Below are 144179 nucleotides of genomic sequence, written 5' to 3' on the forward strand. Positions count from 1 at the left end.
AGAGATGTGGTGAAGTGTGAGGTGTTTCACAGAATGGTGAGTGAGCCAGTTTGGCTTGTTTTAAGACAAGAATTAAGTAGTCGTGGGCATAAGACTTAGTGGAAGATAGGGCTACAATAATGGATGGGGACATATTGTAGTTTAATTATAACAGCTAATATTTCTCACACACTCCTGTGCAAAGTGCCAGCCCTGTATTATCATACTGTGTTATTACATGTATTAATATTAGTCCTATAACTTCTACAAATCCCATGAGGTAGATACTATTATTCCCCTTTTACAAATAGGGATAACATAAGAATGCCAGATTGAGGGAGTATGATTTAGGGTGAGGTTATATTATGATGTTTAAAAGTGTGGATTCTGGAGCTGTAGGTTCAAATCCTATCTACCTCTTCTGCTAAAGACTTTAGCGAATCTCCTACCATCTTCACGGCTTACTTTCATCATCTTCAAAACTGGGTTGAAAGAGTAATTTCCTTACGGTACTATAATGAACATTAAATGAGTTGCTATATGTAAAGCGCTTAAAATAGTGGTTGGCAAATGGTAAGTGCTATTAGTTTGAACAATATGAAATTGCTGCTTTTTAGATCAAATATCGACAATTTCAAATGGCTCAATCTATTAGGTTTTAGCTATTATTATTAACTTAGAAGACAAATTGATGCCACTGAAGAGTTTTGTCCTGTCTAATTGCATCATATTCCTTTGTTTCGTTCATATGTAGACATGCCAACCCAGTAGTTACATCTGCCATCTTTTCCACCTCATCAGCTGCCTTGCAATTAGACTTCTTTCCCCTTCAGTCCCTGAAACCAATCTGAAGCCCTAAATAAAATTCCATAGTAACACTGTCTAAGTGAATATTTCATACAGCCAAGGGATAATAAAATATACCATCATATTAGGGAAAACCATATTGAACAGATTCTGTGCATATTTATTCAGCTGCTAGATCAGATTTGTGAAAAAGGAGGCATATATCCGGGGAATTTTACAAAAGTGTTTGAGATGCTTCATTCGCTCTGTTTTTTATTCCCTCATTCACTAATTCATTCAGTTTTTTATTCGACTGATATTTATGGAGCACATCCTGTACACAAGACACAACAATTAGGTACAGCAAAGTATACAAAGATAGATGTGACAGGTCCTCTACCGTTAATAGATATAACATTATCTGGAATTGAATTTGAACTACTGTCTAACTGTTGGTGAAATATTTGGACCATCTAAAACAAGGATAAATTGTTTTGTGGCAGAAGTTTATAGTCTTCTATTATGCAAAGATGACTCTGAAGTGAACAGATTTTTGTCTCAGAAATTGGATTAGTTACCTATTGTGGAAGAAATAATCCTAAACTTTAGCAGGGTACTACAACACACATTTCTTATCTTACATAATTTTTGAGGATCAGGAATCTGGAGTGGTTTAGCTGGGTTTTCTGGCTTAGGGTCTCTCATGAAGTTGTAGTTATTAGATAGGGCTGTAATCATCCGAAGGCTTAACTAGAGCTAGCACATGGCCCACTCAAATAGCTGTGGAAAGGAGGCTTCAATTCCTTGCTGACTTTTGGCAAAAGGTCTCTTCCATTCTCATCATGTAGACCTTTCCCCAGGGCTGCTCTAACCATGACAGTTGGCTTCCCTCAGGGTCAGTGATCCTTGAGAGTGAGCAAGGAGGACGTCACAGTGACTTTTATGACCTAGTCTCCAAAGTTGCACACTGCCCTGTTCTGCTTTCCTCTATTCATTAGAATTTAGTCACTGAGTCCAATCCACTTGCAAGATAAGGAAAATTAGGCTATACCTCTTGAAAGAAGGAGTATGAAAGACTTTATAGATAATTTTAAAACTACCACAGAAGTGATGCTAATGTCTCACTTAAATAATTTAATTGAACTTTTTTGCATCTACTAAAACTCTGTATTTGCATGACTTGCTACTTTTTGTTGGTAACTTTTTAATGATAACTTTTCTATTTCCTGATTTAAAAAAGTAACACATGTTCATTAGAGAATATTTAATAAACATAGCAAAAAGGTGAATTACCTATAATTCTACAATCCAGACTCAACCACATTTAACATGTTGTTTTTAGTTTATGAGTTGTATTTACAAATATCAGTGTTTACACACATATAAACATATTTTTAGGGATAGTAAATATTTGGGAATATTTGTGTGTATATTCTTATTTAGATACACAAGGAGAATTTACTCTCATGATTAAAATTTATTTGGAAACAATTCTAATAGCTGCATAACACTCTATGGATAAATGCTTCTTTCCTTTAATCTTTCTATTTTTAAAAGTGTAGGCAATTTACTTCCTTTTATCACAGTAAGGAGGAATATAATAAGTATCTTTGCATAATATCTTTGTATGTCTGATTATTTCAATATAAGATTCTAAAAGTAGAATTATAGGATGAACTTATTGTTCAGTTGTTTTCAAGAAAAATTGTATACATTTGCATTTCTACTAGTAGTTTGAAAGCCCATCTCACTGTAGTTTGTTGAGTAATATTATCATTTCTTAATCTTTATAAGTTAATAGACCAAAAGTATATTTCACTTTACTTTGTGTTTTGTTGACATGCCAGTTATTTTACTGCCTCTACACTCCAAATTCATTCTTCGCTGTCAGCTCTGTGAAATGGATATGGACCCTTTCAGTGTTTTCTTTGCAGCTTGTATGTTATGCTTTCTCAGTAAAGGGAACTAGAGAAACATTGTAGGAGGAAGTTGGTCTTTCCTGATTCCTAAGGGCTGGTTGGTCTGTCTCCTGGGAAGCTGACTTTTTTTTTTCCTCCACTGTTCTGCCCAGTGTGGCTTCTGCAGTTGCTTGTAGAGTGCAGCTTTCTTTAGCCTTTATTTCCCCACTTTTCCAGTTTTTGATTTGGTTTGTGGTGGCCCTGCCTGGAAACCTAGTGCAGGCCTGTACCCTAGCTTAAATCATTGCTCTCTGTATCTTCTCCTCAACTAGGTGCATGTTCCCAGAAAGGGCCCTGTGGGGCTGGCCATCTAGTGAACCACATGGCCGACCTTTGTCTCATGAAACCTTGAAAATGCCACAGCCCAAGTCATACACAAAGTTGTACTAGGTTTTTTCAAAGGAGGCCCCTGCAACTCCCAGTTCTAGAAGCACTTGCAGCAGTACCCCTGACTCCATCTTTGTGCCCATCCTTCAGCCTTGGCTTGACTGCTCCCCCAAACTGTTTCCTGGGGACCTCCAGACATAGACTCTATATAATCTGAGCCTTGCACCTGCAGTGAAGCCTCTCTGCACGAGTCTCTCTGCACACCTGTCCATCTGCCCAGGTAGGTCTGCACGCTGGAGGGTTGTTTCTGCTTGCCCTATGACTGTGGCTCTGCTCTGGCCTGGGCAACCCGTGAACTTCTCTATCCAGTGGCCCGCAACCACACCTCTAGTGAATTCTGAACCCCTCATTCTAAGCTTTTCCTTTTTTGGAGCACTGTCCCTCAGCCTTAGGCTACCATTTAGAGTCGTCTTTCGACCTTTTATGTGTAGCTACTCTCCTATCACAGCTTAATAATTCTTTATACTAAACACCCCCTGTTAAAATCACTGTATAGTTTTTGTCTCTTGATTGGACACAGACTAATACAGTTGATCACTGTAAAGATATAACTTTTGTCACATCCTTAGTAGCCATTGGCATTTCTTCTTCTTTGACTTTATTTTGCATGCCATTTGCCTCCCCCCACCCCCCATTCAACACTTGGTATTTTTCTGATGTATTTCTGATGTATTTTGTAGACTGTCAACATGAATCTTTTGTCATGTTTATAGAAGGTACTTGCTGCTAAGTTAAATTTTTTACAAATTCAGTGAATTTTAACTATTGTATATGCCTTATTTTAGTGAGATGAAAGTCTTTTCTTATTAATACATAAATGAAAGGATAATGATCAAACCTCTGTTTTACTCACTAAAAGAGATTTCTTAGGACTGAAAAGATCACAGCACACTTTTCCTTTCATCCAGTTTAGGTTTTGGTGACACTAAGAAGTAATACCTTTTTAAAAAAAAGTTTCATATTTTGATAATTAATCTTCCAACTGGGCTTTGTACATACAACATTATCCCATATAGTACATGTAATGTAATCCAACAATTTAATACAATACTTATGAGAAATGTAAATGGAAGAGGTTTAGAGAATGGAAGAAAGCTGCATACAACGCCATTTTGATAAAGAGTTCATAAATAAAATCATAGATGGTACTTGTGGCACTTTGAGTGCTTTTTTTTTTCTTTCAGATTTAGCAGACTTGTAAGTATCTTGAGCATTACCTTATGGAATGAGATGCTTGGAGAAAAAAGTCAACACTCTGGATTCCCTATCTAGCTTCAGCTACTAAAGCTTTGTTTTATCCTTTGTATTCATTCAGTAACAATAGTTATTAAGGGCTAAGTCTTGTTCTAGCAGATTAAATATACTAAGTCTCTGTGGTATATTTGTTTGGAAAAATAAACTAGTTCAACTGACCTAAAAGAAAAAAGCTTAAGCATAGTTTTGGAAGTTATCATAGAATAGAGCAAAATGAAAGGCTCAGGTTGAGAAAATTATATTTTGGATTTCTTAACAGTATCCATAATCTTTTCCTTCCCAAAGGACAGATAGCTCCTATGTTACAGATAGCCAAAAGTCGCCTACCCACAGAAAGACAGCCCTAGATTTTATGAAAATGTTAGTGTTTTCAAGGAGCTGTAAAACACTGTCACCATTAGATTCCTTGGAGGCGGTAAGAATACGCTTCTGTTTTATTTCAAGAGTTGGCAGCTTTTAGTTCTGAATTATTTTTGAGAGTTGTTTGATGATATTCCAGTTCTCTTGACAGTTCAAGCTAAAAGAAGTTTAAACTGCATAATATCTGAAGATGCTATTTAAATTCAAGTTCATTGAGTGTTCCACTATAACAACTATTTGGAATACACAGTATCCAAGTTTATTTCAGTTACTGAAACTAAATTCAAGCTCATTTCAGTCCAATTGTGAACCCTAGTTTACCTCATCATCTCAGAGACAAGCTTTTTCGACATTCAATTTTCTACAGATCAAAGTTCATATGTAGTTGTACGAATGCAATATAGAATGTGTGCATTCATCAAGTAGTAACACCTCTAATTTTGTTGAAGTGTTTTAGCAATAGTGGCCTAGACTACTAAACTGTCGTCTCTGTTTTTACTACCTGTTTACTTTGGAGACATTGCAGTATAATAGCCTTTTCTGTACTGAATCTGAAAATGAAAAGGAGAAAAAGAGTATTAAAAATTGGACACATTTTGTGCATTACACTTATTAAAGGACTGAGCAACCAGTTTGCTTGCTCTTGACTTACTTTGTTATTATTCTTTGAATCTCTCTTTTCTCTTCTTCGTTTAATTTTTCAAGGATGGATTCCAGGAAAGAAAAATGAAAGTTAATGTACTGAGCCACCTGAAAAACACACACACACACACACACACACAGAAACACAAAAGAAAGCAGAAAATTTATGTAAGAGGGTCTGAGTCAGGGGTAAGCAAAGAGAGATTCAGGATGATGGTATCCATACATCACTGCTAATTTCTTCTGTATCTTTATCCATGAGGAAAATGCGAGCATTCTTTTTGGATGGTCCCTGTAGGAGCCTGTGCAGTAGTGGAATGTCTGTCTTCTTTAGCCGTCTCTGCTCTGCAAATGAAACCAAGAACCAACTACATCAGGAGTCCATATTAAAGAAAAAGAAGAAAGAATTTATCCATTCATTTTCTTTCTTTAGCTTGCTTTGAAAGAAGAACATGCAATAGGAGGCACTCACTCAAAAGAGTTAAGTTAAAATTAAAATGTTTAAATGAGCTAAAAGTAGATTTCTTTCAATTTTAAAAAGATTTTTATTAAAATATAGCTAACATACAACATTATATTAGCTTCAGATGTATACCATAGTTACTCAAAATTTATATACCTAAAGAAGTGATCTCCATAAGTCCAGCAACCATCTGACACCTTACCACACGACCAAATTATTATTGACTATATTCCCCTATGCTGTACATTACATCCCTGTGATTTATCTGTTTTATACCTGGAAATTTGGACCTCTTATTCACCTTCACCTTCCTCCTGCCCTTATTAAATTTTTCAATTACAGTTGACATTCAGAATTATTATATCTTAATTTCAGGTGTACAGCATAATGGTTAGACATTTATATAATTTAAAAAGTTATCACCCTGCCTATTCTAGTACCCACCAGGCATTATACATAGTTATTACCATGTTATTTACTATATTCCATATTCTGTACTTTACATTCCCATGACTATTTTGTAACTATCAGTTTGTACTTCTTATTCCCTTCACTTTTTTCAGCCTGATAAATCTAGTACCCACCTGACACCATACATAGTTATTACAATATTATCGACTATATTCCTTAGGCTACACCCTACATCCCTGTGACTACTTTGTAACAACCAACTTGTACTTGTTAATCCCTTCCCCTTTTTCACTCACTTCCCCAATCCCCTTCCCATCTGGCAACCATCAAAATATTCTCTGTATCTATGAGTTTGTTTCTGTTTTGTTTGTTTATTTTGTTCTTTAGATTCCACATACAGCAAAATAAAATTGCATCTGTCTTTCTCTGTCTGACATACTCTCAGCACAGTTTCCTCCAGGTTCATTCATGCCACCGCACTTGGCAAGAATCCATTTCCTTCCATGGTCGAGCAATATTCCATTTTACATAGGTACCACCTCCTCTTTTATCCATTCTTCCATCGACAGAAACCCAGGCTGCTTCCACAACTTGGCCATTGTAAATAGTGCTGCAGTGAACATATGGATGTACACGTCCCCGTGAAGTAGTGCTTTGGGTTTCTTCTGATAAATACTGGTACCCAGAAGTGGGATTACTGGGTCCTTTGGCTCGTTACAGTCTTTGTTTTAAAGTCTGTTTTGGGGGGTATAAGTATTGCTTCCCCAACGTTTTTGTTTGTTTGTTTGTTTCCATTTTCATGAAATATCTTTCTCTATCCCTTAAATTTCAGTCTGTGTGTGTCTTTCAATTTGAAGTGAGTCTTTTGTAGGCAGCAGATGGAACGGTTTTGGTTTCTTATCCATTCAGCCAACCTATGACTTTTGATTGGACATTTAATCCATTTACATTGAAAGTGATTGTTGATAGACATGTAGTTATTGCCCCTTTTATTATTCATATTTTTGATATTTATTTTTTTTTAATTTTAAAAAAGTCCCTCTACCATTCCTCGGAATACTGGTTTGGTGGGGATGAACTACTTTAGCTTTTTTTTTTTTTTTTTGTCTGGGAATCTCTGTCAATTTTCAATAATAGCCTTGCTGGGTAGAGTACTCTCGGTTGTAGGTCCTAGTTTTTCATCACTTTGAATGTTTTTATGGCAATCCCTTTTGGCCTGCAAAGCTTCTGTTGAGAAATCAGCTGACAATCTTATGGAAAGTTACTAGTTGCCTTTCTCTGGTTGCTTTTAGATTCTCTCTTTGTCTTTAACTTTTGCCATTTTAATTATCATGTGTCTCGGGGTGGGCCTGTTTGGGTTCATCTTGTTTGGGACTCTCTGCACTTCCTGGGCTTGTATGTCTATTTCCTTTTCCAGGTTAGGAAAGTTTTCAGTCATTACTTCTTCAAATAGGTTCTCAATCCCTTGCTTTCTCTGTTCTCCTTCTGGTACCTCTATCATGCAAATGTTGTTACACTTGATATTGTCCCAGAGGGCTCTTAAACTATTCTCATTTTTTTAAAATTCTTTTTTCTTTGTGCTATTCTGATTGGGTGTTTTCTGCTACCTTGTCTTCTAAATTGCTGATTCTATCCTTTGCTTCATCTAGTCTGCTGTTGATTCCTTTCAGTGCATTCTTCATTCAGTTATTGTATTCTTCACTCTGTTTGGTTCTTTTCTATGGTTTCTATTTCGTTTTTTATGCTTGCTATCTCTTTGTTGATGTTCTCATTAAGTTCCTTGAACATCCTTATAACAATTGTTTTGAACTCTGTATCTGGTAGTTTGCTTGCCTCCATTTCATTCAGTTCTTTTTCTGGAGTTTTCCAGTGAGACTATAGTGCCACCAGCGAGAATATAGTAGTATGACTCCTCTATCTATGGCTCTGTTGGTATTCCTTTTTGGCCTCACCGTGTCCTGCGTTCTTATGTGGGGACAGAGACCCCAGAAGAGACCCCGCCTGCCACCCCACATGACAGCCAGTATGTCCGAGGTCTGCTGCCACCTACTGGCTCTCTTAAGGTTCAGCCACTGATAAAGTCTTGTGCAGTATACAAGTTGGGTGAGGCAGGATCTCGGGGAGTCAGTAGAGTGGGAAGAGTGTGGTCACCAGGTTAATGTAGAGTCTGGTTTGGTATCAATGCTGAGCCTGGAGCTTCTCAGCAAAAGTCTCAGAGCACACTGAGGCCAGTCACTGGCTGCCTGGGGCCCGTGGACTCTGATAGTTTTCCAAGAAAGAGTGCAATGTCGGTGGGGCTGGCTGCTCTTGGAGAACGTGCCTCTGGTGTTGAGTGAGTTGGGTGCGGCAGGGTCCCAGTGAGTCAGCAAATGGAGTGAGTGAAGCTCACCAGGCCAATCAAATTCAGATTTGGCCTGTGGGGGCGGGATCAACACAGGAAAGATGGCGTCTGCCTGCCAGCTGCCCAGGAGAAGGAACCGACACAGGGAAAATGCTGATTTTCCTCTAGACCTTGCTACAAAACCACATACCTCAGTCAGCCCACCGTATGTCTCCAACACCCCCAGGTTTCTGTCCCTCCACTGGAACCCAAGGTGAGTGCCTGCGAGCGAGAGCATCTGTGCACAGGCACCCAGAGGGTCAGAATCCTCAGTTTTTCATAGCTAGATGTTGTGGGGGCCCCTCTTTCCGGCAGCAGTATGCCAGGCTGGGGAGACTGGTGTGCAGCTGGGATCTCTAGCTCCTTTGGAGGGAACCTCCATGGCCGAGATATCCCTCCTGGTTCTCAAATGCCACACGGAGGTTTGGGACTAGCTGTTTCATGTCTCTGCGTGGCTTCTTTTTACATCGTTATTTATAAAACTTCTGTTCAGCTGGGCTTCAGATGATTCTCCAGATTCATTGTTCTATAATTTAGTTGTTTTATAATTTTAATGTGTTCATGGAAGGAAGCAGGCACAGTGTTTATCTAGTCCGCCATCTTGGATCTCCTCTCCTATTCCTCTACCATTTCTGAAGCAATAGGGAATCCCGATAATTTATCTCCTCTCATTACCCCACAAGAATCCTCTTTTGACCTCTAAATCTATGTTAACTTATTTGTGCATCTTCAGTTTGTTCCATTCTTGATATTATAGAGCAAGGTTTTTTGCTTCACTATTTTGTTTCATAATCACAGATAATTATTAGAAATACATAGTCCTAGACTGTCCCCAGATCTGGAAGGGCTTGGGAATTTGTATTTTAAATGAACTCTCTAGGTGGTTCTGAAATACACTACAACTTGAGAAACATGATTATAGATCTTGGGCTTAGTAGATATAAGTTGTTAAAATGCACCTATCTTCATTTTCCACGTTACTACTTTGGCAGGTACCATATGTTGCATTCTTTTCTGTTTATGGTCCCTAAAATGGCCTAATTATGATTATTATTATCTTCAGTTTTTGCTTTTATGTCTGAATTTTGATACCAAATATAAAAGAAAACATAATTTTCACAGGTAAAATTTTAAAGAATTGCATTTTTAGAGTGAAGACAGACTTTTTGTGATTATAAAAAATAACACATGCTATTGAGGAGGGGAAATGGTATGATATCTGTCAAAGGGTTTCAATTTTCAGTTATTAGAAAAGTAAGTTCTGAGGATTTAATGTATCACATGGTGACTATAGTTAATAATATGGTATTGTACACTTGAAAGTTACTGAGAGTAAATCTTAAGCATTCTTACCACAAGAAAAAAAGAGGTTACCTATGTGAAGTGATGGATGTGTTTCTTATCTTTATCTTGGTAATCATTCCACAATGTATATATGTATTAAGTCATCATGTTGTACACTTTAATTATATACAATTATATTTGCATATATATAATACAATAATTATATATATATGTATATACACAATATATAAAATTATTCCCAATTATTCCTCAATAAGGTTAACACACACACACACACACACACACACACATAATTGAAATTATGGACAAAAGTGTAAGGAAGAAAGTAAAAATCACCTAGAATCCTCGAACTCTGAGACAATTAGCCTTACCCACTGAGTGGCCATCACTTCCTATATTTCTTTGTGCACACAAACACACAATACATAAAGATGGTAATATCATACTCTGTTTTTATTGTAGACATATTTTTAAAAACACATGACTTAGTGTGTTGTTTTGCTTTTGTGTTCTTCTGCCTTCCCACTCTCTTTTCTGCATCTATCTCCCTAACACCCTAACTAGGTTACTGTTGTTAATAGCTTGGTATTTACATACCTTTCTTCCTGATCATATGATCATACATACCACATAGTTAAATAAGGACGTGCCATTCTTTTACAAAAATGGGTTATAGATATACATTTTGGGGAATCTTGCATTTTTCACTTAATATATATTATAGAACTTCCTCCATTCAGCTGGTATAAATTTAACTCATTCTGTTTAATGTCTGAATAATAATCACTTATTCAATCATTCCTCTATAGCTGGTAAATTTGTCTTTACTTTTTGTCATTGTAAACAGCCTTGCACATAAATCTGTAGGTACTAGGACTTCTATTTTTATGAAATAAATTCCCACTAGTGGGATTCTAGGATAAAAGATATGTATACTGTAAATTTTAATAAAGACTGTTAGAATGAGTTCTGAAAAAGCCAAGACAGTCATATTTTCATCAAAATTGAATGAAAGTACCCTTTACCTTTATCTACATCAGTGATGTGTAGAATCACTGAAACACATTTTGCCAATATAAGTGCAAGATAATATTACATTTTGGGTTGAACTTGTATTTCTTTGACTACTGCATTTTAAAAATCCTTTTATTTCCTTGAGTTTAAGACTTTTCCTAAAAATATTTATTAGTTATTTTAATTTTTTATTCTTTGAATTCCTTTATCATACTTATTTCTATTTTTATTGAGTTGGTTGTCATTTTGTTATCATTTTGCAAGAACTTTTCCATATTGCAGGTATTAATCTTTTTTCTGATGTTCTTCATAATATGCTGTTTATATCTTTTACATTTTTATTTTTTTTTATTTTTTATTTATTTATTTATTTATTTTAGGAGAGCAAGAAAACATTTTATTCAAGTTAGAAAGCCCAGTGGCAGTGTCTAGATAAGACAGCTGCCCCAGGTAGTAAGGAGAGAGACACTGGGAGGGCGGGGGTGGGCGGGGGAGGCAGGAGTTGCTAGGGGCAGAGTCTCAGAGTAGACAACTGCCACAACAATTTATGTAGAGAATTTCCAAGAATACAGTGGCAAAAAGAATAAAATTACAAAGAAATGATTTATCAAAATGAAGTAAAACTATAAATATTTCAAAGAAAAGTGTTTAGAAAAGAACAGATTTCAAATGCTACTACCAATTGTAGTGCATCTTTTCAAGTTTAAGGTCTTTTAAAGAATGCTGAAAACACTACATTGTCTATAAAAATAATCAGGGGCTCCAAATTAATAAAGAGCTCAAATTAGTTTTCAAAAGATAAGATGGGATGTATAAAAAATGGCAAGTTCTATTTTTTAATTAGAAGAGCAACATTTACTCAAAAGTAATGCTTGATAAATATAGAAATACAAAAGAAAAAAAATCACAACTCCTCTACAATAACTGTTAACACTTTGTTTTTTTTTTCTTTTTAAGGTTGACGTGCTTTACTTGGGTCTCTGTTTAAAGATGTGGATTGGGGGTGGGGGTATAGAGATGTTGGTCAAAGGGTACAAACTTAGAAGATGAGTAAGTTTTGGAGATCTAATGCACAGTATTGTGATTATAGTCAATACCAATACTCTATACTTCAAAGTTGCTAATAGACTAGATGTTAAATGTTCTCACCACAAAAAAGAAATAATTATGTGACATGTTGGAGATGTTAGCTAAAATGCCACAGTAGTCAAATCAACATGCTGTATACCTTAAACTTACACAAGGTTGTATGTCAATTAGATCTCAATACAAAAAAAAAAAAATCTGTAGTGAGCTAAATCAAATATAAAATTTAAATAAAATACAACTGACAGTTAAAAAAAATAAAGATGTGGATATGCTGTTCTATAATTTTTCTAATATTTTTGTTGACAGAGAAATCCACAGAAGTATCCAAACGAGAGCTGGGACTTCCATGAATGAAAAAAAAAAATGTCCCCATTGAGTGGAAATCTGGATGAGATGATGTCTTTCTGGGCCCTTGCAAGGCTAAGATTTTCAGATTCTTTTAGAGTATGCCAGTCATTTTAATTATCACATTTAAAACAATAGATTCCATGCTGCAGTGTTCAGCTAAAAAAACAAACGCAGTATTACAATTGTTCCAAAAACATGGAAAAAATATTTCACTTGAAATTTGCTCTTTAAATGGCACACCAGTCAGAAACAAATAATGCTAAAATAGAATTCTTATTAGATCATAGTAAGATTCTTCTCAAGCTGCAGAACAGTTTCCTTAAAGGCAGAATCCTCTGCCCAATTGACTTTACTCCCCAAAATGAGATTGTGGAACACATGTTGAATAACTAGTAATTTGTATCTCCATCTGTAGGTTTTACATTTTTATATAGCTCACTGTTTCTATCTTTATTTTATACCTTTCAATTTTTTCCCTAAATGAGAGTATGAATATATATAAATCATTAGAATTTTCAAAAATTTACATACATTTCTTATATTTAAACATTTAAATTATAAGGGCTTAATTTTGTATATGTTTGTAGATTATGCTTTCATGTTCTTATAGTTAGTCTGACATTCAAATGTATTATTAATATTTTTTTCTATTCATTTCTGGCTTAAACATTCTGACACTTAAATTATAACCTGGGATACTTCTACAATTTAACATTTAAATTTTTTTCAATTTTGAAGTTTTAAAAAATGTTAGTATCACCTTATTGTGTCTTTAATCTCTTTCACTCCCTGCTCTTAGCACCCCACATATAGTGCCTTCTCAATGCCCTCCTTCTAACCTTTTACTCCCTACCAATAACTTCTGAATATTTCTCTACTGAGGAAGAGAAACACTCCTGACACATTTGTCAGACACACTACTAAGAAAAAGATAATGATAACAAGATCAAAGAAAAATGGTATGCAAGGATGACTCTAGTAAGATTTAGAGTGAGAAGGGAAAGCAAAAAGGAAGAGAGTACACAGGTCAATGCTTAACAATTCCTGGGAACTTCCATGAATTCTCGAGGGCTTTGATCACCATTCAGATAATTGAATGTTTGGCCAAAATGCAATCTCTTTCATATTATAAACTCTTCTAAGAGCAATTATTCTTTGGTCCTTCTAAAATACCCTCCCCTCACTTACTTCTTCCTTCTCTCCTTTTCTTCCACAGAATGAGGGAAACTGCTCTTCTGCTTTCCCAGTGGGCAGAAATCTATAACCCACTAGAGTCATGTAAAAAGAGTAATCAAGCTTGCTTACCTCCTGTTGCAAAAACAATGTAAAGTGCAAAATCCTGGGCACTGTTTTCAATCTGTCAATGGAAAAAAATGAACAGACATGAATTCTTTGTTCTCATATGATGTTTTTTAAGCCAACCATGACCAAACTATGTATCCATTTCCTCACTTTCAGGCATAAAACGTCTACTCCCTGAGAATAATGTAATTTCTGAGGGCACAATTAATAAAAGGTGTCATACATAGAAAATAATTCCTTAGAACTTAATATTTAATTCAGATTTACATGTTCATAGGTCTTTTTTGGAAGAGAGCATTTATGGGTTGACAGTTAAATTATATACAAGATATTTACAGCTCAGTTCAGTGATAAAGATTACCTTAAATTTTTGGAGAAGTTGCTTTATTACTTCTTCAGTTTTCATGTTACTGTTTATTCTGACCTTAGTTTCTGATCCAAAGGCTGGAGTGAAAATTGATGTCTAAAAACAAATTAAAAAAAAAAAAAGATTGTCTTATAAGTCCTTAAAATTACATAAAACTAACAATAGCCAATATCTTGAAACTGGCCTTCTTTGGGCAAAAATAAATAGATAAATAAATAAATAAATAAATCCAGAGTCACCAGTTTAAAAAAACGTGTTTTATTGTATATGTTTTCTTTGCTATTGTTGAAATATTATGTCTGCTTTTTAAGCAGCCTTGTATTGTTTCTAGAGTAAGTTAGGAAAAATATTGAGGATGTTCAAAACATTTTCACTAGATAATCACACCATTCTTCAGTATAGTTTAAGATTTCAAAATAAGTTAACTACTGTAACTAAACACAAATAAAACATAATGAGAATAGGCTTTTTCAAACTCACATGCCATGTGTTCCTTCTGATTGGAAATAATTATTCTAAATTGTTTTTAGTTTGAACCATATGAAATCACTCTTATTTTGGTTGGTCAGAAACGGTCCAGTGTTACCAATTTCACATGGTTCAGCCTGACAGTTAGGATAAAAGTGCTACTGATTGAAACTCTAGAACAATATTTCCCACAAGTTGTTGTAATCAAGAGTCTGCCTTCCAGATGATATTTGGTTAAAGGTTTCCATGTCAGATAAATCTGAGACAGCCCTCTTGGGGGTTAGTAATGTACAACAAAAAACATCACAACAGACATATAACCATGGATTATTCACTCTTAATTTGATCATTATTCCTATTATAAAATAAACAATATCCTTTTAAAATATACTTATCAATAGCCAATGGAACTTGGCTATACTTTGTAAAATGCTGGCCAATAATATTTGTTCAGCTAGGATTTCCCAAACTTGTACATGTTTCCCAGTTACATATCTACCCAGGGATTAAGATGTGTGTATGCTTAGGCAAGGGATTATCTATTTAGGTAAATCAACAGGTAAGTAAATTAATGGTTGTTAGGCAGAATGTGTAATTCCTGAAGGTAATGATATTTTTCCAAAACAGACATAGAATTCTGAAAAATTATTAATTTAATATAGTCCTACTTATATGCCAGTATCTATTCTAAACCCTTTATAAATACTAATTTAATCCTATAACAACTGTAAGTAGACAAAATTGATTTTTTTCCTATGATACAAATGATATATGTTCAAAGTTTAAAAAATAGTGGAGACTCACAAGGTTTTGATGGTATATATATAATTTATGACAGTCAAAGGAACTATGACTCCATGTGATCATGGAAAAGGAAAAACATTCTCAATCATTAGGTAGCGGAATGTAAGAAGAATGTAATGAAATGTATATTTTAAAATATAGAAGGACATTAAGTATAGGTTTAGTTCCATATATCTAATTTATGTCTGTGATCTCCAAGTGCTCCAAGACTGAAGAAATGGGGTGGGTTCAGAAATCATGGAGATGAGTGGGTTTTGGGGTGGCTTAATGGAATGTTAGATAGATAAGCTCTATATTGGGAGATCAGTAAATAAACATTAAAGTATATATATCCATGGCATTTGCGTAAGTAAAACTCTGGGAATGAAAATAAGTTTTCAGAACACATAGGAAGAATGTTTGGAATAAACTTTTGTTAAGTATCAGAAAATTCCGTGTTTGTGGCCATTGTAAGGCATGGATGGATGAGTCACTGGGACACTTAGGAGCAGTGTTTATTAATTCTGTGGCACCCTCGAGAAACGTATGTGCCTGCAGTACTAAGGCGAGGGTATGTTAAGGCGGTTTGATATTTTTGTGGAGTTTGGCAATAGCACTAGATTAGGATTCAGGAGACCTAGACGCTAGTGTCCACTAAATCCAACTTTGTCAACTGATTTGACATTGAGACCTAAAGTGGCCTCAGTGATTTCAGTTATAACAGAGTAGGACTAGATGATCTCCAAGAGAACTTCTAACGTGCCAACATACAATGAATTTGGAATCATGTTTTTCAGAATTTTATTTTCAAACGAAATTCTTAATATCTGTTTGGTTGACCAAAACACATAATATAACCCTGTTATAAGATTATTTCTTACTGCATGGATAGAAATATGCCACAGGTCATATCCACAATTTTTCTACAAATGTCACAACCTAAGCCTCTAATATAGGTGTTATCCACAGCCTAACAATATTGGAATTATCAATAAATTTCACAATAGAAAAACACATTTAAAAACTATACTAGTTTAAGTTTCTATATGCTCATAATTGCATACCTATTGATAGAGTCCTTTGGGTTTGGGGCTTTCTTTGTTTTTCTTTTTTGCTAGTTATTAAATTGCAGTGAATAATGATATTTGTATGAAATATCTGTAATATAAGCTTGATCTCTTTCAAGCAACAAAAATAAGGCTAATGTAAATTGAGTTTTTCTGTTGTGCCATTCACTGTGCTTATCTCACTTTATTTCATTTAATCCCATCAATAATTTTGTAAAGTAGGAAGGATGAAAGAACTAGGGCTAAGAAATTGAGTAAATTTTTAATTTTGCTCAGCAAGAATTTGAAATCAGTTCATCAAGCTGTATCCCTGAAGCACTGAACCATTTAACCAGTATGCTCTGCTGCCGACTTAGTTCCAACTTTATTCTTAGCCCAGGAGATCCCATGTGGAAGCCACCCATTTGGACAATGTGGCTTTCACAGGCTTCCTTAGCACAAATAACCCCTCAAGATGACCTCCCACTGCATAATGCTGAGAAGAAACCAGGACAATTGTAGTTGCACATCTGTGTGGGGCGGGGTGGAGGGGGGTAGGGGGGAGACTGCCAATGTTACTTTATGGCCAGGAGGGTAATTTTTGACCCAGAAAAATGTCTAATTTGAACAAAGAATTTAGAAGGGAGGTTTGTCCCTACCAGTCACCAAAGACACAATATTGATACCCTTACAAGGGTTGAAAAAGAAGGAATAAGATAAAAAAAAGCTCTACAGGAAAAACCCTAAGATAAATGAGTTAATATTTTGTATTAAAGGGCTTAGAGTGGTGCCTGGCATAGAGTAAGAGCTTTTAAAATAGGTATTCAATGAATGGATGAATGATTGCTAAAGTACATGACATGAAAAATATTTGTTTTAGAAAAATAATGTATTTTCTACCTTCAGCAAAGTAGTGTCTTAAAAACACTATAGAAAAGCACATGTAAATTTAACACATATTAAGTGAAGAATCAGAATGCAAATTATATCTAAACTACAACTGTACTTATATAAAAACTGTACTAACATGTATATATACCGCGGGTGCCAAAAAAATGTATACAAGTGGACACTTTGGTCAACGTTGCTCAAACAGTAGTTCACCATAATCAGAAGTGTCTGGACACTGATGGTAACCACTTTGAGCACCTCTTGTAATTGCAGAAGTCAAACGTGACTTGTATTCATCTTTTGTTATCGGTATATATTAAGTATTACAATTTTAATACAGTTTTCCTTTCTTAAAATGTGTACACTTTTTTTGGCACCCTCTGTATATTTAAGAACTGGAAGGGAACATGGCAAAATGAGAAATTTGATTTATTGGAATAAATAGAACTGTGCCTGACTTTTTCCTTTTATTTAAATGTTAACGTTCAAATGCAGAACCAATCTCTACTGTAGCACTTACATTATTCTAATGACATCTGTCAATATGCAGGTTTCTTTGCTCGTGTCCTGAGCTCACTGCTGGCAGAGGCATCAACTGACTCATTTTTATATTTCTACTACTTGGCACAGGACCACTTAGGTGGGGTTCAACCATCAGTGTGGCTAAGAATTTGGGTTCTGGAGTCAGACAAAGCTGGGCTCGAGGGCAAAGTTGATACTTAAAAGCAGTGTGACCTAAGACAAATTGCTTAACCTCTGTGAACCTCAGTTTACTCATATGTAAAGTAGGGGAAATAATGGTACCTACTTCATAGCATTGTTTTAGTGATTAATGAGGAAATTCACCAAGAATTGATTTAAAACAGGTAGTTTAATACTTAACACATCGAGAGTACCCAATAAATATTAAATATACTACTACTATTGTAATTATTACTATTTTAATTGTAGGTTGAATTGAATGGTATTATTAGCATAATAGACAACACTATTTTAAACGATAGCAGTGGAATCGTAACTCACTTCATGGTTATAAAAGTGTCCATTAATAGAGGCCCTATGGTTCTGTCTGATTTTTCTGTCCATCATTACATGCTTCGTCCTTTTTCTCACCAGGGTTGCTTCACTCATGGTTCTATAGAGCAAGGGGGATTCTGGCTCTTCATCTGTATGAGGCTTCAGAGTGCTGTTGTGATAAGATAAATAATCTGGGAAGAATAAATGTGATAAATCCATATCATTTAGCTGCCCAGCTGTTCGCATCCTGAGAGGATTTGTATGTGTATTAAATAAGTAAATATATAGCTAAAGCAATGGACTCGAATGCTTTTAAACAGCGACTACATAGCAGTTCTTATGTAAGAACAGGGCCCTCTGGTGGCATTTGTGTTCCATTTTACCTGGGGATTCTAAATAATTTTCTACTGTATTTAGAGTATCATTAAATAGGCAGGAGCTATTTCATCTTTCTCTAGCACTAGTGCTTAAATGCAAGTAGATTTTTATGGTATCTTTGGTGTCAAAAAGTTGGGATGCCCCTGGGTGTAGAGGAGTATTTTCAAGGGGCTAAGGAAGCATCCTTATCTACAAGATGTTAAGAGAACATACGATAAAGAAAAGGGAATCCTGAAAGGAACATCATGTTTGTTACAGAATCTAGGTTGTTATACTGACAGCAGAGGAAGCTGAACTGAAAATGGTTTGAAAAATGAATAGCTAAATATTGGAAGTTGTTGGTAGATTCATGATGGTAATGCCAATAGGAACACTTGTCCGAGGCCAGCTTGGTAATATCACCCCCCTGCTCCCCAGGGGCATGAACCTGCCCCCGGCCTCAGTCATCAGCTCCTCCTTGGAAATCTATATATTATATGAAAAACAAAATCCATGGAAAATAGATATCAAACCTGACAGTAGAGTCTCAGTAAACGACAGCTACTATAATAATATCATTACGATTACATCATCATTATTATTATGACTACTGAGGTCACATGTCATAAGAGCTGGCATTTTCCTGCCATTGGTTTGCCAAGTTTGATATGAACTCATTTGATGTTCAAGTAGATTTCTCTCTTTTTAAAATAAATGCTTGAAACAACTCCATCAAATATAAATAGTGACACAAATATATCTGCCTCTTCCTGAGAAGCAGTATTATGTAAGTATGAACTAACTAAAATATTCAACTTCTAAAAACATGTGGAGTTTAGTTTGAGATGCATGGCCTAACATAAAAAGCTACTGAGTATAATAAATGATACTAATCCTTGGGGAAAGTAGTTTTTAATGGACACAATTTTATTCAAATGGACACAAACTTTATTCAAACCATTAGCTCTCCCTAATCTAATAAATCTAAGTGACTTGATGTAATTTTTAGAAATCATCATATTTTTATATAGTAAAATAAGGTCTTAAACATCATGCCAGAACTATACCAACTTAATGTGCTCCTAAGAGGCTTTTTAAAACTATATGAAATAAGAGTTTATTATGTAGCAGTGTGTAAAATGTAAAATTTCCATGAAACATTTATGATTCATGCTTTAAATCTCATCATTAATAACAGTTTGACACTGACCTTCCTGAGAATTCATTGCTTGAGACACTGGAATCTGGGTCCTTTCCAGTTCAGTAATATGATAAAGATCATCAAATTCCCCCCAGCGTGTCATTCCCCTGAAAAATAATATATCTTGTAGGTGACATTAATTCCATTTATAATGTGGTCTATGATAATTTTCAGATTTACAGCATGTATATTAATACTGTGGGCCTGTATAGGTAGACATATCACTCTAATTCATAACAATTTTATTAAAATAATATTTATACTAGAGTGGTCAGCATGTGTTTTAAATACATCCTTATTTTGAGCATATCTTGACACAATAATTCAGTTACACACTGAAATTCAAGGTTATATAGACCTTGTAAAATACATGTGTAAATGGAATTAGTAGAAGCCAACATAATCCATTGTTATACAGATATCTTAAAATGTTCCTAAGAGAATTCAGATACAAGTCTTCGTTCTGCCAACATGCATTGAATTCCTGTTGTATTCAAAGCATCGTTAGGTAGTGTGGCTCCAAATTAAGATAGAGTGCCTATCTTTAGGGCTCTTAACTATTATGAAGAATGCAATTTACAAAGTAAGAAAGTGTATGGAAACGTCTTCTCTAGAAAATTACAATTTGTATAGATTACTAACAATTTTCAATGCATTCTAATGCCCAGAATAAATAAAACTGTGCAACTGCTTATTTTTATCACTTGGGCCAATACTCACCTTTACTATGTTTATCTGGCCTTAGATAAGTTACTTATCTTCTCTGTGCCTTAGCATCTTTATCTTACAATGGAGATGATAACAGTGTGAGTTAGGATGAGTTTGTTGAGAAGACTGAGTTAATTTGTGTAAAATTCTTAAAACAGTGCCCAACGCATAGTAAGCACTCAATATGTGTTAAAAATTATCACGATCATCCTCATCTTCACTGTCATCCTCGTAATAATCACCATCATCTGTGTCCACTTCATGATGGGCCAAGAACCACTAGGGATCTAGGACATTCCTGGATATCTCTAGGTTAATGGATGCTATTACCGATAGGACCAGTCTTAGTTGTATTAAGAGTCTCTTCCATAACGTCTGTTTCCTTATGACCAAAAAAATATTCGCCCGTAGGGAATTTGTGGCATGAATTCTGGTGGCAACAAAAAAATGTTTATTAATACTAGTGGTGGTACATGTGAATAACCGTGATCCTTTTCTCCCTTCATCTTTGAATTATTTTTAATTCGTTTTAAAACGTTTACATTACTTGAGCCTCACAATAGCCTTATGAAAGAGATAAGGCAATCCTAATATGTTTGCTAATTAATTTCCCAGTAAACTCTACTATCTGGAATATAGCCAGTCAAAACAAATGTCATAATGTCCAAGAACCATAAGTAATAAGTTTAACTAAAAGGAGAAGTTTTTAGGCCCTGACTCAGGATCTAGTTTTTCTTAGGGTAGATGAAATTATCAATTTTCCACAACATATAGAAGATTAATAAACAAAAGGAGGTGGATGTAGAAAGAGGGTTAACGATGGGAAAGACAGAATACCAAAGAAAAGCAGAAACTAAAAAGGCAAAGGAACCTGATGCTATTTTGTATGGGAGAGATGAGAATGCCTAAGCGGCCAGAGCAGTGATGTACTATAAATTCTTAGAAACCCTGGAAGACTTGGCACTGTCCTCACTTTCTTACAGCTTAGGGGTGTCACACAAATACAGGGAGATTAATGTGGTTCAATATATGAAGTGTTTAGCCCTTTTTCCTCCCTCCTATCTTAGGAGACTACACCAATTTTGTTGTGTCATTTGAAGTATCACTGCATACAACTGTGCACATGACTAAACTTGAGGGCAGTTACCCAGAGTGTTCCAAAGAAAATTGGTTAGAATTTTATATAATATCAAATAGTTTAACTTGCCCAAGTGCAAGACTATTTGCATTATTCTGACCAAGCTTCAGGATGTATATCATTAGCAAATTTAAACTGTGGGGAGGTTTTCCAATGTGTTGCAGAAGAAAAAGGAGATAGAAATTTGACAGACAGATAGAATGAGGACATTTCTTCACCCATATTGTAAGAAAGAAGAAACACTATTGATATTATTCAAATGTACACCTGTCCAGTTTCTGCTCTTTATTTCATTCTGCCATGACTTGTCCGAAACATGCCAAAGCTGATTTTGGAAAGATATTAAAAACAGAAATGAAAACTGGCACAAAAAAAAGTAACCTCAATAAAGCTGTGGTGTTTTTATAAATGAAAGATTTTCAAAAGAAAATAGTTAGACCAGATACGAGAGATCAATGTACTGCACATAGAATTGAATCCATAAAGGATAACAAATGATCACAGATCAAACTGATTTATTTTTGAGCTTCTACCATTCCTATTAAGCTGACTTAGTGTAACTCACTTCAAAGATAATTAAGACCAACTAGCACGACACACTGATGATTCTCTCAAAGGGTGAAGTGAAAGATACAAGATGGCAGCCCTTCTTGCAGCTGAGTAAAAATTTCCACTTCCTTTACTCCACATCCACCCTCGGAGATATCAAATCCATGATCCTGTGAGAACAGATATGTAAGTTGTGCCCATAGAAACCCAGTATGGGAAAGGGAATATGAGAGACATTTTACAGCGTGAGGGAATAGTCCATTTCTTTACACTATTTCATTTAAGGCAGAATTTAAATCGGTGCTACCTTAGGGGTGGTGACCAGAGTGAGGGTGTCTAGGATTGGATTGAAACAAAGACCAGTACCTTAGGTGGCTATGCACCCCACTAGGAAATCAAAGGCCCTGGGACAGCCATTCCAAATCATGCTGTACCTTCCTGCTGAATGTCTAGCTGGTTCCCACAAAGGATTCTTGAGTAATTAATCACGAATGAATCTAATATTGCGTGTGTGTGTGTGTGTGTGTGTGTGTGTGTGTGTAAGAGAGAGGAATGGGATCTTTTTTTCCTGACAATTCTTACCCACCAGAAAGATCTGATACACTGCAAGAATGCCCTCAGACATTCTCCCCTAAGTCTTGTTACTATGGTAAAGGACAAAGACCATTTTCTAGGGAATTCTTTCTCAACTTGAAACTAATTCCTATTTGACTCACAGCAATATTCCAATAAACAGTTAAAAATGCAAATGGAGTCCTTAGTAGGTACTTTGTGAGGATATTAATCTGCCACATTATGCGAAGAGGCATCATTATTGCCTTGTTTGGGATTTCTAGGAACAACTTTCTTAAATTTTAATTTGAGAAATAAAAAAAAAAAAATCTTGGGATAGCCATTCAAAATAACAATGGCTTAATGTGAGAATACAAACATCTTACTACATCTCTTTGACATCTTCCCATTATGTTCCACACTTATCAAGTTTTCATGAATCAAATAATTAAAATGCATCAAAAGGAGCTGGTGGCTCAGAGAACTTTGAAATTAATCCTTAGGTAACAGAAAGAATGATAGATAATTTTTTCAAATCATATCTTATACAGTTTTCCAAAAGCAGGGCCCATGAGTAATTTCTCCTTTTAAATGATGCTCCTTCTCATTTAAAATATCTAGTACCTGAAGGTGCGGGATGCAGGGCATCAGCAAGCTGCCTAAGCCTGTGGTCTCACTTCCATTCTTCCATAAGTCCTGGACCCTTTGCCAATTGGCAATCCTTAGTTTGGATGGGAGATTAGTCAGAAGTGGTAGATGGAGAGACAGTTCTTACAACAGAGCAGAGGTAATTTAACTACCAGGCTTCTGGGGACTTCATTAGATACTATATTGTGTGTCTCTTCTTGTGCCACGTACACTGCTGAGCACTGGGATAGCAAAGATGAAGAAGGCATTTTCCTTACCCTTGAGGAGCTTGCAGGCTAGAAGAGGACATAGGTGCATAAACATGCAATTAACGGCATGCTCTGAAAGTGATATACAAAAGTTGTCAGTGCACCTAGTACAGAACTGAGGGGTCAGAAAAGGCTTTCTGGAGAATGTGTTACCTGATTTGAATCTTAAAGGACTGGTAGAAGAGAGTCAGGTAAATGGGTGTTGAGAAGCAGGTAGACTTCCAAGCAGAGTGTCAGGAAAGTAATAAGCTGCACGGGATGCGTAAAGAATTACAAAACGTTCAAAATTGCTGGAGCATCATGTCTGAGAAAGATTGGCAAGGTGAAAATCATAGCAGGGCTTCCGAGTTTTCTCCAAAGGAAAAGCAGAGCTTCCCTCAAAATGATTTCTGGTTTTCCTTGCTTATGGCCAAAGATCAGATTACGGAAATGGTCCTGGCAGTTCTCTCTCCATCCTCTCCTCTGCTAGAACTCCAGCCCATCTTGTTATGGATGGGGGGCGGGGGCGTGGATGAAATGAAGGCTTGGTATCCTTTATGTATACATAAAAGAGAGATGAGTTGGAAATACAAGGATTAAAAAAGGAAGAGAAGAAGGGAGAGAGGGAGGATGAAAACAGAAAAAAATTAATGCATATGATTGCTTCTGGGAATATTTATTAGTTTTTCTAAAAATTGTAAAGGGTAATGAAAAATCAGCCAACTTATATATTCAAGGTACAGTTGCAAACACCCACGCAGAGAACTGTTTTGTACATTTATTGAGGTTCAAATACACTTTGCTGTACCCTGCTGAACAGGCTTAGGACAATCAGGTGGAACATAATTAAGTTTCCAGCAAGGAGGAAGAGCCCTTTGTTCCTAGAAGAGAAATTCAAATTTTATCTCCTTATTTTTGATGACCAGGCCAGGGCTACTGAAATCTTGCCTTCACATTTTGTCTTTTCCAAAGAAGAAATGCAGTCTTCCAAGAGAGAAGCAGTACAGCAGAAAGGTCAAGAGCACAGGCTCTGGACCTTGTAGATCTGAGATTTGGTTCAGTTCTGCACACGGTAGTTGGGGTTTCTGCATGAATTACCTAAACTTTCATAGCTCTGGTTTCTGCATACCTACTTCATATTGTTGCTGGGCGATTAAATGAGATTATATATAAGCATTTAATAGAGCTCCTATCCTTAAGCATGCATACAAATAAAATAAATATGAAGACCATCTTCTAAAGAATTAAAAACACAAAATAGCTTAATTACCTTTTGGAAAAGACATCTGGTGACTTCAACACAGTACAAGAAGGGATTTGTTTCTCATCTTGTATTTTCAGCTGTATAGGCCGTTTTACTCCCCAGAAAATGTCCAACATTCCTTCAACAATTGGTTTCCCATCTTCAGTCTAGAGAAGAAACCAATCATCTCAAACATTGTTTCTGTATTATTTATAGAAAGTAAATATTTTAACTGAAGGTATAGAAATTATATCTGTAAGACACCTTAATAGATAAAAAAGTAAATTCCTAGGTAGGATTATTTGGCTTTTCAGTTTACCTATAAATTCATTCTATTTCTGAAATATTCTTTTAGTTTTGACAACAGCTGTAATGAGTGAAGTAAGTCATATTGATAATGACAAGCTCATCAGAAGGCACAGTATGCTAAAAATGCTTTCTGAACTCTATGATTCTTCAGTTGTGGAAATTTAATTCTCTAATTCTCTTTAACTTAAAATTAAAGTAGAATTAAAGACGGTACTAAATTACAAATCAGAAGAACAGCTGTTGAGAGATTTAGTGGCTCTTTCCACATTTTTGCATAGCAAACATTTAACTCACAAATTTATTATGCAGAACGAGTAAAATAATGTATGTAAAAACAGTGTAAAATGTAAAACAGAAATTATAGTCTTGAAAAAAATCAGTAACATTTGAATACTTTCTTTTAAGTTGGAAATATTATAACAAAAGAAGGCAAACAAAGAAAAATTAGCAAACATATTGAAGACTTATTCAGTGGATGTAAATATTAATACCAAAGCACATTCCCATAGAACTTATTTTGTAATGTATTTTTCTCTCTCATATGTAAAGCTCTTTCTGTTATTAAAGCAATGTGTTATCATTATAGGCAATTTGGAAAATATAGAAACTAAGAAGAGTCCTATTCCAACCATCCAATAACTATTGTTATTATGAAAAATAAATTATTAAAAAACATAAATGACTCAATTCTTATTTGAGAGTATAATAAATACTCCAGACTCTGGTATCAGACAGACCTGTCTTTGAACCCTGGCTCTGCTACTTCCTAGCTGTGTGACCTGGGACAAGTGACTGAACACATTTAAATCTGGGCCGCTTCTTCTAAAGAATGAGTAGTAGTAGGCACATCATAGTAGTGCCTAATTCCTAGGCCCTGGTATTTGATACATGCTCAATGAGTGTTATTGCCTATTATTTCTTTGGCAGATAAACCTGCTTTGGAGCCACCTGAAACAAAGGTTTGCTTTTTCTACCACCTTTGAGATCACATTTCAGATTACTGAGAAGTCAGGTTATCAATCAGTTGTTTTTAACAACCAAACGTAATTTGCTCTTTGAAATGTCAGTACATGATGCAGATACTACGTTTCAATTATTGATGTATAGCATCCTTCATGTCTAATGATACTTTAATTAATCTCTTATATCAAAAATTCAAAGAATAACTGCTCTTCTGAGGATATCTAATTCTTGCTTTCAAGAAGAAATAGTTCAACTATTATTATTAGACAATACTATGTTTTGTCATGTCAGGAATATCAGAATACTTTCTAATTTCAGAAAACATTTCTTTAGAGATTAACTAAATAATTATCCCTGGAGGCTTATTTACACTTATTTAATTTCATTGTCCCAATTCTTAGACCTCTTCTCTTCTGGATCTACACCAATATCCTTGGTGATCTTACGGAGCCTTAGGTGCAATGCCTAAACAAAAAGCTCCCAATTTTATATCTCCAGCCCAAACCTCCTCGCTGAACTGCAGTTGTCAAACCATTTGCTTGACATCAAACTTAATTTGTTTCTAACTCTTGATAATACTTCCATAAATATTTTCCTTTCCCAGTCTTCTCCATCTTGGTAAATAGCACCACCCTCCTTCCAGTTGCTCAGGCCAAGAATTTTACAGTCGCCGTTAGTCTTTCTTTCATACTCAACATCCAATGCATTAGCAAATCCTATTAGCTCCACCTTAAAAACAATCCCTAACATGGCCACATTTGCCACATCCATTACCTTGGTTCTGGTCCATGCCATTGTTAGCCTGAGTTATCGTAATAGTGTTTTTCTGATCTACCTCATTCTTCTCTTGTCCCTTCACATATTCTCAGTAGTTAGAGAGATCCTTTTTAAAATCAATCCTTTTAGATAAGGATTCATTTGTGACTTTCCAGTCAAAATTCCACAGTGGCTTCCCATCTCATTCCAAGTACAAGCTGAAGTCCTTACAATGGTTTGCAAGACCCTACACACTCTGGTGCCTTCCCCTTCTCAGTTATCTCTCTTGCTTTACTGTCTACTAACTCCCATTCTCATAAGGTTCCTGCTACACTGGCTTCGCACTCTACTTCGTTACACTAGCCAGACTCAGAACCTTCATTCAGGTTACTGTCTCTGCCAGTATGTGTGTCCCACAGACTTCTGCAAAGTTTGCTCCCTTACATCTTTCAGAGTCTTTGGTTGAATGTTCCTCTTCCTCCACCCCACTTAGGTTCCTGAGCCTGCTTCCTCGCTTTGCTGATTACCATCTGACATGCTATACATTTTACTTCCGTTTCTTGTCAATCTACTAGAATGTAAGCAACACAAAGGTAGCACATTCTGTCTCGTTCTTTCATTCCTGTATCTCCATTTTTTAGAATAGGGAGTGGCACCTAGTAGACAATAAATATTTGTTTATTTAATTAATCAGAGTTTAAGAAAGCAACATGTTATCCTCCATGGGCTTCCCCTTTTACAGTGTCCGTCATTGCCACTAAATCAGAAGATTTAGATAGTACCAGATTCTACTTTATTGACCAGTGAGTAAAGAGACAAAGACTAAACAATCTGATATTCTCACTGTATACTTTACTTCAGGTAATTTTTAAAAATTATAAAAGACAAGACTTCATTTAAAAAATTGAATGACTTTTATGTTGTAAATTGAGGACTGATTCACAGATTTGGAAAGGACATGCCTCAACTTATATGTTCATAACATCAAAATTCAAACACTTTCCTTAATAAAATAAATTTTTCAACATTGTGGATTTTGTGGAAACTAATGAATTAAAATATAAATCATCATTTCCTTAAAGTGTTGATCTTTTCCTAAATTTTATACTTTTACAATTACACATAGTAGAGATCTAAGGTATAAGACAATATTAAAATAATTTAAAATGTGGTCCATTTTTAATAAAGGGATCAGTTATTCTTCTGTAGATTATTACATTTGGGAAGATAATTGAAATAGTCATTTGAACTAAATCATTTAAGTTCACTAGTAAAGGCCAAAACAGTTTGTAAATTTCCTTTTGTCCCAATCACAGATTTAAGCCAAATCGGGGTGGTCTAAAGTCAAGGCTGTACCATCAAATTTGAAGATTTAAAACAGAAGGTTACAGAATTCTGATGTTCCCTGGGACCAGGAAGATATTGTAAAGATGGGAAGTGAGCTCTATTAGAATACAAGACTGAGTGGACAGACCTATGGAGAATGAGGCATTCAAATGAAAGAAAGAAGAGAAAGAAAAAGATAGGAAGGAAGGAAAGAAAAAAGGAAGGAAGGGAGAATGGAAGGAAGGCAGAAGGAATGATCTGAGACCAGTGTGTACAGTAACCTGTCAGTTGCATTTAACAGTTTTAAAATGTTTTCTTACTATGACATAGCACATGTTCATTTTAACATCCATTCATTTTAGTAAGCAAATCGAACTTAAATGTTACAGATATGTCATGATTTATTCAAATAATCTCCATTTGATAGAGACTCAAGATATCTTCAAATGTTTTCCATTACAAATGGTATTGACATGAATATTCTTCTAAATACAACCTGGTGCATTTGTAACAAAATATCAGGATAAATTTCTAGTGGAATTGTTCAAACGATATTAACTCACTGTCTTTAAAGTAGAAAGCAAGTATATCACTGAAGTTATTTTTAAATGCTTTCTTATCCTCCCCTGCCCCAAAATGCTTAGAAAGTCACAGATATTCCAGGACTGGGATTTTGTGATACACTTTTTAAAAAAGTCATGATCAAATTAAAGGTTCATCTGTTTCTCTGAGACCATTTATGCTGCTGGCTTATGGACTCCCACTCATTCTGACTCCTGTGTACTTCATGGAATTATTTTTCTGTGAATTAACTATGTTGCATTTCTCTGATGGACTTACCTGTCCATATACAATATGCAGATTTGTCTGGTTCCCATAAAAAATGTTATAGGTCTTCAATAAAGAATTAAGTTGTTCCCTAAAAAAAAAAAAATACAGTTACAATCAGTGTTAGGCTCTTTAATGGTAAAGGCAATCATAGTGCTTTCAGTCCATAAAGATATGAGATAGAAAAAATGATTCAACGGAATCTTTATTGTTCTGTCATTTTAACTTAATATAGGTCGTTGAAAACTGAAGCTTTCTTCAGACATCAGTAAATGTTAAAGGTGCTAATTCATAAGTAAATAACCAAAGAAGGGAAAATGACTGAGGACAAAAGTGGTGAAGAGAGTATTCTGTAACAAGAGGCAGCCAGGAAATAGAAATTTGGTTACGTATTCCTGTTTTGTTTTGCAATATTTAACCAACCTAAGTTAAGCAACTAGAACGTGTCCTATGTTGTGCTCGCCACTGGAAATCGATCAAGGTTTCAGGGGGGTTTCTGCGCCTGAATCTCTCTCCGCTTTGTGGTAGGTGGGCTCTGGCAGGGGGAACAAAGTCTCCTGACATAACTTCATCCTTTCCTCTGTGCCACCACAGTTGGAAATGCTTATCCTACTTACTCTGTTGGTCTAAGCTATTGTCTCTCACCTGGATTATTACAACATTCTCCTAACAGCCTCCCTGTACCTATTGTTTATTCTCAGTTATTTTGATGCACACCTGATCACAGTTCTCTTTTGTTCAAAACTCTCCAATATCTTTATATTATTAGAATGAATGTTAATATCCTTTCAAAGATTTCAAAGGCCAGATGGGATGTGGTCTGGTACATGTTTAATCTCGTTTCCTACATCTCTCTCTTTCACTCACTGTACTCCAACCACTGGCCACCTTGGTGTACCTGGAACACTCCAGGCACACGCTCACCTCAGGGTCTTTACACTTGCTGATCCTTCTGCCCAGAATGCTCTTCCCCCCATATTATCACACATTCATTTTTTTAAAATATTTACTCAAAAGTCGTTCTCAAGGAGTCTTTCTTGACCTCCCAATCTGGAAGTTGGCCGTCTCTCAGCATTCATATCTCACGTTCCTTATTACATTTACCTCTTAGTCACCATCTAACATTGTACATATTTTACTAATATTCCTATAACATTTATCATATGTTCTTATGTATTATATATTCTTACTTTAAGATTACGTAGTTTTATATTCTCTTATAATCTGTCTCTCCCACTAGATGGTAGTGCCATGAGAATAGGTGTGTTTCTGTGTTTTGTTCACACTGTATTCCATGTGCCTAGAAGAGGACCTGGCACATAGGAAGAACTCAACAAATAGTGGTTGAATGAAGTGATCAGAAGAATTTTTATTCCTAGCAAAACAAAACATATCAAACGAAGGAAAAACCTTTACATATAAATAAATAAATAAATATATATATATATATATGTGTGTGTGTGTGTATGTATACATATATATAATTTACCTCAGGATCATATGTAATTATATATATATATATAAAATATATAATATGTTATATATATATATATTTTACATATGGTATACACACACACACCCAGAGGGTGCCCAAAAATGTATACATATTTTAAGAAAGAAAAAAACTATATTAAAATTATGCTGATGGTAACTATTTCATAATTGCGGAAGTCAAATGTGACTTGTATTCTTTTGTTATCGGTATATATTGAGTACTACAATTTTAATGCAGTTTTTTCCTTTCTTAAAATGTGTATACCTTTTTTGGCACCCTTTGTATATGTGTGTGTGTGTGTGTATATATATATATTTTTTTATGGGGAGAAATCTTATTATATTAAATTACCAAATATATCAATCACTAAAATCTCTTTAGTCCTCAGTATATGGCTTCCTCCCATAAGGCTACTGGCTCCAAGAGGGCAGGAATTTTGATTTATTGTATTAGTTGCTATCTTCTTCCCAGTGTTTAGAGCAGTGACCTGCTCATAGTAGGCTCTTATTCAATAAGTACTTATTGAATACTGAATGGTAGAATTAATGCATATTAATATTTACATGTTTGAGATCCTGTAAATATGGTTTTTCCATTTGACTTTTCTCACTTGTAATTTTTCATGTGTATATTTTCAAGGATCAATACACTCCACATAATCACCACATACAAAAATTATACAGAATTCCTGCATGCTTTTGTTCCATTCTGCAACTGGGTTACTTTAGAATTTTAGTGTTAATGAATATTTCTGTTCTAAGTATGGTTGGGCACACTGATCTTGTTCCCTCGGAGTCATAGCTGTGGGATATTTCTTTAAAATTATAGTACCTGTAAAGAGCATAAACACTTTTATTGCTCTCATTTATTGAATGCCAGGACAGCGTACTGAAATTTCCAGTTCATCTGGGATACAGCTCCTGATATGCTGATCTGTGAGAGTTGTTATTAAAGCAAATGAAGTTTTACATAATCTTATTCCCTCAGGTTCTGTTTCTGATAAAACTGCACTATAAGGTATGGTACAAGTATCCTTCAAAGTATTTACCTCAGGATCATATATAATTAGAAAGTTTATTCCCTGGGAACTAGCTACTTGAAAAATATTTCTGTAGCTGAACAAAACTTGGCTAAATTTTCCTTCACAGAAATAAGCCTCCAAATGACCAACGGAGTTGCCAAACTGATCCTGGGCCATCTGTTTTTTGTAAATAAAGTTTTATTGGAATATAGCCACACTAATTTGTTTGCTTATTGTCTACGGCTGCTTTCCAGCTATAACTACAGAATTGAGTAGCTGTGACATAAGCCATATGGCCCACAAAGCCTAAAATATGTATTATCTGGTCCTTTATAGAGAAAGTCAGCCAACCTACCAACCATGTGTAACACATCGTAACTGAATACCACAGAAGTCTTCCATATTGTTTTCACCACAGGCAGGATCTTTCTGACTATTAATGGCACTTTGAAGATACTGTAGTGTGAAGAACAGTAGACCTCATTAAAATAGTGTTGAGATAAAATTAGGAAGTTAATGGTGCAATAAAGTGAGGAATAAATAAAGAATTCAGAAGCTAGGTGGACAACAAATTGGCATGGGGATGTACAGTACAGCATAGGGAATATTTTTTCATTAATTTTTAAAAATTTTTTACTTATAGTCAATAATATGGTAATAACTATGTACATGTCAGGTGGGTACTAGACTAGTCGGGGTGATCACTTTGTAAGTTATATGAATGTCTTAGCACTATGTTGTATGCTGGCAACTAATATAATATTGTATGTCAACTATTAGTAAAAAATAAAAAAAATAATGAAAAAATTCAAAAACAACAACAATAAAAGAAGTTTGGTAAACAACTGTAGCAATGGTGAATGTATTCCAAATATTAAAACATCATCACATTTTAATTGCATGTACCTTACCAGAGGAACTTTTGAAGATGATTCGTTTATGCACCTGATGAAAGAACATTGGGAAGAAAATGTAGCCTGTAACGTTCTAACTTGACTTGCTGGTATCAGCGGCACAGGGAGCTGAAGCATTACTGTCAAATTGATCATCTGCTGACTGATTCAAATCATGTCCTCTAACAGAAGACCTGTACTAACGGTCATTCATTCATACATCTGCTGTGTGAGCATAATCAAGAGGCCTCAGTCATAGTATGAGGGTGTGTGGGAGCTTTGAGGAATAGATGTTTCCTATAGCAAACTTTGGAGGGTAAGAATTAAGCAAGAAGGGTATGAGGTGCTTACCAGGCAAAGAAAACATTGACAGGACATGTAGCTCTTTCTACAGTTTTTGTGGAGAAAGGTCAAAGAGTTGGGATTCTAAGAATACAACATATAAAATGGAGAGGGGTGAGCAATGAGCTGAAAAAGTAGACAGGAAAGTCATGAACCATTTTGAGAAGTTTAGAATTCACCCTGCAAGCAATGGGCAGTTACTGAAGATTCTAGGCAAGAGAAAGACATGATGGCTGGTAGAAGAGGGTAAAGAAGGGTGTCAAATATGTGGTGATAGAAGGAGAACTGACTCTGGGTAGTGAGCACACAATGTGATATATTAGAAGGAGAACTGACTCTGGGTGGTGAACACACGATGTGATATATAGATGATGTATTACAGAATTGGACACTTGAAACCTATGTAACTTTACTAACCATTGTCACCCCAATAAATTCAATTAATTAAAAAAAAAAGAGAGGGAGAAAGACATGATGATGGTAAGGGCCACTAGGGAGTTTATGGAAGCAGATTGCAGGACAGGACAAGATGCAGCAAGATAAGTGGGACCATTGCAACAGTATTGGAATAGAGTTGCATGAGTAAGACTATATTCCATGGAAGAATGATCAAATGTCTCACATATATTGAAGGATCTAACATCTAGAAGTGACTGAAAATAAGCATAGGGATTATATGGTTTAGGAGATCCAAATGTAATCACTCAAGTGTTATTTAGGCAGTCCCTAGTCAGGAAAAAGGACACTGATTTAATATACATCAACTTGTCAATGGCAATTGTAACAGATTTTTAGGGTCCATTTAAATGTTACACATGGACCTGTCCGCCACCCCACCATCCCCCTACCCCCCAAAAAGGGGAAAAGATCATCTGCGCACTCTTCCCTCTCAGCCAAAGAGTTTCCCACTCAGCCAACACCAGACTGCTTACCAACTGTTCAATTGCCCTAACAAAGCTATAAACTGGGGGATAAGAAATGGATTCCATGCCTAATCTTCTCAGTTTACAAATCTATGATGTCTAGAAGCCACAGGGGTGCGTGCCCATGAAGTAGAAAAAAGGCTGAAACAGCCTGTACATTTTATGTGTAATACATAAGAAATTGATTCTCTAAGAGCTGGATTTTTTAGAAAACATCATCACACAATATATAATCGGGATAGTTTACAAAACTAAGGAATGGCAAAGTTCTATATAAACTAGACTTCTAACTACATGAACACAGAATCATAACTTTCCCCAGGACAGAAGCTGGCACTGTGCTCTGGCAGTGCAGAAAGAGGATCCTGATAGACACCCAGAATTATTCATCACAGCTCCTGGAAGAATGGTTTCCAGCAAGAGACTTAACACGGGGGTGACAGATATAGGGGAAGGGTGCAGAGGAGAGCCCAGAGCTCCTGTTCCTTTAAGGCTCCCAGCTCGGTTTCAATGAGTAATAGTAGATCCAGTGTTAACTGTAAAATGCTTAGGTGTACTTTGCACTTTATGCTCTGAATTGCAGCTGCTCAGCAGATGGGAATTACCCACATTCTGATGTTTGCCATAAATAACAGACTTAGCAAGAAATGAGTTCCTCAATCTTATCATGCTATGCATTTGGCTGGCTGGAAGAAACAGTCTTTATTTGATTTTATAAAACTGTAATATGTGTGCACATTGGACAGTATGATAGGTGGAGGTGAGTTATGCCCTGCATCCAAAGATTGAATGGATGTCAAATATGAGTTGTAATAAGAATTCTCTTTCTTGTTTTAGTAATGATTTATGGCATTATTAAGTGGATATCCGATCCCTTTCCTGGAAACCAAAAAACGCTGTCCCACTCTTTACTAAGTGATTCTTACAATTTGGATTCACTAAAGGCAAACCAGAAATATGGTTGTACGCTGTAACCCAACACAAACTTCAAAGACTGCCACATAACACAAAATAAATGTCAGAGGAAAATACCACAAGACGTAGCCACGAAAGGCTATGGCTCTGCTTCCTGACTGTGTGTTACTTCTGTCTCTTGGAGACTTGCTGAAAAATGTTCAGGCTCCAAATCAAGCAGCCACCGAACTGCATTGTGACTGCAGCGTTACAAACAACATTCCACTCTGTGCGTTGCCCTGTTTAAGAGCAGGGACCTAAAACATGTGAAAGAGTCTCTTCAAAGAGATGAAAAATTGAGGCCGAATAAAAATGCTAACTTGCTCTTATACATTTAGTCCCACCCCCACCCCCGCCACCCCCACACTGATTTTGTTCATAATGTTAAATTTTAGCAAAAGATTAATAATTTTATATTAGGTTTGAAAAACAATTTAAAACTTAATGTGATGTTTTAATAAAGTAACTATGAATTAAACATGTAAAGGAAACAAATGGATCATTGCTGGGAATTAAGGTTGTGATTTTTCATTTTGTGTTGCAGTTCTGTATACTCCCCAATTCTATATAATAAGTGCATAATACATTTATAATATTTTCATAATTGTGCTTTCATGAAAACATAATATAAACCCCTGAATGTTCTGGCAGAGGTGGAACCAGGAAATAAGAGGACAGAGAATAAGTAGAGCCTTATCATTTGCCAAGACAAAACATCATTCCATATTCCTGAGGTCTGCAATCAGTAACAGAATTCTCTTACTCCACTTTATCCTTCATTGCTGTCAACTTGAATCCTGGAATGATAATCGCAAATTTCTGCAGTCCCTCTTCCAGAAGTGGCCACAGCCTTAGGTCGTTTTTGCCTGTGGCCTCATTTCCTGGCTCAAATGGTGAGGAAAGAGTGACTTTCAACCTTTGCATGGAGCCCTGCCCCAGCTAGCAAAGTAGGTTCATCACATTTCCATTGCAAAATGATGGGATTGAGTTCCACAGTTTGAAAACTGACAAATTGGGAAGAGGAAGACTATCTTGATTGAAGTAAAAATGCAAACCCTAAATGACCAGGGAGCTCCAGATTTGTCTAACTCTTCCTGACTTCCTTTGAAGAGGCTACCCTTTTTGAAAAGGGTTTCTAACATTTCTAGCAACTCTGCCAAAGTATCATTAATAGTGCTGTTGATGGGGATGACAGTGCCTGAGATTTGTTTGTTTGTGTTTCCAAATCCGTCTCAGCACTAGAGTCCCTCTTTAGTGCTGCCTACCAATAATAAAAAGGATCTGGGAGTTTCATGAACTCCATTGGAAATCTAATCGATAATATAACCAGATCTGTCTCACCTCCACTGCATAACTACGCTCTGGCTGCTTTTGGCCATTGTAACATTCATATTTTCTGGGCCATTCATCTTGTCAAGATTACCCCTGTAAAATATGGCCCTGGAGACATTAGTGGGTAGAACTTTCAGCTTTTCTCCTGTTTTCAACTCCTAGAACTCAGATAAGAGCAAAAGGATTAAAGACTGAAGAATAATTTCACAATATTAAGAAGAAACTTGAAGTGATGGATAGTCAGTAGATACAAAACAAACACCCAAAATGTTTTCTTGATTATGAAAACTCCACTGTTTAAGGGAAAGACTTTAGCTACTCAGAACACTGTCACTAGATGTTGATAAGACATGGAAGAGGGGATAAAAAGGGAGAGGCAAAAGAAGATTGCATCATTTATTAAAGCACTAGTGTTTCTGAAGAAAATAGGAATGTGTTCTCGATTTGATACCCCGGGATTAAGAGAATCCCTTTATAAGGGTATATATATATCAGTATCTGACATTTAATACACTAGCATGTTTTCCAACAACCTCAGAAGAGGGAAGACACTTATCTATTCCCCTTCCCTCTATGGTCTGGCTTCTAAATACTTTCATGAAAAAGGTTTTTTAAAAATTCACAACCTATTAATATTATTCCAGTTGGCGGCTGCAGTGAGCTGCTTCCATATCAGACCTTGGTTTCCGTTATCACATGCAGTTGACTTCCTAGGAGCAGACCAAGCAGTTTGTAAATAGGGAAGAAAGAATGAGGGGAGTGCATGCTTCATAATCTCCTTCTCAGGCCAGAAACCCAGAGAAGTATGGTCTCTGGTTCACAGCCCTAACACTACTTTCATCTCAGTACCGATTTTTATATTTCTATTCAGTCCGAAGTAGGGACTTGAAACTGCCTCCACTTTGATGAAATAATCTGCGTCTTGCTGTAGCCGATTGTTCTGGAGAGAACAGATAAATATTTAGTGCCCAAGAAAATAGTGTTTGAAAGCTACAGAAAAAGTCATGTGCCCCTGTATGTGTGGACAACATGAAATGCAGTGGTACATATGCTTATGTTAGAACAGTGGTTCTGAAACTGGAGTGAGCATCAGAATTACCTGAAGGGCTTGTTGAAATAGAGAGTATGAGTGCCACCCCTATAGTTTCTGATCGACTAAGGCTGGGTAGGTCCTGAGAATTTGCTATTCTAACATGTTTCCGGGTAATTCTGATGCTGCTAGTCCAGGGACCACACTTTAAGATCCATTCTTTTAGATGTCAGGGTGCTGAGAATCAATGTGATATTCTCTTAGGGGAAGGGGACACTTTCTACTGCCAGATTGCAGGTTGAAATAGGTGGTCATTCCGATGAAAACTGTGATAGTTACATATAACTGGCCTACTAAAACTTCTCCTCCTCCCCCTCTATTACTGAACTCAGGGGCCGAAGAACACTGTTCCTTCAGACATTCCTGGGGAGGAGATTTGTTCTAGCTCCCTATTGCTGCTGTAAAAAATCACTACACACTTAGTGGCTTTAAAAAACACAAATATATTAGTTTACAGTTCTTTAGGTGAGAAGGCAGACTGGCTATAATCAAGGTCAGCAGGGCTGTATTTCTTCTGAAGGTTCTAGGGGAGAATGCATTTTCTGGCCTTCTCCAGTTTACAGAGCCTACCCACATTCCCTGGCTTCTGGCTTCCTTTTCCATCTGCAAAGCCCGCCATGGCCATTGAGTCATTCTTACCAGTAAAACTCTCACACTAACTCTTTTCAAGTAGCTCCCTTTCCACACTTGAGACCCTTAAGGAACAGAGTGGGCCCATCTGGATAATCTCCCTATTTTAATCTCAGCTAATTAGCGATTTTAATTCCATTTGTAACTTTAATTTCCTTTTGCCATGTAATGTAAAATATTCACAGGTTCAGGGAATTAGGAAGTAGACATCTTTGGGAGGTGATTACTCTGCTTATCATAGAATTTAAGAATTTTCTTCTATTCAAATATTGTCTGAACATCTGGGTGACATCTTGTTAGAAATCAGAATCTGTATTTTAACCAAGATTCCCCAGGTCCCAAATTAGTTCTTTGAGGTTGGCTACTCCCACACTTATTTATAACCAAAATTTATTGAGGAATTACTATGTAACAGACAGTATAAGAGATTCTGGGGTACTGCAATGTATTCAAGTAATGAGGTCCTGCTGTGATAGGACTTACTTTCTGGAGTAGGAAGATAGAAGAACACAAAAGAGCCAATAAAGAAATATACTCACTTTTACATAGGTATTATTTGACATGAGGACAATAAAATAGGATCATGTGATGCAGTGCATTGAACAGGACGTTTTAGAAAGGGTGATCAGGAGGCCTAAAATATTAAACTGATACCTCAATAAATAGGAAGGAGCAGCAGCCATGTAAAAATTCAAGGAGAGCCTTCCAGGCAGAGATGTAAGTGCCACATCCTGTATGCAAGACTAAGCCTGCCGTGTTGGAAGGAGAGAAAAAAGGAAAAGTGGCTCAAGATGAGGTTGTAAAGTCCCTTTAGGCCAGCTCACGATGGGCCTTAGAGACTCCTTATGGTAGGGATTCTGCAATAGGAACTTTTGAAGGGCTCAAGCAAGATGCGGGGACTTACATTGTGAAGAGACCTTTTGGCTGCCGTGGGAGAATGGACTGTGGGAACACAGAATGGAAGCAGGTAGCCCAAGTATGAGCTACTGCAGTTGTCCAGGCAAGAGATAATGATGGCTTGAACTAGATGGTGAGAAGTGGCTGAGTTTCGGAGGTGGAGCTGATTGGATTTGCTGTGGGACTGCATATAGGAATGAGGGAATGGAGGCATGAGGCAGGTGCCTCATTTAGACTGGGGTCTTGCTTCTCATTCTTCATGAGTTAAACTTTCATTTCAGGTTTTTCAAATACATGCCTTATAGATTTTTTTTTTTAAAGCCAATTGAAAAGTAAACACAGTTGTGACATGCAACACCAGTCATTATTGGAGCAGATGCAGGCTGGTTGTAAACTAACACCCTTTGTGTCTGAACAGCTGGGAGCTTTTGTGCTTATGCAGGACGACTGCTTTGACTTCACAGTCTGATGCCCCTTGTTCCTTTGGGATGGGGAAATGATCTATCTATTCTGTTAATGAGGTCTTTCAGTTATTTTACTGCTACGCCTTTCAGCCTCTTGGACCACGGGGATTGTTATGGGAGTATCTGAAACACAACAGATGGTCTGTGATCTTCAGGGCCATCCACAGGAGTATGAGCTAGACAGAAGCTTTCTCCACACATAAGCTCTTCCCCTGCTCTTCTGTCACGTTGCCATGACTTACCACGGCTTCTTCTTACATTTGAAACACACATATTAAGCAACCCCTCGGTTTCTCTTAGGGACATCCTCCACCTAATTCTCTACACTCTGTAGAGTACATAGAACATATCATCTGCTTTGCTTAATGTCCTTAAACTCTTTCCTGTTGCTCTTGGGATAAAACTCCTAATCCTTGTCACAGGAGGTAAAGCCCTGCTGGGTCTTTCTCCCTCTTTCGCCTCCTTTCAGGAGATGCTCTTCCCTGTATCCTGCGCCTCTGCCACACTGGGGACCTGTCACTTGCTGGCGCTCTGTGCTCCCTCTGGCCATAAGGACTGTGGGCTGGCTCACTGTGTCAGGAATGCTCTCCTGCTCACCCCCTTAAACTTGTTAGCTCCCTCTTTGTTCAGGTCTTTGGAACCCCCTGCTTAGGCTAGATCCTTATTCTCTCCTAAAACTGGGTCCCTTTCCTTCTGAACACTTACTTCAGTTTGTTATCAGGCCTTTAGAGCTGTAGTTCTCAAAGTGTGATTCCTAGGCCAGTAGCATCTATTAGACATGCAAACGCTTACTCTTACCTAGACCTTCTGATCAGAAACTCTGTGAATGGAATCCAGCAATCTTTAGTTTAACAAGCTCTGCGGGTGATTTATCTGAAGGTTCAAGTTGGAGATCGGCAGCTTGAAGCTGCTCTTGTATATTTTGATTCAAAAATTACACACCACAGCTTCTAGTACAGCCCCTGGCACATAGTATGCTCTCCCTAATGATTTGTTTAGGGAATAAAATATAGAAAATTAAATCCTGACCTATTTTCAGTTAACATATCCAGACATTCAAGTAAACTCCATAAGTGAATATATTTCTAGAGTATTTGAATTTTGACTTAATCAGACTTTCTATCGAAATATGTTTGGTGGATCTTGGGCAGATAATATTGTTTTTTAACATACTGAAATGATAAAATAGGTAAATGTGAAGTAAATACATAGAGAATAACAGTCATTGATATGCTTAATGACCGTTGACAATATGTGCTCATTGAAAACTATCTGATATAAAGAAAGATTAATAAATGACCTTTTTTCACATATCTGGGGGGGTAAATTATTGACCTTTTGGTGACCTAGAAATAGATGTGATATCCAATTTCTCATAATGAAAATTTCTTTTATTTTCACTGTTATCAAACATGAATAATGGGAATTTTAAAATAAACTTAAAAACAATCCCCACATAGACAAAGTTTCTCATTCTTAGGAAAGATGGTCCTAACCATGCCTCGAACATTTTACCACTGGCTGATTTTAGGATCTTGACTCATAAAAATATGTCAGAGAGGGTTCCTTTATCCTTTACTAAAGGCAAGCTTCCAGCAGCTTCCAGGAGAGCAGTGCCCTCTATAAACCTACCTGCAGGGCATGCTGGGGCACGCAGTGTTCGCTCCAGTTCCTTTGCTCAAGAGAAGACCCTGGCCATGAACCTGGGCAAACATTGCCCTCTGGCTCTACCGGCCAGGTAGGAGCAGGCTCTGAACACTGGCTCTTTGTGCTGGATTTGTGCTCAGGGATGCAGGTGCTGGTTCCTTTGTTTCAGCAAAAGGTGCTGGCCAACACCCTTGGAGAAGAAACTGTTTGGAATAATGCACTCTCTGCTAAAAACCATTACATCATGCTAATTAAACTTATTTACTAAGGACAGGAATGCACACACGCCTTGTGGGCTGCTGTTAAAAAAGTGGCAGCCTGCAATGGTTTGCATCAGGTCCCTAAGTAGGAGAAAAAGTCTAATAGTTTCTGAGAGTGAAATCTCATCTGCATTTCTAAAGCTGGATTTGAATTGTTTTCAAGCACAAAGTTGGCATTTACTCACCTCTAAAGTACCCTGGTTTTAGGACCTGAAATGAAAGCAACTATATGGAACCATTTAAAAAAAAAAAAAAAAAAAAGCTCAGCTCCCGTAGAATATTTACTGTGTGAAACAACAGAGTAGTGATGACCCCAGGCAATGAAACAGCAAGTGGAACCTTAGTCATTTGAGCATGAAGCTAATTTATACCAACACCCTTCACCCAAGGACATTTCTAAACTCAGAGAATTCTCATCCAGTAGTAAGACATACATGTTATATTGATTAGTGTGCTTAATATTAAGATCTTTTATTTTATTATTCATATATAGTTCTCATGATACTTGCTGAAACCAAAATTCCCATTAAGCAGATTCTATTTTCCTATTTTATTATTTTCATGTATTTCTTTGCAGAAAAATACAAATCCCTTAATAAGTTGGTAACTCTGTCTTGTTCACTAGAGGAATGCCTAGTGCAGAAAAACTACTTGTTAAGTGAAGAAATGAATGGAAGTGTTTGCCAGATTTGTGACATGTTGGATATCATAGGTGGTCAGTGGTATCATTATAATTTCTGTCCACTATTTTGTAAATATTGCCCTGGGCTCCAGGAATTTTGTTTATTTCAGGTGGCCAGAAGACTTAAAACTTTAACCTATTCCCCCTCTGAGCAGTGGTGCTTAGAGTTCAGTACGCATCAGAATCACCTAATTAGTTCTGGGGTGAAGCCCAGAATATGCATTTTTAACAAGCATCTGACTGGGACAGGTGCCCATGGACCATGTTTTCAGAAATGCTATTATCAAGTCAGGTGTTTGTATAAATGCTATAATATTTTACTTTACCATTTGGAGTTCCAATTAATTAGGGCTTGAAAGAGGCTCTGGGTTATAGAACATAAACTATAAGTCCTCAATTCAGTCAATTAAAAATATGACACAAAATAAGGGTCACTAGAATCACAGATCCTTCTTTGGAAATATCTTCCCCCAAATATGTGGCTTCATTGTAACATATTTTACTTCAGGCCAATTATAAAATGGGAAGGCATATAGGTTATCAAATTTGGGTAGTTTTCTTTCTCCTTTTATATTACTGATTATTAGAAAGTATTCATGAAAACTACTTTCAGAGGTAAGAAAAACATTATAAAGTGCTGACTTTAAGGCTATTTTGTAGGAAAGTGATTAATACATTCTGGCTGAGAACTATGGCCATGCTATTCAAACTAATTATTCATGTATTATTTTCATGGTTTTGGCGAACTCCAAATATCATCTGTTGTCAATATTTTTCTAATTGATTCCTCTTTTAAGTAAGTTTTTTATTTGTCATGAGTGCAATAATGTTTGTAAAATCAAAGATTTCATGTGCTAGTTATATTTTTCTAATACTTTCCATCAGTGTCCAAATAAAAAAACAATCGTCTATGTTTCATCTAAAATCATCTCATGTACCAAAGTCATCCAGGTATCCCACTTTGGGAAATAGGATGCAAAAGATGCTTAGGTCTTACCCTCAAAGGATTTGCATTCTACCTCAGGAAATCAAGCATCTGTTATGAGATGATAAAAATAAGCCAGGAGACTTCAGCTGTTGGTGAGAGGGAAACTCATCAAACATCTTTAGGAAGCTAATTTGTAGCAATGCCATTAGATTTATTTGTGCTCTTTGATCCAGTAATTCCACTTTTATGAACTAGCGTTTGTGTATTCAAAAAATTGGAGCCATCTTGAAGGTCAAAATTAAAGGAATGATTATATTTTGGCATTTCTATATCATTGAATGCTACAATGTCATTAAAATCATCTTTAGAAAGATTTTTTAATGGTAAGTGAAAATATTTGTAATATAAGGCCAAGTGTATAAATCAAGATACAGTATAATCTGAAATATGGAAAATAGAATCCTTAGAAAATGAAGAATAGGACAAAATTGGGGTATATATTTTTTCTCAATCGTGAGGTTATGGATAATCTTTATTTTTTGAACATGTTTCAATATTTTAACAGTTTTTACAATTATATAAAATATAAATACATAAAATGTAATTTGCTTCATTTCCCTAGGACATTTGTCTTGAGGTTTGGTCAGGGAAGAGAGGTCCTACTTCATGTTGGTGTCAGGGTTTGCATACAGGGGACTGTGGATTGAGGTTACCTCATGCCTGTTAGGAGTATATTTTAATCTGATCATGAGGGTGAGTCTAAAGGTTTAAGTGAGAAATGTCCTTGCTTCCTCAGGGATCCAGTAGGTAGAGCTGCTGTGTCATAGCTGAAGTAGACTAAGGGACAACTGTTGTAACCTCCGAGGTTATAACCTGAGAGGTGGGCCCAGGAGTAGTTTATCAATGTACTTGCAGGGGCAGATGGGAATCATGATTTCATGTGCTGAACTGAGACTTGCAGAGTTGAATACTAGGAAATTATGTACAGGAGTTTTTACATTCTTCTCTAATACTCTACTTTTTATTCTCTGAAATTCCCTCCTAGTGTAGTAAATTGGTTTTCCTGGCTGGGCAAACTTACTGCACAGAAGACACATAGGCAAAAAGGAACACCGGTATAGACCCAGGACTATTGTCTCTGGAGACTCCTCTCTTCCTTCTGTAATTTTCTCTGGGAGGAGGCGAATATGGTAGGGGGACCTTTTGGGGGCTGTCCTGGGTTCTTACCCTGTTCTTCACCTTTTGTCACTCTCTTGGCAATCTCTTACCCTTTATTCACAACCTCCCCCATCTTCTCCATCATCTATCTACCTTGAACCTCCTTTGCCTCCTGCTACTCTTGCGGATTACTCACATCCTTATCTGTTCCTTCATCTTTGTCTCTTCTCAAACTGTCATCTTGCAGGTACTCTCAACAATGCCCATCCTGTTACCATGTCCATCTCTTACCCATCTCTAAGACCTTTCTGTCCCTCTTACCTTCTGTTTTATGTGTATGCTACCTTTTCTGACCTTCCTTGTCAGTCATCTGTACTTACTACATATTTTTAATTTTTATTAAATTTAGTGAGATGGCATTGGTTAGTAAAATTATATAGGTCTCAAGTGTACAATTCTATAATATATCATCTATATATTGCATTGTGTGTTCACCACCCAGAGTCAGTTCTCCTTCCATCACCGTATATTTGATGTACTTAATATTTAAAAAATAAATTTCTCAGTCTTTCATTTCAATGTCCCATCTCCTTAACTTTTGTCTTCTCCTTGTGTCTCCATCAATGCTTCGGTTACCTTGACATCCTAAACTGGTGTCACTTATTTATATGGAAAATATTACCTGCTACGTAACTGCTTCCTTTCTGTTCAGTCTCCACAGTCATTCTGCCCATTTTTTTTACCCAATATACTTCTGTCTTGCCTTCTTTTTTCTGATTTTTCCTACTTCATTTCACTCTTTTATAACCTTGGATCTTGAGTCTTCTCTATTTACACTTATTTCCTGGGTGATCTTATTCAATCTCAAATGTAACATATTCAGAACCGAACTCCTGATCTTTCACCCCAAACCTATTCCTCCTGTAGGCTTTATAACCTCAGAAAATTTCAACTCCATTCTAGATCACAATCCTTGGAATCATCCTTGATTATTCTCTCTCTCTCACACCCCACATCTCAGCCTTTAGGAAATCCTATTTTCTCTTCCTTCAAAATATATCCAGAATCTGACCTTTTTGTTTCTACCTCCACTGCTGCCACCTTGGTCCAAGGCACTATAGTCTCTACCGTGGGCCATCAGCTCCTCAACAGTTTCTCTGATTCCACTCTTGCCTCCTCTTCAGTCTGCTCTTAACAGCCAGCCTGATCCAATTACTCATGTACGCAATATCCTTCAATGGCTTCTCACCACCTAAGTGGGAAAGACGAAGTCTCTCAATGGCCTGTGAGTCTCTCCATGTTCTGCCCCCAATGTCTCTGACCTCAACTTCTACTACTGTAGTTCCTAGTTCACGTCCCCACACTGGCTTCCTCCCTCCTTTTAGGCTTACACTTGCCTCAGGGCTATAAACCTGCTGTCCCCTTTGCCTGGATGTTCCCTGACCCGATACCTGCACAGCTTGCTCCTTCGCTTCCTTTAGGTGCTTCCTGTCATGCTCACTGAGGACTTCCCTGGCTATCTTAATATGAAATCATAACTGGCCTGCTCTCCACCCCCAGTACTCATTACTTTCTTTTCTGCTTCATTTTTATTCTTCATACCTTTCAGCATCTGACAGTGTATATTGTAACTCATTTATCTTACATATTTACTATACAGTAGTGCCCTCTTACCCACAGAAGTTATGTTCCAACACCCCAGTGGATGCTTGAAACTGTGGATAGTACTGAACCCTATATATGCTATGTTTTTTTCCTATACATACATACCTATGATAAAGTTTAATTTATAAATTAGGCAATTTCATGGATAGAAGATTTGTTCTTACCATAGATCTTAACAACCTCAACATAAAAAAATATTTTCTTATTAAGTCAAGAACTTTCACCTTTACACTTAAAGGAAGCACTTATGGCTTCTCTTTGGTGTATCTGAATTGCTAGCATTACCACTCTAGCTCTTTAAGTAAAAGAAGAGTTACTTAAACCAGGCACTGCGATACCATGACAGTCTATCTGATAACCAGACAACTACTAAGTGACTACTGGGCGGGGAGCCTATACAGCGTAGATATGCTGACAAGGGATGATTTATGTCTCAGGTGGGATGGAGTGGGATGGTGAGATTTCATCACACTACTTAGAACGACATGCCATTTAAAACTTATGCATTGTTTATTCCTGGAAGTTTCCATTTAATATTTTCAGACTGCAGTTGACTGCGGGGAACTGAAATTGGAAAGTGAAACTTGGGATAAGGGAGGACTACTGAGTTCCCTTTTTAGGAGGCAACCCCATGAGGGTAGAGGTCTTGTCTGGTTCATTGCTGAATGCTCAGGATCCAGAAGAGTACCTGTCCACAGGGAGCAGTTAATAAGTATGCGAGGAATGAATACATGAATCCACTATCGTTTACTTTATGTCTTCTTCCCACCTCTTACACTTCACGCTATCCTCCAGCTGTGGCTTTAATTCCATTTTTGACCATATTTGTTCCTTCTGCTTTCCTATTTCCCAATCCTGAATCATTTACATCTACTTCCCTCTCTTACTTATTTGGCTTTGTTTCTCTTATTTATAAGAAGTGGGTCATGTTCCAGTGCCACTGTTTTTCCCCTTACCATTTTGTTTTTCCCCTCCTTAGCTTCTGCTCTAGCTCAGTGAGGTTCACTTCTCATCTTTACTCTTATAATTTTCAAATCCTTACTGTATTATTTCCAAAGCAACATAAGATACTATGTGCTGTGTATAAGAAAACAGCTGTGGATGTGGCCATAAATTGTATAACCCAACGTTAAGAGGGAAACAGTAAAAATGAAGTATGTCATGAAATGTGAGTGATTGTTACATAAAAAGCTATGGTTCAGCAGTATTTAGGGACGTATTTATTCAACTTCTTATTTAATGTCTCAACTGGTGATTCCTATTATTGATCTTGTGGATCATATATCATGCTTAGAATAACATAGTTCTGGGGTATAACCCACAAATGACTGGCAAGTAGAATAACATATAATACAGGTATATAGTTACCCGGTAATAAATGTCCTCTCATTTATGAAGATCCAAGAAGAACTCTGGTGAGCCGTCATAGTTATCTTTACTCTCTTTTTGAGGTCATCTGAAGATACCCTAAAACATAGAATAATATTAATGGCATATTCCTGTGATGCATTCATAAATTAGTTTCTGACTTAAATTGAATTTTTTTTTGTTGTGTCCCTATTTTGGGGGAGTTTTTAAATAGTGTTTCATGTATGGGCATGAGGGTTGGGTTGGGGAGGAAAGAAAAGAGAAGCTTTTTTGTTTTTTTACCATGTGCCTGCCATGGATCTTATACTCTGCATGTGAGCCACTTTATAGGCCTTATCTCATTTAATTCTCAAACTATCCCAGTAAGGTATGGGTGTTATTACCTCCATTTCAAATACTTAGTAAGTAGTGGAACAGAAAATTTGAAGCAAGGCCTGAATGTTTTCAAGGCCTCTACATTTTTCTTTTCACCAACATTGTTTTTCCAGTTTGGAAAAGATTATACAGATTATTTTTTTTTTAAATTTTCTATAAATTGGTCCTTTCTAAGATTCTATTCAGGGATTTTTTTAAAAAAATTTTTTATACATATAACTAATAGAACTAATATTGAGCATACATGAGATGTTCTCCAAAATCTTCAATTGTAAGAAAATAAGCTTAGGGTCCAGAGTTTTAACTATAACTCCCTTTGAGTGAGTTTCTTAATGGCATCCTCTAAACTTCTTTTTCATGATTGTTCATAAGATAGCTTGTTTTGGGAACAAGTGATAATGTGTTGTTTTTCTCTCTCCTCCTACCCCGTCCCTACCCATATAATTTTAAGATGTTTAGGTGTTCCCCTTTGTTCTTATTACTCAATATGTGCTTTTGAGAAAAATCCATTTCATCTCTTTTGATATCATCTTCCACCTTAAATTGAAAATTATATTCTTCATATAAATTGGGGAAAATAGTAGTAAAGGAAGGGGAAACTTACAGTTCAGTTTTGACAAATTCTTAAAAAAGATGATAAAGAGGATGTATGAAGAAATATTAGATAAGCCACAAATGTATACCTTGACATATTGTCTTCCCCTTGGTAACCAATTTGAGAGACTGACAACTGTGGGATGAAGAGACAGAGAGAGGGAAAGGCAGACAGGGGCAAAGCATTATTTTTTTGAAAGTACAATAGAAACCACAGTGTTGGCCTATGATAAATGCTAATGATTTGAAAATTTAAAAGTGAAATCCTGGATCAAAGTTATGCTGATAATCACTTTACAGTTGGTGGTTGTATGAGCTACGCTCCTAGTAATGAATGTACCCAGTGTGTCCAAATTTGGCATACCTCCTATTATAAATAGTCCTATTTCTGAATTTTTAGTATGTGATTTGGAATACATGCTAAGACTTTTTTTTTCATCTTATTCACATTTCTGATACTACCAGGTTTTTGTTACTTAAAAATTATCCTCCTCTTCCATCTCTCTATAAATGCACAGATGTGCTTGGGGTGTTTGAAGCTGTCCTTTCCTGCTACAGAGCTTACTTTTTATTGAGAAGTATAAAAAGAACAGAAGAGAAGCCACATGAGGAATTCTGTCTGGCTGGAATAATGTTTCTGAAGCCTTGCTGTTTTTATATTTCATAGTGAAATTTCCAGAAATATATGAAAAAAAAATAGATGTCTTGCTGTTATTGTATTTTAAAGTAAAATTTCCAGAGACTAGTGGGAAAAAAAAATCCAGTCAGTTTTAAACTTCTGCTTACTTAGCAGCTCAGTGTTATTTTCTTTAAGAAGATATTAACTTCTCAAAGGCTTCTGTGACCCAAAAAAGAGGCATTTTGCAATCACTGAAATTTTTATGGCAACATGGGAATACAAGATAGCTAGAGTAGAGAAGAGATCGTAGGGCAATATTTGGAGGTGTGAAGAAAAGAGGAGCCTGTACTATGTAAGCTGAAAAACTACAGAATCAGTGGCCCAAGGCAAGGAAAGATGGGCCAATGTGGGTAGTCTATTTTGGGGTAATTCTAGAAAGAATTTTTTTTTGTATGATTCTGTGCAAGGAAACATATTCCTTGTATTACGGAAACTCAATCCAAACTGGCTGAACCCTGCCCAGTCCTGCAAACATAATTTTAAGTTTCCAGGCAGCTGAAATCAAGCTTGGACACGCAGGATTGATTAAGTGTGACATAACAGCTTTTAAGTCTCCTTCAGGCCCTGGAAACTGTGGTCAGACATGAATAATATCCTCCTTTACGTCTTCATATAAATGGCATTAAGGTATAACCAGAGATTTAAAATATAATAATTTCTAGTCATTCCATTTTGCAGAAATTGAATATTTAATTACCATTACTTTAAGCCTATGCAGTCATAAGGAATATAGCCAAAATAAAAAGGTGGCTGGAGAGACAAGATCAATTATTTTATTTAAAAAAAGAACAAGAGGGATTGCCTCCTTTCCCTTCTGAATCAGATTATTTTGATTGAGGTAAGATGTGTGGAAGGCATTTCATGTCATTTTTCTCCAGGAGAATACCAGTCTAAAAACATCAAAAAAATGAACGAAAGAAAAGAAGGAAGGAAGGAAGGAAGGAAGGAAGGAAGGAAGGAAGGAAGGAAGGAAGGAAGGAAGGAAGGAAGGAAAGAAGGAAGGAAGAGAAAAGCTATTCTCACAAAATTCCTGATGCATATTTTTCCTCAGCCCATTGTTAGTTTGAAATTATATAACCTATTTGAAGGCTATGAGCATATCTCATCAGGCATATGTAATAGTCTCTAAGCTGAATGCTTGACTAGTTTCCTTTTATGCTTTTACCATTATGATTTCACATCATCTTCTTGTTCACAAACGTTCCTGGGATCTCATTCTTAGCCAATACAGCCCAGGTCCCTTAACCTGACATTCAGGCTTTCTGTAATCTACCCAAACCTACCTTTTCAAACTCAAAATTAAAGTTTTCTTTAACACCAGACCTTCTAGTCTAATGGAATTTCATACCACCGAGCCTCTTCTCACCACTTTTTTCACATAAGAGGCCTTTTGTCACTGCAGGTCCAGGTTTCTGCTTCCTTCCTCTCTCTGCTCAAATGGGACATTATCAAATCTCCCACAGCCTATTATCTACACTGCTGTGATGTCATTTTCCACATTTCATCTTGAATTGATATGATCAATTTATGTCTTCTCCTTTCCTACTCATATCCTCTTGCTCAAAAAATGTTGCCCCTCTAGTTGGGAATGTCATCCTCTTTGATGTCATATCATTTAGAGGAGGAGATTTCATGGAGAGGACTTACGTTCAGCAAAACGGGTAAATTAACTCTGTAGATCAGAAGCTACGTGAGCATTTCAGGCTGCCTTGGGACAGAGACACAGCATGCTCTATGAACCCAACACATCCCAGTTACTCATTCACAGGATTTAGTCTGGCTTTGCTTATATAACCCTTGCTCTTTATTCTAAAACCTGAGTATTTCCCCTAGATTTTGTCATTCTAATCACCCACAGAAAGAGTTACTGATGTGCACTAGAAAGTTCCCCAGTGGTCACCTTGCTGCTCAAACATGACTTTCTCCTTCCTGGATCCAGATTGTTTATCATTTGTTCCTTTAATTCAACCTCCGATGTACTTCTTCTCCCACATGCCAATAGTTCATTTTCTTTCTTTGTTTTCTCTGCCTCTGAACAGCATTTGACAAGGTTGATTGTTCCCTCATTTTGAAACACATTCTTTCTTACAGCTTTTGAGACAAAGCAGCAACCACAACAATCTTGCCTTGTTTTCTTGCTGTCTCATGGGCCTCAACATTTTAGCCTCCTCTGCCAACTCTTCTAGATGATCACAAAATGCTTGCTTGTCCTACCAGTCTGTCTGTGGCCATCCTTTCTTCACTACCTATACTTTCTTCCAGGTAATCTAATCCATCTCCAGCCCAGCCTTTCTGCTGAGCTCCAGACTCATGTCATTACCTAATTAATCTCTACTTGGATGTCTAACAGACTTCTCAATATCAACATGGCCAAAACAGAAACACTGACTTTGCCCAATGCTCCAGAATTCTTTCCTCCACAGTTGTTTCCTTTTAGCACCAAAAACTAAGACTCAGTCTTATTTTTAACTCTTTCCTCATAACCAGATTCCAATCCAAACATAAGTCCTATTGATTGTGCTTTAATATATAACCTGAACTCAAAAGCTTTTATTTCCAACGCTATTACTTTGAGCCAAGCCACCACCATCTTTCTTCTGTATTACAGCGTCGGTCTCCTGACTGGTTTCCCTGCATCCCATTGTGACCAGTATTCCATTTTCCTCACAGCATCCAGAATGGTAACTTTAAAGATAGAATCAGATCTTGTCATCTCTTGATTAAACCTTGCAAAGACTTCCAACAATGAACTAGTATAAAATATAACCTCCTTATGATGACTCGCAAGGTCCTGTCACTGTCTTAGTATTCACTCCCTTCCTTATTTCCCTCATTGGTTATATATCATTTACACTGGCCTTCTTTCTGGTTTTCAGTCACTCCCTAAGCTTATTCCTGTCTCAGGGATTTATACTTGCTCCTCCTCCTACTTGGAGCGTCTGTCCCTTAGATTGTGACATGGCTGCCTGTTTCCCATCATGAAGATCTCAATCTAAGTGTCTCTTCTCTCAGAGGCCTTCCCTAAGCAAGTCTCAATCAGTCACTATCACATTAGTTCCATCTAATTATGTATTAATATCTGAAAAAGGATCTGATTTATTTACATTATCTGTCTTCCCCCACTACAACATGAATTTCTTACAATAAGGGCTTTTTCAATTTACCTGTATACAACCAGGTAAAATTGTACCTGGAATATGGAAGGGATTCAATTCATACTTGTTGAGTGACTGACTAAATGTAAAGTTGAAGATGTGGCCCAGAGGATTAAGTACTATTTATAAAACTTTTCTTGACCTCATAATTAACACTATATTTTAGCTGAGATGAGTAGTTGGAGATATCTTGTACCGAAGAATCACCAATGGAAGCTTCTTACAATAAAAAAGTACAAATTGACAGTGATGGGCTGAAGAATCATTGCAGTGGCTTCCTGTCTGGCTCCTTATTTGTATTCATTAAAAAAATAGCTAAGGTATCATTAAAGATGGCAAACAATAGCTATGTAAACTTGTGACCTATACTGAAGTAAATCAGACGACTTCAGATGGGATGAAAGAATTTCAAAAGCCTTTACATTATTCTCTGAACGTAGGAGGACAGTAGAATTGAATTTATAGAAGAAAATAAAAATGGGATAAAATTTTTGTGACTAAGCAGTATAGGCTAATTGAATAAGAAATTATACTGACCATGTCTGAATCTAAAATATGGCTAAAGAAAGTATTCAGTCTCAATACCTGAAAGGTAACAATGTGATTTTGATAAGCCATTTTATTATTAATTGCTGAAATGAGACATATCTCTATGAATTCAAATAGTTTCCCCTCTCCATTCCCATTACCCATGATTCATAACAAATTAAAACCTGGAAGGGCCCTTGTGACTATCTTTTAAATTATAAAGACTTGGTGGATTTAAGGGTCTGAGCTAGTTTCCTCAAAAGGCTTAAGAGGAGGATAACAGAGTTTATGACTAGCAGAAATAGAGAGGAAATATGAAAACAGGAAAAAACACAGGTCTAGAAATCTGGAGGTCTTAATTTGGAAGTTCACAATTATTTTGGTAGAACATAATACACGATGACTTGAGGAGGAAGATAGTTGTTACAAATCTATGTACTTTCCTGGGAGGGTGAATCGTACAGGGCTCTCCAGTCCTGGGGCCAGAGCTTATTGACTTAGATTGTGTATGAAATACGATTTCTTATTTAATAAGTGTGGTTATTTACTTTTTCATTTTGTCCAGACAGAATGGAGCTCAAGAGATAAGAATTATATAGTCAGCAATTAAGTCCTGGAGAAATACACAGTCCTGGAAGTGCTAGGTTGGTCTAGGATCATATAGACCTATGTGACTCAGCAGGGACGGGAGGAGACTAAGTAGGTAGAATTGGTCTGAGCAGGAAGACAGGACCAAGAGCTTGAGGAGGCAGAATGGGAGCGCTGAGTGTGCAGGCAGCAGTGAGACCTGAGAGCATCAGAGAGCGTCAGTGGTTCACCTCCCTCCACTCTGTATCCTGCCTAGATGTGGGCTTGCCCTCACTGGCCACTTACCACAAGGAAGCCAGAGGACGGAAGGGGAATCCAAGCCCCAATTAACTCAAATGGGCCAGGCATTTAAAGTATCTTCTTGTGCCCAAGCATGGATTAATTAAATGGTTACTTGTTTAAAAGTGGAAAATTTGGTTCACTCATTTGTATAGTCAACAAATATTTCATGAGTTCCTTCTCTGGACCCAGTCCTGTGCTAACCACAGGAAGTATAGCCTGTATCTGTATCTACAACCCTTTATTTCTGAGGCCAGTAAGTGCATGCAGTGTCAAGACAGTCATAATTACACAATAAACTAAAACAAACAAACAAACAAATAAAAACACACAGGTGTCAACTTCTCTATATTCCCCAGCGATTTTGGCTGCTGCTAAACTTTCACAGGAAAATGTCTGCAGCTTTCTAATTACTTACTACTTTCTCTCTCTAACTATATTTTATTTTACTCAATTTGACTATTAGTTCCTTTAGAATAAGATTACTGCTTATTTCAGTTTTGTATTACCTGCAGTGTATATGTATAATACACACACACACACACACACACACACACACACACACGGGCTGCAAAAGAATTGGGATTCTCTTCTCCATTTACTAGGCACTGGCATGATAATAGAGAAGTTGTCCTTCAAAGATTTCAGCTACTAAGATAACACTCTTATTAGTTAAAAAAGAAAGAAAATATATATATATATATGTATATATGTATACATATAAATATATGAACAAGTATATAGATAAAACATATATAAAATAATGAATATATTCAATATATGCGGAGATATATTAAAATAGTATAATTGAGAGCTATGAAAATGAGTGATAATTATTTTCTTTTTTATTCTATCTGTATTTTTTAAATTATGTACAAGGAACATATCTTACATAACATATGCCATTAAAAAAACAGAAAGTAACACATTAGAACAGCAAGAGTATATTTCAATTATTAAGTAAGATTATATTAAGGGCTGTACACATGGAGTTTCTTTTTCTTATTATTGTTTTGGCCCTAATAAACAATGACAAGTTACAAATATGTATTCAGTCCCAACATAAAGCTCTAAAGAAAACGAAGTTTTCTCCAAGCTCTGACCTGCAAACTTGAAGTAGAGAAGAGAAGATCTATATACAATTATATCATTTTAAGGATGTGAGAAGAAAAAATCTATAATTCTATCCATCATCCAATTCTTATAAAACAGGAAAAGAGTCAAGAAAAGTTTGGTTTCTGGGAAACATCTCACTCCATATTTTTTCTAAGAAATGTGTCTCATTTGCATAGATGGGAATAAAAGTTGAGAGTCGAAGTATCAAAACTATCATATTATGAAATGATAGAGATAGCAGTTAGGAATTGTTTGTTTTGAAATAAATAAAAACGTATTACAGTGCTTGAATTAAAGACAGGACTAAACAGGATGTAGTTCAAACAACCAGACCTCTATGTCAGCATGCCACTTCAGTCAGTTCTAGTGGAATCTAATTTGAAATACCAAGCCATTAACATTCTATTGCATATTTACACCATTCTAATAATGCCATGTGCATTATTCTCCCCAGAATGCCCTCAGGGGAGTGAGAAAAGCAGGAGTAGTAGGAGAAGCAAGCTAGTTTTAAGCCATGTAAGGATTTAACGCATCTTGCCAGAACTTAGTCTGGGAGGGAAATGCTCAGTCTGCTAACAGCATCTTCTGGAATTCTGCTGTGGTACAACTCATGGATTTTCTACTTCATCTAAGTTTCCAAGAAGAGATTCTAAGGTTGACTTCATTGGAATCTTGACTCATTCTTCCTGTTCCTATATGGGCTGCTAAAGAATTGGGACTCTATTCTCCACTTACTAGGCTCTGGGATGATGATAGAGAAGTTGTCCTTCAACCATTTAAGCTACTAAGATAACACTCTCATCACTTAGAAAGGAGACATTTTCATATTCAACTACTGAAAGCAGTAGCATTAGTTTGGCACTTGAGATGATATTATGAAGTGATGAAATCACTATATTTAATAGCTTTGAAAAACATAACATTAATTTTTGCAACAAAGTCTAATTCTCTCTAACTCTAGACTTCAGTGCAAAGAGAGAATATTCAGAAGACGTTCTTTCTCAGAGGTTGTATTTTCAGTTGACCCATACTTGAATATTTTTTAAAATATAAACTTTTATATGAAATCCATGTATCTCTAACAATCCTAAATTCCCAATGAATCTGTACAAGTAAATTGACTGTTAGCATTAGATTTCTATTTCAATTAAATGTATAGGATAGTTCTTATTTTAGGAAGTTAAAACAAATATCAGACATAAATCTTTGAATTACATGTTAAAAGACATGTGATATACATGTTATACTATTTTGAATATAATTGGAAAAGTTAATTTTTTTAATTACCGTTATTTCTCTCTCTCCCTCTCTCTACCAAAACATTTAATAGTTTATTATAAAATGTTATATGCATTAGAAATAGTAGAAAAATATATCTATACTAAAATAGATTTTAGCCAAGAAGATTTACCCCCAGTTATGTGATTAAATAAATTAATCTCAAATTAATCACAGATACGGTTAAGTAGATTTATCTCAAGTGAGGCTACTATGCATTGTTTAGACATATGTCTATTAAGAATTATCAAAATCAAATAACTTGGTTTAGGAAGTTCTAACAATACCTATTTGGCATAAAGATATATTTCCTCTTTTAAAAACTGTTTAGTGAAGACTAGTACTATAATTTATTCTAAATGGATATGATTCTTTTATAAGTTTCCAGCTAAACCACACTAAATGAAATCAGACCCTAGAGGACAACAATAAACTTCATTTTGGTTGGCTTTAGAATTCCATTCACAATTCTCCAGTCAATATCCAACTGGAGAATTTAAGTACATTGGAGAATTTACTCTGCAATTTGAAAAAAAGAATCCATTAAAACAATGATGATTAAGCTAAGATCAACTGCAAATCATTTAAATGTTTTATATTAATAAAAATATAAAATGTCATCAATGGAAATACTTTGTTAGTCACAGCTACCAAGTTTGTCCCTGCCTCAAAATTATCATCATTAATAAAACTAACAGCAATATTAACAAGTGCCCTTTAAATAAAATTTTATAAAATAAGGTCATTTCCCTGTAATTTAAGTTTAAGAGGTGAACACCAATAAAACACAGGTATCATTGTTTTATATTTCTGGACCATCAACACAGACGTAAGTCTACATCACTTCAATACAAACAGTACAAAATGTGCTGCAATATAACAACACGGACTCTACGGTCTAATTTTCTCAAAATTATTCAAAGGCAAGCTGTCTTATAAAACTCAAATGTCATGGGTTCCACAATACGGGATTGTGTGTAACTCTCCTACTATAAAGTTGTGTCCCCTTTTTAGAAATAACAGATTAGTATAAATGGGATTTTTCCAAAGTAAAAGTGATTGAGTAGCAAGTAAGCTTGAATTTGCCGCCATGTACTCAATTTGAAAAGTGGCAAGAAGCCAGAAAAACTTCACTGCCACACAAAGAGGTCATGCTTTGCTCACTTGCCATCTGTTCATGTGTCCTGGACCCACTCTGGAAACAGCTCAACTCTAGTAACTCCAGCTCAGCTCACACTCCCTGATCTGGCCCCTCTGAAGAGCGGCTTATTTCTTAATGCTAATAGGACGAACTGTTTATAGAATACTTGCTAAGTGTTTAATTCCCTTGAAAGTCCTATTGGCAGATCCTGTTAGGATGCTTGTTTTACAGATGACAAACCGAGGCTTGGATCGGTTAAGTAACTTGCTAAGGAACAAAATACTAAGTGGCAAAAGCCAGGATTTGCACCTATGGCTCTCTTGCTTCAGAATTTGTATCCTTACCTCAGGGGATCCCACTTAATTAGTTATGTTTATTCTCTCATTGTGGTGAGGTCTTAAATTATATCAGAAATCCTTTTCAATTTTTTCTGGGGGATGAGAATGTGGAGAATGTCTCTGTCACTTTGTGGAGACAAATGTTTAGCTGAATCCCTTCATGTTTGCTCATTCAATACAATATTGTAACCATAAGAATACTCAGAGAAAGGTGTCAGCAGAACTCTAATATCTAGTAACGTGCAATTCCAGGTAAAGTGCTCATTAAGCTATTTCCCTTGAGGAAAAGGGAGAAGGACCTCAGTGTCCACACTGACCTCCACACCGCCCTTCCCGCCCTCCCTCATTCCCTCCTTTCCCCCTCCCCACATGCGTACCTCAGTCAGGAATAGGTATCCTGAAAAAATCAAGAGGGAAAGTAATGTCTGGGTTTCAGGCTGCTCTGATACATGCACACATTTAACTTGGCTGCCTGTATGGATTCTGCTTTCTAATAACTTGCCCTCAACTTGACCTCAGGGAGTGGGGTAGAGGGGTTCTTTCCCTACCCCCATTTTCCACCTGTTATTCACATTGTGAGCCGGAGGAGCCTTTTCACCTTAGTTGTTGGGCTGAACTTGCTTCACAGTTTGCTGCCCTGTTTGGTCACAGACTGTCGGAAAGTCAGTGCTCACTCACCTGTCACAGCGCAGGTCGGTGCCCAGCGCTGGAGGAGGGGCGCCCCCGGCTTACCTGAGCACCGCTGGGGCTCTGCTGGCACTGCCCCTCCACACTCACGGTCATCAAGCCCAGGAAGCAGTTAACTATTACTCCTTTTCGCCACCGCAGGGAAGTGTCAGAAACCTGAGCCACTCCCTGTGCCTCAGTGCATGTTGGGAGTGTTTACTTTCTTTCCTCGGAGCAGCTGATAGGAACACTCCTTTGCTCCTTGTCACACTTCTTGAGAAGTGAATTGACATTCTGGTTAACGCTTTAACCACTGAACTGGACTAATTCTAATCTCTACTTTCTAGTCTATCCAGACTGTAGAGAAATAGTCTATGAAAGAAATGACACCAATCAGGACTGACTGTCATCATTCACTTGTCTTTCAAATCTTTTCTCTTTGAATTAGAAATTTCATAATTTTCCTTTTTTTTTTTTTTTTTTTTTTTTTTTTTTTTTTTTTTGGCCACCTCCTTTGTCCCCCAGTACCTTTTCACCCAGAGCAGTGCTTGTCACACCTCAGGGCCTCAGGGTGCACCAGAACCCTAATGTAACTTGCTAAACCTGAACACCCTCAGGCCTTTGCACCTATGAGACTCTGATCCAGGAGGTCTGGGGTAGGCTGCTTGCACCTGTGTTTCTTTTCAATAAGCTCCTCAGAAGAATCTGGTAGACATCAGCGTTTAAAAACTATTGTAATAAAGTATAACAGGAAATGAACAACAATTGAGTTGTTATCTACTGGATTGAATTTGGTGATTTTGCTTTTCCTCAGTACCTCCAATTTCAAAAAGAGCCCCCATGTCTAGTTAATTAGACCTATTGTTGTGATCATTTTGCAATATATACGAATATCAAATCATTATGTTGTACACTTGAAGCTAATATGTTATGTCAATTATACCTCAAGTTTTAAAAAAGGGATAAAAACTTTGACACAGCAAAAAAAAAGAAAAAAAAATAGGAGCTCCCTCTTTGAAAACTACTGAAATACCAGAACTTTTTATTTTTATTTAAAATTAAATAAGATCAGTCCAAATAAAAGAGGTAGGCACGAAAGACTTAGAAAGCCTCAGGTGATAGATGCTGTGGAAACACAAAGTGCCATTCTTTACACACAAACACACACACACATACACTTTTTGGTATGATTGGTATTTTACCTGTTTCCTGTGTAAAGCAACTGATAATTTTTTAAAAAGTTAGTTTTCAACTATAAACCTTAGAATCCTCAGAAAAAATTAAATATAATTCCTTCAATGAGTTCAGTTGGCAGAGTTCATTTCTGGTGTCCTGCGTGTTCAAGTGTCAAATTCACAGACTGACCACTACTCAAGATTTGCAGGTTATGTTTGACAGATACAGCAGTTTAAGGGTTCTATATGTTCAAAAAGTCCCCCAATTTATCTAGTTAACTTGTGGTATGTACAGACCAGCAACAATCAGATTTATCATTCTGTGGGCTATTTTAATAAACTGAACAGAATCAAGCAAACAGGTTTATTGGGTCACAATTAAAACTTCTAAAACCTCATATATGAGGACACTGTGACTTGGTATTATTACTTGTCAGTATTAGTTTGATTGTCTTGTTGGCACCACAACCCCCTGCTGGTATGGACTGACCTTTGGATGATGACTAACAAGACCTGCAGTCTCTACAGCTCCTAGGCTCCAGGAGTCTTTGTTCAAATCCATGCTCCACCCCCATTGTCTGCACTCTGTGGGGATCATTTGTTTATTATCCGTATCAGGGCAACCTTGTTTTGCATTTTTTATCTGCAAGCATCCTGGAAACCTTTATTCTGGTTACTGATTTGCAACTACTTTCTTTAGTTAGAGGCTCAGTGACTCCTTTTGTTTTTAAGTACTTACTCTTTTATAAATACGTAATTTTTATTTTGTAATATCAAAAGTACATAATTACACATGTGCAATGTGGAAAATTTGAAAAACACAGACGTGCACAGGAAAAAGATCACCTGCAATTCTATCTCCCAAATTTAGTTACTATAAACAATTTGTCTTTATTGTCATAGTTTCTCTATGGGTATTTCCCAAAATGCTACTACATTTGGCTTATTGTTTTATAACCTGCTTTTTTCACATAAAACATATTATGAACAATTTACCATATGTCAATCATTTTTCTGCAATGTGATTTTAACTAGCTGCACTATATTACACCATATGAATATATCATTATTTGTTTAATCAGTTCACTAGACAATTTATATAACTATAAACAACACTGCAGTAAATGTTTACATACAACTGCACACAATGATAATTATGCCTTTTAGCTATACTTCAAAAAATAAAGTTGCCAGGTTAAAGGGAATGATATTTTTAAAGAATTTCTCTCAAAAAAAAGTGTGAGTTTTATACTGCTAGGTTAACTCTTGGATTTTTATTCTTCTTTTAAACATTTATCAATTTGAAAGGTAGAAAAACACATCCTGTTTTAAATATGTATATTATTGATTACCTGTAAGATTGAAGTCTTTCTTTAGACTTACTCTGTATTTTTGCTTTTTTGTTTATTGTACTCTGTGCTCATCTTTTCTGTATTGATTTATAAGATTTTTTTATATATTAAGGACATCAGCTCTTTGTCATATATGCTCTGACTATATTTCCCAGTATTGTTTGCTTTTTAGTTTTGTTTATGGTACACTTTAGACATAAAACATTTTTTAACTTTAAGTAGTAAATCCATTAATATTTTTCTTTATTGTTTACATCTCAGTGTTAAAATGCTTTTCCACCCTTAAAATATACATACAAGTATTTTTTCCTTCTAACTTATTTAGTTATTTATTTATTAAATTTAGCATTTCAACCCATCTGGGCTTTATGGTGTCAAAAACTGGGATATTTAAATATAACTTAATTTTTAAATTATTACTCTATTAACCAAGTAGCATTTATTAAATAATTATAGATTATAAACTCCATAAGGCAAGTACTATATCTTATTCTCTATTTTATCCCCAAAGCTTAGTACAGTGACTGGCAAGCTCATGGTTGCTCAGGCCAAAAGCTGAATAGTCATTCTTGATTCCTTTCATTTTCTCCTTCCACTCCTGACAAATCCTGATGTATCTTTGTCTATGCGTCTCCATTGCCCCCTGGATTAGGCCAGCATCCCTTCTTGCTCAAATACTGCAGATGACCTCCTAATCGGTCTCTACTTCCACTCTTTTCCCACTACAGTCCATTCCTTACCTGTAGTCAGTGTAGTCTTCTACAAACAAAAATCAGGTCCCAATACCACCTCGAATTTCTTTGGCTGAAAACATTTCTGCTGGTTGCCGCCCCCCAGCCCTCTACCTCTGTGATAAATTCTTAATCTGAACTTCTTCCCATGGCCTCCGAGGCCCACGTGACCTGGCCCTTCCCTAACATCTTCGACCTTACTGCTTCTCTACTCCTGAGTACTGACTCTGTACTTGCTGCCCTGGTTTGAATTTTCTTCCTGGAACAGACCAGACTGGTTCCTGCCTCACTGCCTTTGTACTTGATATTGCCTCTGCTAAGCAAGCTCTGTTCTTGTCACAGTTTTAATTTTTCTGTTTCCCCCCCCCCACCTCAAATGTTACCTCCTTAGAGAGTGCTTCCATGATTGTTCAATCCAAATAAGGCCTCCATTTTTTTCTATCACATTCCCCTATTTTGTTGTACTAATGGCAATCATCACTATCTGAATGTATTTTACTGTTTTGTTTATTATTGAATGCTCTACCATTTTGAGTGAACTGTTTATTTTATGCCTCCTCTCCTTAAAAACATAAGCTCTAATAGAAGAGGAACCTTGACTTCGAGGTTCCCCCACTCTGTCCTCAGTGCCTAGAATAATGCCAGGCCCAGGTGAGAGGCTTAAGAAACATTGGTTCAGAACAAATAATGGTGGCTTAATAAATATGTGTTGAGTAAATAAATATAGATCATACTTTTTTCCTGATTAGAGAAACCACTATTATAAGTACTAAGTACAAATTGTTCACAATTATTCTAACCTTGTAATGCCATAGATAACTGTTCACTGTATTAATAACTATTTAGTTTATATTTAGTATTTGCACCATTCACCATTATCATTGGCAATTTATCCTAGGCCAGCAGGCTAATTCATATCAGTAAATGATAATTTCAGGACCAGGGGAGAAAGACTCCTAAAAACAGATATTTTTCTTGTTTAATGACTTCTTTCAGGGCACTGAAATAAGTGTTGGGTTGACTACAGCCCTGATTTTTTCCTGCCTTTCTATATCTTTTGGAAGGATTTTCCTAAATGATTCTGAGCTTGGCCATGTGATTTGCTTTGTTCAATGGGTCAATACCAAGTGATATAAGCAGAGGCTTGAAAATCAATTGTTCAGTGGGGCTTACACTCTTGTTGCCCTTAAAGCCCTGAACTACTTATGAACAAGCCTGGGCTAGCCTGCGGGATTATGAGACCCTTGGCCCAGTTGTCCCATTACCCCAGGTGACAGCCTAAAAGCAGGGCCACTAAGCTACCCTTCAGTTGACTGAAGACCCATAAATGAGTCTAGTTGAGAACAGGAGAACTGCCCAGCTGAGCCCAGCTCAAAGGGCCAACACAGAAAACTCTGAGTTGCTTCAATGGTTGTTGTGTTAAGCCACTAAATGCTAACGTGGTATGTTTTAGAGTACAGGCTAACTGACACATCTGGTGTGTTTTTCACACACGTGCGAGCATGCACACACATGAATGTGCATACCTACCAATGTATTGTTAATTGGAAATCAAGAGATACACTTGTGTCACAATATGCTCCTACCACAATTCTGTTGCAGGGATGCAATGACCCATAGAAATGGAACAGAAAAGCAGGAGAAAAAAGAAAAAAGGAAAGATGATGTGAGTTATCTTGATATTAGGTCATTTCCATAGACCATTAAATCACTGCTGAAAAATGTATAGAGATGATTATAACTTGAAGAAAATACAAGGAGAACAAGAAATCATCTAATCCTAACCCTAGGTGACCCAGTTGCCATGGGCCACTTATATCAATTTGTTTCATGGCCTAATACCCCATTTTATATCTGAGGCTGTAGTGGAGACTAGGCTATGCATTAAGTGAAGTGGAAAGGAAGCGGCATAGATCCCAGCATTGAGGAGACTCTCAATAAAAATCTAACTAGAAATTACCTTAATAAGAAAGCATTCATAATGAGGCAACATGGTAAATTACTTTTTCAATATGCAAAGTATAGAATAAATATAATTTACAATTGGGAATTTTGTCATAGAGATCTTAATAAATTACAGTAATTATAGCATTGATTCTCTGGGGAAAATTCCAGCATTTGTCTTGAGCTTGTAGAATAAACTGTCATTTCCTGTTTAAAATTAAGGAACATGCAATTACTTTCCTGTAAAAACAAAACTTTAGAATTTTATTTAAAAAAAACCCACAAATTATTTGTTGAGAAAAATGATAAGGGAAGAGAAATTCCCCTTTAAAATTCCCCCAAAACTTTAATTAAAGCCATGCTGTTACTGATGGACATACAGGTTATTTAAAAACTTTTAGGTAGTTCACACATTTTTAAAAAGCCTCACCCTTCTGTAGTGATTGTATGTTCTTGTAGTTATATTGATTTTTAAATCAGGCTATGATTTGTCCTAATGGTGAGGATAATTGCCACACAACTACTTTTACACTTGAATAATGAAAAATAGTTATATTAATTGAGAAGCAATCAAAATAATTTCCATTTCTACTGCATTTTTTCACCCCCAGAGGCAGCTTCTTATCTTCAATATACATTGTTTTTTGTTAGTGTAATGGCCAGTGGGAAGAATTCAGCTTAGTCACTGTAAAATTACTGGAATGTGTCAGCAATCTGGCTGGGACATCTGTCATTCCATTGATCGCCAGGGTTGATTCGGCTGATCTGGTTGGCTGGGCTGTGTCCCTTCCTCCCTCACCGACTCCGTGTCCATCCCTCCCAAAGCTGCATGATCCTCTAGGTCCAAGAGGATGACCTTGTGTGATACAGGAGGACCATTCTTCGGTCAAGGGTGTAGGAGTAGCTGCGCTCCTCTGCTTAAACCCCCAAACAAGTTCTCAAGGTCCATCTGTAGGAGAACGTAAGGTAGTCATGCTTCCAAGACTTCAGACACATTGAAATAAGGTGCTGAAGGGGAAGTCTGCCTTCTTTTAGGAAAAAAAGGGGAAAAAAAGAAAAATTTCTATGTGCCAGGCAGGTGCAGAGATGATCACAGAAAGACAAATAAGACAATCTGTGCCCTCCAGGAGCCAACAATCTGGAACATCAAAATGTATTCCATTCGTCTTTTCTGTCACAGGAGAGAAGAGATTTATTTATTTATTTATTTATTTATTTATTTATTTATTTATTTATTAAATTTTATTGGGGTGACAATTGTTAGTAAAGTTATATAAATTTGAGGTATACAATTCTGTATTACATCATCTATAAATCACATTGTGTGTTCACCACCCAGAGTCAGTTCTCTTTCCATCACCACATATTTGATCTCCTTTACCCTCGTCTACCACCCCCCTACCCTCTGGAAACCACTATTGCCTGTGTCTATGAGCTTTTGTTTCTCATTTGTTTGTCTTGTTCTTTTGTTGTTTTTGGTCGATATACCACATATCAGTGAAAACACATGGTTCTCTACTTTTTCTGTCTGACTTATTTCGCTTAGCATTATACTCTCAAGATCCATCCATATTGTCACAAATGCTCCTATTTCATCTTTTCTTACCGCCAAATAGTTTTCCATTGTCTATATATACCACAACTTCTTTATCCATTCATCTATCGAAGGACATTTTGGTTGTTTCCATGTCTTGGCCACCATAAATAAAGCTGCAATGAACATTGGAGCACACTTGTCTTTATGGATGTTTTCAGAACTTTTGGGTAGATACCCAGGAGAGGGATTGCTGGGTCATATGGTAATTCTATTCTTTGAGGAAACTCCACACTGCCTTCCATAACGGCTGCACCAGTCTGCATTCCCACCAACAGTGTATGAGGGTTCCTTTTTCTCCACAGCCTCTCCAACACGTGTTACTATTTGTCTTGTTGATGATAGCCATTCTAACTGGGGTGAGGTGATATCTCATTGTTGTTTTTATTTGCATTTCTCTGATGATTAGTGATGCTGAGCATTTCTTTATATGTCTATTTGCCATTTGTATGTCCTTTTGGAGAATGTCTCTTCAGGTCCTCTGCCCATTTTTCAATTGGGTTGTTTGTTTCTTTTGTTGTTGAGTTGTATATTTGGGATATTAGTCCCTTATCTGAGGCGCTGTTTGCAAAAATCTTCTCCCATTCAGTTGGTTGCCTCTTTATTTTGTTGATGGTTTCTTTTGCTGTGCAGAAGCTTTTAAGTTTGGTAGAGTCCCGTTCATTTATTTCAGCTTTTGCTTCCCTTGCCTTTGGAGTCAAATTCATAAAATGCTTTTTGAACCCAACGTCCATAAGTTTAGTATCTATGTTTTCTTCTATGCAGTTTTTTGTTTCAGGCCTTGCGCTTAAGTCTTTGATTCATTTTGAATTAATTTTGGTACATGGTGACAGATAGCAGTCCAGCTTCATTCTTTTGCATGTGGCTTTCCAATTCAACCAGCACCATTTATTGAAGAAGCTGTCTTTTCTCCATTGTATGTTTTTTGCTTCTTTGTCAAAAATTATCTGTCCATATTTATGTGGTTTTATTTCTGGGTTCTCAATTCTATTCCACTGTTTTTCTGCCAATACCATGCTGTTTTGATTATTGTAGCCCTGTAGTACAAGCTAAAATCAGGGAGTGTGATACCTCCAGCATTTTTCTTTTTTCTTAGGATTGCTTTTGCTATTTGGGTCTTTTGTGGTTCCAACAAATCTGATGATTTTTTTGTTCTATTTCTTTAAAAAATGCCATTGGGATTTTGATGGGGATTGCATTAACGCTGCATATTACTTTGGGTAATACGGTCATTTTAACTATGTTGATTCTTCCAACCCATGAGCACGGAATGTTTTTCCATTTCTTTGTGTCTTCTTCAATTTCTTTTAAAAATGTCTGATAGTTTTCAGCATGTAGGTCTTTCACATCCTTGGTTAAGTTTATTACTAGGTATTTTATTTTTTTTTGTTGCAATTGCAAAAGCAATTGTTTTTTTTATTTCTTTTCTGAGATTTCACTGTTAGTATATAGGAATGCAATGGACTTTTGTACATTGATTTTCTAGCTGGCAACTTTACTATACTCGTTGATTGTTTTTAATGGCTTTTTGGTGGTCTTTAGGGTTTTCTATATACGTGTCATCTGCAAAGAGTGACAATTTAACTTTTTCATTCCCAATTTGGATGCCTTTTATTTCTTCCTCTTGCCTGATTGCTCTGGCTAGGACTTCCAACACTGTGTTGAAAAGCAGAGGTAATAGGGGACAGCTCTGTCGTGTTCCTGAACGTAGAAAAAGGGCTTCAGTTTTTCACCATTAGTTATGATATTAGCTAAGGGTTTGTCATATATGGCCTTTATTATGTTAAGGTATTTTCCTTCTATACCTATTTTATTGAGGGTTTTAATCATAAATGGATGTTTTATCTTGCCAAATGCTTTTTCTGCATCATTTGATATAATCATATGATTTTTGTCCTTTATTTTGTTTATGTGACATATCACAGTGATGGATTTGCATGTGTTGAACCATCCTTGTGCCCCTGGGATAAAGTCCACTTGGTCGTGATGAATAATCTTTTGAATGCATTGTTGCATTCGATTTGCTAGAATTTTGTTTAGGATTTTTGCATCTGTATTCATCAGAGATATTGGTCTGTAGTTTTCTTTTTTTGTGTTACCCTTACCAGGTCTTGGTATTAGGGTAATTTTGGCCTCATATAATGAGTTAGGGAGTATGTCTCTTCTTCAATTTTTTGTAAGAGTTTGAGTAGGGCAGGTATTAGATCCTCTTTGAAAGTTTGGTAGAATTCACTAGTAAAACCATCTGGTCCCGGACTTTTGCTTTTGGGAAGGTTTTGGATGACTGATTCAATTTCCTTACTGGTGATTGGTCTATTTAGATTTTCCAATTCTTCATGATTCAGCCTAGGAAGGCTGACTATATGTTTCTAAGAACTTGTCCATTTCTTCTAGGTTTGAATTTGGTGGCATATAGTCCTTCATACTATTCTTGGAGGATCCTTTGTATTTCTGTGGCATCTGTGATAACTTCCCTTTTTTCATTTCTGATTTTGTTTATAAGTGTCTTTTCTCATTTTATCTTAGTGTGTCTAGCCAAGGGTTTGTCGATTTTGTTAATCTTTTCAAAGAACCAGCTGTTTTTCACATTAATTTTTTCTGTTGTCTTTTTGTTCTCTATTTCATTTAGTCCTGCTCTGATTTTTATTATTTCTTTTCCTCTGCAGACCTTGGGTTTCATTTGTTCTTCTTTTTCTAGTTCTTTAAGGTGTAACATGAGGTTATTTATTTGGGATTTTGTTTGTTCCTTAAGATAGGCCTGTAATGATATAAATTTCCCTCTTAAAACTGCTTTCGCTGCATCCCCAAAATTTTGGTAGGATGTATTTTCATTCTCATTTGTTTCTATTGCCTTTTGAGCTCTCCTCCTATTTCTTCTTTGACTCAGTAATTCTTTAAAAGTATGTTGTTTAATCTCTATGTATTTGTGGTTTTTCCTGCTTTCCTTTTGCAGTTGATACCCAATTTCAAAGCCTTGTGATCAGAGAATATGCTTGATATGATTTCAATCTTCTTAAATTTGCTGAGGCTAGTTTTATGTCCCAATATATGGTCTATCCTTGAGAAGTTCCATGTACACTAGAAAAAAATATATAGTCTGATGTTTTAGGATGAAGTGTTCCATAAATGTCAATTATGTCCATTTCATCTAATGTGTCATTTAGGGCTGCTATTTCGTTATTTATTTTCTGTTTGGATGATCTATCCATAGCTGTCAATGATGTATGTAGGTCCCCTAGTATAATTGTGTTTTGGTTAATTTCCCCCTTTAGTTCTGTTAGTAGTTGCTTGGTATATTTAGGTGCTTCCTGATTGGGGGCATAAATATTGATGACTATTATGTCTTCTTGTTGTATAGTCCCCTTTACCATTATGAAATGTCCATCTTTGTCTCTTGTTACCTTTTTCACCCTGAAGTCTGTTTCATCTGATATCAGTATGACTATACCTGATTTTCTCTGGATTCCATTTGCTTGGCGTGCCAATTTCCACCCTTTCACTTTGAGTCTATGCTTGTCCTTGTAGCTGCGATGTGTCTCTTGGAGACAGCATATGGTTGGGTTTAGTTTTTTGATCCAATCTGCTACTTTGTGCCTTTTTATTGGTGAGTTCAGTCCATTTACATTTAGGGTGATTATTGATATGTGAACATTTCCTATCATTCTATCTTTAGTTTTCTGGTAAGACTGTGTCTCCATTGTTTCTTTGCCTTTTGTTGTCTATTATTTCTGTGTGGTGGTATTCTATGATGTTTCTTCTTTTGTTACAGTACATATTTCAATTCTGGATTTTTTTTTTGAGTGGTTACCATTACGTTTACGTAAAAGAAAGTTTGATATTTAGAGTATTCCATTTTCTTCAACATGCTTACTTTCTCCATTCCCATATTCCGGTTCAGGCCTTTACTCTTCCCCCTTTTATATTTTGGTTGTCACAGATTATCTCTATTTATACTGGTCTAATAGCTTCCTTCAGTATTTCTATAGTGCAGGTCTTGTGTTAGAAAATTCCCTCAGCTTCTGTATGTCTGGAAAGGTCTTTATTCCTCCTTCATATCTAAAGGATATCTTTGCTGGATATATTATTCATGACTCTTAATTTCTCTCTTTAAATAGTTTGAATATTTGGTTCCACTCCCTCCTGTCTTGTAAAATTTCTGCTGAAAAATCTGACAGTATTCTAATGGGCTTTACTTTGTAGGTTACCATCTTCTTTTCCATGGCTGCCTTGAGGATTCTTTCTTTGTCTTTGATTTTTGATAGCTTCAATACAATGGGGTTGAGGTAATTAGATGTTCTATTTGCTTCTTAGATTCAAGGATCCAGTTCTTTCCATAAGTTTGGGAAGTTCTCATCGACTATTTGTTTGAACATATTCTCTGTGCCCTGACAGAAGAGACTTAAAAGCACACATACATTCAAAATTCAATGACAGAAAGAAACACAGGGCCTAATGATGTTTTGATAAATTTTAAGATGTAGGAAGGGATATTTTGTTGTTGTTAACAAATGTATCCTTTAGATGAGTGGCGAATAATTTAAATAAATGAAATGAACACTAATCATTCTCCCATCTTAATTATTGCTACTTTTTAAAACTGGTAATTGTTTACAAAACATAAAGAAATTCAATGGAATATGACAGTGATTGCTGTTTTTCTAAATATGATATTTCGCCAATTTGATTTGTATTCCATTCTGTTTCTTCATTCCTTCTCCCTCAAGGCACACACTTCTTAATATCATATGAGACATCTCTTCAAGTTTTGGGAAAGAATGAATAAGATAGTAGTAGTAGTAGTAGTAGTAGTAATATATTGTATGAAAATTTTAATTTCAAGTGATCACAGCTTGTAGCAATTAAGGCCAAGTGTACTTAAACCTCAAGTTCAACATTTGAATGGTATGGAAAGTGAAGTTGTCACCTGGACATTCTTTAGGGACGTATTGTAATAGTGGCCATATTTCTAAACAAAAACAACTGGAATAGTTTGTCTGGTTCCTAGACAGAATACACGAAATTAGGAATTAGCTAGGAAATCACAGACATATGAATGTTAAACAATTCTCATTAATGCAGACTATAACGGTGGGTGGGTTCTGTATTTGTCCCTTCATGTTTGCCCTATTGCTAAAGGACCACATTATTGACAGCTCCCCTCATCTCACATTTATTCAAACCACCCTGCTTCTTATAGCACACACTGGGCACTTGGATCAGTCGTTGTGCTTGAGGGTAACAAAGTGTTGACTTTATTTATTTTTCATTTAAAAGGTCTAATACGTACTGGCAGGCTTAAAAAAACGTTATGAACTATTGACTATTATTTTTCTTAGTTGGATCCACAATTGCTTTTTGTCCTACCTTTAATAACAAATTTAAAAATAACAAAATGAGAATAATATTCTATGCATAGTTGTAAATGGGTTAGTGTTTGTAAAGTACTTGACATAAAGGAGGCCCTTTTTATTTTTTTTTCTCAGAGGTAATATAGATTAGTTTCTCAGGAATTTTCCAGGTGACTATTTAGTTAGGTGCTCTTAGTTTTCTTTATGGAGAAGCAAACAGAGAGAGAAATAAGAGGGGAAGAGAAAGTTTGATTGAGACAATGACAGGTGAGTGTAGCTTGATCTACCCTTACTGTATTCATAAGTTTCAAGCGGTCCCTGCCATTGGAGATGACTGGCTTTATTATTTCTTTTAGGTTGAGTTCAAATGTTCTAGCCATTTTGCAGTGTGGAAGAAAGAACACAGAGACCTTGGGATCAGATGTAATTAGAATTCTGGTTCTGCTCCATACTGAATGGGGGACTTTGGGCAGTTAACCTCTCGGAGACTTTGATAGAGACCTCAGACGGGAGTCATGTTATGTAAGAAGATGTAAGCAAAGTGCTATGTACCTTGCACATAACAGTTGCTCAATAAATAGCAGTTGTTATTCTGTTTACTGAGGTGTGAGCAGGAAAGAGCAAAGATCTCAAATGTGACAAAATGGTGCTTCCAAGACTGATATTCTGAGTTATAACTGAGGAATGGAACTTTAAAAAGAAAACAAAAAACGAAAAAAAACAAAGGGAGACTGAACAATAAAATATTCAGAAAAAAATTTTGAAATTTTTGTATTTCCATTGTGACTCAAGTATCCGTTTTAATCCTTTCCAAAAGCATAAAAATACATACCTATTTCTATATCTGTATCTGTAGCTATATCATCTGTGTCTCTCTGTCTAAGTGACAAACTGAAATTAAATCTGAGATGGTGAAAGTAGAAAGAGTTATACAAACCAAAGTCACAGATTTCTAGGTAGACAGATGGAGAGATAACTGTGAGAGAAGACAGGTAGATAAAACAGGGTGTCTGTCTCCATGAATTCCAAATTTGAAAGGCTCTGCAATGTTATTCAACCCAAGGCTTATGTTTTGCAACTGTGGTTGTGCTGTCATCTGCCAGGCTCCATTTCCTTGACATCTCCTTATAGTTTCATAAGTTAAGGTTGATTTATTTACCTAAAATGTCATGAATATGTTGGAGGTAGCAGAATACCAGAGATAGTTTAGGCTTTGGAGCCAAAGAGAACTTGTTCAGATTTGTAGCTCTGCCAATTTGGGCAGATTAATTAATGCAACCTACATAATTAAATTCCTACCTTGTCCTTGGTATTGCACTAATTTCTGATCATATGATAGTGAGCAAAGACATTGATGGATAATCCCTGCTCTCATGGACCTCACAATATCAAGTGGGAGAGAGACATTATTTAAAAATACCACTAATGAATGTATAATTACACTCTTATATGAGTTCTAAACTGTATTATAATTTAAGGAGGATTGGGGGAAGAGCATTATTGTCAGAAAGAAGAGCATGGGGAAAAAGATGGCAGAAAGGAGCAGGGGAAACAAAAAGACTGAGAAAAATCCAGTGTAAATAGGGTGAAGGTAGCCAAAGGAGAATGCGGAAGCCTCAATGTCCTTGTATGTAAACTGGAGGTGTTATCTTGTAGGGCTATCTTATGGGTTAGTGAGAGCATATGATACTGCCCAACCAATAGTGGCTACTCATTAAATGGTGGCTGCAATCCTCATTACATAATTTTGGGAGAGATGAAGACATTTCTTGAATTACATAATATTAAATCAATGTTGTCTTTAACATTCTCATTGTGCCACTTTTTATGACTGACAAATACTGTTCCTTCAATGCCTAGCAAACCTGTATTTTAGGGCAAAAGTGGGGGTTTTCTTTTGGTCTTGGGCTATGCAGATGCTTGTCAATAAGAAAAAGAATGTCAGAAAATCACGGTTGAAAGGAAGGAGTGAATAAGTAGAAAAGCTCAATGTTCTAAATCTTTTTTATTCCCCCCCAGACATGTCCTGAAATGTGACATTCCATTCCCCTAATCTTTCATTTTTCATTCTGCAGGCAAAGGTTCCAAACTCCCAACATGTTCCTGCAAGCAAAGGTCTGAACAAGGAAGCTGCTGTAGAAAAATCTCTTTAGGTAGGATCAGATGTGCAGATTTAGGTACTCTGCTCATCCAGTACTTTTCAAATGGACCCCAGGGAGAAAGGCCCTGGAGCACAGGGACTGTAGCACTAATAGCCTCAATCGAAATCGTCTCTGCTTCTGACTTCTCTGTGTCTAAGTTTCCCCATGTATAGAACAGGGATAATGATGAAAATAGTAATATCTACCTCATAGGGTTGCTGTGAAGACGAAATGAGTAAACACAGTGAATGTGCAAAACCTTTAGAACAGTTCCTGGCACAGAGCAAGCATGTGTGTTAGCTATTATTTTAAATCCTGAAGTAGTTGCCAGTTTTGCCCCATCCTCCTTTCCAACATGCAGACATGCGCATCCATATACATACATAAACAGACACGTATGCAAGGTTTTTATGATATTGATGTCAAGATAGATATAATCCTCTTATTGTATACAATTCAAAGGACTTTGGATTTAATGAGTTTTCAAATACTGTAGCTATTAAGGGCAATAGACAAAAGGAAGAATGTTTTCATTTCTACAGCATCTTTCTATGGACTAGCGTTGTTTCATAATTGTCAGTGCATGAGGTATAAATGAGTGGGGAGTTATTTTGGAGGCAACTCTTCTTCCTCTTCCTAATTTCATGTGTGATCATCAATCCACATCAATCTTACCAGCTGCTCCATTCCCTGGCACCCACCCCAGCAAAATTAAGGCCTGGGGCAAAGGTAAAGAGGTAGAGAGCAGGGATAGGATTTGAAAACCCATTGCACCGTTTTTTTGTTTTGTTTTGTTTTTTTTTTTGTTTTTTTTTTGCACACAGTTTGGCTTCTTGCATCCAGACCAAGGTCTTATGATTACCTGCTGGCAGAGGCTGAGAGCTCTTCTCAAGATGTGTTTCCAGGCTTTGAGAGCACAAGAAGTGATTTACTAGCACAACACAACCTCTCCTCTACACTCCACATCAACTGTCCTCAGAAGCAGGGGGTTGGCTTTTTTTTTTAAAGCTCAGGGTCCTATTGGTGTAGGTCCTGGAACGTGAACGTAAAAGGCTCATATTTCCATTACAATTTTATAGCCAGAGGGTTCCCTTGTACCTGTCAGTCTCTCACTTTGAATCTGGTTTCTTTGCTATTCTTTTATAAAGTTGGGGGACTTGAGGCTGCAGGGACCCATGCTCAGTGATGTTGAAGCTGCAGTTCTGGGACACATATCATGTTTCTCTTTTCTATACGTTCCCACTAGACCTATTCATGGCTCCTTCCATTGCAGACACTTTCTTTGCTGCCACTGAGAGAGTCTGTGTTCCTAACTTTCTTTGCTCTAAACATTTGTCTTAGCCTCGAAACCACTGTAAAAGGAGATGTGGACACTCTTGTCAGGGTGAAATGTGGCTCAACATGGCATAAGGTAAGCTCACATTTTACTGGCATGTGTTCTCTGGCAAGTAGCACCAGAAATCAGCCCCAGCAAAATTCCTCTAAAGGCGTCTAGATTTCTCTAGGGATTTCAACCCAGTCTTCCCATATTCTTTTCCCTGACCCCCATCTGCAACCATGTGAGGCCACACTGTTTCCCCTGCCTTGGGTTTCTTTATGGAGAGGCTGGTGTTCAAGCCTGAGTGTTTCACCCTGAGGCTTCCAACAAGCATCTCAGATCTAATGTCTGAAAGCAAACTCCTGATCAGTACCCACCCGAGCTGTATTTTTTCCATCTTAGTAAATGGTAAGTCTATCATTCCAATTGTTCAGGCCATGAAACATAGAGAAAGGCTCGACTCCCCTCTCTCTCACTTCGTCCAATCCATGGAAAAATCCTATTTGTCCTATCTTCAGAATATATCTAGGATGCTCCATTTATTAACACCTCTGGTTTATCACCTGGTTGGATGCATCGTCGCTTCACTCGTGAATTTTGTAAAACTTAATAACTGGTCTCTAGCTTCCCTCCTGTTCCTCCTAAACAGCCTATTCTCAAAGTGTTCCTTTTAGAGCCAGGTTTTTAGATCCCCTTTTAGGTCATGTTATTCGTGTTTTAAAAAGCTCAAAGCGCTCCTCATTTTACTCAGTAAAAGCTGAAATCCTGACAATGGCCTTAAAGACTATGCAATCTGGCTTCTTATTATACGACTAGCCATGTTTTCCAATCCTGTCTATATTGCTGTTTTTTCTAGCCACATTGGCCTCTTGGAGATCACTTAGAGTATTTGCAGTTGCTGTCCCTTCTATCTGACATACATTTCCTCCAGATGAGACATACATATGGCTTATCTCAAATTTTTACAGGACCGTCACTTTTGTAAAGATTCCTTCTCTGACTGACCAACTTAAAATTGCAACTCCACACCCACCCAGTATCATCTATCTCCCTCCCCTGCATTATTTTCTCCACAGCACTTATTACTTTCTGTTTCTTTATTTGCGTATTGGTCACCTGCTTTCACTTGACTATGAACTCCACAAGGACAGGAATTTTCATCTCTTTTGCTCACAGCTGTAATCTTGGTTTCAGCTGTGTGTGGAATGTAGTAGACAGTAAACATTATTTGTTGATTGATTAGATTAACAAGTGATTGAATATGCCAATAATTATATTTACTTTGGACTACATTATGAGGCGAAAGACATGGTCTAAATTTTAGTTTAATGCGTCCTTATGGTATTGGGCCCTCTATTGTAGAAGGGAGTCATTTTGCTCCTGCTGGACTATTTTTCCAAACATACAGTGAAGCCCTTCTTCAAGCCTCAGACATAAGCTGAGTACTCTTGCCATCCATGCATATGAATATCTTAGGCTGATATATTTTGGGGGAAATTTTTTAGCCTAATAGACAATATGATCTGATAGAGAATTTTAAAAGGACTATTTCCCCTGAATCTTAACAAACTGAACCCTTTTCACGTTGTTTAGTTACCTGGAAGTCACTAACAAAATGGTGATAATATCTTTCCTTCTTTCAAAGTGGCATTGTGAGAATAAATAAGCACTTATATTTATAGAAGTGTTTTTAGTAATGATTTAAGGGTCCGCGAGACTTTCCAAGAGGGTCTTCTTTGTAAAGATCCTGTTTGCAGCATGAAGAAGAGGCCCAACTTTGCGGCCACTGCCCACCCAGAAGCCTTGGGGACCCTCAGGACTCAGGACAGTAACTCAAGTTCTGCAGGCTCAGCTTGTGCTAAGGGACCACGGACAGACAGTGCACTGTTCTAGACCTTCAGCATGCATCAGAATTGCCTGAGGACTTTTTAGAACACAGACTACTGGGCCACACTCCCCGAGTTCCTGAATCAGTAAGCCCTTGCTGAAATCTAAGAACTTGCATTTCTAACAAGTTCCCAGGTGATGCTATGCTGCTGGCCCAGTGATCAGACTTTGGCCTAGAGCGTCGACTGCTGTTTGCTGCTTCACTTTCCAGTGCTGGGTGCAAAAATCCTCCTCCATCCTCGCTGCTGGGCCCTGTACCCAGGTTGAGGTTGCTCGCTGTCATGTCCACGGTCCCTGCTGGTGGCTGAGCTGGAAAGGGACTAGAAGTGATGGGTGGGGCTCAAGTCTCACTCTTCCCCGGCTGAGCTCTGCTTCTGCCACTGTGAGGACTGACATTTTCTATTCCTTACAGATGGTGATGACTCCATAGAGGCACTTGTAACAAAGGATTGATTTAGTTAATTCATGAATTCTTCAGATGAACAAAGGGAGAAAAGTGAGACAGGGAGTAGATTCAGCCAGTGCTTCTGAAACTTCAATATACACAAGGGATTTGTATATTGAAATGCGGATTAAAATGCAAATTACCCACCACAACCACCATCACCTCACAAAAGTGTTGATACATTAGATCTGAGGAAGTTTAAGATATAACATTATAATTGAACACCCCGATGATTTAACTAGGGGTAGTCAGGGGACACACTGAGAAATATTTGATTAAATAAATTGTCCAAGTTCACCCAGAATAGAACCATGTCAAAGTCATTGAAACATGTTCTTGAGTGCCTGCTGTGTGTTCTAGGCTCTGGAGAGGCCATGGTTCCCAAGATAGGTTGAATCATGCACACCCTTTCAACTCTAACATGCCATCTCTTTTTACATGAGTCTGATGAAGAATTTTTGAGATGAATTATCCTTTGTTGTGCTTTAATTTCAGCCACTGTTATTTAAGACAATGACAGCTAAGGGCATCAATTATAGGAATCAATTAAAAAATATAGCAGATAGAGAGCATTTTCTTTGAGGCAATACAATTAGATACCATATAATTCCATATCATACAGTACGATTTAATCGAATGCAATTCAATGCACTACAGTACAACACAGCAAAAAAACAATGCAATGTAATACAATGCAATGTGTCACTGCAGCTGCAATGCAGTACGGTTAGCGGCAACCTCATCTCAAGTTTTAGGCTATGGTGCCCTCTCGTGGCAGAAGTGAAATGCTTTTTTTTGTGCAGGTTACAGCTGTACTTTAAATGAGAACTGTCAACACTAACAACATGTTAGAATGGAAAGGAGCTGAGGTTCAGCTGACGGTTTTATTTTACAGCAGCGGTCATACATTTAGAGACCTGATCTGCCAACTGAGCTAGTCATTAAGTAATTGTGCTCTCCACACTACTGATTGTTTTCACTATATTCTTTTGATTTGTGATGAATCAATTGCCCAAATTCATTCAGATAATAGCATATATTGAATAGAACCGTGTCTAATTCACTGAAAAATAGTAATCAGCTTGATCCTCCAGCCTGCAGATAGGAGACTGGAGTGGCAAATACAGGACAGTTAGAAACCCTATGAAGGATTAACGTAATATAAACACAAAACTAGAATATGTAACTGAATATAATAGAAATAGAAAAGTCTGTATCCTCCATTGTAGAGTCATCTTCTCTCTGTGGCTGGAGAGCAGCTGTTCCTGTGGTGTTTGGAGATAGAAAGGAGAATGTTAATGACAAAACTAAACCGTGTTTGCCCGAAAATAAGACCTAACCGGAAAATAAACCCTAGCATGATTTTTCAGGATGACATCCCCTGAAAATCAGCCCTAATGCGTCTTAATATAAGACCTGGTCTTATTTTTGGGGAAACACGGTACCTTGTTTTGCAAAATGTACATGCATAATTATAATTCATTCAATTTGTATTTATCGAACACCTACTCTGCTTTCATTTGCTCAAATGCAGCACACCACACACACACACACACACACACACACACACACACACACATTCAGCCATTTTATCTGCATAGTAGGCTCATTTTCTTCCCGCACACATTTGCTGAGGATAATGAGAGCTTTCTTGGTGCCAGGCACCATTAAGTACCAGTGGAGCTCATGGCTGTCCCCTCATCTCCTTTGTGGAAAATGTGTTCTCTGATTGGACATGATGTTATGTGGGCTCCCATACCAGTGGCTCAAACTCAGGTTATCCACTTAGGTGTCTCTTGGCACTCTCTTGCCCAATTTTGACGATAAATAGACAAGTGTAGCAATCCTGGCTTGAGAAGGTCACGGCGACCAGGGCTTTAGGGTCTTTGAGGACAAGTTTCTGGATCATGTCATGAAGCCCAAGCAGAGGTGCCAGATGAAGAGAAAGAAAATCTATAATGGATAATTGAGGAGGGAGATAAAGTCGTTTGCAATGCCAAGGCTACTTGCAATGACAGGGACTGTAGTTTTTCCCACTTGATTTCCTCTCCCAAATTTCTCCAAGGAAAAGAGATCCCTAGAGTCCTGGAAGAGCTGCTCTCTGTATGTTTGTGAGGAAGTGGATCCCGGTAGTGCAGGGGTAGACTGCAGTAGACATGAGCTGTGCTCCAGAATCTCCTTCAGTGCCCAGCTATGGGAGTATTGTGAGCAGATGGCTTTCAGCTCAGCTCCTTCGGCAATTGTCTCAGTGACAGGGTGTCACCTCACCAAGGGCATACCCTTCTGGGATGCATTTGACTCAAAGCAGGACAATTCTGATGGGCTATTGCAGCTCCAGTAATGATCATTTAAGTTATGACTTAGTGAGAGAGCTAGGAAATTTAGATGCAAATTTATTTAAAATTTCTGCTACTGTTTGAAATGAGAATGCTGTTAAATTTTAATTACTATGAATAATTTGGTGATAACATCTTAAGCATGAAATTTTTCTTTTTAAAAAGACTATTTACATAGAATAAAGTCCCATTATTAGTATTACTAACTCAAAGAACACGTATGTTTTTATACCTTCTGACCTCTATGGCCTAATTGCTTTTCAAAAGGGTCTTGCAGATTTGTTGTAACATACATCAAAATATATGTTTCCAGATAGCCCATGCTTTATAAACATCTCCAGCTCAGATATTTCTGAACTCTTAAAATTAGGCCCAATTTTTCTTGGTATAAAGAAAATTTGTTCAGTTAATTTTGAAACTTTGTCCAAAAAAATTGGACAAAGACTAAAAAAAATTATTCATATTTGAATGACAAACATAAGAAATTTTATCAACTTGCTCTAATGAAAGTTAACTTAATAAAGCAATTCCCTACTCACATTTTAAATTTACAAATCTCCTTTTTAACCTTTTTGGACCTTTTTCTTCATTTGTTGGGAAGATTTGCTTCATATGATTAGATACTGAAACACTTGAATTGTTTTGAGAAAGAGAAAAGCTGCCCCTCACTTTCAAAAGCTGGCCTGGCACTCCCAGCAAGATCTTAATGTTCTTTGTTTTGTTTTGTTTTGTTTTTCGAAATAAACGATTTCACAGAACACTGATGTCAGACAATCTACCTGGTGACAATGTTGATCCAAGATACCATGTTGATCCAAGTCTATAAGCACATCTGAACACAAAGTCATGAACATGGTTTAAGCCACAAAAACAAGCAAACATCCCCCTATCCTGGCTACTCAGAGTGCCTGCTGCTTCTTTACCAATTACAGTTTTAGCGTGGCTCTAGTCTTCCCTCTGTCTGGATATGATTCATCCCACACCCTTACAACATCCAACCCAAAACAAAGTGCCCCCCCACCCCCCGCCAGCAATCCCATTCCAAATTACCTACCACAAGCCCAAATTCTAACATACGAGGTCTGACAATTAAGTTCGTGAACTTGTTGCAATGATGTTGCTAACCTTTTTTGGTGTCAGAGGGATTATTCATTATGAATTTGTACCAACTGGACAAATAGTTAACCAAGTTTACTATTGGGAAGTGCTGAAAAGGCTGCATGAAAAACTTAGACGACCTGAACTTTTCTTCCAACAATTCATGGCTCTTGCATCCCGGCACTGTCTGTGAGGGAGTTTTTAGCCAGTGAACAAATAACTGTATTGGAACACCCTCCTTACTCACCTGATCTGGCCCCACAATGACTTCTTTCTTTACCAGAAGAGAAAGGAAATATTGAAAGGAAAACATTTTGATGACATTCAGAACATCAAGGGTAATACAATAACAGCTCTGAAGGCCATTCTAGAAAGAGTTCCACAATTGCTTTGAAGGATGGAGTAGGTGCTGGTGTCAGTACATAGCCTCCCAAGGGAAGCACTTTGAAGGTGACCATAGTGATTTTCAGCAATGAGGTCGGTAGCACTTTTGCTAGGATCTGTTTGTGAACTTCATTGTCAGACCTGGTAAGCTCTTCCCAATGCCGTTTGTGACATACTCTCCCCATGGTGTGCTTTCCCCCTCACACAAGATGAGCAATGCAGTCAACTGATCAACTACTGTGGTGCCCTGGGTGCTGGCACAACAACTTCTTCAATCCACCTGTAACAGTGACCCTGTATCTTCTATTTTTGAAATTTGGACTCTGATGTAATTTGATTTGACAGTGGTTTGGCTTGGGACTTTTTGAAAGTAGTTTTTCTTTTCTTTGCCTTCCTCCCTTTCCTCTCCTCCCTCCAAACCTTGATGACTCTGTCTGTTTACCGTGTGTTTACTATGCCTACCAGTTTCAATGGTTCTGTTTACTTCAGGCCAGTGTGCACACCTGGTCTGGTAACTTGGGAGGGATTTTTTGTGTGTGTCTGTATGGAATTCACCCCCGACCCTGGGGCAGACTAGCCTCTAGGAAATGCCTTTTCCTGAAGTTGCCTGGCCAAATTTTCCTTCCTTTGCTTTGCCCCTGCTTGCGTGTCTATAAAACCTTTTGGCAATAATGAGAGAGCAAGACAGTCTTTGTGACAGGGAATCCACTGTCTTCCCTTAATTCCGACATTTTGGAATAAAACCTACTTTTCCTTCCACCAACCTCACCTCTAGAGCTTTGGCTTTCCTGCGGCAAGCAGCCGGACCTTTGCACGGTAACACACCTGTTAGTAATTTCAATTTAATGTGGCTAAAACATTGGAGGCAAGGTTGATTTATCTAAATCTAGCCTTCCAGGTTAACTTCTCTAACTTACACAATATTTTTCTCTCTCAATTTCCCCAATTTTCAGTACACTTGTCGTCAGACAAGTAGTAGGTTAACAAAGATTTTATTAAATGCTTGGCACTTTTCCTTCTCTGCAAATATTTTAATATATATTTATATATGTGTGTATATATGTTTGTGCATATATATGCATATATAGTTATATATTTCTCTTTTTAAACATTTTTATCATAGAACTGCTTATGGAGAGACGATAATCCAGTTTGTGTGAGGGGGGCGCACTTCTTATCATTTGCTTGTATGACATTTTGAAACTTTGAGGTTTCCTCTAACTTTTATTAGAGCTGATCCAACTACCTGCGGATAAGTAGAAAGACCAGTGAGACACCAACAGGAAACATGCGGAAGGGGAAATAGGTTGGTGAGGCGTCTCTTATGATGGCAAGGGCTTATGAAGTAGGTTATACGTCCAATGTGGGAAGACAAGTTTTGCAAACTGACAATAAATGAGGTTAGTGGGGAGACTGAGTCATGCTCCATTTATGTAATTCTCTGAATTCTTGAGAAATGATTTTGAATTCAATGAGAAGCAATCAGTCTTTTCATGTTTTATGTTTCCACATCATTTCCTGTTCTGAGACTCAAAGGTACCTATGACTGCTTACATTGTCTCCAAATTCTCAGAAAAATGAAGTTGTGTTCTGTGAGTTTGACACAAATTGCATTTCACACAATTGCACAAACTGATGTATAGTAACATGATTAACTCGTTGTGAATGCCTTTATTCTTATGAGCTTATCTTGATGAATTTTAAATTACAAAATCTGGATGAGCTGCCTAACAATGATCTGGTCACTGCTTTGGTCTGGAGACAATATCGTTTATCTTCAGGAAGATGTCCACAATGAAGCCTTTGTTACTTTATGTAGAAAGTGAATCCCTCATTTAAAGCTACTTTAAGTACCAAAGTTTACAGTAGTGGTACGTATCTATATATCAGGTAAGAGCCTTCAGTTGCAGAGAACCTGAGTCAGTGGGACTTACACAATAATGTAGAGTTACTGGTTCATGTAACTGAAAACCAAAGGAAGATCTAGCATCAGACATGTTTTGGTCAAGTTCTTGGTTCTATCTCTTCATTCTGGCTTTGTCCTCAGCCAGGATATGACCCCGTGGTCACACGGATGGCTGTCTGCAGCACCTGGGGCCACATGCTTCCTTGTCCATTTCTGGCACTACTCACAATGTCAAATGATCATTTCCAGTTCTTCATGCAGATTGAACGAGGGTACATTGACCATTGTTGCAAGGATGTGAGAATATGCTGAGTAATCATAACCTGGAACTGGAAGTAGGTAAATCCACTTAAAGGGCATAGTCACTGCTTGATTACAACATGGTTACTACAGGTATTTCCTTAAAGGAAAATCACAGGTCTGTTGGGTAAGGGCAACAGAGGGAATTGATGCTGGACAGGCCTGTCCAGAACTTTCCCTTTTAAACCATATCCCTATAGGAAGTGACATCCCTTCTTCCCTGCAAGTGGCGGTATTTGACTAAAAACATGGGCTTTGGACTTAGGTAGCAGCCATTCAATTGTTAGGTCCACCAGTTATAAGCAGTGTGGTTCTATGCAAGTCACTTAACCTCTTCCTGCCTCGACATCTTCATTTGTAAACTGAAATCGGTAGAATCTTCCCTGTAGAGCTGCTATCAGGATTCAATGGAATGATGCATATAAACTGTGTAATGTATAAAGTAGGTGAATTAGGGGTGATGGCATCAAATAACTTTGCTTTTCAAAATGATTTATCTAAACATTTATGGAAATGATGAACGTGGTGAATTTGAAATGATCTGTGTTTACATGGAAGCAATTAGATGGAAGGAAGAAACATCAGCTTTGGAGATAGAAAGACTGGCCCTCAAATCCTGACAGCACTGTTTATCAAATATGTGACCCTAGTAAATACCTTAAGATCTCCGAGCCTTAGTTTCCAAATCTGAGAAAGAAGGGCAATATTGCTTTCCTTGTAGAGTTTATGGGAAGATGAGATATAATTGTTTAGCACAGTGTATAATAGATGTGAAGAACACAAAGATTATTCTTATTTATAAAGATTCATTGAACATGTACAATTGTAAGGAAAAATTTATTCTAGAAGCAAAGTGAGCCTGCACTCAGAAATCCATGACTTCTTATTGAATGTCCTACATCTCATTGCAAAGCATTCACCTGTCACCGGATCTCATGGCTTCAGGTCTAAAACAGAAATTTACCTACTTCCTAGTGTCACTGAGTAGAAGAAATAAACTGGAACTGCCACTATAGCCCCACTAAATCAGTAGTTCTCAAGCTTGGCTGCACGTTGTAATTACTTGAGAGCTTCAAAAACATCTCAGTGCCCCAGCTGCACTCAAGAACAATTAAATCAGAAGTTCTGGGGGTCAGATCCAGCAGTCAGTGCTTTTTAAAGCTCTGAAGAAAATTCAAAGTGCAACCAAGGTGGAGAACCATTGCTTTAAGCCATTGCTTCTCAAGCTGATTTGCATACAAATCACGCAGGGCTCTTATTAACCTGCACGTTCTGACCCTGTAGGTCTGGGATGGGAGCTCCTGCATTTCTGACATGCTCTTAGGCAATGTCAATGTTACTGAGTCCTGAACACTTTGAATAGCCAGACTCTAAGGTGCTTATTTTCCCCCTTTCCCCATCACCACCCAGTTCTGGGAACAAGCCTTTTATGAAAGATTCTTTCTCTTTCCCAGAAATTGCTTTTTTTATCCCCCTTCAGTTTTATTGAAATATCATAGACATACAGCACTGTATAAGCTTAAGGTATACAGCGTAGTGACTTGACAATAATATATTGCAAAATAATTACCACAGTAAGGGTAGTTAACATCCATCACCTTATATAGTTATAGATTTTTTTTTTCTCGTGATGAGAACATTTAGGATTTATTCTTTTAGCAACTTTCAAATATACCACACAGCACTGTTAATTATAGTCATGTTGTATGTTATATCCCCAGGTCATATATCTCTTATAAGTGGAAGTTTATAACTTTTGACCACCTTCATTATCTAATTTCCTTACACCCTGCTAACCTCCTACCCCTGCCTCTGGTAGCCACAAATCTGTTCTCTTTTTCTATGAGATTAGGGTTTTTGTTGTTGTTGTTGTTTTAATATTATATAAGTGATATCATACAGTATTTATCTTTCTTTGTCTGACTTGTCAGACGAAGACAATTCTTGTCAGAATTTTCTTCTTTTATATGGCTGAATAATATTCCTGTGTGTGTGTGTGTGTGTGTGTGTGTGTGTGACATTGTTTTTATCTATTTGTCTGTTGGTAGACACTTAAGTTGTGTCCATGTCTTAGCTATGGCAAATAATGCTGCTATGAACATGGGGGTGCATGTGTCTTTTCAAGTTAGTATTTTCATTTACTTTGGATAAATATCAAGAGGTGGAATTGTAGAATCATATGGTTGTTCTATTTTTAATTTTTTGAGGAACCTCCATACTGTTTTCCATAGTGGCTGCACCAATTTATATTCCCACCAACAGTGCACCTGGTTTCCTTTTCCTCTGCATCCTCACCACTATTTGTTATCTCTTGTCTTTTTGATGATAGCCTTTCTATCAGGCATGAGTTGATATCTCATTGTGGTTTTGTTACCGGAGAAAAAAGGCGGTTCTTATATCCTCACAGGAAGGTATTCCAGGATGTACAAATAAATTCACATGAACAAAGCCAAGCAAGCAGAGTATTTATTAAAACAAAGAAAAAGAATACACTCCCAAAATAATGGGTGTGGGCAGGACAGGAAAAAGGGCAACTGCCCTGAAGAACAAAGAAATTTAGGATTATATTTGAATGAGATTGCGAAATGTTCAGGGGTAGTATTGCAGGCATTCCCGGGGTGTTTCTCAGGGCGGGTCTCTGCTGACCACTTCTTCCCATGGGGAGGTGGGATTCCCTTGTTCTTAGTTGGCCTTTGTGAGAACTGGCATGGTGATACCGGGAATGGAGATGTTTACCTGCCTGCAATGTTAGTAGTATTGTAATCTATTACAATTAGCTGTAGCTGTGACTTTTCTTAAGAATTGTCTCATTTCCTTTGTTTCTCAAACTTCCTTCTTCTCTTCCTCCTCCTTCTCTCCCATGGCCCTGTGCCCTGTTCTTTCTGCCTAAGTAGCAGTTTTGATTTGCATTTCTTCTAGGAATTGCTTTTCCTCCCGAGGTCATCTTTATCAGTGACAGTAGAATGTTATTCTTTCTCCTGGAGTGTTTCAAATTGCTCTACCCTTCTTAAAGTACTTTTGACTTGTGGGAAATAGATACCTCTGTTTTCAGTACAAGGTGACTCAATTTTACCATGAAAAAGAAGTTGTTAAAGTATTTGACATATATGAACACCTTCGGAAATGTGTTTGATTGCTCTGGAAAGTTTTTGAAGAACATAATTTATGCACAACTAAAAACCAAAAACAACGCATATTCAGGCAGTATCTGTTTAGACTGAAACCTATCAAAAATTGTTGCTACTTCCGACATTTGGATTTGAGTCCCTTATTCAGCTTTAAATCAAACTGTCTTGCTCAGGATTATTTAGCTAAACTCCACTGGTCAGAATGCTACGAGATGCTCTATAGCTGACCTTGACTTTGGGAAAAAGAAGCAGAAATTCCTGAACAATTCTGCACTTGCCCAGTATATGCTATAAGGGTATTCGCTTTAGTAGTGTGCCAGGACACCCTCTAAAGGAGAGAGCCAGGATATTTAATATCAATTTCTTACTTTCTCGGTTTTTCACTTCCTTATCCTGGTATAGAGGACCAAGCCAATGGCTTTTTGAACCATATGTATCTGTGTTTGAAATCTCAGCCCTTCTGATTTGCTGTCTTTGAACCTGGGATAATGTACTTTGCTCATTTGCATAAATAATTGTTTATTATGATCTCACATAACAGCAATTCATTAAATGGTTGGTTTTAAGAGTGGCTCAGCAGCTTGACCACGTTATCAAAGCTCTTGTGGTCCTATCACATTGACAATGTCTTTCGTCATGATTACAAGATGGCGGTGGTAATGCCCAAGTATCACACCTGCAAAAGACAATGCTCTTAGTAGAAAGAAAGCATATTTATCATGCGCTTCTATCTTACTAGGGAAGAAAATCTGTCTCAGGAGCCTCCCTAGTACACTGCCCTGTCATCTAGCTGGCTAGAAATAGGTCACAGGTCAACCTCTAAACCGGTCACTGGAAGAGGAGAATGGGATTATCACGTTGAACTTAGATCAATCACAATTCAATCCTGAGGAGGCAGAATTCACACTGTCACCGTGTGGAGGGCACACAGTCAAATCAGGATCCTCTTAGCATGGAAAAAAGGGGATAAGCTATTGGATTGACAACTATTAGTCGCTATCATACTAATAAATGTTTTTCTTCCCAGTTCAAGCTTTTTCTGAATTAAGCAATTAGACATCGGCCCAAGTGTCAGCAGGCTTGTTACCTCCAAACTGATTTATTTCTTTACATGAGAGTGTTCTTAGTTTGCATCACAAAAATTTTATTTCTAGTAACAAGAGTCATTTCTTATTTTGTCACCATCAAAAACTTTAAAAAGTTTTCACCTAGCAATTGGGAACAGTATGATCTTTGTTGCTCTGTTCAAAATCTAAGACTAAGAAGGTGAAACTATTTATAAACAAGTGTTCTAAGATAACATCAAAGTAAGTCTCTCTCAAAGAGAAAAGGGGACAAATTTTGCTCCCCTTGTGTCAATAAATCATAAATATTTATTTCTTCCACTAATACCGTATTATAAATTCTTCACTGGAGTTGGCTATGTCTTATTTATTTTTGTGTTCCAAGAAGCTGACATATTTCCTGGCTCACAGTAGATGTTCAATAAATGTTGTATTGAAAATAATAATACCAAAACCCATGATTTCAGGTGAAGTTACTTGGCAAAGTTATAAGACAAAGTTCTTGTCTTGACATAATTGAATACTTTTAATTTTTTTTATTACCATACTTCGGGCAGTTTGGCAATGACCTTCCAGCTGTTGTGAATACACCAAGCGGTGTTGACAGTGTCGACTCATGAATTGACATCACTTGGCGTATGTGGGATTAGGTTGTTTTCATAGCACAAATCTCTTATCCATCCAAGCTTGTTGGGGCATATCATTCCCAGAGCTCACAGATGAGGGGCAGCAGTACTGCTGGGGACCAGCTCATCACGCCCTAAGCCTCAGTAATGCCTAGGCTGAATCAGAGCAAGGCATGAGGGTGTAGGATTCACTCTAACTTCTTTGGCTGGTTTTCATAAGTTGACTTATGGCAGTCAACTTATTTCTCAGTTTGATAAAGATGGAACCAATGTGTAATAGTAGAAATTTCTTGAAAATGAAATACTTAAGATAACTGAGGAAAATCTGAGGGAAATGAGATTCAAGAATAGTTGCCAATAAGGAACTTTAGAATGTGATTTTCTGGAAGGCAGAGACCTATGGCTTCTATATCCTCGGTCCCTGTAAGTCACATAATGCAACACTTTATAATCGGTAGGACTTCCTTGTGTCAGAAACACTTTTCTCTCTTCAAACATAAACACTGCAGGCAGCGGAGCATATGCATCCATCAGTACCTCTAGCTGGTCATCCTGACCTAGCGTTCTCTTGGTAGGAGGCAGTGAGGGCTGGTTATTCTGGTAGGCCCTGGCTAGGCCAGTTAGTTTGCACATTTCCAGACAGTTTCAGTCTGGGTCACTCTTGCAGTGTTCCTTGAATGAAAGACTAGTGCATGAACTTCCTTATGACTAGGAGTTGCCTTGGGCTTGAAGCGGATATTTTAGGAGTAACACTGAGTCAGAGTATGATGGTAAAGAGCTCAGATTCTGGAGCCACATTTTCCAGGTTTAAATCCCAGCTCTGCCATCTCTATGTGACCTCAGGTGAATTGCTGCACCTCTTTTGGCCTCATTGCCTCACTTTCCTTCATCATAGGTCTATAATGAAGATTAAATGAGAATACTCTCTGCCACAGAAAAAGCACTATGTAAGTAAGTGAGATTATCGTCATTTGCATTTATCCAAATTCAGACATATATCATGTTAGCAGTTCTATATAGGACCTATATACCAGTGGCATCAACTTAGAAAACTGCTTGACCATATAAGATAGGTGCCCAAATAATCAGTATAACAAATTGGTTTTGATCACTATTTCGCATCAGTATTCTTGTTTTAAATTTTCTTACATAGCTTTTTAAAAAATAATTTCTTTATTTTCAAGTCAAAATTTAAGATTTTCAAGGATCAAACCTTTCTCTATTAATTTCTTCATATACCTGATGCCAAAGTGTTACATATATGTCAAACAAAAAATGAACTATTTTCAAAATTTAAAAAAATCTATTGAGAGGAAGCTCTTCACAATGTCAAAATAGAATACTCACCAATTCAGTCACAAGGCTCCTAGTTTCAGAAGAATTAAATTCTGGGGTTGATTTCATTGTAATAATATGATGACTTTATCGTGTAATCTCACCAAGTAACATCCATATGACTTGAGAATACCTGGAACTCATCACTGCCTTTCATCTTACAGAGGATTGCATGCTAAGATTGGCTTAACTGAAGACAGAGGTTGTAGTATTGAGAGATTAGGACGGCTCACGTCATAATGCAGTTGGGATCATTTCTAATCAATGAAATATCCGGTTGGCATTATTCAAGTAATACAAGAGTTTTTGATGATTGGAAACCATGCAAATGTGGGCAAAGTATTGGTGAAACATGATTGTGTGTCCTAGTCTAAAAGATAACGTTTTGGTTGTTTCTCTGGACACTTAAAAGCTGCATCTATATCATGTGTGTACAATTTTTTCTAGTCCACTCAGAATGAATTATTTCAATAAGGCAGTGGGTTTGACCCAGGCAGACAGTGCAGGAGAGTTGTTAAAGGTACTGACCCTGGAACTGGACCCCTGAGGTCAGATCAAAGCACTGACACACTTACCTGGTGTGTGACCTCAGGCTGGTGCCTTGATCTCTCTAAGGATCTATTTTCTTGTTTAGAAAGTTAGCACAAAAACTGTACCTACATCATTAGGTTACTGCGAGCATCAAATATTTGAGAATGTCTATGAAGTGCATAGCCCAGAGACTATAAGAGCTCACTACATTCAGCTATTACTACTTTTTACTATCATTTGAAGATACTTCTCACCTTGACCCTGAATTAGTAATTAATATTGTGATGAAAAGAATGCTCTTCCTGTTATTACCAAGTCCTGATTTATCCAGGGAATTTTGTTAAATGATTTTAATACTTGTGAGATTGGAAGGTCCTGAAGTTGGATACCCACCCTGCTTTTCTCAGAACCTCTGAGTCAAGTTGAGTCTAGCTACCACCTTCTTATGTTGTTTTCTCTAATGAGGCAATCTTTCCCCACTGCTTTCTCGGATAGGCCAAGGAACTACTGAGAAAATCATTAACACATGAGATCAGATTCTTGGAAGGAGGATATAACTTGCCTGAGGTCAAATTTCTATAGAACTACTCAGATTGTCTTAGTAATAGTCAATTTTAATGAGCATCTACTAAGTGCTAGCACTGAGACAAGCACTTTATGTGCATTATCTCTCTTACTACTCAAAAACATTTTAGAATGGGACTTTTATTATCTCATTTTCATATGAGGAAATGAAGTAAAGACAGGTATACTATTTGTCCAGATTCCCACAATTCATAAGGACCAAGGTGTACTGTGAATACTATACAACATTGAATGCAAGGACTTTCTGTCTAAACATTTTTGTCCCTCTGTTACCTGTAGGGTGCATAATTTTTGGAAAGGAAAAGATTAACTTCTTCTTAAATTTTCCTTTCTTTTTATTTATAAACAGGATATTTTTAAGTAAAAAAAGGTAACATTCATTCCCTAACATAGAAACAATTAGAAATATCAAAGAAGAAAAGAGTAGATCGAAGAAAGCTTTCTTTTGATCACTTACAGACTCAATTGATGTTTCAACTCTTTTCTATAGACTTCCTAAATCTCGAGAGTTGGAATTAATTACCTCATCTTCTGAGCACCCAGAACATTTTTTAAACAACAACAAAAATGTAGTGGTACATATACAATGCAATATTACTCAACCATAAGAAGAAGAATATCTTGGCATTTGTGATAATGCAAACAGACCTTGAGGGTATTACGCTAAGTGAACTAAGACAGACAGAGAAAGACAAATACTGTATGTTCTAACTTATAGATAAAATTTTTAAAAAAGAAAAAAAAAACACACCAAAGAAACAATTTAAAAAAATGAACTCATGGATACAGAAAACAGAGTAGTGGTCCCCAGAGGGGACGTGGGAAGGTGAAATGGGAGAGGAGGATTAAAGAGTACAAATTCTCAACTGTAAAATAAGTGTTGTGGGGCTGAAATGTACAACACAGGGACTATAATGAATAATACCATATTGTATAGTTGAGAGTTGCTAAGAAAATATACCTGTTGGTTATTTGTCTTCTTTGGAAAAATGTCTATTCAGCTCCTCTACCCATTTGGTAATTGGATTGTTTGGGGTTTTTTCCTTTTGTTTTTGTTTTGTTTTTTGCTTTGTTATTGAGTTGTATGATTTCTTTACATATTTTTGATATTAACCCCTTATTCTATAAGAGATTTGCAAATATTTTCTCCCATTTGGTAGGTTGCCTTTTCATTTTCCTGATGGCTTCCTTTGCTGTACAAACATTTTTTAGTTTGTTGTAGTCCCACTAGTTTATTTTTGCCTTTACTTTTGGTGTCAAATCCCCCAAAATCATTGCCAAGACCAATGTCAGGAGCTTGCTGCCTATATTTTCTTCTAGGAGTTTCATGATTTCAGGTCTTAAGTTCAAATTTTGGGTCCATTTTAACTTGATTTTTGTATATAGTGTAAGACAGTGGTCCAGTTTCGTTCTTTTGCATGTGCTGTCATTTTCTCAACACTATCTGTTAAAGAGACTGTCCTTTTCCATTATATATTCTTGGTTGCTTTATCATAACATAAATTAATTGACCATATGTATACCTGGGTTTTTTCCTGGGCTTTCTCTTCTGTTCTATTGATCTGTTCTATGTATACCTGTGGGAACTTTGGCTGACCTCATAGGATAGCCAGCTGGGCTCAGTTCAATGTAATGTTATATTTTCAATTTTAGGAAGCCGTGGAGCAATTATGACCCACGTCTAGCAATGTGGTCAGTGATCTTATGTACCAAGAATTGATAGGCCTATCTTCTCAAAGAAGGTCCGCCAACCAGACAAAACTAAAGAGCACACACACACACACACACACACACATGCGCACACACACACGCACACACACACATCTGTGACACAATTGGGAAATGTGGAGCAAGCCTCTTTGTGATATGTTGTGTCTGAAGCCAGAAAAGATGTAAAGTGAGTCTGGGATCATATCCTCTATCGATATGGTAGACTTCTGTTTCTGCAACTCGGTGTTTCTTGGGGTGTCAGGGGTGGTTATGTAGAAAAGTGTGCTGTGTTCAAGTAAGTTTGTGAAACTTTGTGTAATACTAAGACAAACAGGTCTCTTTACTTGACAGTGTTCATAGTGAATTGCCGTGAATTAAGGTGATCTTTTTTTTTTTTTTTTTTAATGGAGACTCTTGAGTGACTACTTTCCTGTGGGACATGTTTTGAGAAACCCTGGTAAAAATGGTTAAGTGTGTAGGCTCAGGGATAAATCCAATTTCCACCACTTAAATGCTGTGGGACTTTGGGAAAGTTGTTTAAAATCACCTTGCCTGCTCTGTTTCTTCATTAGTAAAATTAATATAAAACTGAAGTCTAAGTCATCAGGTTTTATGAAGTAAAATCAGGGTTAGCGTTTAATCAATATAAACTGTTTGCTTTGAAAACAGACCTTTCAGCTTTGAATTTTGGGGTTGATTTCCTCACTGTCATGTCATGTAATCTTATTTCCTCTTAAATGGTCATCTGCTGACTTGAAGGCGGAACCCTCCCTGCAAAAGAATAAAAACAGACAAAAACCAACCTTAATCATTACCTCATGGTAAACCACGCCCAAATGTGCTGTTGACTAAATTAATGGTGCAGTTAAAAATAACCTGGAACGATGTAAGCATTAAAGACAGCAAGAAGTTCCTTATATGGTGCGGGGAGTCCCTGTGCGTCTTCCCACAGCCTCATGTTATCAGTCTATAATTCTAACTTCTCAGGACCTGGGAATTTCTCACCTGGGGCTGAAATTTTGTTCCATAAGAAGTCCGAACAGCAAGGTTGTCTCTATAGGTAAATGACAGGCTCTCCGTCTCAGTTGCTCCTTTCATTGAGAACTCCGCAAGCCAAGATCCAGACACTTCAGTTCTGAGACATCAGCTTTGCACCTTGCTAGTTTTAGAAAAAAAGAAGATGATAAAAAGATGTCAGATTTTAGTAAAAATGTTAAAAATTGTGGCCAATGAGGTGATGAGGTAGACATGGGACTATAAATAGGTAAATCCTACTTCTTTGTTTTTCATTCCCAAAGCCACTATTATGGAGTTGATGGGGTGAAAACCTGCTGTTTTCTCGTGGGAGTGTTGGACTCTGGAAAGAAGAAAACATTCTCATTCTGAATCACCTTCATAGCTTCAAACTTGTCTTTCGTCTAGGGTGGTCCAAGCAACATTCTTTGTTTCACAACCAATTTAACAAGCAGTGGTAACAGTAACCATGGGAGTCAGTCACTGTGGTATAAGAAAGGGGATATATTATTCAGGTAGAAGAGCAAATCCTGCTTCCTGATTCATGGAGAAGAGTGAAGGTGTAGGAAGCCCTCAAAACCCTCCCTCTGGGAGATGTGGATTTAGGCAACATCTGTGGAACTTTGGCAGCATCCACAATACCAGCCTGCAACCATTCCACCCAGGTAGGTGGAATTACCTAAAATACTCAGGGTGAGGATGGAAAAAGAGTGGAAAAACAGCAGCAATTGAAAGAGGAAAGTTGAGAGCAATTGAAAGGGGAAAATTGAAAGGGGAAAGTTGAGAAATACTTAAGGAATAAAATTATTGACTTTAGAATTGATTGGTTATTGGGGGTAAGAGTGACTAGTCAAGGAAAATTCTGGTTTTCACTGACCATGTTGGGTGGATTCCAATGCCATCAAAGGAGAAAGAGTAAGTTTGGGGAGGAAATAATGAGGTCAAATTCAAACAATTACACTTCGGTTCTTAGCTGTCAAGTCCCCAGAAGGCTACCAGAAAAACCTGGTGATCAAAAAATGCTAAGTTTATTAGAACACTAACCAGTTATAGTGATATCTCAAAATACTGAATTAAGGTAAGGGAATGATAGAGTTTTAGGGCCTGGGCTGGGGATTTTAAGAAGGATTTTGCAAAGAGGAGACTGGTAGGGGTTAGTGGTCACACGGACACAAACGTTTTGAAGCAAGCCTTGGTGAGAAGCTGGTAAGTCTTGATAAATAGTCTGTCTAATTGGCTCACAGTCTTAATTTCCAGGAAAGAGCATTTCCTGGGTCAAGAAGCTAAGTTGTTTTTCTTGGCGCCAGCATTATTTCACATAGGGGCACAGTAAATGTGTGCAGTCCCACTGCTGTTTAATTCAGGAACAGAGAGTTCTCAAGATGTTCATGGGATATTCAAACAGATGAGTCCAACAGGCTATCTAGAGACTGGAGTAGAAATGGAAATAATGGCTTTGAGTCATCTGAATAGAAGATACTTTCTGGTGCAAAGCAGAAACTAAATATAACATCAGACACACCTCCTGTGAGAATGTCCTCTATCTAGGATCACTCAGCAAACTAAAACTTATAAATGCTCCCAACACATTGGTGATTTGCCATCTAAATCTAAGAGAGAAGGACAAAATGAACATTTCCTTTTTTTTCTCCCCTCTCTCTTTACTCTTGTTAGGATCTGTCTAGCTAGGAAACTATACTTCACTTTTTTTTTTTTTTTTTTTTTTTTTTTGGTGTAGCCTCCAGCAAAGATTGGGGAAGAGAAAAGTGTCTAAACAATTGCTAAATTTTATTAACATTTTAAACATTGAAACTTGTTTCCTGAACCTGACCAGCTAAGCCAGATCAACCAAACCAAGGTTGGAAACATTAAAATTAAAAAAAAAAAAATAGTGTGCTGGGGGGATACAGGCTACCTTACACATCAGCTACATTCCAACGAGGTCCTATTCTTGAACTTTAGCCATTGTTTTGTTATCAGAACAATTAAATTTGTAAAGCATGCCTTGTAAATGTTCCTTCTAGGAAGAGTATAGCTTTATGGTCATATCCAGAAAATAAGAAACAACTGAGCTACCATATTGTTCATGAACTGTAATTGTCTCCTAAGAGAAAGCTATCATCGAGTCTTTGGAAGAGGTAGCATGAATAAAAACCAGGGGGTGGAAAACAGCCCTGACAATTTCTTTCTCCATCTGCCCAGGGGTTTATTTTTTGTTTTGGTTTGTTTTGTTTCATGTTCTAAAGGATTTTTTTCATGTTCTAAAAGATTATCAAATGTAGTGGGTGCATTAATTAATTAATTAATTAATTCAACAAAGGTTTGTTAGGCACCTACTGTATTGCAGGCACTGTTACAGGTGCTGAGATTGGGCAAATGGAAGTCCCTTCTCCTGTGGAGTTTACATTCTAGTCACCATCACAAGCAAAACACAAAAACAAATGAACACATTTAGATGAATATACATGTTATCAGAGCGTTATCAGGGCTATGAAATAGCATACGAGTGGATAGAGGTCAATAGGGTAATGGCATTTTCGGTAGGTGGAAGAGAGTCCTCATGGGTAACGCCACATGTGAGCTGAGACTTGAAGGAAGTGAGGGAGTGAGCCAGCCATGTATCTGGGTGGAGAACATTCCAGACAAAAGGAACAGCAAGTGCAAAGGCCCTTCTGTCTATTAATGACATGCTCATACAAGGAGTTAGGCTCTTACTTCTATTTAAGTGAGAGTATATCTGGTGGCAGCACTGCGGGACTAGCCAGGGATATGGAGAGAGCACACCAAGACAGGTCCTACGTGGAAACCTGGGTGGAATCAAAAAGGAAAGAAGAAGCAAGAGTTTTTGAATTGATGAGTGTGTAAATCCAAGCATGCTCATTTGCAAACATGATGTTCATTGCAAAACTGCTGTTTCTCCCAGTCACTAAGTATCCAGGAGCTTTCTGTGCTGTCCCAGATTTTAGACTTGAGTGTGTTCTCTTGGCTCTGACCACTTCCAAGCCTCCTCTTTGTCACTTTGCGGAGGGAGTATCAAGAGCTCTCTTTTGGCCATAAGATCCTGGGGAAATCTCTCAGACTTCCAAGTGGAGTTTTATTGCTGATGATCCCTTCCATGTATAAAGGGTAGCATTACTTTTAATAGTTTTATTTGCATAACTGAAGGATAGCTTGTATGGGCGGATGGAGAGAGGAGGACATGCATGAAGGAGACATAAGTAAAGAGAAGAGGGTGTCAGATGGGTGTCAGACACTGGGGTGATCACTTTTTGAGGTATGGAAATGTCTAATCACTATGTTGTTTTGTACACCTGAAACTAATATATTATATGTAAATGGTCATTGAAAAATACATTTTAAAAAATTAAAAAGAGAGAGAGAGAAGAGGGGTACAGAAGCACGGAGGAGAAGGTGCTCACCATGTGGTTGCTGTTTTTGGCTCCTGTGCTAAGCAAACCAGCCTTGACTCTCTGTGACCCTGAGAAGGTCGCTCCCTTTTCTTCTCCCATGCCTTGTCTAAACCATCTTTCTGGGAGCTGATATGAGGCACTTCCCAGAAAAAGGAAAATAGCAGTTGGCCTAGATCCTTTTTGTTTTTCAATCCTCAGTCTTTGAAACTCTATCATACTCTTCTTGATTTATTTGTCATTCTATTTGTCACATTAAGGCTTCCTAATTTATGGACTTCTGGGTTCACGGAGTTCTAGGAACCAGGAAAAGAATATAATTATTCCTTTTGAATAATAGTCCAGCATTTACCTCTTTGATATTTGTGTTTCAATAAGTATAAAGAATTCAAATGATTCATTGAAAGGAATGTTTTTAAACCATAAAGTAGCATTGAGAACAGATCTTATCAATGATTCATTGCCTTTCACATACTCAGTTGCCAACTGAATTTTAATTTTTCAGAGGATGTTATTTAAAGTTACAAGGTAATATTTATGTCAATGACTATTTCATTTTAAAGTTTTTATTTTGAAATCAATTAACAAGAAATTGCAAAGATAGTATAGAGAGGTTCACTGTACCTGGTAGCAATTATCACTTTAAAAACCCTAAAATAGTCACCTTTAATTAATTTGAAAAGGCAAAAACTCTCTCAAAAGTAATTGGATTTTGGTGAAATATATATGTTTTCATTTCTGTTGTATATCTATTCAGAGTGGAATTACTGAGTTACAGGGTATGTATATATTATTGAATATTAAGTTATAAAATTAATACATGTCCATTGTCTAACATTTAAAAAATACAATAGCAAAAAAATATTTGAACTACCTATAATCCAAGAACTGAGATGTAAGTAATATAAAAATGTATGTATAAAGATTTCCTGTGTAAGTGAGGGAAGAGTGTTCCAAAAAGATGGACAAGCTGCTATAGAAAGAAGTCCAATGCGACAGAGAACATATCACTTTAAGAACTGAAGGAAGTTTAACCTAGGTCTTAGAGTATTAGCGGGCAGTGTGGGAGAAGACTGGGGAGAACTCAGTAGGGGCTTGTTAATGAAGGGCCTTACAAATCCCAGATTAAATTTAGTCTTTATCTTAAGGGTGTGGAAAAGCCATCACAGAATTTTCAGGTTATTACATGATGAGTTTTGTGTTTTAGGAGTATTTTTGCTTGCATCAGAGAGAATGAAGTAGAGTGAAACAAGACTTGTGGCAAGGAAGGAGATTTTCTAGTAATCCAAGCAAGAGATAAAGAGTGTGTGGATTGGTGAAGTGTCAGTGGAGAAGATGTTTGGTTATTAATAGGATTTGGAAGGTTGAGAGAGAGGGGCCAGTCAAGGAGAGCTTCCAGTTGCTTGGACAACTAAGTAACTGGTAGTTCCATTTACAAACAAGAGAAAGGGAGACCAAGAGGGAGCTGATGAATTAGTTGTGGATTACTTGGTTGGGATGAACCACAAGCCATCCAAACAGGTGTATCCAGGAGACCACAGATACATAGTTCTTTGATTCAAGAGAGTTCTACATGGAAAATATGGGTTGGGACTTATTAGCAAATAGATGGTTTCTTGGGTAAGGGAAATTCTAATGAAAAAAGGGAAAGACCCGAGAGAGAAACAGCAATATTTTAAAACATGGAAAAAAGGCTGCAAAATAAACCAGTACAGTGTAGCCACAGAGAACATAGTGGAACCAGAATTGTGTAATGTCAGGAAAGAAAGATTTTCAGGAACAAGGAGAAGGCAGTAGGATCAAGTGGTCCTGAGAGAGTATAAGGAAAGAAAGATCTGTCTACGTGTCCACACTACTTATTTTAATCAATATGAAGATTCACAGACCTCTAGAAGTGCTGAGAGCAGTTATACTTACCACTACCTAGGTGGTAAGCTTCTCAAATGATATTTTATTGGAAAAAAGAGGTCAGCAAGGTTTAGACACAGATTTTTTTTCACAAATAAGCATTAGGAATGCAAGGGCCATGGAAGGATGTCAGACACGGGCTCACTGGACCCAAAGCACTCCAGAGTGAGGAGCCACAGAGGTGTGGGTATTCTTAACCTCTGAACCCCTCTTGAAGCCCATTTAGACAACTCATAGGGATAAATGGATGGACAGGCTTCTGAGCTCGTCTCCTGGGACTGATCAATCACCAGAAGACAATGAAGAAAAAAGCTGATGTCAGCACTTCATTTGAATGAAATTAAGGAGGTCGGAAAATAACCTCATGGGGAAAGCAGAGATGAATTTCAAGATATCTCCTGACAATTTAGACTGGTTGATTTGTGTGCTCTGATCATCAGTAATCCTTGGAAATAAAAGAAATACTTTGCTAATCCCGGGTTTTTCAGTGGTACAATATGAATGGGAATTTAGAGTGTTGTCCTGTTTATAGTTTCGTTTAGATAATGTTTTTGATTTGGTTCAAACTAGGGTGTTGATGTCCTAAAATTAGAACTTTTCTCTGCATGTTTTGATGTTTCTCAGAGAGGGGGATTGAATCTCTCATGACCTATCGAGGATGTTGTTTTTTAAAAATGATGAGAAACTGGAAAAGAGAAGACAAAAATGTTTTGAGGTCGTCAGGCTCTAGGCCTGGGCTAGGCCTGCTGAACCCTGCTGTCAATATTGTGTTTGTTATTTCCTTTTAAACTACACTTGTTTTTCTCTTTTGATCAAGTCCATAAAACATGTTTTTTGCAAATCGCCATACTAAGCCATCATGTGGAGGAACACACATGAAAGAAAGACATGGCTTTTCTTCTTCAGCAGACAGTTCTATGAAAGCAGTCAGAGATCATAGTCGCTATCTCCATGTTCCCAGCACCTGGTGCACAGAAGGTGTTCAAAGCATATTTGCTTAATAAATATATGAGTGTTGCAACGAGACCACACATATATCCAATAATTTTAATAAAGAACACTGTGACTCATGTTATAGCAGAAACACTAATATTGCTGACAATATTTGTTGAGGAAACACTCATATCTGTGCACTGATAGCACACAATTAATCTGCTTGATGATAAGTAAATAAAATCATGGATTTATATGAAGTGAAACTCAAAGACAACTTTGAGATCATCTAAGAGAACTCCTTTCAAACTGTTTCAAAGCTGACTACCATGTATTGTACCTCATGTATTGGCCTCCACCAATACCACTCTTATAAGCAAAATACATTTTAATCCACAACCTGGAGTTTAGTTTGTTACTTCTGTCCTATTTGCATGTTAAATTTGAAAAACTGTTACTTTACTGGTCTCTCTGTGCAATGTGTAATTTCATGTCTGCAGTATTGACTTATTCTATGAGAATTAAAGACATTCTCACAAGATAAGCATTTTCTGTATATTTGATACTGACATTCAAGAGTGCCAGTGGGGTGACTTCACCAAACAATCAACAGAATCCGTCCACTTACAACAAACAGCACAATATGGCTGTGTGTGATGGCCCTTTGAAAGCTTATGTTTATGAGCTAGTATACTTTATTTTCTATAAAAGGTCAAGTCTCTCAAATGACAGACTTCTGTAAGAAGATTAAGAATTAAAGTAGGGGACCTAAATACATCATTGACAGCTATGGATAGATCATCCAAACAGAAAATAAATAACGAAATAGCAGCCCTAAATGACACATTAGATGAAATGGACATAATTGACATATGTAGAGCATTTCATCTTGAAACATCAGACTATACATTCTTTTCTAGTGTACATGGAACATTCTCAAGGATAGACCATATATTGGGACATAAAATCAACCTCAGCAAATTTAAGAAGATTGAAATTATACCAAGCCTATTCTCTGATCACAAGGCTTTGAAATTGGATATCAACTGCAAAAAGAAAGCAGGAAAAAACACAAATACATGGAGATTAAACAACATACTTTTAAAGAATGACTGGGTCAAAAAAGAAATTAGAGGAGAGATCAAAAGATACATAGAAACAAATGACAATGAAAATACATCCTACTAAAATTTTTGGGATGCAGCGAAAGCAGTTTTAAGAGGGAAATTTATATCATTACAGGCCTATCTCAAGAAACAAGAAAAATCCCAAGTAAATAACCTCATGTTACACTTTAAAGAACTAGAAAAAGAAGAACAAATGAAACCCAAGGTCAGCAGAAAAAAGGAAATAACAAAAATCAGAGCAGAACTAAATGAAATAGAGAACAAAAAGACAATAGAAAAAATTAATATGACAAAGAGCTGGTTCTTTGAAAAGATTAACAAAATTGACAAACCGTTGGCTAGACTCACTAAGATAAAAAGAGAGAAGACACTAACAAAGTCAGAAATGAAAAAGGGGAAGTTATCACGGACACCACAGAAATACAAAGGATCATCCAAGAATACTATGAAGGATTATATGCCACCAAATTCAATAATCTAGAAGAAATGGACACGTTCTTAGAAACATATAGCCTTCCAAGGCTGAACCATGAAGAATTGGAAAATCTAAACAGACTGATCACCAGTAATGAAATTGAATCAGTCATCCAAAACCTTCCCAAAAGCAAAAGTCCGGGACCAGATGGCTTCACTAGTGAATTCTACCAAACCTTCAAAGAGGATCTAATACCAATCCTGCTCAAACTCTTCCAAAAAATTGAAGAAGACACAGTACTCCTTAACTCATTTTATGAGGCCAACATTACCCTGATACCAAAACCTGGTAAGGACAACACCTAAAAAGAAAACTACAGTCCAAGATCTCTGATGAATACAGATGCAAAAATCCTAAACAAAATTCTAGCAAATCGAATACAACAATGCATTAAAAGATCATTCATCACGACCAAGTGGGGTTCATCCCCGGGACACAAGGATGTTTCAACATCCGCAAATCCATCAATGTGATACATCACATAAACAAAATAAAGGACAAAAATCATATGATTATATCAATTGATGCAGAAAAAGCATTTGACAAGATACAACATCCATTGATGATTAAAACACTTAATAAAATAGGTATAGAAGGAAAATACCTTAACATAATAAAGGCCATATATGACAAGCCCTCAGCTAATCTCATAATTAATGTGAAAAAGTCTTTGTTCTACATTCAGGAACACGACAGGGCTGTCCCCTATCACCTCTGCTTTTCAACATAGTGTTGGAAGTCCTTGCCAGAGCAATCAGGCAAGAAAAAGAAATAAAAGGCATCCACATTGGGAATGAAGAAGTTAAATTATCACTCTTTGCAGATGACATGATGCTATATATAGAAAACCCTAAAGGCTCCACCAGAAAGCTATTAGAAACAATCAACGAATACAGTAAAGTTGCTGGCTACAAAATCAATGTACAAAAGTCCATTGCATTCCTATATACTAACAATGAAATCTCAGAAAAAGAAATACAAAAAACAATTCCTTTTGCAATTGCAGCAAAAAGAATAAAATACCTAGGAATAAACTTAACCAAGGATGTGAAGGACCTATATGCTGAAAACTATAAGGCATTTTTGAAAGAAATTGAAGAAGACACAAAGAAATGGAAAGACATTCCATGCTCATGGATTGGAAGAATCAACATAGTTAAAATGGCCATATTACCCAAAGCAATATACAGATTTAATGCAATCCCCATCAAAATCCCAATGGCATTTTTTTAAAGAAATAGAACAAAAAATCATCAGATTTGTTTGGAACCACAAAAGATCCCGAATAGCCAAAGCAATCTTAAGAAAAAAGAACACTACTGGAGGTATCACACTCCCTGACTTTAGCTTGTACTACAGGGCTACAATAATCAAAACAGCATGGTGTTGGCAGAAAAACAGACACATAGACCAATGGAATAGAATTGAGAACCCAGAAATAAAACCACATAAATATGGACAGATAATTTTTGACAAAGAAGCTAAAAACATACAATGCAGGAAAGACAGCCTCTGCAATAAATGGTGCTGGGAGAATTGGAAAGCCACGTGCAAAAGAATGAAACTGGACTGCTATCTGTCACCATGTACCAAAATTAATTCAAAATGAATCAAAGACTTAAGCATAAGACCTGACACAATAAACTGCATAGAAGAAAACATAGGTACTAAACTTATGGACCTTGGGTTCAAAGAGCATTTTATGAATTTGACTCCAAAGGCAATGGAAGTAAAAGCTAAAGTAAACGAATGGGACTATATGAAACTTAAAATCTTCTGCACAGCAAAGGAAACCATCGACAAAATAAAGAGGCAACCAACTGAATGGGAAAACATTTTTGCAAACAGTGCCTCTGATAAGGGGCTAATATCCAAATTATACAAAGAACTCATGAAACTCAACAACAAAAAAACAAACAACCCAATTGAAAAATGGGCAGAGGACCTGAAGAGACATTTCTCCAAAGAGGACATACAAATGGCAAATAGACATATGAAAAAATGCTCAACATCACTAATCATCAGAGAAATGCAACTAAAAACCACAATGAGATATCACCTCACCCCAGTCAGAATGGCTGTCATCAACAAGACAAATAATAACAAGTGTTGGAGAGGCTGTGGAGAAAAAGGAACCCTCATACACTGTTGGTGGGAATGCAGACTGGTGCAGCCGTTATGGAAGGCAGTGTGGAGGTTCCTCAAAAAATTACAAATAGAATTACCATATGACCCAGCAATCTCTCTCCTGGGTATCTACCCAAAAAATCTGAAAACATCTACACATAAAGACACGTGTGCTCCAATGTTCATTGCAGCTTTATTTACGGTGGCCAACACATGGAAACAACCAAAATGTCCTTCGATAGATGAATGGATAAAGAAGTTGTGGTATATATACACAATGGAATATTATTCGGCGGTAAGAAAAGATGATATAGGAACATTTGTGACAACATGGATGGATCTTGAGAGTATAATGCTAAGCGAAATAAGTCAGACAGAAAAAGCAGAGAACCGTATAATTTCACTGATACGTGGTATATAAACCAAAAACAACAAAAGAACAAGACAAACAAATGAGAAAAACTCATAGACACAGACAATAGTTTAGTGGTTACCAGAGGGTAAGGGGGGTGGGGGGTGGGAGATGAGGGTAAGGGGGATCAAATATATGGTGATGGAAGGAGAACTGACTCTGGCTGGTGAACACACAATGGGATTTATAGATGATGTAATACAGAATTGTACACCTGAAATCTATGTAATTTTACTAACAATTGTCACCCCAATAAATTAAGAAATAATAATAATAATAAAATAAAATAAAATAAAAAGAATTAAAGTGATTTCAGACAATCCAATTAGGATTAAAATTTCATTGATGTAATTTCAGAGAATCCAATTAGGAATAAAATTTCCCTTTAAAAGGAAAAATTCTTAGGCAAGAAGGATAATTTAACAAGTGTTTCTATTAATAGTTTTACAATGTGAACCATATTGATGCAATCTGCTATAGAAAAAGAGGAGTAAATGAAAGTCACTCCACACTTGTGCTGTGCCAGCTCTGCCTGTCACCAACATCATGGTCTTTGGAAGGCTTTGCTTCTGTTTCTTCATCTGCTAAATGAGGATGTTAGGTCTACAACCATACGGATTGAAACTCCTTCTCATTAAAAAATATTTTATACTATTCTCTACTATGCAAAAATCAAATGCAGAAGCACTATAATCTCTACACACATAATTTAGTGGATCTTGGTATAATATCCTCTCCATAATATAAGGTAGGAAGAGAGGGAAAGCAACTTATAATTAAATGAGTTTTATATAAATGTTCAAGCATAGATACACTAGAGGACAAAATAAAGCAGATAGATGCTTGTACCTACTTATAATGAGTAAGTTCACATTTGAGAGACTTAAGTAGTTCAGAAGCCACTCCATACAAGCAACACACAGAAATGAAAGCTCTGGTGTGAACACTAGAATCAAAAACAATGTTAGGATAAGTCATAACAGACCAGGCTGATTTGTAGGTGTGAAGGGGAGGAGAAAAATGGAGACTGTACGGACTACGACACCTCTTAACAGCTTTATTTGCTATTTCTTTTATAAAATGTTTGTTGAATCTTGATGGTTTCATGGATTATTTTGAAAAGAAAAAAGTATTGGCAGAGTGAGCAAATTGGTCATTTAAATACCATGGGAGAAGAGGAAGAGAGAGTGCTGGCGAATTGCTGTTTTTTTATAGTGTAGTCAGGAGATTCCTCTAAAGTGGGGCATTTGCACGGAGAACAGAAGGAAGCAAGGAAGGCCATGCAAAGCAGAGGAAGATTCTGAGAGGGTGTGCTTAGAAAGTGCAAGCAGTTGTAAGGAGGCCAGCTCAAGAAGGCTGTGATATAATACACAGCCTGTACAAATGGCAGAAAATGAGGTCAGAGAGGTGCCTCACGGACTACAGAGCAACTAGAAGGACTTCTAACTTTTATCTTAGTGAGATGGAAAGCCACCAGAGTTATTGATCTGAGTAGTAACATGATAAGGCCTATATTGTAACAAAAGTCTTTCATTCATTCATTCAGAATGAATACATTCCAACCAAATATAGACTGTAGAGGTGTAAGGGATGAAGTAGGTGGACCAATTAGACCAATTAGGAGGTTATAGCAATTCTTCAGGTGAGAGATAAGGGTGGCCTGAACTTTACTGGTAGTGGAAGAGGAACTAAGAAGTAGCTGCATTTTAGATATACGTATGTTGACTAGAGAGCAGATAAGAGTTGCTGATGGATCAGATGCGGGAGTAGGACAAAGCGAAAAGTCATTACTAACATCAACACTTAGCTTGAGCAATTTGGAGAATGGACTAGATATTTACTGAAATGGGAAGACTTAACAAGACACAGGGCTGTGTTTAGGAGGGAAAACCAGAGAATAATTTTGGGCATTCTGCATTTGAGATGCATTTTAGGCATGCAAATGGTGATCGTGAAGAAGCAATTAGATAAAGGAGTATGGAGTTTAAAAAGAGGTCTGGACTGGAGATAAACTTTTTGATTTATTAGTGCAAAGATGGTATTTAAAGCAATGAGATTGCATGAGATTATTAAGGGAGGGAATGCAGAAAGAACAAAGAGATCAGAAGATGGAGCCCTGAAGTTAACGAAGCGGATCTATTCGTGGAGACTGAGAAGGGTAGCAGAGAAGTAGAAAGGGAATCAACAGAGAGTGGGGTCCTGAAAATCAAGGGAAGGAACACGCTTGCAGATCAACTGTGTTCATTAAGATGAGGACTGATATAGACAACTGCAATTAGCAGCAGGTCTTTGGTGACTTTGACAAAAAAATTTTATATGGAATAGTGAGGATGGAAGCCTTAATTTGGTGAGTTCAAAAGAGAAATAAAAGTTAGGACAGCCAGTATAGATCCTCTTTTGAAGAATTATGCTGTAAGTGGTAGTAGAGGAGTAGAATAGTACCCAGAGGAAGAAGAGAGGTCAGCAGAGTTTTCTCCTTTAATTATGATTTTTTAAGATGCAAGATTGTAGCCTGTTATATGTAGATGGAGATAATTTTCTAGAACTCTCAATAAATAGAAATGTTCTATTGTCTGTGTCTGTGCTGTCCTCTATTGTAATCATTAGTCACATGTGGCAATTGAGCACTTGAAATGTGGCTAGTGTGACTGAAGAATTGAATTTTAAATTTTATTTAAATTTAAATAGTGACATGTGCTAGTGGTTACTGAATTGCACAATATATCTCCAGAGAGAAGAAGATGATGAAATGGGAGGATTGCTGCAGTCATGACCTTGAGTAGCTGAAAATGGAGGGTATCTCGTACATAGGTGGCACAGTTGGCCTTGGTAGTGGCGTGGGCAGTTGATTCATTGTAACAGAAGTTATGGCACGTGGGTTCAGATACAGGCATGTTGGTAGATGTGGTGGTGATGGCTTATGAAATTTCTCTTTTGACTGCTTATATGTGTTCACTGAAATAAGAAGCAAGGTCACTAGACTACATGAGAAGGTGTGAAAAAATGTTGGAGTTATAAAGAGAGAGGAGAAGGCAGAGAATAGTGATACCTAGCTTCCCTATGGGTCCCTTGAGGTTAGTGGTCATGAATTTGAAGACACACTAGTCAGCACGGTTTTGTGTTTTTCTCCATCCATATTCAGGGGGCCAAGCAAAGTGCAGGTGAATTTACCTGGAGTAGATGCTTTGCCAGAAAATTTAAACAAAGGAAAAGGGGCAAGGGAGTCTAAGCTGGGTAAGGAGCAAAGTGAGACCACGAGGTAGTAAAGAACACTAAAAAGATGGAGGATCAAAGGATTCTAGCTTTTTACTTTATTAAATAAATCACTCAGCATGGAGCTTCTAAAGGTGAAATTCTAGGTGTTTCATCCTGTCATCAATGATCCTATATATACATATTTTTTAAAGTTTGTGTTTTCTTACTATAACAGTTTTGGGGGATTCTTTTACCCTTTTATCATATGATTGTTTCAGGATTCAAAGTTTGAAATACCACTCCAGGAAAGTTTGTTCAATGATTAGAAAACTAGCAAATTTCCCATTTCCACTAATTTTGTGACACTTGAACACCCCATGTGATGCTTTGTCTTTTGAAGGACAGTTTTACACTCTCCAGTCAGAATCCTCCAGGCCAAATGTTATTTTTACATATACCAACGAATCTCCACATCATTTGATGATAACACTTTGTTTAAATCATCATAATTTTACATATTTTACATAAACAAGTCATTTGTGAAGACTTGAAAGTCTTTGGATTGTACAGAGCCTTGCTTTTCACATATGTACCTGGAGTGCAGCCCTTTTCTGACACATTCTCATGCAGACTATTTTCTCTATCTTGCATTTTTTGAATTATAAAAACATACACAGATTAATAGGCAAAGCTTTATGAAATAAGAAGTGGTCATTAGCTCTGTTGCGGGTCTATTGCAATTAAGACTGGGACCCATGGAAAAATCAGTAACATTAACTTAAATTCTGGGTTCCTAACCTGTCCTTCATAAGAGTTCATCTCTTATCTACTATCTTTCAAACACGCATTGCTGTTAACTCTTTTCTAAAATTTCAAGCCTTGTGTATGAATATGAATCTTATACTGTAAACTTAAGCATATGGGAAAAATTCACATTCTTTTTTTTTTAAATTAAATAATATTAAATCTGACCCTACTCCTTAATCTCCCAATATTGTAGGAGACCTAATTTCAGTCACTAGTAGGGCTCCTTAGTTTCCACCAGCCCACCTCTCAGATACTTCAAAGATCCTAAGAGACATGCAAAAGAAAACATTTGGAGAATGTTCCCTGGTCTTGCAATCCCTGACAGACACATTTTCCAAGCCTACATGGTCCACTGAAGTGCAGAGCTGCATGTGTGGGGCACAGATCAGGAGACTATGCTTGGGGCACAGAAATCTTTGCAATTTGGAAACTCCAGATCTTGGGTCTAACTTTCCTAAGTATAAAATACAACCATTTTTTTTTCCAGAGTCCTGCACCATCTCTAAGAGGCTAAGGGAAGTTCAAGATTCTCATCCCTAGAAGAAGCTCAGATCTTACTGTCTTTCCTCGTCTCAGATAATATACCTCCTTTCCCCTTCTCAGGCCTCTTTCTCCTCAGACACTCTCCTCTTTCTCCTCCCTTACCAGGATTACTAGGTGAAACTTCTCAATTACTTTAGGCTTTTTGAAAAAGAAGAAAATGTTAGTCTTTAGCTAATAAATTTGGAGCTTCCCTGAGGCATGAGCATACAAAGGGCACAGGGAACATAAGACATAAATTAATAATCCCATCAAGTATCCCATCCACTTCTGAGGGCCATCACCGTGCAGATTTGAACCTTGGCCCTGACCTACCCACTATTCAGTTAATCCTGTGCTAGGGACAGCCATAAAGACAGCAACATACTCTGAAATCTTCAGATAGTCTTAATCCTCTCAGTTATTCACTTTCTTAGAGCCATATCTTATCTAGTTAGAGCTTTGCCACTAAAATTCACTGTGGCATCCAGTTGCACATGGCAGGGCTAACAATGTACTCTCTCACTTGTGCCTGGAGGAAAACAATAGCAAAATCCCTAGGCCTGTTCTTGCATGACTACAGCCAGTACAGCCTACTTTCCACATGCCCTACTGGCCTACTAACATTCTTGAGGCTCTGAGCAATGTTATATGATCACCTAAATAATAGCTACCAGGAGATTAAGCCCCAAAGGCGGAGACACATTTCTGCTTCACTGAGTTGTGCTGTGATCTCAATATAATGGTACTTTGAATGAGGACAAAGATAGTTCTGGGAAAGTAAAACCTCCTATTCAGCATTTCAACATGAGCCTTTAACAAAGAGATTTTTTTTTTTTTTTTTTTTTTAATTTTGTGAATAGACCCAAATAGCTCCTTGGTCCTTGAGTTTCTTCAACTCTTCTCATGTTTGAGCCCTATGACCTGACTCGAGGACAGCACTGTCAACTCCTCCTCTGTGTTCTCTTTCCACAGCCTAGGCAAGGAACAAGGTTCTGGAATCCAACCTCACTGGCTTAATTTCACATCCACTTTCGCAAAGAAATTTCCAGAAATAAGAAGGAACTTCGTTCCATTTTTACTCTAGTAAATTTGTTTCCTAGTGAGCCCATTCTTATCTTTGAATTCTTATCTTATCTTGTTATCATTTGACATGATAACATAATAAATGATAAAAGCATCTTCTTCAGTACAAATATGACAGAGTAAAAGAGGGCCAATGATAGCATGACACTTCAAATATCAATAAGGGAGGTGGACATCAGGTGAAGTTCCTGTTTCTTAACAAGCTCTTTTATTGAGTTAAATCTAAAATGACCCTGGCATTTGGTGTCATTCGGTAATTAAAACCTCACTATGGAGTCATTCATCAAATGTTTATTCTGTGTCAGCCACAGACCAGTATAGTTTACAGATACCCATTATTGAAATGCTCCAGTGTCTGAGTTTCCTGTTTGTTAAGTACAAATTCAAAAGCAAAAAGAAAAAAAAAAATCCAGACATCTTTTAAAAAGTGGACCTCAATATTTTTGAATGCACAATACCTGAAGTCAGGGATTAGGTAGATATTTTTAAAATGTCAAAAATTTATTTCCTGAGCTTCCAGGATAAAAGTAAAATTGTTTGCCTTTGGCATACTTATTCATTTTTCTATGTGGTATACCTTCTAGATAGTTGATCTCACTTTTAGGTCCTATTTATTCTTTCTCTTTGGGGTAGCTCAGAGCTACAGATGAAGGGCTGATGATTAGGTCAACAGGGAGGGAACCAATAGAATAGCTACAAGAGGGGTGGAAAAGGACAAAGGGGCTTTGTAATAGGGGAAAACAATGGGAGAAAGGGGTGTGAGATGCCCCAACCAACTTTAAAAGGATGACCAACTAACGGGGTGAACCAAAGGTCAACAACTATGGCGTGAAACAGTAAGAGAAATGTGCGACCAAGGCAGTGGAACAGAGTGCAGAAGCCACTTTGGACTCCCAAGCCATTCCCACCTTCTGTTTTCTTTGTAACTCTTTGAGCTATTTGTCAGTTGTATTGAGGCCATGTGGGATAAGGACTATGCTGTTTCCTCTTGTCCTAAATAGGGACACAGTTCTGGAGGTTCCACATGTATTCAGTTTACCAATTCTGTAAACATGTTACACATTAAGTTTCTGAGCAGGGCTCTGGCAGCCAGAGAAGACAGTTCCTTCCGTCAAGGGACTCATACTATGGCTGAAGGGACAGACAGGTCAATAGGAGAGGATGGTGACCGTTCTTACTCAAACTCTGGGTTAGATACTAGGAATGAAAGAAAGGAGTACACATGACCCTTGTCTTTAAGGAGTGTACCTAGAAGTTAAAAATAAGTAATCAAGACAGAGAAATTAGTGTTGTATATTATGTACAACTTTTCATGGGGATGGGGTAAGGGAGTGTTAGACTTGGGGAAAGATTTGAAAAGGAATTCTCGAAGAAATAGCTGAAGAGCTGAGTTTTAGAAAGAAGTCATTATTATGATTATTTTGTATATTTTTATCTTTTTGAAAAAATTGTCTTTCTATTTGTATATATTTTCTCACAGCTTTCATAGTATAATGTTTTGAACCCAGCAAATGCATAGTGAATTGGGGGGGAACCAATTCACTATTGCACGGACTGAGGTATAGTTTCAATGGTGAAGGTTTCCAGGTGAGACATCTCTACCCAGGGTGTGAACATATAGTATTTCTTTCAAGTATGATGTCTTCAGACAATTAATGGAATGACAATTTAAATCGTTTTACAATAGCATAGAACAATGGCACATTATTAGGAAAATGGAGAATCATGGTCTCACCTTTCTTGATTCCACAATGGATCCTTGAAAAGTTGCAATGTGAGGTAGACCCACTGATGGTTTGGCACTTTAACCATCACCCTGACATTTGTCAGTACACTGTTCGTATTTAAGAAATATCTCTCTTTTTCCACTGTTCATGCAAAGAACAAACTTATAGTTGTTTCTTGAAGAGGTTCTAAAGTGTTGAAATTTCAACAACAGGAAATTTATTTCCCAACTTTCACTTGGCACTTAAGAGACCCCAAATTGCTTATAAATTAATAGACAGCTATTGTCATTTCCTAGTGGGAGATTATCACAGTTAGGGCAGGAGAAGGCTGCATACCAGGGGCTGTTCATCACGTGTTTTGGCATATGTTCCAGAAGGTCTAAAATTTACATTAAATTTGTAGGAACAAATGTCATTGAATTAAGTAGAGAGGAATCCACCTGCAGGAACAAGGCTGTGGAGTCCTACACGGTGGTCCTGAGCGTCTTAACTTCGTAACTTCTTTCTCACATGCACTGACTCAGGAAATGCTGCTTCACGGGCTGTAGCTTCTTGTCAGGCTTATGACTCAAGAAACTGAAATACTAGCTAAGGGAAATGTTGCACAATTCAGGTTGCTCACTCATAGCTCACACGCTTTTGAATAATAATCATCTGCAGCTTTAGGTCTGGCAGCCTTAAGTTCACTAAGAGGAACAGAAGTGGAGCAAAGGTGAACTAGTCTGACCTTGGCTGCAAAGGGCAACAGGATGCCAGTAGACTCAAGGTCTTGCTGTTTTCCCTCTTCTATTGATAAGGCAGGCCCATTACAAATTTATGCAAATAGGACATGGAGAGTAATTTCTCGGAGGCAATTTCTTTGTGCCAGATGTTTCCTGGTTTTCTTTTGGCCTAGATTATGGATGATATTATCTTACTTTAGAGTCTAGCGCTCCCAATTTTCCTTTAAGGTGGAGCCAAGAAGTGTATTTTTATTTCACAGGAAGGCCAAGACCCTACAAGCAAGGCTGGGAGTGGGCCTGGCCCTGGGATAGCGTGAGAGCACAATGCAGTGTCACGGATGTTCTAATGCTTTCTCACCCAGGGTCTCCCATCTCAGAGTGCAGCTAGGGTTCACTTAAAGGATAGTGATCAACATCTAAACCTGGAACAGAGGTGCCTGGCACTTGAGGGTGAGACCATGTCACTTTATTCAAGCTCCCACTTGAAAAACTCCTCTTGACTAGTAGGATTTGAACACTGACTCACTAAAGTGAAAATTCAGTGGCCATAATGCATCAGAAGGAAGTTGCATTAAAATGAAATAAACATCCAGGAAAAAGGAAGTATTCCCTCATAGGGGAATTATAGACCCTCAGACCTATAGGAACCACTGTTGGTCGGCAAGTGTTTCCAGGTGTCACAGTCCCTGAGCTCCACCTGCCGTAATGTATGAACATACTACCCCTGGAGCCTGTGTCCTCCACCTGCACTGTCATCCGCTGGGTGGCTCCGTTTTCTTCCCCTGAGCTTTCAGCTCTCTAGTTTTATCTATCCAGGGAGCTCTTGTGGTAGATGATGGTTCTAGGAGTTTATTCTTGTTGGACTGATTGGTGAAAGTCATTCTTTTGACACTAACCAAAGGTCTAGAAATAAAGTGTTAACAGATCAAGAATTTATTTCTCATGGGCTAGACATCCGTTCCCAGATGTGCTGGCAGAGCATTCCCTATCTAAAAGTACTATGTGTAGACTCCCAAGGAGGAGTTCTCAGTGACCAGCTCTGGAGCTACTTTTATTGTCACCACCGAATTTCTACCAGAAACACTGTTCCAAGCAACAACCAAAGAAAGTCCACATGTCCTGGGGTAAGGTGTATTCAATTAACCTAGTGAAGGTGGAAAGAGATGGCATTTTACAAGTGGAAAGGACCTAAAAATAATCTACCCCAACTCTCTCAAGTTTCTGATGAACAAAGAGAGATTCAGAAGGGGTTACTCATTCGAAGTCATTTGTTGGTGCTAATTAAGTCCCTGATTTCCATTTCTGAGCACTGTTAATTATAATATAATGTCTATTAGGGTAACATTATTCCAAGGGCCACATTAAAGTGCACTCAATCCAACATAGGATTATTGACTCCCTACCATGTGCTACTCCAGCTTATTAGTCACAGACTGAGGTGCTGAGAGCACCTCCAGGGCCCTGCTTTCCTGGAGCTCGCATTCACTAGAGAAGAGATTATAAGAAAGACACGATTTGTATTATGGTATGACCTTTAGTTTGCACACTGCACAATGAGATAATTTTCTCTGGAAATGGCTGGCTGTAGGATTGTTCTACAAACATTTGAACGTGTTTGTCTCTTGTGACATTTCCAATTGAAAATATTCTGGCTGTAGGAGTGCATGGCTCGAGTTAACTCTTCTGTTCTCTGCTTCTTAAGTACAATCACAATAATTGTTGCAGAATGTGAGTGAGCTACTTAAAAGGCATGCTGGAAGGGCAGTCATTGGAAGAACACGATAGAAAGCCAAAGCAGAAATTTACCCAAAACCAATTGGGAAAATGTGTTTTACAGTAATTATTATTTTCTTTCTTGCAAAGGATTTATATTAAGTCAGAGTTTCTCTGAATATTTCTGTGCAAAAATTCCCCTTTGACAAACATTAATTCGTTCCTGAAATATAAAGAATGAGTTAGGAGAGCAGGGAAGAGATGCCAGCAATGAGGTCACCGGCAGTTGGGCTTTCTGTAGAGAGGCCACTCTCTGAACTGGGAGAAAGAGCCTTCAAACCTCTCACCTTCTTTGCTTTTAAAGACAACTTTTTTTTTTTCCCTTAACATTTGCTGACTGGGTTGCAGATTAGGACACTGGCATTCTAGATTTTTTAAAGAAAATGTTGCCTATGCCACTGTGTATGGACCAAATTGTCTGAATTCTTCTAGGAAGGAATTGTGACTATAAATGTGACTCGGTAATTTAGACAAAAGTGATTTCTCAAAGAGAAGTGATTCATCTATTGAATACATGCCATGCTAGGCAGTCTGTCCTCAAGAGGCTAGACCCAACCCTTGTCCTAGAATAGTTTCCAGTACGGATGGGGAGACCCCATGAGATGGGCAACTCTTGGACAACTATTCGAAGTTTAACAGCAGTTCACACTGATAGCCGGATCATGGCTGTCTGGAATTTCGTGTGAAGTCAGAATCCTATTCATGTGAAGTACAATTCCCTCATTAAAACAACCTAGATTGAGCATAACTATGTCTCAGCTACTAATCTAGACAATTAGGACTGCCCTGTAAGCAGAGCTAATGCTTCACAGATCTAATTCCTCACTCTTGTGGGAACTTACATCTTAGCAGGGGCTTAGTTAGTTACTTTGATAGACTCCACGAGGGCTCACATCTCATGATGTTCCACAGCACTCAAGATAGGCCAGATGTCTTCAGTAAAGGGGGTGAGTCCACAGAACTGCGTGGAAGACCCTTTCTGAGAAAGTAAGGACCAGGGCAGGAAAGCATGTATGACTTCCTCCTGCAACTTAAAATATGGCCGCCAGCATTTCTGTTGAAATTTTCTAAGCCGAAGGAATAATCCACAGACCTACGACACTTGCCCTTTAAGAAAACTGCTTGGTACAGAATAGATCACACTGGTATGGCTGTATGAGACACCCTGAAATAGGGAGTGGAGAGTCTGCTGGGCCTGGGCCTGGAGACCTGGGCCCACATTCTCAGCTTTGCACCTCAGCAGCTTTGCAAAAGACTAAGTTCCCAGAGCCTCCGTTTCCAATGATCTAAAGGCAAACGATTTGCAAACTCAAAATTGTTACATTGATGTGAGTGATTATGAATATGCATATTGCTGTCTAGATTATTGAATTTTGAGATGATAGTAGAGCAAAGGTTATAAAGAGGGTGAAACTTCAAATATATATTGAGAATCTGCTTTGTGCTAAGCAGTAGGCTGGCTTTTTATGTGGTTCTAGTTACATATTTCCTTTTTATACCAATCTTCCAAACAGAGATTATTCATTTATTTTATAGATAAAATAACTGGGACTCAGAGAGTTACTTAGAGTCCCACAGGCAATGAGCAGATGGGCTGGGATTCCAATTCTGAACTATTTCTCTTCATACTTGTGCTTTAACTGGACTAAATGGCTTCCCACACACAGTAAATAATACTATACAAGAATACCCTTGGTAAATGTTTTACTAAACTGCAATTTTCTTGAACAAAGAAACAATAGTCCTTTTTGGTCAGAGGAGCCTCTTTGAAACTACAAAAATATGCAAGGATCACTTATTTAAAAAAAATTTCTTCTGTAAAGTACAGCATAGGGAATATTGTCAATGGAAATAGCTATGTACAGTGTCAGATGTGTAGTAGACTTGTTGGGGTTATCACTTTGTAAATGTCTAATCATTATGTTGTTTTGTATACAGGAAACTAATAAAAAATTCTTCTGATGACGTTTACTGTCATCATTTCTGAAAATGGGAAACTATAATAGAAAAGTCCAGAGGAGGATTAAGGATTTAGTTTGGAACATGAAATTTATTTAGATTACAGTTTAGCAAGAATTGGTGGATTATTAATTCCAGATTAATTGGATCTCTGACAATGTTTATAATATAACTACTTCATGAAGGTATTTGTTTGTGGCCTGATGGCTGGCTAAGGGCTTTATGCTGATCGCACTCTTCCAAGCTCCTCTCTGAGTCTGAAGTGCTACTGTTTCCTATCTTCAGATGAGGTAAAGAAGACAGAGAAATGCAGAGATGGGGTGCCAACCCAGGCAGGGCTGCCTCAACAGCTGGGTGATGCTCTGCTGTCTGTCTCTCCTGACTCCAAGACCACAACAGAGGAATGCTGATTAAAAAAAAAAAAAAAAAAGCAATGGAGATTAGGCAAGGTTTCTAAGGATTAGGTTCACTCTGACGGAGATCTGGTCTTTCTGATTTCCACCATTGCTTAAGTTATTCCACAATGTGCAGCCTCATGTTTATTAAGACACCAGTAATAAGTGTAAGAACATTTCGTTTTCTTGCCAGGATGCTGAATGGGGCTTACGTCATTGTAAAAAGGGAAATGAGTACTTTGACTAGGTTTGAGGAACAACTGTCCAGACAGTCAAGAATTCTTGAACTTCAGTTGTGATTAGTGTTTTGGGGAATTGGCCTTGATTTGTCTAAGACATCAGAGCAGAGTTGTAAAAACTAGAAAGCTTAAAGAATTTTTCGTAAAAGAACTTCATCTTTTTTAATTTTTTTGTGGGGAATAGTATGTAAGGCTACATATTATCAGCTAATTCTTTAGAATAACATTTTAAATTTATATCTGGTAATTTAGTTAACTTTATTTGTGGTAAGAATGAGTGCTCTCAATTATTTAGCACAAATTGTGTGCTAGGTTCTACCTGAGGGCTTTACGAGTATTAACTTAATTCTTTACTATTATAACTTAATTCATTACCATATTTGGAGGTAGGTACTACTGACATTATAATTAGGCTGTGAAAAAAGATGTGGGAAAAAATGAGATGTGTCCTAAGTCCACACTGATGGTAATCTTTGGAAAAGAGTCTTCAACCCAGTATTATCTGATGTCAGATGTTTCCTGTTAAGCACTATCCTGTAAGTTTTAAGCAGCATCTTCATTATGTCATTGAAACAGATTTTGAGTTATATGTTATATGGAGAGATCAAGACCCATAGTAATAATGACAATACTTAGATGATACCCATGTTAACACACTGAATCCTTAGAACAATACTGTCAGGTATGTTCTCTTTTCACCTGAATTTTATGCATTAGCCACTAAATGCAGGGATTCAAATCCCAGGCATTCTGCCTCCCAAAACCATATGCTTTCAACCACAATTCTATTCTGCCCCACTGTGATTAATTTCATTAGTATGAACTAAGTTAGAATTGCTCTGCATCTTTAAAAAATTGATACACATATGCACTTCAGCCTTTTATCAGTTCTCCAACTTTTATATTCATGGTTTTGTTTTGTTTTCAAATAAACTCTTTAAAAATGGTATAGACTGTCCCATATGTCTTAGTCACATGAAGACAAAAATTTTTCATGCATGATAAAAACTCTAACTCAATGAACTTTACAATTTATAGATCTTTCCTTTCTGGAATTTAATTTGCATATGTCTACTGTTTCCTCAAAGCATTAAGAATGTGCAGAAATAACATCTTAGATTATATCAAGCATGTACAGTCTTGAGCTTGATGGAGAGAGGCCAAAGAAAGAATCAAATCATATGGCCCTGTGAGAAAGGAGCTCTGGTCTTGTCCTTTCCCTTTCTCATAGCAGAGATCACAGCCTTTCTAAGTGGAAGGCCATTGGCCATCCCTAGTTCTCAGAATCATCAGTCTGCCAATGAAAATGAGAAAATGAATTTTTTTTTTTGAACAAGTTATGTTTGAGATTTATACTGCGTCCCAAGTGAGATGTCAGGTTGACAGTTGGGTAGTCAAATGTGGGCAGTTGAATATTCAAGTCTGGAGTCACTTGGTATCAAGTAGAATTAATTAACTAGTCAATTAATTAATTAATATCAAAAACTGATAGCTCAGAGTCAGGGAGTATTAAGAGGCAGACAGAACTGGGTTTTAGTCCTAGCTCTGTCATTTACCCAGCGTGATCTAGACCAAGGTTTTTAATCTCGTTGACCCTCAGTTGCTTCATTTGTGAAATGCAGATTTATTTCACAGATACATATTAAATGCCTATGGTGTGCTAGATACTGTTCTAGGTACTAGACACAGCCATGAACAAAAATGCTCATCCTTGTGGAGTTTATATTTTAGTGTGACGTGGCAGGCTGGAGAGTTCAATGAAAAGGTGAAATATATAGTGTGTCAAATGCTTAGTATCAAAGAGAAGAAGAAAGCTGGAAAGGTGTGAGGGAGTGTCTGTTTGGGTAGAGAAGGGGAGCTAAGGATGGTGAAGAGTTAAGTTATAAATAGGATAATCTGGGAAGTCCTCACTGAGAAGCAAATATTCTAAGGAGGGAGAGGGAAGGAGTCATGCAGCTATCTGAGAAGACTGTTCTAGCAGAGTCTTTGCTAGTGCAAAGGCTTAGAGGCAGGAACCTCCCTGATGGGATCAAAGAGAACAAAAATCAATGTGGCTGAAACAGATTGAATGGAAATGAAGAAGGCCTGGGAACAATGGAGGAGTGAAGAATGTCATCACAATATCAGACTGTGCAACTGGAAAAAGGGAGCTTCCAGTTACAGAAATGGGAAAGTCTTGGGGACGGACCATATATGACTTTGGACAGATTCCTATTGCTGCCCAAATGAGATGTCAAGAAGCCAGCTGGGTAGTCAAGTCTTGAGTCAGCAGGTGGGGACGGGCTGGATATATAAATGTGGGAGTTTTCAAGTACTAAAGACATTCCAGGTCTCCAGAAGTGAATTAAGTAGAGAAGGGAAGAGGTCTAAGTTCTGAGCACGGAGTCTGTCATTGTTCAGAAGTCTAGGAGGAAGCAGCAACAGGATGATAAGAGAAGAAGAGGTAAGTCAGGAAAGTGAGGCTTTATGGAAGCCAAGGGAAGAAAACAAGCTGAGGGGGAAGTGAGCTTCCAAGTGAAATGCTGTAGACAGGTTAATACTTTCCTCACATTATTACATGAATTAAATAAAAACAATATTTGTATGACACAGCATAATAAGTGGCTCACAACAAGAAATCAGTCAATGCTTTTTCATTAAAAAAATCTATCTGAGACTTCTCAAAGTAAAATTTAAACCCATTCATAATTTCATAAAGTTATTTTATCTGCTAATAGGAAGCGTGACTTTATATCTCCGAAGACAGTCAAACTTATAAATGTGAGGAAATAACAAATTACTTAGAGACATTTCATGAAAGCTTAAGCTAGATTCTCTTTTTCTCATAAAATTTATTTATACTTTAATAAAGTGTCATAGTGAGAAATCAGATCTGATATACAAAATTTTCATAACTGAATTTTTAGGAATAGGTCACTTTATGCATTAAGAGGTGACTAGAAGGAGGGAAGGATACTGGAAGGAAAATAGAACAAAATAAGACATTCTTCATACTTTTATAGAGTGATACTCTGCCAGGTGCTTTATAAGTGCTTTTCCCTGAACCTGCACATGAACACAACAAATTGGAAATGGTTCTTCCCAAACACTGGAAATGGAGTGGCCCAAATATATCTGCTGTGATATCTGCCATGTGAGTGTTTTCTCCTAATGCTAAAAAACATTTATACTAGGGGAGAAGCTGTATTAGTTATTTGCACTGAAAAGCAAAATGACCAAAAACTGGAGCTGTGCATTTGTACCCACCAGTGTCTTCAGCCATACCTCCAATCAAAGTTTAATAATAATGTGAATAAGTAAATGCAGAATCAGAATTTTGTATCTCTTCTGGCTCAAGTCCTTCATTTCTTATTTGAAGATAAGCAAGGCCAAGTGACTTTCTTCCAATCACATCACCAATGATAGGAAAGAATTCAGGAGACAAAGCCAGCGAGACCAGATCTTGTGACGCCAAATGTACTTGTGAGCAGGGGAGCCCAGACGACCAAGAAAGGTACTCACCACGTGTCACCTGCAGATTTTCCGCAGGATAGACTGTCTGTCAGAAATGGCCATAAGGCTTTACCTGTAGAGATGAATGCCGAGATTGAACATAGATATTTTGAATAATGCCAGGGACTCATGGATTCAGTTTGCACAGGACATTGGGTTCTTCAAAGCCACCATCACTAAGTGGGGTTCCATAGACAGCTGTCAGGTCTTATTGGGTTCTTGTGCTGGGTTGTGCTTACTACATTGTGTGGGAGGGGAAGAGAGGGTGAACACTATTCTTGGGATCTATACTGTATCACATGATAATTTAATTACTGATTTTTAAAAAATCTATCCTTCTAGAATACAAAATTATCTGAAAGCTGAGACTATGTCTACTGCTGCCAAAATTGTAATTCCATCATCTAGTTTATAGTTAGTACTCAGTAAACATTTACTGTAGGAATGAATTCTGCTTCACTGCACAGGCCTGCCAACTTTCAATCCCATGATAGGATGAAGAGATACCCACTCGGATTACTTTTAATGTCACCAATTTGGACCAAGGGATAGAGAAATATAAATAATTTCCTAGGGAAATGTAGAACCACATACTTTAAAGTACAGAATCTAAAATTGGGGGTAGGAGAATGATGAGCCTGCTGGATTATATACTCCATGAGCCCAGGAACTGTATTTATCTCACTCACCATTGTATCTCAGGAGGCTTCATGGTTACCTGCCTTTGTTAGCTGGTAATAATTAGTTTTTAAACAATTAATTAATCAAAAAAGATATCTGATGCATAGCAATGATAAAAATGAACTGAATTAGTATTAAGTGCTAGAGGTAAAGACAGTCATGGGAGTCTTGTGATGAGCTTCACCAGTTTAATTTCTCTTTATCACCTTTTTTAGTGTGTGTGTGTGTGTGTGTGTGTGTGTGTGTGTGTGTGTGTAATGGATACCTTCCTATGACTGGGAGCACAGCAGACACCCAAGAAATAGTATTTTGAGATAGATTATGCTCAAAAAAAACAAGACAGCTCAAAAAAGATTCTTAATTAATAGAAAACTGACTAAGTCAATAGGACAGTTAATGGAAAAAATTGTGTTCAGAATTTGATTTTCTAAAATATTTTTATTTACTGTTACCTTGAATCTCTGTTAACTTAAATATTTTAAATGGTTGTGTGAAACTTCAGCCATTTCAACAACATCTTGAAATATTCAAATACCAACTCTTTGTTGAATAAATTACAATGTTTTGCATAGTGGTTAATCAAGGGTAAACTGTTTACGTCTTAATTTTCTTTGTAGAAAGTAGTCTTATAATATACTTATGATATTAATATTTTAATCTTCATTCACATCTGTATGAATACGAACCGCTTTAGAGCTGATAGTGGCCTCACTGAGATATAACAGGCTTTCTCGATGTTGAAGAAGCAGAGGCATTAGTAATGGTTTTCATCCTAGGAACTGTATATGGTTACACTTTGTTATACCAATAATTTTCTTAGAGCTGTAATGGATAATAGTCCAATAAAAACAGAAGCAAATAATATATTTTTTAGCATTCTGTCTTCATCCGTAAATCAGGCTATATCTGCTATTAACTGTATAAAGATAAAACAGAAACATGATTTTTAACCTTCTAAGGGCATTCTTAATTGTTGTCTGGAACTAAAGAAAAGTAATTGAAGAAACTTTCAGTGGTCCAAAATTGATCCAAAATGCCAAGCTGAGCTACACTCCAGTTTGGAGGCATGCAGGAAAAGGAAACATGATTTATTTTGAGTTGTTTTACTTTTGGAAACTTACCAATTTGCAATGTGAAGAGGATTAAATGGAGATAACAATCATGCAAAATAATTTGCATCATGCCTAGTTCAAATAGGCACTTGGAAATACTACTTCCTTCCGCTCCTCTCTTCCTCTTCCTTCACCTCTTGAAAACCCTAAATCATGACTGTTCAGTTACATTATGCTTGGACATCAAGACTGTTTCACTCCCTGGAATAAATGCCACTGATGCTGACCCGAAGTATCTCCTTCTTGCTCTTCCTTCCCCTTTCTCTTTTCCTTTCTTTACTACTTCATATTAGGACATTCTGGTAGCTGAAAGTAGATTAGTTCTGATGTGATGATATCTAGGCTACTAGATGTATTAGAGATGCTAAGTAACAGTTTGAAAAAAAAATTAATAAAAAGAAAGAAAAGGAACGCTGAGATATTTTAGGCCATTGCTAACATGTGATATTAGACCTAAGATATCAAGGAGGATGGCTCTTTCCATTTGTACTTCCCAGGACCCAGCCCTGGGCTAATCAGATCTTACTTCTCTAAGCAGTATGCTTGTCTTCTGAATTGGAGGAAGAGCTCTTGTTCCTCAAAATGATTCTTGGAAAAAAATCTTTGTGAAGCACCACGCCCCAAAGTAGTTGTGCTGTTCAGGTTTTCATTGGAAACTTCAGGGTGACCTTGACCAGTTGAGGCAAAAGCGACCTAGTGATTCACTTCTGCTTCCTGTTACAACCATGCCTAAGTCCTTGGGCAGCTCTCTTTCCAATAAGAGGCTTTTGTCAAACTTCCCACAGTATCCTTAGGTTCTAGTTGGTTTTGTGTATCTCTCTTGGCTAGATATCTCTCTCTCCTTACTTGTGACTCTAGGTTTTGGTTTTAGATTTGTTTATCCTCTGGGTCCTAAATCTGACCCTCCTTGTGTTTCTGAACTTAGGGCTGTTAGATTTGGGTTCCAGATGTTAATTTATTTGCTTTAGTTCCTGATTCTAGTTCTGACCTTTGCCTTTTGAGGGAAATCTTTGTCCTTCAAATTCTGTCTCTTAAACCTGTTTCGTAATTCATGTTTTCCTTCAAATGACACTACTTGCTAAAATTTTCTTCAGTATTCAAAATTTAGTTTACTTTCATTTTCTTCCAAAAAACCTTTCCCAATCTTCTCAGTTAGAATAAACGTCTTTCCTCCTGGTGCCAGTATTTTCTGTATCTCAGCATTTCTCTAATTTTGCTTAAATGTGAAACGATCTTGAGAGCAAAGATCTTCTTTTAAGTCTATGCCCATGCAATGCCCCAGACAAAGCATTATCCTTAATTTACTGAATTGAAGGGCTGACCATTCCACCATTGTAATGCCATGTAGTTGTCATAGTTCAAGTGCTGACCATAGATGTCATCTAATCTAGAGCTATAGGACATATGGCATGCAAGTACAAGCCTGTATAATATCAAGCTTTGCAGAGTCAAGTCCCAGACTTGATCATTATTCCAAGGAGATAAAAAAAATTGCTCTATGAGATCAGATGCAAAGGACAGGATGCAAATTGGAATGAATTTCTGAGAAGACTTGAAATCAAGCTTTATGTAATCGTGGGTGACCCAGATAGAATGCCCATGGATTTGTTTTCCAATTCCCATGAAACAAAGGTGAAGGGGGCATCAGCTGAAATTGAGAAGGGTAACATGTAGAGAAATAATTTTTACAGTGAGCAATGTACTTAATGAAGTCATTCTTCTAATCTACCACTTTATAAGAGGTTTATATAAATGCACAACGGCTCCCGTCTTATCTTTCAATAAATCACCTGTGGTGTGGTAGAAAGAGAGCTTGTCTTGGAATTAGGTAGTCTGACTTAGAATCTGGCTTTCCACTATCAGATATGGGATCATGGTAAAGTCACTTAAGTGCTCTGGTCCTCATTTTTCCTCTACCATCAGCAAAATGGGAATATAGTAGATCCCGCTGGGGCCTCTCCCTATCCTGTTTTCCGGGCCAGTGCACCCATCTCCCAACTGCTAGGAGTGTTGACTGATAATGGCTCATAGCTGTCCCCTTGCAAGGAGAAACGGGGTTATACACCCCACCCTTTCCTCTGATAGCTCACTCTGTGACATAGGTGATGGGGACTGATATTGCCTGTCTCAAATAGTAGTTAGAATGAAATAAGACAACATATATGAAAAAGCGTAGGATGCTTAAGTGTTGATATTTTTAAAAAGAAACAAAAAAATTATAGTCTTATATTGCTAATCTTTAAGGTTATACTCATGAAGTCAAAGAGAACAGTCATTACATTTTACACTTTCTAGGTCAGAATTCTCGATGGACTTGTTGGCATATCTAAATGACAGCATTTATAATCTCATGTACAGAATAAGTTTTCTAAATTATCAGAAGAAATGCTACCTCGTGGCAGTGCCAATGACACGTGAGAGAAGATGATGTTGCCCTCCATGTCAGGCTCTCTTCAGTACCAACTTCCTGGAAAATTACAAATATTCACATTTTTTAATAAGTGAAACATTTGGCATGGCTCATTGCTACTCTCAACAAGTGGAAGCAGACTTAAGATTTAGTTTGATTTAGGTCTTCAAATTAAGCAACTATGAGTCACTCTCTCAGCACATGATAGTGGTAATAGTTGCACTATTTATTGAAAGCCAATTGTGTAATTACTCCACATGCACTCATGTATTGGTTAATCTTTCAAGATAGTTATAATTATCCCAGATTTACATACAAGAAACTGGAAAGTTCATCATTTAATGACTTGCTAAAAGTCATACTACTGGCAAGTATGTCAGACTCAGGGTTAGGAGCTAGGTTTGTCTGATAGTGCATTCTGTGCTTTGTAGAGCTAAATTAGAGCTGCATGAAGATAAGTCCATGTCCACATTTTTATTTCATAAGTTAGACCTAGGCTTAAACCCCAGAATGTGGAAGAGGGGTAAGCATCCTGGTATGAACTGCTCTTAGCTCAGATATTTACAAAGAACCATTGAAAGGGTTGCTAAAAGAGAACTCTGATTTACTGGTGAATCATAATTTAGGACTTGAGTGGTACAATTATTTTATAAAACATGAAAATAGTGGATAACATGAGGGGCTGTCCTTAATACTCACACATTTCACAGCCTGGGGAACAAAATCCTCCCAACTCCGGGTGCACAATTGCTCGATTTTTCACTGCCATTGTGGGTACATTGTTCAAAGGTAGAAAGAAGATGTGGGTAATGATGGGTTTGGCAGACTTGATAATTGCAAAAGATACACACAAGCTAACAATAGGGGCGATCAGGTTAACCTGACCTGAGGAAGCTAGGTAAGAATATTATTGCTAAACAGAAATATTTTAAGTCTCCCATGAAATATTTTTGGCATTACCTCCCTTTTCAATGAATGCTCTCCAAAGTTGATTACTGCTTGAGCAATGTTGATCAGTTTCTCCTTCAAGGATGGGTGCTCAACAATATGGTATGCTACCTTGTCTCTACTTTGAAAACACATTTCGGAAACACCAATGAATGACTTACGAAAATTCATCCTGGAGTCACATTAATTATATTGTTGACAATTGCTCAAAATTCAAGATGCTGATAGTGATTGCTTATTGCAGTATATCTGATCTGGGGATATATAATTTTTTGAGGTGATTGAATTGAGGAACTTTAAAAGATATGACATTTACTTTTTCTGACAATTCCCTCAAATGAAACCAAAACTGTCGCAGCTCCATGTATAAATTCATCACTAGGACAACTTCAGAAAGGGATGATGAAGATGGCTGACTCCTTGTTCAGTAGATGAAGAATCTGATGTCCAAAGAGACTGAGTGACTTTCTCAAGAAACCGAGGACGTTTCAGAACCCACTTCCCTGACATCCTGGTCAGTTTACATGACCTGGAAAGAGCTTTAAGAAAAGGAGAAATTTACCAAAAACATTTAATACGTTTAATTAGCATCCTTTAATATTGCAGTACAGACTCCATTATGTGAGGTTTATATGGTCTGGTGAGCAGGCAGTGAGAATATTTTAATAGGTAAGAGTTCTATAAATGCTTTATTGTGAAAAGTAACCCAAATCTCTCAGTGAAAGGGAAATAAAGGGGAAATGATTTGTGTAGATCAGCCCATAAAATAAAGTCCCAAATCCAAGTCAAATTACTGAATAAGGATTCTCTGTAGAGGTCTTAAAATATAGCTAAGTTCTTGTGCCATAAATAATGTCCCTTTTAATATTTAGAGCCTTTGTTAATGTTTAATATTTAATATTCCACATTATAAGTAAAAATCTTTGCTCATTTTAAATACATCCAACTATTTCGAACTCCTGGAATTGTAGCTTCATTTTAGGCTCTGAATGCACAACAAAAGATTTGCTTAAGTGAAAAATGAAAACGATAGTCTATCGTGTAGAATTTGGACTACGTGATTTCTAAGGATGTTTATAGCTTCCAGATCTTAGATCTGACCCTGAGTAGCCCAGTAGTTGCTATCTCTTATGTGCAAAGGGATTACACGTGATGAATTTGTCCATTCTGCTGGGATCAGCAAAATGCAGAAAAAAATTCAAGTTTAATGACGATTTATTAGTGATCTTAGCATTCCAGAATCCAAATACCATCAAACTTTAAAATAGCCTGAGAACAAAGAGGTTTAGATAAGTCACCCTCAAATAATTATTATGATGACTGAGAAACTTGGACAAACAAGGCAAAATCCATTATCTTCATAATTTATTTATTATGCAAGTATTGTCTACTGTGCAGTTTCTTTATTATGATGCTTCATCGACTAATGCTGTTTTATCAGATGTTCACCATGGGTGAATGAAAGAGACTTGTAGATTCTTAGTCCTGGAAGAGATTTATAGCTCATGGTATGTGGTTAAGGAGGCAGCCTCTGGGATTTGATAGCAGAGTTTGAATCTTGTTCTGTCACTTAGTCCCTATGGGACTTTGGATAAGCAGTATAACCTCTTCTGCCTCAGTGTCCTCATCTGAGAACAAATTGAGTGTAATAGTAGTACCGACTTTTTAAGGTCGTTGTAAGGATTAAATGACTTACTTACAGGGGAAGCACTAAGGGAAATTCCCAGCACGTAGAAAACATACTGTTAAATGTTCTCTGCTATAACTTCCTAAGATTATTGTTTAATAGATGAGTAAAGTGAAACCCATAAGGATCAAGTGGTTTTCTTTACGTTTCAGAGAACTGAGTTTCCATAGATTTAAATGCATGTACGTAACTAATTCCAAGGGGTTCCACAGTATGTAATGTCATCTATAAATGACAGCTCATTTTGGATTTTTTTAAAATACCTTTTTCATAAAAAAAGTGTGGTCAGTCTGACTCATGTAATCCAGCATAGGATTACAAATCTGGCCTTATAAATCATTGGAATATATAATCATCTACTTGGGAATGTCCAATGACAAACATAATTTCTTTCTACCCACTGACTGATGCCTGGAATTCTCTTTAGTTAAAAGATTTGTTCCCCGTTGGAACACACATTTTTCTATTAGGGTGAACACTTTATGTTTTATTAATCATTCATTTCATATTGTGAAAGACAAATTAAAAGTGAGGTTTTGAAAAGGGGGAGAAAACAAAAAATGAGGGTCCTGAGCCCCAGAAGTGTAACATAGAATTGGGGTGGTTTGGGAACTTTGATAGTAGACTTCTGCACAGGTTTGATTGGAATTAACTCTCCCCTTGAATATTCCTCAAGGAACATCTGTTGTGGAATTAATGAGTTTTACTCCATTTGCAATGCACTAAGCTATGTGCTGGGTGCAATGCAGGAGGTAGATTTAAATCACACAGTCTCTGTCCTCACAGAGTGCCCAATCAGGTAAGAGACAGAAAATAAAACACACACAGAGCTACAATGAATTGCTAAACACAGCAGAGCTCATGGGAGTGAGTAGGAGTCGGTGGGAAATCACAGTGGAACAGCACCTCTCACTCTTGCAGCCAAAGTACCTTTGACGGCACAGGAGGAGGGTACATAGGGAGCCTAGGGATTTAGGACCGGCAGTGGAAGCCTGATGGCCCACACAAGTGTGAAATACCTTTGAAAACATTTGTTTTAACTTAAAAATTTAAGCCACGTTGCCTACTTAATACATTTTCCTTGATTATTTCAATGCACCATGAAAGTACTATTTTAATTTCCTTTATACCCATTAAAACTGTTGCACCGGGGAGATAGCCGTGTTGATCCCATGGCTTCTTGTACACTCTGAGGACCAGGCTGCTCCAACCTGGTGCTTGGGAGTATGGAAGCATGCAACTTAACACCTACAGCCTTTCCTGCGTTCATGTCTTCATTTGCTCAACCCCCAAGTTGCCTGTCTATTTCACTAAAGGCTATGACACACAGCAGGGAAGGAAACAAGTGTTAGAGTGAGCCATGCTTTCTCCTCCAAACACTAATTACAATCTGCTGACATCCCAACATTATTTGGATCAACAACTGGCAGAGGGAGGAGAGGATCAGGGAAAAATTAAGTCCATGTAGGAGGCACATGGTGGTCATAGCCCTTCAGAGTTCTTAGCGCTGTCAGCTGTGCCTGTTAGGCCTGGCTACCCAATAATTATAGGTTTGTTTCTTCTGTCCTAAGCAGGACAAATGAGGAGATGTTAGAGTATGATCATTTGGGGATAAATGAAGCTAATTCTCTACTCCTCCAACTCTCCACTCCACTTTGGACATTAGTCAGAGTGTTGTATAGTGATAATAGTTTATGTTTGCTTTTGTTTGACAAAAAAGGAAGTATATGGTAATTTCTTATAATTTACAGGCTGAACTAATATTTTATACTTGAAGGCATTTTTGGGGGGTTGAACTTTCTGAATATAAATTTTGTGTTTAATATCGATATCACAAATATCTTAAATTCAGTGTTTAAACTTTCTTTATTAAAACATTTAGTGGACTGCATTAATAAATGTTCACAAAATTCATTTGTATCTAACACATGCCCTGGCATTTAATGGCATTCAATAAATATTAACTTAATGAATGAAAGAAGCATGGTAATGAGGAAAATTAATCACAGAATGCCTTTTAAGAACATTGTGAAAGATAAATAAAACACTGTCATAATTACATCCTAGGTAAAGTTTTGACACTTTCTGCTACTTGTATATTTTGGCAAATTAATACCTAAGAGCAAATCATCACAACTTCAAATAAACGATTTTGTCACTTTACCTAGAAAGTCATTTTTAAATTTTAAATGTATCAAATGAATCATCGTTTTTATCATTGTGTAATTTTGGTCAACTGTCGCTGCAAAGTATTTGGTATGTGTGAGTGTCTCTAAGAGAGATTTTTAGGTTCTCTGAATTCCAGCTCAGGGTCAACTAATGATCAGAAGGTTTCCTTTGGCTGAGATCCAGGACTGCCCATTTTCTGCCAGCTTGACAGGAAAGAACTCCTGGGGTTTTATTTACTGGTTATTGAATTACTACCTATGCCTCAGTAGGAGGCTAGAACTCAAGAAAGAGTCACCTGAACTGTTCAAGGTAAATCTTGTCCTCCTATATTAGGAGGGAGGGGGGAAAAGGTCCTGCTTCATCTTCATATTTGATATCATTTATAGGTAGAAATTAGTTGCAATGTGTCTATATTGTCAGCTATCTTTATTTTCTTCCTGATTACATACGTATAAGTCATCTAGTGAATTGTTGATCACCCATGAGGAACATAAATCTGAATTGTCATTTTTTTAGTTCAGTGGCCTACACTTGTGTTCATGTACTACGTACTAAGTAATTTGTGCCCTGGTGATTAGGGGGTTAATGAATAAAGAAAACAAACAGAACTGGGTATCCCCATAAAGGCTTGCAAAGAAATTAGGGGATAATATGTACTGAGGCAACTGGGTCACTCCTATGGCCTGCTTCATCTGGGTTAGTCCTGGGAAGGAAAGCTGACTTCAAGTCCAGTCCAGTGCAAGCTCACCTAATGAAACTGAAATTCCTTTCAGAGGGGTCTTTGAGAACAGAGTCAGCAGCAGTTCTTTTATCTTCTACTCCTGTAGAAATTATTAGCAGTTTTTATAGAAATTACTAATATACAAATTATTAGCACGTTTTAAAAGATTGTCTTAACACCTACAAGTTACCGGTAACACGTGAAAATGGAACCAGGACACGTTAGGGAAGCAGTGCTTTGGTTCCTGGCCGCATGTGTCTGCGGGAAGTATAACGAACAATCATTTTCCCAAATTTGGTAGCTCTAGGTTTAGGTTCAACATGTCATCTGTATGAAAGCAGATGTGGTTATGTAGGGTGATAAATAGAACAGAATTCAACCAATGAGACATTTTCATTATGTCATATTCAAAGAGGCTTTTTTTTCCATGACACTAGATTTTCCTCGACATTAAGTTCTGCCTTTCTTGCTCCCTATCCGCTACCAAAAATATAAATACTTTACATATACAAAAACAATTTACCCCGATTTTAAGATAAACCAAATGTAACTTCTACCATACAGTTTTGTGGCTCCTAATAGCACATTTAAAGAGAGACATTTGCACAATTGGTGATTTATCCAGAAGAAAACAGTGCTTTATTATTCTTATTTTCTGAAACACCGACCCTGGAAAATTTACCGAGGAAAGGGGATTTAGAGGGAGATTTCTAAAATCCTAGGGAAATTCCATACATGGTGGAGAGACTCAGAAGCATGACTCCTGGAGTGTGTCAGTAAATGGTATTGCACAGGAATTGATATTGAGTCATGCCTGAAGAATCCATCACAGTGGGGCCCACAGTGGAAGCCGACTTTGTATGGTCACAATTACCACTTGGTTGCTGAGGCAGAAGGCCTCCTGGAAGAGTTCCTCTATTTAGGAGATATTTCATGTGCTCACCAGGTACTAAGATCTTGGGGTTCAGTTCAGACTCTGTTTCATTAAAGCCACTGTCCAAAAGGAAGAAACAAGAGAAATCACTTACAATACGGTACATTAGGCTACAACACTAGGACTTAAAGTCTACTTCCTGGACAAGCAACATCAACCTCACCTGTGAACTTGTAGAATGCAAATTCTTGCCTCCACCTCCTTCTGAAACAGAAACTCTGGGAATAGTCCCAAGACTATTTGTGTTGCAACAAATCTTCCAGGTGATTCTGGTGTATCCACTAGGCTGGAGGTAGGCTCACAGAATTAGGTGGGAGCGGGTTGGGAGCCCTGAAGCCAGATGAGGGCAGGTGGAGGGTAAGGGGGAGAGGATGGTGACGCCTAGATTTTGTAAAGGACAAGCAGGTTTGCTGAGGGAAAAAAAGAGGGGGTGGTGGTGGAGAAAAGGTGTTCTAGACAGAATGGGCATTAAGCTCAAAGAACCAAGAATGAAGCTGAGGGTGGGAGAGAAAACAGACAAGTCCAGAGAGGAGTCTAGAGAGGTCCGAAGGGGCCCAGTGGGGCAGGACTCTTGTCGTGGCCAGGGGGCTAAACTGTGTCTTGAAGGCCATGGGGTGAGGGTAGACATTGAAGATTAAAGCCAGGGAAAGGAGTGGTCAGATTTGCATTTTAGTAAATTCCCTGGGCAAAAATGAGTGGATGGTGGAGAAATGAAGCTTGAGGTTAGACCAGTGAGTAAATTTCTATGGTGAGCCCCACCAGAGAAAGGAGGGCTCAGCCTCGTGCTGTGGACCTGGGAAAGTGGGAAGGGGCTCAAATAGGGGAGAAGTTTCAAAAAGCAACTTGGTAAAACCACATATTATAATATATCACAAATGCTAAAAATCATGAGATGTAGATATTGACTGATAGTAAATGCTGGAAGAGAGTGGAAAGTGAAATAAGCAGAACACAAAATTATATGTACAGTATAATCCAAATTTTGAAATATACATTCATAAATACACGAACAGTATTGGAAGATATACATCAAAGTCTTTATCTCTCAGTGGTGAGATTACAGATAACTTGTTTTCTTCTTTATGTTTTCTTTATTGCTCACATTTTCTACACTGAATGTGAATCATATTCATAATCAGGAACTGTAACTGTTAGGGAAGAAAAAAGGAAGGAAGGAAACAAGGAAGGGAGGGAGGGAGGGAGAAAGGATGAGTCATATTTGAAAGCTGAATGGCATAATGTATGGAAAGTCAGAATGGTTCCATGAATTGGAATCCCTACAGGAGTTTTTTAACACTTAACCTGCCTTAAAATTTCCTACAGAGCAGGCCTGACAGGCTATGACACCAGGCTCAGGTACACTGTGGGGAAGCAGGTGTTTGGAGGGGAGAGCTGGACACGAGGTGGGAGCCCAGCCAGGGGAGTAAGTAGTTTGTGCCTCCTGGATGGTCCATTTCATTAGTTTAAGCCAGAGCTACAAAAGTCACAAGAAGGAGATGTGGATCCAGGGAAGTGGTCCTTGAGTGGATGGAGGCTGCCCTGTCAAAGCTGTGCCACGGACCGGCTGCCCAGACCCTGACCCACCCCAGACCCTGCCTCACTGGTTCAGAGAATTTGCTGCTCTATAGTTTTTGAAACAGGTTGATAATTTGTGTTGGAACAGAGTTGTGCTAAAGAGTACTTTTTGACTGCCTTCACAGCTACTTCTTTTTTTTTTTTCTGGCCCCATTTCCCTGCTATAGGAAATGACACACAGTCATAAAATAATAATAATAATAAATAGAAATCTACGGAGCATTGGGGTTTATTTCTCAGGGATCTGGGAGTGAGGGTCCCTAGGTGATGACAGAAAGGTTTGGAATCATGTCATTCATGGAGAAATAACAAGTGGCTAGATTCCACAAAATCATAATAACAACAATAATGAACACTGTTGTTTATCACTATACTAAGCACTTTACAAACATTATTATTTAATCGTCACAACCTGTTAAGTTTTTTTCTTTTTAATATACCATTTATAAAGGAGAGAGGCTGAGGCCTCAGACATAAGTGCTTCTACGAAGTATCAAGGCCTCTATTTGAACCAAGATCATTTTTATTCAAAAGTCAGTACTAAGAGTTTTGGACATAAATGGTGTTGATGGTTATACAACAATAAGAATATACTTTATGTCACTGAACCAACTGCACACTTAAAAATGGTTATGGTGGTAAATGTTATGGCACGGGTAATTTACCACAATTTTTTAAAAGGGCTGTATTATGTACAGTGTACAATATACTATTGTACATTGTGTTGCTACATATTCCAAAGATATTTTGATGTGACCATTTTAATAATCCTTGGCATTAAGGAAATGCCTACTTTTTTGGAGGAAAAAAACGGGTATCCTAACATCCTCACCCATTTCTTCCTTTCTTATCTCTTTTCTCATCCTTTCTTCCTTTCTCTTTTCACTCCTCCCCACCCTAAACAAACTGTTAGACAGATTTCCCCCTTCCCCAACACACACACACACACACACACACACACACACACACACACACACACTCCACAAACTCTCTGACCAGCCAGTGCTGCTGAGGCGACACTTTGATCCTCCTGGTGTTTCCTAACTGAGGCGATTCAGAACAGCAACTTTGAGCCTCAAGTTGTCCATGGGAGAAGCATTTAGAAGGCCTAGAAGGCCGACTTTCCAAGAGGCTTTAGAAATTCTAATGAAGATGAAACTGGGAGGAGGTAGATGTGGAAAATGATAAGCTTGAGTGCTTAAATGCAACAGCAAACACACACACACACACACACACACACACACACACACAGAGAGAGAGAGAGAGAAAATGAGCAAGAGAACTGGTATAGTTCCTAAGAAATGAGAAAATCTGAGGAATAGACTAAGTGCTTGCCTAAAACCTAATCCGCATTTCCTGAAACTCTTGCCCCACCTTTTGGCAAGTCTCCTTCTGCAGAAGGGAGTGTGGCAATGCTGCATCTGACCTCAAGGCAGGGCTTGTACTGGGACATACTAAACATCACCTGGGCTCCTTGGGTTAGCCTTTTCTAATTAGAAAGCTTTCTTCATTGCCATGTAAATACGATTAAGGGCAACCTACAGTATCTCTCTACACATTACCTACCAAGCCCCAAGATTCAAAATGCACCCAGGTTGGAATTCGTTCATAGCTTAAGACTGGCATCTGGAACACTTATTTATCACAGGAAAGATAAAATACCTTATTGTTTCAAAATTTCTTTTTCCCTTGCTTTGGTGTAGTTATGAAGGTAGGTAGTGCTTTCTGCTTACATTTAATAAATTATACTTTTAACATTGTATAAATATATTATAACTTATTATATATAATATGTTCATGTGATTAAAAATATGTTAACAAATATATAAGACAAACCACCTTAGACTTAGACAGTAATGTATGTTAATTATATCTCAATAAAACTAGAAAAACAATCTTATGTAGTAGAATATAAAAATGTTTATATAAGCACTTCATAGTGCATTCAGGCTCTGTGTCCAAGATAGGATAAAAAGTTCAAAGTTGAATGTTAAATATCGTCTGTTTTCAATCCTATCAATGTACCTCTGTGGCTGAGAGTGCAATCTTGGTCAATGATAACATCAAAGACCAGCTTTGAGAGTTTCTGTGAATACAAAGCCCTGGACAAATACACTCCTGCCCTTCATCCCCACCCCTTTGTTAAACTCTGTTCGCAAACCATAGATGTTATTGAATAGTATGTCAATACAGTATGAGGCTGGCATAAAAATAGACACATATGCCAATGAGACAGAGTAGAAAGCCCAGAAATAAACCCAAACATATATGGTCAACTAATTTTCAACAAGGGCAAGGATACCCAGTGCGGAAAAAAATCTTCAGTAAATGGTGTTGGGAAAACTGGATATCCATGTGCAAAAGAATGAAAATGAATCCTTATTTCATACACAAAAGTCAACTCAAAATGGATTTAAGACGTAAATGTAAGACCTGAAACTATAAAACTCCTATCAGAAAACACAGGGATAAATCTCCTTGACATTAGCGTTGGCAATGATTTTTTGGATATGACACCAAAAGTGCAGTCAACAAAAATAAACCAGAGGGAATTCATCCAACTAAAACACTTCTGCACAGCAAAGGAAGCAGTTAACAAAGTGAAAATGCAACCTACAGATTGGGATGAAATATTTTCAAACCATGTATCTGTATTATCCACACTATCCACTCATATAACTCAACAGACATCGTCCCCCTCCCCACCCACAAAACAACAAACCCACCTGATTAATAAATGGACAAAGGACTTGAATAAACATTTTCCAAAGACATACAAATGGCCAACAGGTACACGAAAAGGTGCTCAACTCCACCAATCTTCAGGGAAATGCAAATCAAAACCAGGATGAGATATTACCTCACACCTGTGAGTATAGCTATTACTTAAAAAATAACATAAACAATAACAAGTGCTAGCCAGAATGTGGAGAAAAGGGAACCCTTGTACACTGCTGGTGGGAATATAAATTGGTACAGCCACAATGGAAAACAGTATGGACGTTCCTCAAAAAGCTAAAAATAGAACTACCTGATGATCCAGCAATCCCACCTCTGGGCATATATCCAAAGAAAATGAAGTCAGTATTGAAGAGATATTTGCACTTCCATGTTCGCTGCAGCATTATTCACAATAGCCATAATATGACAAACAACCCAAATGTCCATCAATGGATGAATGGATCAAATAAACACATACATCTTAAAATGACAGAGTATTAACACAGAAGAAAAAAACACACACAACTGCATAATCTCACTTATATGCGGAATCTAAAAATGTTGTCTATCGAAGCAGAGAGTATAATAGTGGTTCCCAGGAGTGGGAATATGGGGGAAATAGGGCGATGTTGGTCAAAGTGCACAAAGTTGCACTTACATAAGACGAATAGAGAGATCTGACGTATGGTGACTATAGTCAATAATACTGTACTGAAAACTAGAAATTGGCTGAGAGTAGATTTCAGGTTCTTTCATCACACAAAAAACGGTTCCTATGGGAGAAGATATGTCAAATAGCTCAACTTCAGTAATCATTTCAGTATGTATATCAAATTATCATGTTGTACACCTTAAACAAATAATTTTTATTAAAAAAAGAACTTAGTACAGTGACTGGAACACAATAAATATTAATCTACCTCTCGCCCTCTCCCCTCCCTTCCTGCCTCTGTCTTTTTTGCGCTACCAGCAATATGAACCAGTTCGGACAACTATGGGGACTAATAGATGAACTCACTCAGGACACAGCCCCAAGTGTTCAATCAGGCCATAATTGCCCCATACCCAAATACTGCCGTAATATCAGCTTCGATACTTTCTCAAGTGTGCAAGTTGGTGAAGACTGGCCTTCCAATCGCTTGCGCTTCAAGTCTTCGTCATCAGTGAATTTTCTTTTTCTCGTATCTCATACATCGTCCCTCAAGATTTTGTGCTGGCTGCAAAATATCCAGAAGCTGACCGGTAGTAACCACTTCTGCTGCTACCACCCTGGCCTGCTGTGAACTATTATCATCTGTCTCCTGGATTTCCACAGTAACGTCTAACTGCTCCTCCTGATTTATCTTTGCCCCCTACCCCCAGCTCTTTCCCCCCCTAGCATCCAGAGTGTCAGATCACGTCACCGGTTTGCTTCAGACCCTGCAATGGCTCTCCACTCAGAGTGAAAACAGAAATCCTTATGACCTACAAAGCCTATCTGATCTGGCCCATTACTCTCTCGGTCCTTTCCTTTCTTCTCCCCTTCACCCCAACCCAGGTTCATTGGCCTCCTACTGTTCTTCAAATATACAACCATGCTCCCAACTGGAACTGTTACTTCAGCTGTCCCTTTGCCTAAAATATTCACCCCCACAGCCACTTAGCTAATTCCTGTATCCCTCAATTCTTAGCCCATTCTCAACCTTCAAGGAGGCTTTGCCGGGCTCTCTAACGCTGTAATCTGCTCACCCCCTCACCCACCTGAAACCCTGATCCCCCTGTCTTGCTCTACTTTTTTTTTTCATATAACATTTATCCACCTAAAACACCCGTAAGGGTAGCCATTTCTATTCATGTTATTCACTAATATTTTCCAAGCAACTGGAAAAAATGCTTGAGATATAGAAACTGTTCTGTAAAGATTTGTTGAATGAATGAATAATGGGAAAGTGAGGCCATTATTTACATATATTTTCAAGTGCCAAGCATTAAATTTGATGTTTTTGCTTTGGAGCAAATCAGGTGAGCTTGCTTGCTTTCTTTCTTTTAAAAATTGTTTTCAACTCCAACCACATTACGTGTTGCACAATAAAGGGTCAACAGTTGAAATTAAAGAGTCATGAGGAAACCAAGTAAGAGGAAACTGTGTCAGGAGAGAGTAGAGCACAGGAAACATTTCCTCTCATTCTTGGGGGGTAGGAGGCTAGGAGTCTTCTAGTAACTCACACCTTTACCATGACCTCCAATTCTAGCCCTTTTCTTCATTAGCCCTTAATTTAAAATTAAGACCTTTCCCTCAGGAGGTCAGATAAGAACCTTGCAAATGAGACTTTTTAGTTAGCTACATTTAAGGGCAAGTGCAAATTCTCTTGAAGTTTAGCTGAATCTCAGGTTTGGGCAAGTGTCCTCTCCTAACACAAGTGGTCAAATTTCCCAGAGGAAGTTCTCCATCTACTCAACATATGAGATACTATGCTTCTCAGTTTCCCTCATTTTACAAATGAAAAACCTGAGGCTGTGACAGGAGGGGACTAATCCTTCTACTGGATTATGTTGTCCCTGTCATGTCACTGAATCAAGATCCTCCCCTCCAGCCTTCTAAATCCTCTCGGGCAGGAGAGTATAGGAGAAAGCAGGGAAACTTACAGACACATGAGAGAAACTTCTCAAGGAGACACAGAGTCTCTGAAATTCTGTTTAAGTTCAAATCCTACCTCTGTCTCTTACTTGTTGGGTGATCCCCTGCAAGTTACTTAACCTCTCTGAGTCTGTTTCCTCATCTGTTAAATGGAAAACAATAATACAAAAACATGGGGTTATTGTGACTATTACAAAAAATAAAACACGATATACTTAGTAATAAATCCTGTTAGTACAATTATTCTTGAGTGAGGACTCTGCACCCACTGCTGAAGTCTAAGTAAGTCAAGCTCAGAAAAGAAACATACCATTTTAATTCTCCTCATTAACCCTGGCTCTCCAATACCTGCCTCAGTTCTCCTTGGGTCTCATTAGTATGTGCTTTCAAGGTCCTGCTTCTCTGGCTGGGTGTATTATTTCTTATCTGTTTTTCCCTTATTTGCCCATTTTGCTTTTATCTACAACTGTGTAGGAGATGGTACCAGGGGTGTTTTCCAGGTCCCCCCTCACTCCCCTACCCCGCCACTTCCCCCCCGACAGTTGGAGAAAAGGAAGTGCATGAAAAGTTCATCCAACAAGTTTGGAGTAGACAGATTTCCTTTGTTTCAAAACTCCACTAGATTCTGCAAGTGGTAATTTCCTCCTTCCTGGTTTAGGGACTACAAGGAGGGATTTAATTCTGATGAGTAATGTGATCCAGTCAAGAGAGCACTCTAGGTATGGAAAACAGTAAATTACGCTAGAGGGAAAATGAAGTATCTAGACAAAACAGACTCATACCTGGAAATCAGATACTATAGGACACCAGATTAAGTACAAATGGATTAAGAAGTATTATAGCCTTATTTTGCACAAATTTAGGGAATTCTGAGAGACTGGCCCACATTTCTAAACCCACAATCTGAATTATTTTCTAATTTTGTTTTCTTTTCATGTGAAAACATCCCATTTTCCCCCATTTCTTTCTTGAATTATATATCTAGTTCGTGACCTGAAGGCAATTACGAAAGGATAAAAATTTCGCCCTCCACCTCAGCCACCTTTGGTCACTGGCACTGCCTTTTAGCAGATTATTTAAGCAGCTTGCCTCAGTTGAAAGTTGTACTCAGTTTTCATCTTTTTGGATGGTTTTGGGCTTTATTCTTGTGGATGGCAACCAAACTAAAGATCAAGCATATCTTGAATTTATTTAAAGTGAAGATTCTCTTCCTCCTCCTCATTCTTCTTATCTGTCTCCACTTTCTCTTTGAGAACTTGAAGAACTTGTTCTGAAGTCTCTGTTTTGGACACATCCAGCGACAGCAAGCAACAGTCAGAACATGTTATTTTCTCCTTCAGTTGACATGACTTAAAGATAGGAAACTTGGGCTTCACTCACTATTTTTAAGTATCATACCTCCAATTTATATACTCTTTTATCAATCGTACTCCTTAGAAGTTTTTAATGGGGGTCAGTAAACTTCCTGAAATTTGATGCACAACTTTGTACATTTAGGCTTAGGTGGGCTTAGGGGTAAGCAGAGGGCACATAGCTTTCATTATATTTTCAAAGGATTAAGTGGTTAAAATAAAAAAGGTTAAGAACCACAGAGGTAATACCTAAAAGGGAAGCTAATCTGTTTAGTCTGAGCACATTTAATGTTAATTAGACTATACCTGTGGGATGCCATTCATGTCCACTCACTGGACTCGGGAAATACTGTCTGTGTGATCTTCTGGAGTCTCCACAGTCCATGAAACACAGGCAAAGGGAAGAAGGAAGCAGCAGAGAGCCCTTGTCCATCAGTGGACGCCAGTCACTTGTAGTCCCTGCATGATGCTCTCCATCCCTTACCTGCCTGCTGTATGGTGCCTCTTACCCCAGCCTGGGAGCAGCTTAGAAGAGATTGTATGGTCAATTCATCGAAGGAGGAAATTGCTGCTTGGCTGAACTGGTCACTATTTCATCTATTAACCACTAAAGGAGAGCATGAACTAAAACTGGAGTTACCATACTGAATTCTGGGTTTTCCTCAGGTAGAACAAAAACAGACAACGATAAACATTTTCACTTCCTTTTGTTGAAATTGCTCTTGTTGGGAAAGGTCCTGAGAAGTGGGGGATTTGTGCTTTCATTCAAGGACTGTTAATAGAGCACCTGTTTGGGACAGGCACTTGGAAGCTGTCTCAGAGTATAAATAGGGCGGACATGGTGTCTGGCCTCATGGAATTTCCAGTCAAGTGGGTGAGACCTATGTCAACAAACAAGCACACAAGTAGGTTGAGTGCTCTTCTCTTTAACAGAATCCACTAACGGAGTTTGAATTTCAGTCAAATTATGACTTAAATACTTCAGCAATCCCTAAGGCCAAAGTGGAGAGCAGAACTAGTTAAGATGAAGCTCATATTTTCAAACAAAATCTTTAAAATAATCAAAGTTTTGAGGAGAGCTGTGAGAGACAAAATATAGGAATTATAACATAAGACTGTTTTTCCACTTAAGCTACTTTCTTCAAATTGCAAAGTTTCATCTTAATTCAACATTTTAAATGATCACATCTGTAAAAACAAGAGATCAAAATAATAAAGGAACTTTTGAAAAAGAAGAAAAACATCCTTATACAATTGTACCACCTTGAATCAGCATTTTTAAAGCCTTTTATTTTTTTCTTGTGTCACTTGACTCAATTGCATGTGTAGGTCCTATTTACCTCAAGATATAATTACACACAAATATAAGTCCAGTCATTTCTAACATACCAACTTCCCTTTTTGTCAAGTGATTTCATTTCCTATTATCTTCACACGAAAGAAATCCCAGTGACAAATAATATATAATCATTGTCATTTCAAAGATATCTTTTATTGTAAACATTATAGTAAACAGATCTCTAAAAACTTTTGTTAGATTTTAGTATAAACCTAACATATGTAAAACTTTTGTTTAATAAATTTAACAAAGAAAAGAAGTGATTACAAATAAACACATTTAATTTTTTTTTTTTCCTGTTGAAGACAGACTGATCTTAGGTGTCCCAAATCCATGATAAATTTCTGTTTCCACAACCAGTCTCTTAACTTCTATCCCATCCTTCAAACTCCATCTCAAAATTTTCATTGATTTGGGAGATAGAATTGGAAATGATACTCAATTCTAACTCTCTGTGTATCTCAAACATACTTTTTAAAAAAAACACACAAATGTGAATTGAATTATGAGGCATAAAAAAGAAAGCCCTATAATTGAAACAAATAAAAGTGGGTAGATGTAAGCTTTAGGGGATCTGTTGTGCCAATATAGAGTTACTTTTTGATTGATAAGCTTTTAAAAATAAGTGTGGTTTTCCTACTCCAGGCAAAGTGAAGTGTGACTTAAATGACAGATTAGAAGGGAAGAAAACTGACATTTATGAAGCACTTCCTATTTGCCAAGCCCCATTCTTTGCATTTTCCATACATGTCCTCATTTAACTCTCACTGTGATCCTATGGAACTGGTACTATTCCCATTTTACAGATGAGGAAACTGAGACTCAATGAGGCTAGTAAAACATCCCATGGCTGTTTGGCTAATAAGTGGTGGAACTAGGCTTAAAAGCAGATTTGTTTTTTACTAACACCCATGCATAATCTGACTTGACTTTGATCAAAATGAGTGCATTTAACTATTTGATGCTCCAACTTGTCAAGACTTTGGAAAATGTCTTTTCTTTAAAAAGTAGAACACTTTAGCAGCATGGACCAACTTTGCTTTGCAGTTTCACAAATTTTTAATTCAAGATATTTGAATTTGGAGTTGGAACTGAAATGTCCTTGACATACTTGAGTATATGAAGTTAATATAGTAACAAAGTACAAATAAATGTTTTCTTATTTGCAGAAAGTATGAACACATTTTAAATCTTTCAGCTAACTCTGAATTTTATTGACTAAAATTTCAGAGAGTGGGAATTCTATGTTATGACCTTTGCAGTAATAACACTGTGAGTCAAATTCAGATCTTGCATTTGTCTATGATTCTCTTAACCTCCAGGATTGCTGACCTGAGATTAATTTCCTGAAAATGAGAAAAAAATTCCAGGTTCAAGTTGAGACTTTACTACTGGAATTAGGAAATATGGCTCAGATTTTAAGCAGCAAATATAACACAGGCATATAATAAGCTTGTTCAAATTCTCTTAGTTAATAAGCATGGGACAAGATTCAAATCCAAGTTCATCTCACTTCAAAACCCATGTTTTTCCCACTCTGTTCTACTTTGTTATGTGAATAGAATTTTGTTTGGTTTTACAAAAAAGCCCTAATTCTAAAATCCCTATTTGAAGGGGAGTGTGTGTTACTTAGATAGTTTAACATACTGAAAGACACTCAGTTTTCCTGTGGGCAATTTGCTGGGAAAAGAAGAGTCATGTACAGATGTAGAGAAAGTAAATGCCCACCATTTTTTTTAGCTCTTTCTTGAACTCTCCCCTTGCTTGGATGATAGACTTACTCCCACGGTTATGACAAAGATCTCTAGAAGCTCTTCTCTGTTAAGTGTTTCTCATGTTTCAGGAGCTGGTTGGAACTTAAATAAACAGCTTAATGTTTGATAGTCCCATAAACTCTTATTTACACAGTAATTACATCCCTTTCTACAATACCTGGCTTTAGCAGGTAATATGTATTAAATGAATAAATGAACCATCAAATTCCTGAAATAGTATAGTTAAAAACAATAGAAACTGCATTATATATAATAAACATTTGCTTTGAGACAGAGGTGATGTAATGCAGGTACTATTTTGTCCAAATCTTAGGTACGTTGGAAGAATAAAAAGAAACACGATTGCTCAAAAACCAAATAACCTCTTTGGAAAGCCCTCAAACATGGCATTCCCTCTCCACATAAAACTGTGTGGACAATCTCACTGCTCTATCAAGCTTCTTGGGAAAGTAGAAAGATGTTGAAGGAAGCAGAATTCTTTATAAATTGTGTACTTTCCCAAAGGTAGACTTTTACTATTTTAAGTTCCCTTGCTTAGTGCTCCCCTTAATCCAAGGAAACCCAGATGAATTTCTGAGGACTCAAGATTTCTTCCTCATGGAGGAAGAATCTTACATTGAGTCAGAAAAAAGATGGCTTTTTGTCCTAGTGTCCTGAAAAAAAGTACTTTCAACTCCCTTTCGTGAATGTGCTTTTAGACCAGAGATAAAACTAGTTAAGTTTTTGAACTATCAGCTCTACCACTACTTCAATAATTGAACGTGGAGACATTGAGTTTCCTTATCTGTAAAATGAGGATATTATTACTTATCGCAATGTTATGAGAATTAATTTATGCACACACACATAGTGGCTATGATGTCAACTAAATTGAAGTGATATTTAAGAAGTTAGCTGGGCTCACTACACAAATCTTACAGCAAAGGAAGTTTTCTCCCCAAACCACAATTGTTCACATTCTGAAACTTCATTACTCTTGGTCCAATTTTTGATCACTTTTTATCAAATAATTTAATTTAAATCCTATATCAGTATTTAAACTAGTTTTTTCCTTAAATGTTCTGAAATTCTATAGATTTTAACACTCTCCATACTACAGACTTTCAATCTGAAAGGTCAGCTTAAATTCTAATACAATCAAATTTTGATCTGGAGTTTTAATTATAGCAACACATAACTTGAACTGATATCATTTGAATTTTATTATATTGTTACATTGCATGATATAATCTGGCTCAATTTGGTATTCCAGAAACCAGTCCTTCATTAAGAATGCCTCTAAAGCAAATGAGAACTTTAGGAAATAATTGTTGATTGAATGTCTTCGTAATTTGGAAATCAGTCATCTGACAAAATGAGAAATATAAACCATAGCTCTTGGATGATAATTCACCAGTTTAAAGGTGAAGCCAGAAAGTTTACATGTTTAACTTCATGAGTTATTAAACCCATTTTACAGATATAGAAACTGGAACTTAGAAAGTTTAAAAGCCACATAAAAATTAGGTGGCTGAACCAGAGTTTGAACCTACATGTTCTTTCCACAGAAGCGTACACCGCTTACCTTTCCGTTAAGGTTACCTCATCCCACCCCAACCAAGTAGCCCCAGTGAACCACTTCCTGGAGCATAAGCATATCTGCATTTTACCACTTGAGTGTCCTATCTAGAATCTGTTGTTCCCTTTCATTTTTTTCTGAAAGACCTCCCATCCTTCAGTACCCTGCTCAGATGAAACTGCTTATGAAAGATTTTGCCCTTATGCCCCTGTTGGAATTAATGCCTTGGTGCCACTTCTCTGTTCTGTAATATAGTCAGATCCTTATATTGCTTTATTCTTCTGATAGACCAAACTCTTTAAGAACAAGTAGTTTATCTTATCCATCTCTAGATCCCACATTACTCAGATGTTACTTGATAAATATTTGTGGAAGAAGATGAAAGGTGTAAAGGTGTGCCCTTTCATTCTGTTAAACACACATTAGCAAAACCAAATCTTTTGAAAAGTTGTTATGTGCTCCTGGAAACTTCCCAAAATGCTTAGAAAAGGACTTTTCATAAATCGTGTTCCCAATAAAAGTGGTTGACTAGCTTACTTCCTTCATCATTGCAGCACATATAATTTGCCGAAACGATTGTGCCATAAAGAAATAATCATAAAGGACCTTACTCTAACAGCAGGCAGATAGTACTATGATAAGTTTATTTATAAATAAAAAGGAATACAACTGATAATGATGAATCAAAGTGAGAGGCTTAACTATTTAAAAATTATATTCACACATGTTTTAAAGGAGACATGTTTTTATATAAAATAAATAAAGTTAAATTATTGTCAAGATCAAACAAAACTTCAGTCATGCTGAAAACTTGATAAGAGACCAATTAGAGAAGTCTGATGACTCAGGCACTCAAAGGGCGGGCGGAAAATTGCATAGTGTGGAATTTCCTCTGACATAATGCAAACATGAGGATGCACATGTTCGCTAGCTGTTGCGATAATATAAAAAGCCACAGGAGCTCTCCATCCAACACCAGTCCTTGGGGACAACAGAGCTCACAAGCTTCTAGGACAAGAGCCAGTAAGAAAGCGGAAAGAAAACACTTGGTGTAAACATGACTTCCAAGCTGGCTGTGGCTGTCTTGGCTGCTTTCCTGCTTTCTGCATCTCTGTGTAGAGGTAAGCACATCTTTCTGTTGCAGAGTTTTGCTGTGTCTAAATGTAATCCTCAGATAGCAAGATTATCTTAATGCTTTGATAAAAACATTATTTTTATTCAGGAAAAGAAAATAACTGCAGTCATTTAAGGTCAACTAATTCAATTGAAGTTTTAATTTTTTTAGACTGTATATCTATACAACACTTAGAAAAGTATGAAGTTTGGTTAATATAGACATTCCATTCTTACCATTCATACTCTGTAGTATGCATGTATTTAACATAAATCTATAATTTAGAGTACATCTTATTACCCATATTATTTATCAATATTGAGCAAGATAACTCAGGTAATTTTACTCTATGTACCATTTTGACAAGCTTCAGACAACTATCAATTTTTGTTTGGTTTAAGGACATCCTGAAAGATTATAGACCTTCTTGGATGTCTTTTATAAAACAAATATAGCTAGAATGTTAATGGTATATAGTTTTACAATTTTTTCTTTTCTCTTAAGCATTAGGTAATTTTGCTAAGATACAAGATATCTCTGTGCAACTCACTTATATATTTCTATTAATTCTTTCTGAAAGCAATTTCCCTATTGTTGAATCTTAGTTTGCTTGCCATAAATAGCATTGTGATATCACAGAGGATTATGCAATATCAAATAGGAAGAAAGTATTATAAGGATGTCAACATTGCACAAAGACAACTCCAAGTCTTTATGTAGAAAGTATTCAATGTTGTCAAGAAAGACTATTTTTAAAACAAAGAAAAAAACACACAGTCACCAAGTTTTCTACTAGAATTAAAGAGGGAGTAGCTAGCTAGCAGAGCTGTGCCTGTTGATAAAATCAACTATTAATTGCTTGAATTTTTTTGACAGCTGCCGTTGTGTCAAGAATAGCTACAGAACTTCGATGCCAGTGCATAAAGACCCACTCTGCACCTTTCCACCCCAAATTTATCAAAGAATTGAGAGTGATTGAGAGTGGACCACACTGTGAAAAATCAGAAATCATGTAAGTACTTTCAAAAGTGATTCGATTTTTTTACTTTAGAAAACCTAGAATTGAGGAAGGTGGAAGTGTCCAATAAAGTTCAAGGTACTACGAACAGAAAGAAAAATCCTTTGTCCTCATGACATTTTAATATGGTACCTTCCATGATTTGTAGCTCAAAATTGCTTTAAACTTAGATTTTATGCCCATACTTAAGAAATCATGGCTTGAATGACAAAGGGATGTCTGAAACCCTCTAAATAATTGATTTTAATCATACATCTCTCATTTCAGTGTAAAGCTCCACAATGGAAACGAGGTCTGCCTGGACCCCAAGGAAAAGTGGGTGCAGAAGATTGTGCAGATATTTTTGAAGAGGTTAGTTGATTTTTTTAAAAATAAATAATTTAAATTCTTCATTTATCCTGAGATATACAGTCCAAGAGTCAGCCTATAAATTTCCTGCTGCTGCTGAAAATCTCTTTTAGGTAACTGCCTCTGTAATCAAAAAAAAAAAAAAAAAAAAAAAAAAAGAGCAGCAATAGTGAGTTTGTAGTATTGACGAATGAGGAGACCATATATCTCAATTTGTCGAGGGAAGTCTGGGTTTATGCCTGTTTCCTGTGTCATTACTATGGTTCCCTTTTATTCTCAGAAGGGTCCTGGTTAAGATGATAAC

The 144179-nt window shown here is 37.2% G+C and overlaps 2 protein-coding genes across 7 annotated transcripts in view; one reads left to right on the top strand and one right to left on the bottom strand.

Annotated features, from left to right (window-relative positions):
* Nucleotides 1-745: 745 nt before the first annotated feature.
* On the bottom strand, nt 746-61004 carry RASSF6 (Ras association domain family member 6). 6 transcript variants are annotated; one of them, XM_033106204.1, is made up of 11 exons: nt 60809-61004; nt 46805-46903; nt 29068-29146; nt 24901-25040; nt 19818-19915; nt 18257-18441; nt 14040-14141; nt 13682-13733; nt 5593-5711; nt 5377-5474; nt 746-5275 (listed from the first exon to the last, which is right to left on the bottom strand). In XM_033106204.1, the coding sequence occupies exons 2-11, from the start codon at nt 46861-46863 to the stop codon at nt 5200-5202; spliced, it is 1008 nt and encodes a 335-aa protein (XP_032962095.1). In that variant the 5' UTR covers nt 46864-46903; nt 60809-61004; the 3' UTR covers nt 746-5199. The 6 variants fall into 6 exon arrangements, with proteins under 6 accessions (XP_032962095.1, XP_032962091.1, XP_032962097.1 ...); XM_033106200.1 differs by lacking the exon at nt 60809-61004 and adding an exon at nt 57448-57572; XM_033106206.1 differs by lacking the exon at nt 60809-61004 and adding an exon at nt 44858-45023 and having other exon boundaries at nt 46805-46896.
* An 81374-nt stretch (nt 61005-142378) lies between these two features.
* The window catches only part of CXCL8 (C-X-C motif chemokine ligand 8), a 3062-nt gene continuing 1261 nt past the window's right edge, over nt 142379-144179 (top strand). Inside the window, exons 1-3 of the mRNA XM_033106370.1 lie at nt 142379-142516; nt 143386-143521; nt 143795-143878. Of these exons, the coding sequence (XP_032962261.1) occupies nt 142453-142516; nt 143386-143521; nt 143795-143878 (284 nt within the window). The 5' untranslated portion in view covers nt 142379-142452. The remainder of the gene's footprint in view (nt 142517-143385; nt 143522-143794; nt 143879-144179) is intronic.

This window comes from Rhinolophus ferrumequinum, chromosome 5, assembly GCF_004115265.2.
Source record: "Rhinolophus ferrumequinum isolate MPI-CBG mRhiFer1 chromosome 5, mRhiFer1_v1.p, whole genome shotgun sequence".
Taxonomy (NCBI): domain Eukaryota; kingdom Metazoa; phylum Chordata; class Mammalia; order Chiroptera; family Rhinolophidae; genus Rhinolophus; species Rhinolophus ferrumequinum.

Excerpts from the sequence above, each read along its gene's own strand:
- RASSF6 (XM_033106200.1), bottom strand. Across the intron at positions 25,041-29,067 it reads TGCATATTGTATATGGACAG|ACTGAAGATGGGAAACCAAT; the intron begins GTAAGTCCATCA and ends TTTCTTCTCTAG. Across the intron at positions 5,276-5,376 it reads ATTCAAAGAATAATAACAAA|ATTCAGTACAGAAAAGGCTA; the intron begins GTAAGTCAAGAG and ends TTTCATTTTCAG.